This window comes from Oncorhynchus gorbuscha, linkage group LG03 (assembly GCF_021184085.1).
Source record: "Oncorhynchus gorbuscha isolate QuinsamMale2020 ecotype Even-year linkage group LG03, OgorEven_v1.0, whole genome shotgun sequence".
In the NCBI taxonomy this organism is placed as follows: Eukaryota; Metazoa; Chordata; class Actinopteri; order Salmoniformes; family Salmonidae; genus Oncorhynchus; species Oncorhynchus gorbuscha.
This window is the reverse complement of record NC_060175.1, coordinates 60027522-60154905: the sequence shown is the minus strand read 5'-3', so window position 1 is coordinate 60154905 and position 127384 is coordinate 60027522. Positions and strand designations below refer to the sequence as shown.

At 44.0% G+C, this 127384-nt stretch overlaps 2 protein-coding genes and 1 long non-coding RNA gene across 11 annotated transcripts in view; 1 reads left to right on the top strand and 2 right to left on the bottom strand.

Annotated features, from left to right (window-relative positions):
• Positions 1-15070: 15070 nt before the first annotated feature.
• Positions 15071-30355, bottom strand: LOC124021188. Of its 5 annotated transcripts, none has more exons than XR_006836220.1 (5): positions 30071-30355; positions 19412-19531; positions 17861-19187; positions 17415-17627; positions 15071-16914 (listed from the first exon to the last, which is right to left on the bottom strand). It is a non-coding gene; the product is annotated as an uncharacterized LOC124021188 (long non-coding RNA). The 5 variants fall into 5 exon arrangements; XR_006836218.1 differs by having other exon boundaries at positions 17415-17927; positions 18485-19187; XR_006836215.1 differs by having other exon boundaries at positions 17415-19014; positions 19113-19187.
• Positions 30356-30510: 155 nt separating this feature from the next.
• On the top strand, positions 30511-97089 carry LOC124031645 (rho GTPase-activating protein 15-like). 5 transcript variants are annotated; one of them, XM_046343140.1, is made up of 24 exons: positions 30512-30836; positions 46149-46260; positions 48711-49130; positions 51099-51300; positions 51465-51689; positions 54403-54566; positions 70175-70234; positions 70455-70577; positions 70759-70848; positions 81176-81235; positions 82486-82620; positions 83679-83780; positions 84043-84104; positions 84211-84298; positions 84642-84737; positions 85247-85345; positions 85453-85570; positions 85721-85840; positions 88372-88470; positions 89534-89611; positions 89748-89801; positions 90534-90665; positions 90838-90943; positions 96095-97089. In XM_046343140.1, the coding sequence occupies exons 3-24, from the start codon at positions 48837-48839 to the stop codon at positions 96285-96287; spliced, it is 2700 nt and encodes an 899-aa protein (XP_046199096.1). In that variant the 5' UTR covers positions 30512-30836; positions 46149-46260; positions 48711-48836; the 3' UTR covers positions 96288-97089. The 5 variants fall into 5 exon arrangements, with proteins under 5 accessions (XP_046199099.1, XP_046199096.1, XP_046199095.1 ...); XM_046343139.1 differs by lacking the exon at positions 46149-46260; XM_046343142.1 differs by lacking the exon at positions 46149-46260 and having other exon boundaries at positions 30513-30836; positions 51099-51285.
• Positions 97090-105485: 8396 nt separating this feature from the next.
• LOC124031644 (zinc finger E-box-binding homeobox 1-like) overlaps positions 105486-127384 on the bottom strand; it is a 50737-nt gene continuing 28838 nt past the window's right edge. The window contains exons 2-9 of the mRNA XM_046343138.1: positions 117126-117455; positions 114021-114254; positions 109845-110059; positions 109494-109602; positions 107882-109236; positions 107419-107655; positions 106932-107115; positions 105486-106669 (exon numbers count right to left, since the gene is read on the bottom strand). Coding sequence (XP_046199094.1) covers positions 105948-106669; positions 106932-107115; positions 107419-107655; positions 107882-109236; positions 109494-109602; positions 109845-110059; positions 114021-114254; positions 117126-117455 — 3386 coding nt within the window. The 3' untranslated portion in view covers positions 105486-105947. The remainder of the gene's footprint in view (positions 106670-106931; positions 107116-107418; positions 107656-107881; positions 109237-109493; positions 109603-109844; positions 110060-114020; positions 114255-117125; positions 117456-127384) is intronic.

Here is a 127384-nt window from a genome sequence, read left to right as displayed (position 1 = left end):
GTTGTGAAATCTCCAAGTCCAAAATGTTTCATTTCTGCTTTTAACATTTTAGCTGCCTGTGTGAGGTTGATACTATTAGAGGAAGATCGATCACTGGAAGGGTCCAGTACCAAGTTAAAATCCCCTGCCATTATTATCTCTGATGATGGGCACGTTAACTTCAAACTAGATGTCTTGGTAAAATGTAGGATCATCATAGTTAGGCCCATACACATTCACAATGGTAATGGGCTCAGTGTTAATGAAATCTTGAATGATCACAAACCTTCTCCCTTTGAATTTAATCTGAGATTGTATCTGAAAGGGGCAATGGTTATTAATGAGTTTGGCCACCCCTCTTGCCCTAGATGTCATGTTTTGTCTTATATTGTCTTGTCATTATGCTTTCCCTTCTGTTCGTTTCCCCCTGCTGGTCTTATTAGGTTCGTTCCCTTTTTCTATCCCCCTCCCTCTCTCTCCTCTCTCTATCGTTCCGTTCCTGCTCCCAGCTGTTCCTCATTCTCCTACTCACTCATTTAATCTTTTCACACCTGTTCCCTATCTTGTCCTCTGATTAGAGTCCCTATTTCTCCCCTTGTTTGCCGTTTCTGTCCTGTCGGATCCTTGTTTGATGTTCGCTGTGCTGTGTCATTGTCTCGCCCTGTTGTGTCTTGTCACCTTCAGATGCTGCGTGCGAGCAGGTGCCTTAGTCTGCTACGGTCGGTGCCTTCCCGAGGCAACCTACAGTTAATGGTCGAGTCTCCAGTCTGTCCTCGTCACTACGAGTGGAATTAAGTTTTTTATATTTTGTTTTCTGCTCTGATTGTCCAGGAGTATTGCCTATATCCTTTACTGGAATAAAGACTCTGTTTTCGCCAAGTCGCTTTTGGGTCCTCATTCACCTGCATAACAGAAGGATCCGACCAAGAATGGACCCAGCGACTATGGATTCTCACTACTCTACTCTCGAGTTCCAGGGAGCGATGCTCGGCAGACACGAGCAGGAATTGTCTGCTGCTCGGCATGCCGTTGAGACCCTGGCCGCTCAGGTCTCCGACCTCTCAGGACAGTATCAGAGTCTTCGTCTCGTGCCACCAGCTACTTCCGGGTCTTCCGAGTCTCCGGAACCTAGGGTTAATAACCCACCATGTTATTCTGGGCAGCCCACTGAGTGCCGCTCCTTTCTCACCCAGTGTGATATAGTGTTCTCTCTCCAACCCAACACATACTCAAGAGAGAGCTCGGATTGCCTACGTCATATCACTCCTTACTGGTCGGGCTCGGCAGTGGGGCACAGCTATCTGGGAGGCAAGCGCTGAGTGTACTAACGATTATCTGAACTTTAAAGAGGAGATGATAAGGGTTTTTGATCGTTCTGTTTTTGGGAAAGAAGCTTCCTGGTCCCTGTCTTCCCTATGTCAAGGTAATCGATCCATAACGGATTACTCTATAGAATTTCGCACTCTTGCCGCCTCCAGTAACTGGAACGAGCAGGCGTTGCTCGCTCGTTTTCTGGAGGGACTCCACGCTAAGGTTAAGGATGAGATTCTCTCTCGGGAGGTTCCATCCAGCGTGGATTCTCTGATTGAACTCGCTATTTGCATTGAACGACGGGTAGATCTTCATCACCGAGCTCATAGAAGAGAGCTCGCGTTAACTGTGTCCCCCCTCTCTCCGACACTACCATCTTTCCCCACTGACTCAGGTGTTGAGCCCATGCAGCTGGGGGGTATTCGCATTTCGACTAAGGAGAGGGAACGGAGAATCACCAACCGCCTCTGTCTCTATTGCGGTTACGCTGGTCATTTTGTCATTTCATGTCCAGTTAAAGGCCAGAGCTCATCAGTAAGCGGAGGGCGACTGATAAGCGCTACTAGACGGTCCTCTCCGTCAAGTACCTGTACTACCTTACCGGTCCATCTACGCTGGACCGGATCGGCAGCTTCCTGCAGTGCATTAATAGACTCTGGGGCTGAGGGCTGTTTTATGGACGAAGCCTGGGCTCGGGAACATGACATTCCTCTCAGACAGTTAGGGGAGCCCACGGTCATGTTCGCCTTGGATGGTAGTCCTCTCCCCAGTATATTATATGAAACACTACCTTTAACCCTCACTGTATCTGGTAACCATAGTGAGACCATTTCTTTTTTTATTTTTTGTTCACCTTTTACACCTGTTGTTTTGGGTCATCCCTGGCTAGTGTGTCATAATCCTTCTTTTGATTGGTCTAGTAATTCTATCCTTTCCTGGACCGTTTCTTGTCATGTGAAGTGTTTAATGTCTGCTATTCCTCCTGTTTCCTCTGCTCACTCTTCACAGGAGGAACCTGGTGATTTGACAGGAGTGCCGGAGGAATATCATGGTCTGCGCACGGTCTTCAGTCGGTCCAGAACCAACTCCCTTCCTCCTCACCGGTCGTATGATTGTTGTTCTGATCTCCTCAAGAAGCGTTTTGCATCCGCTCCTATCCTTGTTGCACCTGACGTCACTAAACAGTTTATTGTCGAGGTTGACGCGTCGGGGGTGGGCGTGGGAGCCATTCTGTCCCAGCGCTCCGATACTGACGATGGGGTCCACCCTTGCGCGTATTTTTCTCATCGCCTGTCACCGTCGGAACGTAACTATGATGTGGCTAACCGCGAACTGCTCGCCATCCGTTTAGCCCTAGGCAAATGGCGACAGTGGTTGGAGGGGGCGACCGTTCCTTTTGTCGTTTGGACTGACCAAAGGAACCTTGAGTACATCCGTTCTGCCAAACGACTGAATGCGCGTCATGCTCGTTGGGCGTTGTTTTTCGCTCGTTTCGAGTTCGTTATTTCTTATTGCCCGGGAACTAAGAACACCAAGCCTCATGCTTTATCCCGTCTCTTTAGTTCTTCTGTGGCTTCTACCGATCCCGAGGGGGATCCTTCCTGTTGGGCGTGTTGTCGGGTTGACTGTCTGGGGAATTGAGAGACAGGTTAAGCAAGCACTCACTCACACTCCGTCACCGCGCGCTTGTCCTAGTAACCTTCTTTTCGTTCCTGTCTCTACTCGTCTGGCTGTTCTTCAGTGGGCGCACTCTGCCAAGTTAGCTGGCCACCCCGGCGTTCGGGGTACGCTTGCTTCTATTCGCCAGCGGTTTTGGTGGCCTACTCAGGAGCGTGACACGCGCCGTTTCGTGGCTGCTTGTTCGGACTGCGCGCAGAATAAGTCTGGTAATTTTTTTTTCTGCTTCTGCTCCTGGTCTTGCTGGGTCTCAGTCTGTTCCCTGCCACCGCATCTCTCCTGGTCTTGTTCCTGCCCTTGCTGTGTCTCAGTCTGTCCCTAGTTGTTACTCTCCTGGCCTGTTTGGTCCTGTTTGCTCTAAAGCTTTCAGTTCTCTACCCGTGTCTCATTTTTTTTTTTTAGAGTAGTACCCTAGTTTCCATTTTTATCGTTTTCCGTTACGGTCCTGAGGAGAGGAGTTGGGTTCTTTCTCGGGACGTGCTGGACCGTTTGTGATCTATGATTTCCTCCGTTGCCGCCAGTGTTCCTCCTCGAGTGCGCCAGGAGGCGCTCGGTGAGTGGGGGGGTACTGTCATGTTTTGTCTTATATTGTCTTGTCATTATGCTTTCCCTTCTGTTCGTTTCCCCCTGCTGGTCTTATTAGGTTCGTTCCCTTTTTCTATCCCTCTCTCTCCCCCTCCCTCTCCTCTCTCTATCGTTCCGTTCCTGCTCCCAGCTGTTCCTCATTCTCCTACTCACTCATTTAGTCTTTTCACACCTGTTCCCTATCTTGTCCTCTGATTAGAGTCCCTATTTCTCCCCTTGTTTGCCGTTTCTGTCCTGTCGGATCCTTGTTTGATGTTCGCTGTGCTGTGTCATTGTCTCGCCCTGTTGTGTCTTGTCACCTTCAGATGCTGCGTGCGAGCAGGTGCCTTAGTCTGCTACGGTCGGTGCCTTCCCGAGGCAACCTACAGTTAATGGTCAAGTCTCCAGTCTGTCCTCGTCACTACGAGTGGAATTAAGTTTTTTATATTTTGTTTTCTGCTCTGATTGTCCAGGAGTATTGCCTATATCCTTTACTGGAATAAAGACTCTGTTTTCGCCAAGTCGCTTTTGGGTCCTCATTCACCTGCATAACACTAGAGTTGAAAGATGAAAAGTACACTTGACCCACCCACTCTCTCTTCAGTTTATCATGCTCAGAGTCAGTTAGGTGTGTCTCCTGAAGAAGAGCTATATCAACCTTATGCTGCTTTAGATCATTCAGAATGCGTTTGCGCTTGACTGGGCATTTAGTACCTTAATGTTAAGTGTCATAAATGTATAATTATTAGGTGCCGACATCTTTGAAGAAAATAATAGATAGGGAAAAAGAAAGAAACAAAATTGCAATGAGTGTATACAACTTCTACAAAATGAAATTATTAAAGGATAAAGTAGTTAGCTAATACCCTGACCCTACCACAAACCCACCCAACCCCCTTCCCAACTGAGGGAGTTAAAGAACCCATACCATTTGACGCTAGTCTTTAAGCTAAATGTACCTGCTATGCATAGCATCGCTCGAATTTGATTAATTCTAAAATATAAGTACATGGAATTAGAAGTACATGTATCAGAAATTGTGTAATATAAATATTGTCACCCCAACATTGTCATATAATTATAAAAACACAGTTTATACAGGTTTTATATCCAATTTTTGGTATAAATAGCCTCAAATATACAGTGCATTTGGAAAGTATTCAGACCCCTTGACCTTTTCCACCTTTTGTTACATTACAGCCTTATTCTAAAATGGATTAAATCTTTTTTTTCTTTATCAATCTACACACAATACCCCATAAAGTTTTTTTTTTTAAATTTTGCAAATTTTTTAAACATAAAAAATGGAAATATCACATTTACAGTACATAAGTATTCAGACCCTTTACTTTGTCAGCGATTATAGCCTTGAGTCTGCTTGGGTATGACGCTACAAGCTTGGCACACCTGTATTTGAGAAGTTTCTCCCATTCTTCTCTGCAGATCCTCTCAAGCTTTGTCAGGTTGGACGGATAGCGTCGCTGCACAGTTATTTTCAGGTCTCTCCAGAAATGTTTGATCGGGCTCTGGCTGGGCCACGCAAGGACATTCAGAGACTTGTCCCGAAGCCACTCCTGCGTTGTCTTGGCTGTGTGCTAAGGGTCGTTGTCCTTTTGGAAGGTGAACCTTCACCCCAGTCTGAGGTCCTGAGTGCTCTGGAGCAGGTTTTCATCCAGGATCTCTATGTAATTTGATCCGTTCATCTTTCTCTCAATCCTGAATAGTCTCCCAGTCCCTGCCACTGAAAAACATCCCCACAGCCCGATGCTGCCACCACCATGCTTCACTGTGGGGATTGTGCCAGGTTTTCTCCAGACGTGACGCTTGGCATTCAGGCCAAAAAGTTCAACTTTGTTTCATCAAACCAGATCCTTTTGTTACTCATGGTCTACTAGTCCTTTAGGTGCGTTTTGGCAAACTCCAAGCAGGCTGTCATGTGCCTTTTACTGAGGAGTGGCTGGTATCTGGCCAACAACGTTTTTGCTGGCCCACCATGGTTCCTGATGTCTCTGCATTCGTTGCCGGCTGTACTGTGTGTGCGCAGAACAAGACTCCGCGGCAAGCTCCGGCTGGCCTCCTTCAACCACTTCCTGCCCTTCATATGGTACCATATATCCTTGGACTTCGACACGGGCCTCCCGCCGACTGATCTCAACACCACCATCTCTACTGTTGTGGACCGGTTCTCTAAAGCTGCCCATTTTATTCCCCTTCCTAAGTTGCCCTCAGACGACCCAGCACATCTCCCGGATCCATGGACTGCCAGTCGACATGTTCACCGGTCGTGGTCACCAGTTCTCGTCCCGGCGTTCTGCACCCTTATTGGGTCGTCAGGCCAGCCTGTCCTCTGGTTTTCATCCCCAGTCCAACAGCCAGTCGGAGTGAGCTAATCAGGACCTGGAGACGACTCTTCGCTGCCTCATCTCCACCAATCCCACCACTTGGAGCCAGCAACTCGTGTGGGTGGAATATGCTCACAACACCCTTCCCTGTTCTGCTTTACGGGCCTCTTGCCTTTTGAGTGTTCCCTAGATTATCAGCCCCCACTCCTCCTGGAGCAAGACACAGAGGTCAGCACACCTTCTGCCCAGATGTTCGTCAGTCGTGGTCACCGTACTTGGAAGAGAGCCTGGGCCACTCTTCTCAAGACCACCTCTAGGTACCGAAGACAGATGGATCACCACTGGACCCCTGCTCCCGTCAGAGGGTATGGCTGTCCACCTGGGATCTGACCCTCCTGGTGGAGCCCTGCAAACATTCCCTCCGTTTTGACGGTCCTTTCCCCATCTCTAAAGTCCCTAGCCCCTCTGCTGTGCGTCTTCTGTTTCCCAGTACCGTCTGTATACATCCCAGTTTTCATGTGTCGAGAATTAAACCCGTCTAACAGCCCTTTATCTCCTGGACCTAACCCTCATTGCTGAGTTCCACCGCCGGCACCCCAGTCAACCAGGTCTTTGTGCTTGTCTCCACCCCCCTCCTTGTGTCGTCCATCTTCCCCGGGGCATTTATACCTGTGTTCTTTGTTTGTCTGTTGCCAGGTCTTTTCAGTTCTTACCAGCGTGCTTTCCCGTCTTCCTTTTTCTGAAGTTCGGTTTCCTAGTTTTCCCGTTTCTGACTATTCTGCCTGCCTTGACTATTCTGCCTGATTCTGACCTAATTACAAACCTCTGCCTGCCCTGATTCCGAGCCTGCCTGCAGTCCTGTACCTGCCTGACTCTGACCTGATCCCGAATCCCTGCCTGCTCAACCTTCCCTTTGCCTGCCTTGTGTTTACAATAAATCATCAGAGAACTGTACTATACGCCTCCTTTGTCTGCATCTAGGTCATATCCTGAGTTGTGATAATGAGGTTATTTTACCCATTGGTCAAAAGATGCATTTTTGATTGGACACACTACAAAATGCTACTCATATTACAGAGAAAGTGGTACAGCTTCATACACATGAAACATTATGGAGGTTTAAAGGTCCAAAATGTTCCAACATCAATTAATTATTTCTCAATTAGGCTTTAAGATACAAATGACAAATATATTGTATGTCATCAACCCTTCCTCCAAAGGAGGATACAATTTCTAGCAAATCATGTTTTTTCTTTTGAATGTTGTGTGAGGAATTATCCCTGTAGCCTATCGGCATTAGGCCTATGGGCATATCCAAGTGCTGCTCGAGGAGTGGAGCAGATCTGATGGGTAGATAACACAACTCTCTCTCTATATATATATCTATATATATATAACACAACTCTGAAAATGGTCTTCTATCATACATTTACAGTTTCTATTGCTGCCATGGCGCCTAGTGGCAGCCTAGGCCCGAGAGCTCATGTAAACTGTATTTTTCAATAGCTAAATATGGGTACAGATAAAATCATAATATCATGAATTGGATTCCTTGATGAAAACGTATGAAAATCAATGGTCAACAAGCTAGCTAGTGCTAGCTAGCCAGTGTCTGTTTTCATTTGAATTACATTACTACGGACTTTGGGATGTTTTTCACAAACAGTGACCAAAGAGGAGGCTATTATTTTTAAATTACTTACTGTTGTTTATTTTACTTAACAAGCGCTTGGAGATTATGTCTGTAATGAAAATGCTATAAAAGTTGTATATACAGCTGAAGTCGGACGTTTACATACAACTCAGTTTTTCACAATTCCTGACATTTAATCCGAGCAAAAATTCCCTGTCTTCGGTCAGTTAGGATCAACACTTTATTTTAAGAACGTGAAATGTCAGAATAATAGTAGAGAGAATGATTTATTTCAGCTTTTATTTCTTTCATCACATTCCCAGTGGGTCAGAAGTTTACATACACTCAATTAGTATTTGTTACGACTTCTAGGAGTAGTGGGTGCGGAGTCAGGCGCAGAGAGCAGAGGGTCAAGGACAACCATATTTATTCCAGTCACAGAAAGGTCACGCCAAAACACCAGGCGCATACAATGACCGGCCCAAAAACAGGACACAAACAGTCCGGAGAAAATACAAAAATAACACATCCACAAAACGAACAGAGATACAAGCCTGCACAAAAGCAGGCGTGCATAACTGGCTTAAATAGCCCTAACCAAACCCCAAACAAGAAACAGGTGTAACCAATAAGACAAAACCAACAGAAAAGGAAAAGGGGATCGGTGGCAGCTAGTAGACCGGTGAAGACGACCTCTGAGCACCGCACAAACAGGAAGAGGAGCCACCTTCGGTGGAAGTCGTGACAGTATTTGATAGCATTGCCTTTAAATTGTTTAACTTGGGTCAAACATTCCAGATGGCCTTCCACAAGCTTCCCACAAAAAGTTGGGTGAATTTTGGCTCATTCCTCTTGACAGAGCTAGTGTAACTGAGTCAGGTTTGTAGGCCTCCTTGCTCACATACACTTTTCCAGTTCTGCCCACATATTTTCTATGAGATCGAGGTCAGGGCTTTGTGATGGCCACTCCAATATCTTGACTTTGTTGTCCTTAAGACATTTTACTACAATTTGGAAGTATGCTTGGGGCCATTGTCCATTTGGAAGACCCATTTGCGACCAAGCTTTAACTTCCTGACTGTCTTGAGATGTTGCTTCAATAAAAAAAAGGGCAATCTTTGTCCTCATGTGCAGTTGCAAACCGTAGTCTGGCTTTTTTATGGAGGTTTTGGAGCAGTGGCTTCTTCCTTGCTGAGCGGCCTTTCAGGTTATGTCGATATAGGACTCGTTTTACTGTGGATATCGATACATTTGTACCTGTTTCCTCCAGAATCTCCACAAGGTCCTTTGCTGTGGTTCTGGGATTGATTTGCACTTTTTGCACCAAAGTACGTTCATCTCTAGGAGACAGAACGCATCGGTATGATGGAGGCATGGTTCCATCGTGTTTATACTTGCGTACTATTGTTTGTACAGGTGAACGTGGTACCTTCAGGCGTTTGGAAATTGCTCACAAGGATGGACCAAACTTGTGGAGGTCTACAATTGTTTTCTGATGTCTTGGTTGATTTCTTTTGATTTTCCCATGATGGCACTGAGGTTGAAGGTAGGCCTTGAAATACATCCAACTGACTCAAATGATGTCATTTACATTTACATTTAACATTTAAGTCATTTAGCAGACGCTCTTATCCAGAGCGACTTACAAATTGGTGGATTCACCTTATGACATCCAGTGGAACAGTCACTTTACAATAGTGCATCTAAATCTTAAAGGGGGGTGAGAGGGATTACTTATCCTATCCTAGGTATTCCTTAAAGAGGTGGGGTTTCAGGTGTCTCCGGAAGGTGGTGATTGACTCCGTTGTCCTGGCGTCGTGAGGGAGTTTGTTCCACCATTGGGGGGCCAGAGCAGCGAACAGTTTTGACTGGGCTGAGCGGGAGCTGTACTTCCTCAGTGGTAGGGAGGCGAGCAGGCCAGAGGTGGATGAACGCAGTGCCCTTGTTTGGGTGTAGGGCCTGATCAGAGCCTGGAGGTACTGAGGTGCCGTTCCCCTCACAGCTCCGTAGGCAAGCACCATGGTCTTGTAGCGGATGCGAGCTTCAACTGGAAGCCAGTGGAGAGAGCGGAGGAGCGGGGTGACGTGAGAGAACTTGGGAAGGTTGAACACCAGACGGGTTGCGGCGTTCTGGATGAGTTGTAGGGGTTTAATGGCACAGGCAGGGAGCCCAGCCAACAGCGAGTTGCAGTAATCCAGACGGGAGATGACAAGTGCCTGGATTAGGACCTGCGCCGCTTCCTGTGTGAGGCAGGGTCGTACTCTGCGGATGTTGTAGAGCATGAACCTACAGGAACGGGCCACCGCCTTGATGTTAGTTGAGAACGACAGGGTGTTGTCCAGGATCACGCCAAGGTTCTTAGCGCTCTGGGAGGAGGACACAATGGAGTTGTCAACCGTGATGGCGAGATCATGGAACGGGCAGTCCTTCCCCGGGAGGAAGAGCAGCTCCGTCTTGCCGAGGTTCAGCTTGAGGTGGTGATCCGTCATCCACACTGATATGTCTGCCAGACATGCAGAGATGCGATTCGCCACCTGGTCATCAGAAGGGGGAAAGGAGAAGATTAATTGTGTGTCGTCTGCATAGCAATGATAGGAGAGACCATGTGAGGTTATGACAGAGCCAAGTGACTTGGTGTATAGCGAGAATAGGAGAGGGCCTAGAACAGAGCCCTGGGGGACACCAGTGGTGAGAGCGCGTGGTGAGGAGACAGATTCTCGCCACGCCACCTGGTAGGAGCGACCTGTCAGGTAGGACGCAATCCAAGCGTGGGCCGCGCCGGAGATGCCCAACTCGGAGAGGGTGGAGAGGAGGATCTGATGGTTCACAGTATCGAAGGCAGCCAATAGATCTAGAAGGATGAGAGCAGAGGAGAGAGAGTTAGCTTTAGCAGTGCGGAGCGCCTCCGTGATACAGAGGAGAGCAGTCTCAGTTGAATGACTAGTCTTGAAGCCTGACTGATTTGGATCAAGAAGGTCATTCAGAGAGAGATAGCGGGAGAGCTGGCCAAGGACGGCACGTTCAAGAGTTTTGGAGAGAAAAGAAAGAAGGGATACTGGTCTGTAGTTGTTGACATCGGAGGGATCGAGTGTAGGTTTTTTCAGAAGGGGTGCAACTCTCGCTCTCTTGAAGACGGAAGGGACGTAGCCAGTGGTCAGGGATGAGTTGATGAGCGAGGTGAGGTAAGGGAGAAGGTCTCCGGAAATGGTCTGGAGAAGAGAGGAGGGGATAGGGTCAAGCGGGCAGGTTGTTGGGCGGCCGGCCGTCACAAGACGCGAGATTTCATCTGGAGAGAGAGGGAGAAAGAGGTCAGAGCACAGGGTAGGGCAGTGTGAGCAGAACCAGCGGTGTCGTTTGACTTAGCAAACGAGGATCGGATGTCGTCGACCTTCTTTTCAAAATGGTTGACGAAGTCATCTGCAGAGAGGGAGGAGGGGGGGGGGATTCAGGAGGGAGGAGAAGGTGGCAAAGAGCTTCCTAGTGTTAGAGGCAGATGCTTGGAATTTAGAGTGGTAGAAAGTGGCTTTAGCAGCAGAGACAGAGGAGGAAAATGTAGAGAGGAGGGAGTGAAAGGATGTCAGGTCCGCAGGGAGGCGAGTTTTCCTCCATTTCCGCTCGGCTGCCCGGAGCCCTGTTCTGTGAGCTCGCAATGAGTCATCGAGCCACGGAGCGGGAGGGGAGGACCGAGCCGGCCTGGAGGATAGGGGATATAGACAGTCAAAGGATGCAGAGAGGGAGGAGAGGAGGGTTGAGGAGGCAGAATCAGGAGATAGGTTGGAGAAGGTTTGAGCAGAGGGAAGAGATGATAGGATGGAAGAGGAGAGAGTAGCGGGGGAGAGAGAGCGAAGGTTGGGACGGCGCGATACCATCCGAGTAGGGGCAGTGTGGGAGGTGTTGGATGAGAGTGAGAGGGAAAAGGATACAAGGTAGTGGTCAGAGACTTGGAGGGGAGTTGCAATGAGGTTAGTGGAAGAACAGCATCTAGTAAAGATGAGGTCGAGCGTATTGCCTGCCTTGTGAGTAGGGGGGGAAGATGAGAGGGTGAGGTCAAAAGAGGAGAGGAGTGGAAAGAAGGAGGCAGAGAGGAATGAGTCAAAGGTAGACGTGGGGAGGTTAAAGTCGCCCAGAACTGTGAGAGGTGAGCCGTCCTCAGGAAAGGAGCTTATCAAGGCATCAAGCTCATTGATGAACTCTCCGAGGGAACCTGGAAGGCGATAAATGATAAGGATGTTAAGCTTGAAAGGGCTGGTAACTGTGACAGCATGGAATTCAAAGGAGGCGATAGACAGATGGGTAAGGGGAGAAAGAGAGAATGACCACTTGGGAGAGATGAGGATCCCGGTGCCACCACCCCGCTGACCAGAGGCTCTCGGGGTGTGCGAGAACACGTGGGCGGACGAAGAGAGAGCAGTAGGAGTAGCAGTGTTGTCTGTGGTGATCCATGTTTCCGTCAGTGCCAAGAAGTCGAGGGACTGGAGGGAGGCATAGGCTGAGATGAACTCTGCCTTGTTGGCCGCAGATCGGCAGTTTGAGACCTGGAACTCCACGTGGGTCGTGCGCGCTGGGACCACCAGATTAGGGTGGCCGCGGCCACGCGGTGTGGAGCGTTTGTATGATCTGTGCAGAGAGGAGAGAACAGGGATAGACAGACACATAGTTGACAGGCTACAGATGAGGCTACGCTAATGCAAAGGAGATTGGAATGACAAGTGGACTACACGTCTCGAATGTTCAGAAAGTTAAGCTTACGTAGCAAGAATCTTATTGACTAAAATGATTAAAATGATACAGTACTGCTGAAGTAGGCTAGCTGGAGGTGGGTGCGTTGTTGACACTACACTAATCAAGTCGTTCCTTTGAGTGTAATAGTTTCTGCAGTGCTGCTATTCGGGGGCTAGCTGGCTAGCTAGCAGTGTTGTTTACGTTATGTCAATTAGCCTATCATAAGCTTCTAAAGCAGTCCTATAATTTTCTGGAATTTCCCAAGCTGTTTAAAGGTACAGTCAACTTCTGACCCACTGGAATTGTGATACACTGAATTATAAGTGAAATAATCTGTCTGTAAACAGTTGTTGGAAAAATTACTTGTGTCATGCACAAAGTAGATGTCCTAACCGACTTGCCAAAACTATAGTTTGAAAAAACAAGAAATTTGTGGAGTGCTTGAAAAACGAGTTTTAATGACTCCAACCTTGTATGTAAAACTTCCGACTTCAACTGTATATATAGTTTTTCACATTTCCATTTCCATTGCAAGAGTAGGGGACAGACAAGCACAATCCACTGAGAAACCTTTGACGGGACAAAATGTCTGTTTCTTTGTCTCAGGGCCCTGTCATTTCCGCCACACCAGAACTAATCCATACAAAAGAAACATAATATTTCTACCAAACATAGTGTCAATAAAGTTCTGTAAAGCACATTAGCTTGTCTTGGTAAATAGATCATCTGTCTGTGTTCAACACAGTTCTGAAGGTTATTTAGCTCTGTGAGCTTTGACAAGCAGCCTCGGTCTTAAGAAACACAGCGTGCCAGTGACCAGTACTCGATAAAGACGCTCTGCAGCACAAAAGACAATTCACTTTAATCCCTTCAGCATGCACCTGTATGGGTGCATACACCTGCGAGAAAAACGACATGCCAGGGACCAGTGTGCGAAACCCAATTCCCTTGAATCACCTCAGTGTGCACCTGCGTGAGAAACTGCAAGAAAGGTATGTTAGCTTGTTTGTTTGATGAACGATAACTAGCCAACTAGTTAACAACATAAGCTAGCTAAATCTAAAAACTCTAACATTTTGATCTATAATATTGCTGCCACAATTGTAACAGCAATTAGCTATCCAATATTCACAAGTAAGTTGATGATAGAAACATGGTTGAATAACATTACTAGTCTAGCAAGTTAGCTAGCTAGTTCATTTTGAACTGTATCAAGTGCAAGCAAGATTTTTATCAGATGAGTTTATTGAAATATTTCCAGCCACAGTAGCAAAAGGGAAAGGACGCAGGGACAAGAGGGGAGCAGGGACAAGAGGAGAGCAGGGACAAGAGGAGAGCAGGGACAAGAGGAGAACAGGGACAAGAGTGTCAGGTAATGTTAACTTGGCTAGCTAACGTCAAATCAGCCTGAATTAAATGAAACTTTCTTTAGTTAGCTAACTCTTTAAAAGCTTCAGTTTTTATAACAAGTGTATGGCTTACTTTACCAGACAGAGAAGAGACAGAATCCCAGGAGTGAGGTAGTGATGCATGAGGGATAGAATGGAGGAGAGAGCCAGGAAGGGAGATGGAATGAGAAAAGGAGAGAGGGGAGCAGAGAGAATGATAAAAAAGGAGAGGATAGGAGGGAGTAAGGTCATGTGCGCACCACCGGCAATCCGGATGGGACCTAAAGTGGCTTAAAATTCAACTGAAGCCGTGGCTATATAATACGCCACATGGTTAGTGAAATTTACTTTAAATAGGCTAAGGGCAAAAAAAAATGATGCATCTGTACTAGTCGACAGCATTGTGTTTATTTCTGAGCCAACTCCATCAGGACCTCGATGACCCAATGGGTCTGGTTGCCCAGGGCGGCAGGGTAGCCTAGTGGTTAGATCCCTGCCTACAGGCAGAAATTAAAACAAGAGGCTCCCACGCTGAGGTCTGTCCAACGCTGGTCAGACCAAGCTGACTCTACACTCCAAGACTGCTTCCATCACGTGGACTGGGACATGTTTCGTATTGCGTCAGATGGGAATATTGACGAATACGCTGATTCGGTGTGTGAGTTCATTAGAACGTGCGTCGAAGATGTCGTTCCCATAGCAACGATAAAAACATTCCCTAACCAGAAACCGTGGATTGATGGCAGCATTCGCGTGAAACTGAAAGCGCGAACCACTGCTTTTAATCAGGGCAAGGTGTCTGGCAACATGACTGAATACAAACAGTGCAGCTATTCCCTCCGTAAGGCTATCAAACAAGCTAAGCGTCAGTACAGAGACAAAGTGGAATCTCAATTCAATGGCTCAGACACAAGAGGCATGTGGCAGGGTCTACAGTCAATCACGGACTACAAGATGAAATCCAGCCCAGTCACGGACCAGGATGTCTTGCTCCCAGGCAGACTAAATAACTTTTTGCCCGCTTTGAGGACAATACAGTGCCACTGACACGGCCTGCAACGGAAACATGCAGTCTCTCCTTCACTGCAGCCGAGGTGATTAAGACATTTAAACGTGTTAACCCTCGCAAGGCTGCAGGCCCAGACGGCATCCCCAGCCGCGCCCTCCGAGCATGCGCAGACCAGCTGGCCGGTGTGTTTACGGACATATTCAATCAATCCCTATACCAGTCTGCTGTTCCCACATGCTTCAAGAGGGCCACCATTGTTCCTGTTCCCAAGAAAGCTAAGGTAACTGAGCTAAACGACTACCGCCCCGTAGCACTCACTTCCGTCATCATGAAGTGCTTTGAGAGACTAGTCAAGGACCATATCACCTCCACCCTACCTGACACCCTAGACCCACTCCAATTTGCTTACCGCCCAAATAGGTCCACAGACGATGCAATCTCAACCACACTGCACACTGCCCTAACCCACCTGGACAAGAGGAATACCTATGTGAGAATGCTGTTCATCGACTACAGCTCGGCATTCAACACCATAGTACCCTGGACTAGTTGGAAGTTGGAACTGGAAGGTTGATAGTTCAAATCCCCGAGCTGACAAGGTACAAATCTGTTGTTCTGCCCCTGAACAGGCAGTTAACCCACTGTTCCTAGGCTATCATTGAAAATAAGAATTTGTTCTTCACTGAATTGCCTAGTTAAATTTTTAAAAATCAACATCAAGGAGGAGAGAGAGAAGACAGGGAGCAGTTCAGAGAGGAGGTAAAAACATTTGTCTTCAAATGCTGTGATGAAACCAATGTTACATCGGGTGTGTTGGATAAACTAAAACAAACAGCTATTAATCACTTATTTTCTGCTTTGTGCTGTCATTAGGTCATAGATCCATATTATGTTGGACTGGAGGTTCCAACACCTGGAGATTCTCGGGGGCCTTCAGTGTGTTGGGACATCAGTCTGCGTTCTGTAGTGAGAGGATAAGCACCTCTAACCTGACCCTCCTCTCCAGGCAGTTATTGCAAGTGCTAGAGGCTGCTGTGCTGTAAGAGTGGCCCTGGATCATTCAAGGTATGGCATGAGTGTGACAATTTTTTGAAGAGGACATTTTAGGCCAGTGTTGCCCAACCCTTTTTCCTGTTGAACTACCACTCTGTTGGCTCTTCTTTAATGTTGTACACCTTTTTGTTTTTCATGTATTTCTGGGGTTGGACCAGTGGGCGACAATGACAATGCTGACCTCGCAGTTTGACGAGTGGGGGCAGTCTACCCCTGCCTTAGCCAGCTGGCAGCAATTGCACTGACTTTACCTGTGTCTTACGTTAATTGTGAGAGGGACTTCTCTGCAATGAAACGAGTAAGAACATTTCAATGTGAAAGTAGATCCTCTTTGTTCCTCTCCAATCTCTTATTATTCTTTCTTTTATTGTAGGTCAAACAGACATGAGGAACAGACTGCATGGAGAGCATCTAGCCGCCTGCATGCAGCTCTCCATTAACGGCTCACCCATCAAGGAGCTCAATTACAGGAGGGTGTTGGAAATCTTTTTACAGAAGCCCAGAAGAAAAAAGTTCTCTGACAAAAGCTGTAATGTCAAAACAAGGTTTTTGGCAGAACCTGGAAAGAGATTTCCAACACCCTACTTTTGTGATTAACATTGATTAGTGGGCTCTAATTCATGTTCAGTCAAATGTTCCTGTTTATTTTGTCAAGATAAACTTTTTTATTTCAGAACGAAGGTCTCTGTTATGTTTCTTTAGATAGCTGCAGCACTCAAGTTTTTTTCCTTTTAAAAAGTTACAAGAATCAATATTTTCAGTACTTATAAATACTTTGTTATGGGGGTGAGGACCCCGGAACCCCCCAAAAAAGATGGGACCAACCCTTAAACCCCCACTAACTTTTCCCCCACAGCTAACACATTTTCCAGAGGAAACACTGGTGTGTACTAAATAGTTTTTCTTCCAGAAAAGAAAAGAGATGGGATAGCATCACCCATTTAACAGTCTATATGGATCAGTAATGCTATCATCTCAACTTTTAAGGAGAAATACTACTTAGCTTATAAATGCATAACAACACGTTGATAGTCTGTTGGTGTGTAACTTGGTTGTGTGTAGCCTGTTTACAGTGTGTTTGTGTATGTGTGTGTGTGTGTAGCCTGTTCTTTACTTGACTTTGTCCATGAGGTTGATGTATTGCTTCAGCTCCCATCCCACCTGGGACAACAGTCTCCTGCTGAAGCCCTATAGCAGGGACACAGTTCTCAAAGAACTTACTGACAAACACCAGCTCTGAGAGAGGGACAAGGGAGGGGAGTGAGAGAGAGAGAGAAAGAAAGAAGGCGAATAAGAGTTCATCACCTCCTTACCATTCCCAATGTGTTGACTTCAGCACTTAGATGGGGCTAAATGATTTATTCCAATACTTATAATTTATTAATGACTTAATATAAATTAATCAGCTACTAGCCAGCTACTTAAACTACTTGAATAATAGATTAGTAATTTCCAGGTTTAGATACTCAGTTCTTGGTACTCTGCTTTCTCCTGACCTGGAAAAACATCTGACCCTTCAGTATCTGAGTTCTAGCTTTCTCCCTACCTGTTGATGAAGTTGCCCAGCTTGTTGAGCAGTTCAGAGTTGTTCTGGGTGGCCATGTCTGAGCCCTAGTATAGTATAGCACTCTCCCTACCTGTTATTAAAGTCTTGTCGAAGCCTTTAACGCTCTCCCTAGCCCTAGCTCTAACGCTCTCCCTACCTATGCGTTATATGAAGGTCTGGTTCTACTAACCTGTTGATGATGTTGCCCGGGTTATTGAGCAGTTCAGAATTTATCTTCATGGCCATGTCGGCCCAGGAGAAGGCAGAGTCCTGTCCCTCGGGGCGGAGGAAGAGCAGGTAGAAACACCACATGTCAGATGGGATGCCTGTTTCCTTGGCCATGTCACCAAACCCACCACTTAATCTTAGAGAACTTGTGTCCTCGTAGTTCAGGTACTCTGAGCTAAATTCATATAGATTGATTTAAATTAAACTCCTTGAGCAGCTGTTTATACGCTCTTATCTAGAGCATTTAACAATTCAAGTGCATTCAACTAAAGGAGGTGTAAGAACCACATGAATAGCGTTGCAAGTCTTCTAAAATAGAGAATTTAGCAACAATCACATAGCTAGAATAATAAAATAAGTATTGTGCTTCATAAATGTACTGGACTGTCTGGTGTATGTGTGTGTTACCTGTAGGTACCAGGTGGTTGACCAGAGCAGGGGGACACAACACCGTGTAACGGTTATACAGCTCTACCTGGCCGTCAAATACAGGAATGATATGTTTTAATACAATTCCATCTAGCGGCAGACAGAGGAATGACATGTTATAATACAATTCCATCTGGCGGCAGACAGAGTCTGGACCAAAGCAGATAAGTTGAGCGGTTGTAAATCCCGCTCATCGCTCATGGATGCGCACCACTTCATGTGATTTCCTACCACTCCACTAAAAATGCTCTGCGCTCACAGGACAAAAAGCTGCTGCTCCAAATTCACTCCATTCATTAAAATCACAATTGAACCAACACCCATCTATTGTTGTGACTACCTGGACCTACCAATAATTTTTTAAGTATTGAAACCAAAACATATGGATTTGAGTGAAAAGTATTTGAAAGCATTCAAAGCATAGGAAAAATATAAAAATATATAAAAATATATACAGAAAGCATTCCAAGACAGAAATGAGGCATGCAAGACAAGAAAATAAATCCCTCCTTGCCGTTGTGAACGATATGACCAAACGCCTAATCCTACTAATTTAACTATCATAAAAGCATAATAACAAATTATGAAGAGTATTTTCCAAACCATCAGAATCAGTCCTACTTGTCCGAAGAGTAGCGCTAGGGGTGGATTTGGAGTTTGGCAACTCTCTCACCTCCTCTCCCCCTTTTCTCTGTATAGCCAACCAAAGAGGACCACAATGGGAAAAAGGCTTTGTGTTGTCCTCAATTATTTTAAATGTAGTGTGAATTGTGTTTCTAAAGGGTCAAATAAATAAAATAAAATCAGGCCTATATTAAGCATCTGAATACTGATCTAGGATCAGTTAATTGCCTTTGAGAGAATAATGAATATGATTATGGACAGGGGTACCTGATTCTTGATCAGCACTCATACTCTGAGACACTTTATGAATACAGGCCCAGATGTCTTCTCCTACCTCAGGGCCAATGCATGGCTCTGTGCCTCTACCCTGACACTGGCCGTGGTGAGTAGCTGGCTGTCTCTGCATGTACGTCTTCAAAGCATCAGTCCCTTCCCCGTCTGGGCTGCTGACTCACAGGCTGCCTGCACGCCCACATGCTCAAACCAGTGCTGCACCTTCGTTTGCTCACCTACCATATATGAAGTGTTATAACATAACTCTTCATTTATTACACTTAAACTAAACTACTGTAGATCCATTGTTCACTTTAAAACACTTAAAACTCACCTGACACCAGACTGCTGTCCGAGAGGATTGGGTAGAGGGCCGCCCAGAGAACAACGTCTGCCACTGAAACTATCTCTTACATAAAAACACAGAAATTGAACTTACACCGTCTCAAAATGTAGGGCCAGTTTCCCAGTTTAGCCCAGTCCTGGATTAAAAAGCTATTTCAATGGAGATTCTCCATTAAGCATGCTTTTTAGTCTAATACTAGGCTTAAACTCTGTCTGGAAAACGAGCCCTTAGAGAATTATACATATATTTTTCACAAAGATGTGAAGGTGTGTGTTGAGTATACATACAGCAGTGAGAAATGGTGTGGACCTCTTGCTCTGGTCCAGGTAGCTGAGAGGTCCCTGTAGAGGAGCTTTGGTTCCTTTCCCCTGCAGCACCACCATGTGGAGGGCTTGCACCGGTGCAGGCTGGAGAGACAATAATAATAATAAATACATTTTTAACCATATAATTGTATTTAATTCAAATAAAATACAGAACCAGTGATAGACACAGATGTTGCTATTTTGCAACATGATACATTTGTGATTTATGTATATGTTCAATACACATGTTTAAACTGACATCAGACATCCAATATACAGTTTATTTATGGGTGGTCAAAGCTTAAATAAGCAAAGAGAAACGAGAGTCTATCATTACTTCAAGACATGAAGGTCAGTTAATGCGGAAAATATCAAGAACGTTCAAAGTTTCTTGATGAAACTGGCTCTCATGAGGACCGCCACAGGAAAGGAAGACCAAGAGTTACCTCTGCTGCAGAGGATAAATTCATTTTAGTTAAAGAAAATGCAGCCCAAATAGATGCTCACAGAGTTCAAGTAACAGACACATCTCAGCATCAACTGTTCAGAGGAGACTGTATCAATCAGGTCTTCATGGTCGAATTGCTGCAAAGCACCACTACTAAAAGACACCAATAAGAAGAGACTTGCTTGGGCCAAGAAACACGAGCAATGTACATTAGACCGGTGAAAATCTGTCCTTTGGTCTGATGAGCCCAAATCTTTGTGAGATGCAGAGTAGGTGAACGGAAGATCTCTGCATGTGTGGTTCCCACCGTGAAGCATGGAGGAGGTGTGATGGTGTGGGGGTGTTTTTCTGTTGACACTGTCAGTGATTTATTTAGAATTCAAGGCACTTAACCAGCAAGGCTACCACAGCATTCTGCAGCAATACGCCATACCATCTGGTTTGCGCTTAGTGGGACTATCACTTGTTTTTCAACAGGACAATGACCCAAAACACACCTCCAGGCTGTGTAAGGGCTATTTGACCAATAAGGAAAGTGATGGAGTGCTGCATCAGATGACCTTGCCTCCAATCACCCGTCCTCCAATCACCCAACCTCAATTGAGGTTGGGTGAGAGAGTTTGGGATGAGTTGGACCACAGAGTAAAGTAAAAGCAGCCAACAAGTGCTCTGCATATGTGGGAACTCATGTGTTGGAAAAGCATTCCAGGTGAAGCTGGTTGGGAGAATGCCAAGAGTATGCAAAGCTGTCATCAAGGAAAAGAGTGGCGACATTGAATAATCTCAAATATAAAAATATATTTTTATTTGTTTAACACTTTTTTCGTTAATACATGATTCCATGTGTTATTTCACAGTTTTGATGTCTTCACTATTCTTCTACAATGTTGAAAATAGTAAAAATAAAGAAAAACACTGCAATGAGGAGGAGTGTCCAACTTTTGACTGGTACTGTAATAATAGATTAATTTAAAAAATATACACTGCCGTTCAAACGTTTGGGGTCACTTAGAAATGTTCTTGTTTTTGAAATAAAAGCAAATTTTTTATCCATTAAAATAACATCAAATTGATCAGAAATACAGTGTAGACATTGTTAATGTTGTAAATGACTATTGTAGCTGGAAACGGCTGATTTTTAATGGAACATCTACATAGGCGTACAGAGGCCCAATATCAGCAACCATCCCTCCTGTGTTCCAATGGTACTTTGGGTTGAGAAACAGACACCTCACAAGTCCTCAACTGGCAGCTTCATTAAATAGTACCGCAAAACACCAGTCTCAACGTCAACAGTGAAAAGGCAACTCCGGGATGCTTGCCTTCTAGGCAGAGTTGTAAGACATATCTCAGACTGGCCAATAAAAATAAAAGATTAAGATGGGCAAAAGAACACCGACACTGGACAGAGGAACCCTAGAAGGCCAGCATCCCGGAGTCGCCTCTTCACTGTTGACGTTGAGACTGGTGTTTTGCGGGTACTATTTAATGAAGCTGCCAGTTGAGAACTTGTGAGGTGTCTGTTTCTCAAACTAGACACTCTAATGTACTTGCCCTCTTGCTCAGTTGTGCACCAAGGCCTCCCACTCCTCTTTCTATTCTGATTTGAGCCAGTTTGCTCTGTTCTGTGAAGGGTGTAGTACGCAGCGTTGTATGAGATCTTCAGTTTCTTGGCAATTTCTCACATGGAACAGCCTTCATTTCTCAGAACTGTGCTGTCTGTTTTGCTAAATATAAGGAATTTGAAAGGATTTCTACTTTTACTTATGATACTTCAGTATATTTAAAACCAAATACTTTTAATCATGTAGTATTTTACTGGCTGACTCACTTTTACTCAAGTCATTTTCTATTAAAGTATGACAAATGGGTACTTTTTTTTCCACCACTGCCTAAAGTATTTGCCAAATAACCCCCCAAAATTGAAGTTCAGAGTTGTTCTGGGTGGCCATGTCTGAGCCATAGTAGAGTATAGCACTCTCCCTTCTTTTTCAAAGAATAACCGCTCTTCCATGCTCTCCACACGTAGCAGCATATAGCCATCTAAGCAAAGAGTAGTAACATAATAAAACTTCAGTGTTTCCCCTATATGCATTTAGCAGTGGTGCACCACCGCTGCTAAATCGTGGCAGCCACTAAAATCGCGGCCCACACTGCAAAAATAATATTACATTTATTTTCGTAAACTTTGTCGACTACAATAAGATAATGTATGGAAGAAAAAAAAGATAATGGAGCAATATGTTTTTTACAATATCTTTGAGAACTAACAATCACCAAAATAAAAACTAGACAGTCAGGGAGAATCTAAAATTTCCCAAATGTCATAGGGCCCCCCACCAAATGATTTTATTATGTTTGAGTCACTCAGATGGCTTATGCCTTATGCCTTGTTCTTATGCTATCGCAAAATGTGTATAATAGAAGGTATTTGTCTTTAAAACTGAAACATTTCTCTCTGCCCCATGGCAAAATGTGTAGAAATGCAGGAAATTAGCTTTAAAACAGCAAAATTGTCTCTGCGGCCAAGAAGAGGGCATCTAAAACTTTGCCATTGTCCACGCCCACAACCACACACCTCTGGTTAGCATTTAAGAGGCCAGCAAACATGTTCCTCGCACGCTAAAACCGTATTTCCTCCAACATTATAATGAAAAGGTGCCTCTTGGTCCCAAAACACACGTTTTCTGGAGACTTGTAGGAAGAATGCTACAACTCGCGCTTTCGGGTAGCCTAATTGCTTCCAGACTGAGGAGAAATCAGCACACAATGCCAGATCTGAACACAATCAGCCCACAAAGTGACCTTTGTGCACCTAGACCCGTCTTTTCAATGCGCTCTTCATATTCTGATAGCAGAAGTCACATGTAAGTGTCAAGTGTAGACACAGCCTAAGACACATGACGACTAACGATAATACACACATGCCAATTTAATTCCTCCCATTTATGCAAAATAACCTTATAGCCAGATAAGTATGATGGTCAAATGCATTTACATCGACTGGTATTTCCATGAATGAACTAAAAGCATTATTTTGACGTTCCAAACATATTGCTCATTGTGCCTTGAGAAATGATTCACACCCCTTGACTTTTCCAAATATTGTTTTATTACAGCCTGAATTTAAAATGGATTACATTGAGATTCTGTGCCACTGACCTACCACAATACCCCACAATGTCAAAGTGGAATTTTGTTTTCAGAAAGTTTTACAAATTAATAAAAAATGTAAAGCTGAAATGTCTTGAGTCAGTAAGTAGTCAACCTCTTTGTTATGGCAAGCCTAAATACGTTCACGAGTGAACATTTGCTTAACAAGTCACATAATAAGTTGCATGGAATCACTGTCTGTAAAAATAGTAGTTAAGATGATTCTTTTAATGATTACCCCATCTCTGTACTCCACATATACACTGAGTGTACATAAGGTTAATGGACACCTGCTCTTTCTTTGACATAGACTGCCCAGGTGAAAACTATGATCCCTTATTGATGTCACTTGTTAAATATGATTCAATCAGTGTTGATGAAGACAGCTTAAAGAAGGATTTTTAAGGCTAGGGACAAATGAGACATGGATTGTGTATGTGTGCCATTCAGAGCGTGAATTTTTTATTCAGTAGTACTCCTGAAAATGTCATGTTGATAGGACATTCCTGTCTTGAGAGAATTTAGTTTGTTTGTTAATCTGTGTGTCATTCTGGTGCCAGTTTTGGAAAAGGCTTTGCCATTGATCTGGGCCCGGTTTCCCAAAAGCATCTTAAATCTATGTTCATCGTTAGAACCTTCGTAGGAGCATCATTAAATCTCTGTGCTCTTTCCCAAAACCATTGTTACTGACGTTGCACTTAGACCACTAGAACAGCTATGTGGGTCATGTAATGCATTTTTTCCCCCCTGGGTAATTTTATACACAGGAAGATCTCCGCTAAACATATAATCACATGGTTTATCCATCTCTCTGTTTCTGGTGATTTCAGACTTCAGAACAAAGATGCCAATGTCTTTGAAATTGATAAAAACTAGTGACGTATAAACATATGATTCAAATGGCAGAGATGACTGCATAAAAATATAAACAGAAGGCTACAGGCCTATTTCAAGACATTTTATGTTCAGTCAATTGAGTTCTATTTTTCTACTTGTAAGGCTACAGTCTGTAATTTCTCTCAATATATTTAATGATGTGTAGGCTAATGATGCACTATCAGTGATTTTGTGACTTATTATTGGGTAAACGGAATAAGCCCCCTCAATATTTGCAGCCGTAGTTGGTAATATCTCTTTAGGAACTGATCCATCATCAGTATTGTGAAATAATTCTAATGTTATGGTAAGATTTTACTGGATGAAGCTGGTCCGAGAGCAGGACTCCTTTTCTTTTGAAAGAGATGTGTGATCTTGTGTGCTAGCTCTGCAGTTGTGTAAAGTACTTAAGTAAAAACACTTTAAAGTACTACTTAAAAGTAGTTTTTGGGTTATCTGTACTTTACTATTTACATTTGACAACTTTTACTACACTACATAACTAAATAAAATAATGTACTTTTTACTCCATACTGTCACCCCCTGACCTTAGAGATCCTGTTTATGTCTCCATTTTGGGTTTGGTCAGGGTGTGATTTGGGGTGGGTATTCTATGTTCTATTATTTGTATTTCTATGTTTTGGCAGGGTAGGGGTCTCAATCAGGGACAGCTGTCTATTGTTGTCTATGAGAACCATACTTAGGTAGCCCTTTTTCTCACCTGTCTTTGTGGGAAGTTGACTTTGTTTATGGCACATAGCCTTTAGCGTCACGGTTTGTTTTGTTTGCAGTCTTTTCTAATAAAAAGAATATGTACGCACACCGTGCTGCACCTTGGTCCTCTTCATTCAAAGGCTGTGACACATACATTGCTCCTGAAACCCAAAAGTACTCATTACATTTTGAATGCTTAGCAGGACCGGACAATGTTCAAATTCACGCATATATCAAGAGAACACATATAAAAATACCACTGATTTGAGAATCCCTACTGCCTCTGATCTGGCGGACTCACTAAACACAAATGCTTTGTTTGTAAATGATGTCTGAGTGTTGGCGTGTGCCCCTGGCTATCTGTCAAATAACAAAAACAAGAACTGTGCCGTCTGGTTTGCTTTAATATAAGCAATTTGAAATTATTTATACTTTTACTTTTGATACTTTTACTCAAGTAGTATTTTACTGAGTGACTAGCTTTTACTGATTTTATATGAAAGTATTTTTACTTTTACTCAAGTATGACAATTGGGTACTTTGTCCACCACTGCCTTAAGTATATTGGCAAAATAACATGTTGTTTTTAAGCTGAGCTCGATTTAAAAATATAACTTTTTCCAAGAATAACCGCTATTCCATGCTCTCCACACATGAACATGCAACAGCATATAGCCTCTCTTTACTTTTACTCAATGAATATTGGGTATGTTTTCCACCACTGCAGCTCTGTGACTGATTGATAATATTTGTGTCAATTTGTCATGACATGCCCTTCAATCTGAATATGGATCTCATCTGATATCGAAACAATCTTGATATTCCACACTCATGAACTAGGGCCTTACATTGTTGATCTAGTTAGCTAGCTAACATCTGTCAGATCTGACAGGCAGGCTGCAGAAATGAATGAATGGCTCTTTGCAACTGTACCGGTAAGCCTACGTAGGTGGTTTGAAATCATAATCAAATCTGATTGCTGGCCATGCGACTTGTGTCTGAATGGTCAAATCTGATTTACTTTAATGGGCTGCCCAAATTGATCAAGTTCTCCATTATAAGTACTTGGGTATTTGGATTGACGATAAGCTCTCTTTTAACACAAACATTGAAAAATGGACAAAGAAAAAAAACATGGAGAATTAAGAATGGTTTCTTTTATAGAAATAAATCCTGCCTCACTTTGGAATGTAGAAAGAAGATCGTTCTTCCAGTACTTGATTATGATATAACCTATAAATGCGACGTAATGTGTTGGTCCCATGTTTCATGAGGTGATAAAAGACCCCAGATATTTTCCATAAGCACAAAATGCTGATTTCTTCTCAAATTTTGTGCACAAATTTGTTTACATCTCTGTTAGTGATCATTTCTCCTTTTAATCCATCCACCTGACATGTGTGGCATATCAAGAAGCTGATAAAACAGCATGGTCGTTACATAGGTGCACCGTGTGCAGTAGACAATAAAAGGCCACTCTAAAACATGCCATAATGCCACAGATGTCTCAAGTTTTGGGGAGTGTGATATTGCCGATTGCAGAAATGTCCACCAGAGCTGTTACCAGAAAATTGAATGTTAATTTGTGACCGACTGCCTTGATTCGGTATTATGTAGCAACATTTGAAATAGTGTTTTTTACATTGGATAAAAGCAAAGACGCAGAGTAGCAAAATGGTATATTATACACTGCATCTGAGGAACAATGAGAAAGTCATTCTGCTTTGAAAGTTGATAAATGTGTAAACTCACTTTTGAGAAAATGGCCTTTGAATGTTTTGGTACCTACTTGAGCGCTCTTCTTTGTCTACACCCATTCAGCATCGTTCACACCCTCTTAAGCTTTAGCCCCATCATCTCTTTAAGGGTTGATCTGAGCGTTCTGTCAAGCACCCAAGTCAAGCACCCAAGCTAACTGGCTAATGTTGGCTAGCTTGCTACTCGTGCTAGTGTAACAGTATAACTTTAGTCCGTCCCCTCGCCCATACCCGGGCTCGAATCAGGGACCCTCTGCACACATCAACAACAGTCACCCACGAAACATAGTTACCCATCGCTCCACAAAAGCCACGGCCCTTGCAGAGCAAGGGGAACCACTACTTCAAGGTCTCAAAGTGAGTGACGTCACCGATTGAAATGCTATTAGCGTGCACCACTGCTAACTAGTTAGCCTGTTCACATCGGTTACACTAGCAGAACTAGTTAGGCTGTTTTGATGTTATCCAGAGCGTTGGTGACTGCAACTGTGCTGCTGGCAACCATTTACGTTTTTTTGCCAACATTTACTGACATCGGCCATATTCAACGAGTGTTGTGCGTTCGTAAATTCGTCAGTTATTCTGCGCTCTGGCACACTCTGACGAGAGTTCTCTGAAATCAGAGTAGATAGGCAGAGTGAATTTACCAGCTACGTCGCATTCTACGTCGGCATTCTATTGAAATGGTTACTTGCATAGTGGAGTCTTTTGTTAAGACATGTAGCTAGGTAAACGATGAACCATAATCCCAACTCATGACGTTACTACCCTGCATTAATCTGTAGCTAGCTAACCAACCGAGTTCGATGTTAGCTTGCCAACATTACTAGCAAAGTAAATGGTTGAGATACAAAAAATAAGATCATACACGTAACGTTAGCTAGCTAACAGTACACTAACTTGAAATGAAAACAAATTTGTCAAAATTAGAAACATGTAATATCCAAAAAATGTAGCTAGCTAGACTATTTTACACGTATAAATCCTGGATGGACGATTCTCCCTGTCATGGATGCCATGGTTTCCCTTAGTTTGAAGACGTAATCCGGAGACAGGTGTTTTATCCATCTCCTTAGCTATCATACTCTAATTCCACTGATTTCAATACTCGGTCCTCCAGAAAGTGGAGAGCAGCACTTATTCAGTTCTACTACGCAATATATATATATATTTAAAGCAGCGTTAGACAGGATTACCTACACTGACCAGCTCAAATAGACATAAGTGTGCTATATGGCAGACCAATCCAAACTCATCTCTCGCCTGTCCAGCCCACTCATTATATCAGCCAATCATGGCTAGCAGGAAGGTTGCTCACTTTTTCTGTGGCTAAACCAACTAGGCTCGTGATGTCTCTGGTCACTACTTCACAGGAGAGCCATTTAAAAGTTTTAAAAAATTGAATCAAAATGCGTTTTTTGGCAGAAATGCCTTTATGGAACATGTGAACTTTCATGTGCCATGATATCTGAAACCAGTCACATTTCTCTACCATACGCTGCCTCCAAATTCATTTTAGAGAATGTGTCAGTACGTCCAATTGGCCTCACAACCACAGTCCACATATATCCACGCCAGCTCAGGACCTCCACAATCAGTTTCTTCACCTGAAGGATCATCTTGAGACAACTAACCGATCGCTGCCGCTGTACATAGTCTATCGGTAAATAGCCCACCCATTTTTACCTACCTCATCCCCATACTGTTTTTATTTATTTACTTTTTTACATTTACATTTAAGTCATTTAGCAGACGCTCTTATCCAGAGCGACTTACAAATTGGTGCATTCACCTTATGACATCCAGTGGAACAGTCACTTTACAATAGTGCATCTAAATCTTAAAGGGGGGGGTGAGAGGGATTACTTATCCTATCCTAGGTATTCCTTAAAGAGGTGGGGTTTCAGGTGTCTCCGGAAGGTGGTGATTGACTCCGCTGTCCTGGCGTCGTGAGGGAGTTTGTTCCACCATTTCTGCTCTTTTGCACACCAATATCTCTACCTGTACATGACCATCTGATCATGTATCACTCCAGTGTTAATCTGCAAAATTGTAATTATTCGCCTACCTCCTCATGCCTTTTGCACACAATGTATATAGACTCTCCTTTTCTCTACTGTATTATTGACTTGTTAATTGTTTACTCCATGTGTAACTCTGTGTTGTCTGTTCACACTGCTATGCTTTATCTTGGCCAGGTCGCAGTTGCAAATGAGAACTTGTTCTCAACTAGCCTACCTGGTTAAATAAAGGTGAAATAAAAAATATAAAAAATAAAAGACCAGCCACCCAGACAGCTGATGAAACTGAGGAGTATTTCTGTCAGTAATTAAGTCCTTTTGTAGGGAAAAACTAATTATGATTGGCTGTGCCTTGCTCCCCAATGGGTGGGCCAGTCTCCCAAGAGGGTGGGCCTATGCCCTCCAAGACCCACCCATGGCTGTGCCCATGTCCAGTCCTGTGAAATCCATTGATTAGGGCCTAATGAATTTATTTCAATTGACTGATTTCCTTATATGAACTGTAGCTCAGTAAATCATTGAAATGTTGCATTTATATTTTTGTTCAGTATAGGACATATAACATTAACTCAATTCATCTGACTAGTAATAACTCAATACCATTTGTTGGTAAGCAAACAAGGCTAACTGATGAATAACATAGCTAGCTAGCAGCCTCTGTTTTAAACCTTTAAACACAGTCTATGACTCAGCACTGAGTTTTAGAACTGGGGACAATTTTCGTACACATCAATGCATTTTGTATAGTTCTGTTAGCTGGTAGTCTCTGACTACCAGAAGGGCTCAGTATTGGCTACGTTTTGTATATAAAGCGGTTCTTCAGAAACTCCCCCACTACTTCAGCTCACATATTAATTGGAGATCCAGCTATTTTCAGACCCGCTCTCTGGACTGGCTAGTTCTGGAGGTCCCGTGGGTCTCCACTGAGCTGGGGAAAATGTGTTTAGTTTTTATGCCACTATCTCATGGAATAGCCTTTCAGGCCATCTTGAATATGGTCTCGCTGGTCCCCATAATTGTGTGTTCATGTTCACAGGGCACCCTTGAGTATAACCCGTGGGTCTCCACTGAGCTGGGAAAATGTGTTTAGTTTTTATGCCACTATCTCATGGAATAGCCTTTCAGGCCATCTTGAATATGGTCTCGCTGGTCCCCATAATTGTGTGTTCATGTTCACAGGGCACCCTTGAGTATAAGACCCCGGTCTCAATGGTGAGTCCCCCCCCCCCCCCAATATAGTCTGAGCAATAGGGAGCACAAGCACCACCACCACCAATCAGCCTACACCACTGTGCAAACACCCATCGTTACTATGGCAACTAGTGTAGCCATGTCAGCAAATGACTGTGAGATTTGGTCACGTGCTGTTTGGGCAGTCAGTTCCAAAACGGATTTGAAAAATACCACAGATTTGAGCATTAAGGCCTGCTGTATGAACAGTTAGAGCTAGAGCTGGTGCCCTTACTTATTATCAATCTTGAATTATTTGAATCAACTGGGGGGGGGGGCAGTTTTGGGAAAACCTGATTTACAGTATCAAGCAAAGACATAACGTATAACGTTAGCTCGAGCCATCAATCAATTCGTCTGACTAGTGATAACTAAATGTAGCATGTGTTGGTAAGGAAACGTAGCTAGCTGGCTAACACCCCCAACTAGTTTATTACCATACCTTAGTGGTTGACATGTTGAACGTCACCGTTCACACCTTCACACAGTGCGGATTCGTCACTCACTCACAGTTCCATTTGACCGCCTGTATTCAAATGCGTTTGTGTTGAAATACGTAGCTATATTCGACTCGTTAAAGGACTGAAAAATCAAGAAGAAAAAAAAAGATAAGACAGCATGAAACTGCCAGTGACTTCATGCAACCACTGTTTAATTTCCCATTTGCAAATGGCGCATATTGTAGTATTCTAAAGCATACCACAACCATAAAAGCGATGCAATCAGACTCTACATAAAACTACAAATTCTATCAGTATGAAAATAAATTTAGCGACAACAAACTGACACGCCAACTTCCCCAAATTCTGATTGGTTAATGAGAAATCACATGGGACTTTTCAGCCAATCGATGGCCAACTACGTTGATGTACTGTACCTAGACATATTGTTTTATCTGAACGAGAATTAATATGATAACCAACAGGTTTAATTACAGGTATTAATATTACAAATCTATAACAGTGTGCACATTTTATACACATTGAAACAAACCCTCACCAATTTGTGAAGCTATAATGGATTTCAGTTTTTTAAACTGCATCACATGATAGAGGATAACTTGATCAGGGCACAAATAGCACACATCACTGGAGGCTGCGAGTGCGATGATTTCTGGACGTTGTTCGCTCGCTACTGAATGTTCCGGATCAGTTTTTTTTTAAATTGCAATAATAATTGATGACACTCGCTGCACCGACCTCCTAAAGGTGAGAAACGGTTTTCTTGTAAACGTTCTAGTATTTGGAGACGCATATATGACAAGTAAAAAAAAGAAAATAAATGTATAAAGTAATTTAGAAAATAATACTTTTAAATTATGTCAATTATCTACGTTTTTCTAAGTAATGTTGATGTACTTTATTCTTACTTTACAGGCATATGTTATTGTAGTGTTATAAATAGATCTAAACAATCATATTAATAAACTTCTTGGTTGCTTGCATGCACTTAAATGCAGTGACAATGAAGAGGCTTACATTAGCAAATAAACCGGGGTTATGCATACTTAATGTGAAATCAGGTGAAGTATAGCCAATTATGTGCATTATGTATGATGGTGCAATATGTATGATCTCAAGCTGACCGGGTGTCTGGAGCCAGTGTAGGCTTGTGGGTGAAATCTCATCTTTTGCCCTTACATAGAGGCTCAACTCAAAGTTGCTCTGTTGTTGACATGTTTACGCGTATACAGCAGAAGTTGTTAGTGCTGTCAAATTTGAGTGTTCATAATCCCCCCGCCTCCGAAACATATTACCACACTAGAATGTTAAATGTTTCACCAAGTTCTCTTCAAATTTTTCATATCCTGTAGCGTATGGTTTGCTTAGTCTTAGTCTCTAACAAAAGTCCCTTTTAAAACAGGATATCAAGCATAGCTTCATTGTGGTGTCCTTTGAGGTTGGGAGTGTGAGCTCAGCTTTGTGGCTTTAGATGCACTGAGATGATCATCAATCTTCAGTTGTACTCTTCTATATTTCACCACGGCAGTAGAATAGCATATTGTATTATTCTTCAAATCGTCTCCTCAGTTTTTCTTAGCTCAAATGGCAATAAATAATTACGCAAATAATCTATAAAGGCTTTGAAGCAGTCTGAGAAGTGAGAAGCCTCTTTGTCTGTAGCCTAGTCTATTGCACATTTGCATGTTTCACTTACACTACTTTGACTAAGGTACAGCCAACAAAAAAAGCATGTACAGGATCAAATTGAATGGGAACAGTTAGGCGCATTGTGTTTTCATTTAGTTTGGTAATCTGTCTCAGTAGACCTAGGATTTACTTTCTCCCTAGATATTTTGTAGCCTGCTCATAGCTAACTGTTACTGCACAGTTTCAGACACACACACACACACACACACACACACACACACACACACACACACACACACACACACACACACACACACACACACACACACACACACACACACACACACACACACACACACACACACACACACACACACACACACACACACACACACACACACAGCCTTGAACGATTATACTCCACCAAGTAGGGTTGCAACTTCTGCTGATTAAAAGCTGCTTGCCTTGCCCTGTGTATTAAGTGAGTGACTTCTTGGTTGCTAGTGAGAGTGAGAGTTCATGGCTTTGATTGCATGATCTCCCCTCTCTGTTGGTAGTCTCTCTCGTGACAGCCTTAACATTTTTTTGTAACCTTTATTTAACCAGATAGGCCAGTTGAGAACAAGTTCCCATTTACAACTGCGACCTGGCCAAGATAAAGCAAAGCAGTCCAACAAAAACAACGTAGAGTTACACATGGGATAAACAAACATACAGTCAATAACACAATAGAACAATCTTTATACAGTGTGTGCAAATGAAGTAAGGAGGTAAGGTAATAAATAGGCCAGAAGTGGCAAAGTAATTACAATTTAGCAATTTACACTGGACTGATATATGTGCAGATGAGGATGTGCAAGTAGAAATACTGGTGTGCAAAAGAGCAGAAAAACAAATATGGGGATGAGGTAGGTAGTTGGTTGGATGGGCTATTTACAGATGGGCTGTGTACAGCTGCAGCGATCGGTAAGCTGCTCTGACAGGTGACGCTTGAAGTTAGTGAACTTCAGTGATTATGTCACGTTCTGACCATAGTTCTGTTATTTTATTCTTTGTTTTAGTATGGTCAGGGTGTGAGTTGGAGTTGGCAGTCTATGTTTGTTTATCTATGTTAGTTTTTGTGTTCGGCCTAGTATGGTTCTCAATCAGAGGCAGGTGTCGTTAGTTGTCTCTGATTGAGAATCGTACTTAGGTAGCCTGGGTTTCACTTTTAGTTGGTGGGTGTTTGTTTCCGTGTGAGTGTTCTGGCCACATGGTACTGTTTCGGTTTTGAAAATTCACGTTGTTATTTTCTGTTTAGTGTTCTGAGTTTGAATTAAAAATCATCATGAACACTTACCACGCTGAGCTTTGGTCCGATCCTTACTCCTCCTCAGACGAAGAGGACGATATCCGTGACAGATTATTGCAATTCGCTCCAGTCACTGGCCGCAGAGAACTGGAAGGAGAGGCGGTCAAAGGAAGAGTTGGCTTTGGGGATGACCAGTGAAATATACCTGCTGGAATGTGTGCTACTGGTGGGTGTTGCTATGGTGACCAGTGAGATGAGATAAGGCCATACAAACGCTCCACACCGCGTGGCCGCTGCCACCCTAATCTGGTGGTCCCAGCGCGCACGACCCACATGGAGTTCCAGGTCTCCGGTAGCCTCTGGAACTGCCGATCTGCGGCCAACAAGGCAGAGTTCATCTCAGCCTATGCCTCCCTCCAGTCCCTCGACTTCTTGGCACTGACAGAAACATGGATCACCACAGATAACACTGCTACTCCTACTGCTCTCTCTTCGTCCGCCCACGTGTTCTCGCACACCCGAGAGCTTCTGGTCAGCGGGGTGGTGGCATCGGGATCCTTATCTCTCCCAAGTGGTCATTCTCTCTTTCTCCCTTACCCATCTGTCTATCGCCTCCTTTGAATTTCATGCTGTCACAGTTACCAGCCCTTTCAAGCTTAACATCCTTATCATTTATCGCCCTCCAGGTCCCCTCGGAGAGTTCATCAATGAGCTTGATGCATTGATAAGCTCCTTTCCTGAGGACGGCTCACCTCTCACAGTTCTGGGCGACTTTAACCTCCCCCGTCTACCTTTGACTCATTCCTCTCTGCCTCCTTCTTTCCACTCCTCTCCTCTTTTGACCTCACCCTCTCACCTTCCCCCCTACTCACAAGGCAGGCAATACGCTCGACCTCATCTTTACTAGATGCTGTTCTTCCACTAACCTCATTGCAACTCCCCTCCAAGTCTCCGACCACTACCTTGTATCCTTTTCCCTCTCGCTCTCATCCAACACTTCCCACACTGCCCCTACTCGGATGGTATCGCGCCGTCCCAACCTTCGCTCTCTCTCCCCCCGCTACTCTCTCCTCTTCCATCCTATCATCTCTTCCCTCTGCTCAAACCTTCTCCAACCTATCTCCTGATTCTGCCTCCTCAACCCTCCTCTCCTCCCTTTCTGCATCCTTTGACTCTCTATGTCCCCTATCTTCCAGGCCGGCTCGGTCCTCCCCTCCCGCTCCGTGGCTTGATGACTCATTGCGAGCTCACAGAACAGGGCTCCGGGCAGCCGAGCGGAAATGGAGGAAAACTCGCCTCCCTGCGGACCTGGCATCCTTTCGCTCCCTCCTCTCTACATTTTCCTCCTCTGTCTCTGCTGCTAAAACCACTTTCTACCACTCTAAATTCAAGCATCTGCCTCTAACCCTAGGAAGCTCTTTGCCACCTTCTCCTCCCTCCTGAATCCTCCTCCCCCTCCCCCCTCCTCCCTCTCTGCAGATGACTTCGTCAACCATTTTGAAAAGAAGGTCGACGACATCCGATCCTCGTTTGCTAAGTCAAACGACACCGCTGGTTCTGCTCACACTGCCCTACCCTGTGCTCTGACCTCTTTCTCCCCTCTCTCTCCAGATGAAATCTCGCGTCTTGTGACGGCCGGCCGCCCAACAACCTGCCCGCTCGACCCTATCCCCTCCTCTCTTCTCCAGACCATTTCCGGAGACCTTCTCCCTTACCTCACCTCGCTCATCAACTTATCCCTGACCGCTGGCTACGTCCCTTCCGTCTTCAAGAGAGCGAGAGTTGCACCCCTTCTGAAAAAACCTACACTCGATCCCTCCGATGTCAACAACTACAGACCAGTATCCCTTCTTTCTTTTCTCTCCAAAACTCTTGAACATGCCGTCCTTGGTCAGCTCTCCCGCTATCTCTCTCAGAATGACCTTCTTGATCCAAATCAGTCAGGTTTCAAGACTAGTCATTCAACTGAGACTGCTCTTCTCTGTATCACGGAGCGCTCCGCACCGCTAAAGCTAACTCTCTCTCCTCTGCTCTCATCCTTCTAGACCTATCGGCTGCCTTCGATACTGTGAACCATCAGATCCTCCTCTCCACCCTCTCCGAGTTGGGCATCTCCGGCGCGGCCCACGCTTGGATTGCGTCCTACCTGACAGGTCGCTCCTACCAGGTGGCGTGGCGAGAATCTGTCTCCTCACCACGCGCTCTCACCACTGGTGTCCCCCAGGGCTCTGTTCTAGGCCCTCTCCTATTCTCGCTATACACCAAGTCACTTGGCTCTGTCATAACCTCACATGGTCTCTCCTATCATTGCTATGCAGACGACACACAATTAATCTTCTCCTTTCCCCCTTCTGATGACCAGGTGGCGAATCGCATCTCTGCATGTCTGGCAGACATATCAGTGTGGATGACGGATCACCACCTCAAGCTGAACCGGCAAGACGGAGCTGCTCTTCCTCCCGGGGAAGGACTGCCCGTTCCATGATCTCGCCATCACGGTTGACAACTCCATTGTGTCCTCCTCCCAGAGCGCTAAGAACCTTGGCGTGATCCTGGACAACTCCCTGTCGTTCTCAACTAACATCAAGACGGTGGCCCGTTCCTGTAGGTTCATGCTCTACAACATCCGCAGAGTACGACCCTGCCTCACACAGGAAGCGGCGCAGGTCCTAATCCAGGCACTTGTCATCTCCCGTCTGGATTACTGCAACTCGCTGTTGGCTGGGCTCCCTGCCTGTGCCATTAAACCCCTACAACTCATCCAGAATGCCGCAGCCCGTCTAGTGTTCAACCTTCCCAAGTTCTCTCTCACGTCACCCCGCTCCTCCGCTCTCTCCACTGGCTTCCAGTTGAAGCTCGCATCCGCTACAAGACCATGGTGCTTGCCTACGGAGCTGTGAGGGGAACGGCACCTCAGTACCTCCAGGCTCTGATCAGGCCCTACACCCAAATAAGGGCACTGCGTTCATCCACCTCTGGCCTGCTCGTCTCCCTACCACTGAGGAAGTACAGTTCCCGCTCAGCCCAGTCAAAACTGTTCGCTGCTCTGGCTCCCCAATGGTGGAACAAACTCCCTCACGACGCCAGGACAGCGGAGTCAATCACCACCTTCCGGAGACACCTGAAACCCCACCTCTTTAAGGAATACTTAGGATAGGATAAAGTAATCCTTCTCACCCCCCCCCCCCCTTAAAATATTTAGATGCACTATTGTAAAGTGGCTGTTCCACTGGATGTCATAAGGTGAATGCACCAATTTGTAAGTCGCTCTGGATAAGAGCGTCTGCTAAATGACTTAAATGTAAATGTAAATAAGGCAGAGCTTTACCTAGCAAACACTTATATAGATGACCTGGAGCAAGTGGGTTTGGCAACGAATATGTAGCGAGGACCAGCCAACGAGAGCAGTGGTGGGTAGTATATGGGGCTTTGGTGACAAAACGGATGGCACTGTGATAGACTGCATCCAGTTTGCTGAGTAAAGTGTTGGAGGCTATTTTGTAAATGACATCGCTGAAGTCAAGGATCGGTAGGATAGTCAGTTTTACGAGGGTGTGTTTGGCAGCATGAGTGAAGGAGGCTTTGTTGCGGAATAGGAAGCCGATTCTAGATTTAACTTTGGATTGGAGAGTTCACTGTCTAGCCAGACACCTAGATATTTATAGTTGTCCACATATTCTAAGTCAGAACCGTCCAGAGTAGTGATGTTAGTTGGGCGGGCGGGCGTGGGCAGAGATCGATTGAAGAGTATGCATTTCATTTTATTTAAGAGCAGTTGGAGGCCACGGAAGGAGTGTTGTATGGCGTTGAAGCTCGTTTAGAGGTTTGTTAACACAGTGTCCAAAGAAGGGCCAGAAGTATACAGAATTGTGTCGTCTGCATAGAGGTGGATCAAAGAATCACCCACAGCAAGAGTGACATCATTGATATATACAGAGAAAAGAGTCAGCCCGAGAATTGAACCCTGTGGCACCCCCATAGAGACTGTCAGAGGTCCGGACAACAGGTCCTCCGATTTGACACACTGAACTCTATCAGAGAAGTAGTTGGTGAACCAGGCGAGGCAGTCATTAGAGAAACCAAGGCTGTTGAGTCTGGCGATTAGAATACGGTGATTGACAGAGTCGAAAGCATTGGCCAGGTCGATGGGACTTCAGGAAACAGCAGAGGGAACACCCCCCTATCCACATCGATGGAACAGTAGTGGAGAGGGTAGCTAGTTTTAAGTTCCTCGGCATACACATCACAGACAAACTGAATTGGTCCACTCACACTGACAGCGTCGTGAAGAAGGCGCAGCAGCGCCTATTCAACCTCAGGAGGCTGAAGAAATTTGGCTTGTCACCAAAAGAACTCACAAACTTCTACAGATGCACAATCGAGAGCATCCTGGCGGGCTGTATCACCGCCTGGTACGGCAACTGCTCCGCCCTCAACCGTAAGGCTCTCCAGAGGGTAGTGAGGACTGCACAACGCATCACCGGGGGCAAACTACCTGCCCTCCAGGACACCTACACCACCCGTTGTTACAGGAAGGCCATAAAGATCATCAAGGACATCAACCACCCGAACCACTGCCTGTTCACCCCGCTATCATCCAGAAGGCGAGGTCAGTACAGGTGCATCAAAGCTGGGACCGAGAGACTGAAAAACAGCTTCTATCTCAAGGCCATCAGACTGTTAAACAGCCACCACTAACACTGAGTGGCTGCTGCCAACACACTGTCATTGACACTGACCCAACTCCAGCCATTTTAATAATGGGAATTGATGGGAAATGATGTAAATATATCACTAGCCACTTTAAACAATGCTACCTTATATAATGTTACTTACCCTACATTATTCATCTCATATGCATATGTATATACTGTACTCTACATCATCGACTGCATCCTTATGTAACACATGTATCACTAGCCACTTTAACTATGCCACTTTGTTTACTTTGTCTACACACTCATCTCATATGTATATACTGTACTCGATACCATCTACTGTATGCTGCTCTGTACCATCACTCATTCATATATCCTTATGTACATGTTCCTTATCCCCTTACACTGTGTATAAGACAGTAGTTTTGGAATTGTTAGTTAGATTACTTGTTGGTTATCACTGCATTGTCGGAACTAGAAGCACAAGCATTTCGCTACACTCGCATTAACATCTGCTAACCATGTGTATGTGACAAATAAAATTTGATTTGATTTGATTTGATTTGAAGACGGCTGCACAGTACTGTCTTTTATCGATGGCAGTTATGATATCGTTTAGGACCTTGAGCGTGCGTGGCTGAGGTGCACCCGTGACCATTTCGGAAACCAGATTGCATAGCGGAGAAGGTACGGTAGGATTCAAAATGGTCGGTGATCTGCTTGTTCACTTGGCTTTCGAAGACTTTAGAAAGGCAGGGAATGATGGATATAGGTCTGTAATAGTTTGCGTCTAGAGTGTCTCCCCCTTTGAAGAGGGGGATGACCGCGGCTGCTTTTCAATCTTTAGGAATCTCAGACGATACGAAAGAGAGGTTGAACAGACTAGTAATAGGGGTTGCAACAATGGCGGCGGATAATTTTAGAAAGAGAAGGTCCAGATTGTCTAGCCCAGCTGATTTGTAGGGATCCAGCTCTTTCAGTACATCAGATGTCTGTATTTGGGTGAAGGAGAAGCGAGGGGGGGGGGGGGTGGCTTGGGCCAGTTGCTGCGGGGTGTGCAGAGCTGTTGGCCGGGGTTGGGTTAGCCAGGTGGAAAGCATGGCCAGCCGTAAAGAAATGCTTATTGAAATTCTCGATTATCGTGGATTTGTCAGTGGTGCCTGTTTCCTACTCTCAGTGCAGTGGGCAGCTGGGAGGAGGTACTCTTATTTCCATGGACTTTACAGTGTCCCAAAACAGTGTGCCTCCCTGCCATCCCTGGTGGATCAATGGTCTCTTTGCTTTTCACATTAACATCAAGTAGGGGATGTGATTCTGGGTGTCGAGATTACTCTGTTGAAAACATGCTGTTTTGGGTTCATTGGTGAATCTCAGTCTTTAGCCTATTGAGAAGAGATTGTGCTGGATTGAAGTAGTGTCCTATGGAGATAATTTTTGTGTGGCAGCCAGTGGTTTCCAGATTGTAATGAGTACAGGATTATTGTTTTGGGATTGGGATATTTGGGTAATCTGGAGAATTACTATGGTCACTGTCAGTGTGCGTGTGTGTGCGCGTGCGTGTGTGTGTGTGTGTGTGCGTGCGTGTGCGTATGTCTGAATGCATATGTCTGCATGCATAGGTGTGTGCGTGTGTTTTTAAGCTCAGTGCTATCTATCAGTGTGATTGTCTGCAGCAGTGACCTTCTCTGGGGAGAGAGAGGGAAGTAACACAGGCCACAACAGGACAGGCCACAGAAATCCCCGAAATGCCACTCCACTGATCTTCTTTTAAAGCTCACAGCCAAAACACAATTTCTTAGTGTAGTTGTATGTTGTTCATCCCTCACATGCTGTCCAAATCCCTCACACGGACTCTTTCATCTGACAGAAGGTTAGACCCTTTTACTGGTCTTACTGCAGTCCTACAAACAGACAGACAGTGAGCGGGATGGGGAGAGAGGTAGAGGTAGAGTGAGATAATGTCATACAGACATCATGTTTGAACTGTTTATACCATATACACTTTTCTAGGAACCTGTACTAAACACTATAAATGATTGTGCTTATCTGTGTAGCCACTGTGTTTGAATCTGCATTACCCAGAGAGGTTTAATGCACTGCAATGGTCCCTGGCGGTATCACACACTCTGTGAGTGATTCACTCTCTGTGATGTTACTATTGCAGAAAGTGGGTCTTTGACTTTGCTGATAGCTTGTGACAGCTCTGTGCCTCACTCCCATCCCTGGTGGATCAATGGTCTCTGTACTTTTCGTCAGAAACATCAATGAATGAGCTGCAGGCTTCTGAGAGGGGCAGGGAGGCCTGTGGGAGTCAGACTGAGGCTCAGCCAATGATGTGTGTATCTATGGGCTCAGCCTCTCTAGTCTTCACCCAGGTTGCTGGAGTCATAGGAAGATTATATGTCTATGGTTGGAGTGCTGTTTGAGTTCAGAACCTTCTGGAAATGAAAGGTTGGTTCTAATTCTTCCCATTTCTTGAAAACTGCTATGTTTCTTTCACCCCTGATGATTTGAAAAGTTAGATTTAAACAAAGAAATCCATTTGAAATGCAGGAAATAACAGTATGAGTTGCAGCCGAACTGGATTTGTGCTGAGAGTTGTTCTATTGTTGCATTGAAAGATACAGATCTAATTACTAGTTTCATTTATTTTTAGAAAATATCTATTTTTAAATGCTGTCCCACCTTTTGATATCACAACCAAACATACACATTAAAAGACTGTAGAATGAATGTTCCTTAAAGACATACTCCAGAACTTTGGCAACTCCTGCTTTGGGCTGGATGTGTCAATGTGTAGATCATTGTTGCATAATTAGTGTCTTACCTTAATTAGCCATGAAATCCCTGGTTTGAAAGCAACTGTTTTTCTGGAGGCTGTGCTGATCCATTTTCCCCCACGTGGGCCTGCCGCCTAGCAATTCCCGTTCAACTAATGAGCTTTAGCCCCTCGCCATATGAATGATGGCTAGCAAAGTACATATCATGCACCCACAGCAGAGCGAGAGAGAGCAATGACGTGGTGAGATGTACATCTGTCCAAATGAAAGATAGCAAGCCATATATTAGCTATGGGGATTCTTTAATAATGTAACAGCACGGGCAACGCCATTGAGGCTATCTCCATTTTTAAGTTGCTTGCACTATGCTCTACCAATTGAGCTACAGAGACCCACAAAAAGTGTAGAGTATTAAGATGCATAGCCAGCAGGGTGGCTCCAACCCTCCAAGATCCCAAACATTGACATTTATTTGACCAAAACATAGATGTTGTCACGCCCTGGTCGAAGTAATGTATGTTTGTCTTCATTTATTTGGTCAGGCCAGGGTGTGACATGGGTTATTGTGGTGCGTTTTTGTCATGGGGTTTTTGTGGGGTGTCTAGCATAGTCTATGGCTGCCTGTGGCGGTTCTCAATCAGAGTCAGGTGACTATCGTTGTCTCTGATTGGGAACCATATTTAGGCAGCCATATTCTTTGAGTGTTTCGTGGGTGATTGTTCCTGTCTCTGTGTTTGTAGTCACCAGATAGGCTGTATAGGTTTTCACATTCCGTTTGTTGTTTTTGTATTGTTCGTGTTTTTTCTCTTTATTAAAGATGTATCGAACTAACCACGCTGCATTTTGGTCCGACTCTCCTTCGACGGAAGAAAACCGTAACAGATGTCTTTAATGTGCTACACTGTACTGCACTATACTGCAATGTACTGTACTCTACTTACTGAGCGTACTGTGCTGTACTCTACTGTGATCTAGTCTACTGTATTGTACCGTACTCAAGTTTACTCTATGAGTTTCTTACAATTGAAGAAAGGGCCAATGGACTCTTGATCTAGTGGCCTTGGTCTGGATACCACTCATTATCACATACAGTTGAAGTCGGAAGTTTACATACACTTAGGTTGGAGTCAAATCCACAAATTTCTTGTTAACAAACTACAGTTTTAGCAAGTCGGTTAGGGCATCTACTTTGTGCATTGTCACGCCTTGGTCTTAGTATTTTGTGTTTTCTTTATATATTTGGTCAGGCCAGGGTGTGACGGGTTATTGTGGTGTGTTTTTTGTCTTGGGGTTTTGTGGGGCGTCGACGTAGTCTATGGCTGCCTGAGGCGGTTCTCAATCAGAGTCAGGTGATTTTCGTTGTCTCTGATTGGGAACCATATTTAGGCAGCCATATTCTGTGAGTGTTTTCGTGGGTGATTGTTCCTGTCTCTGTGTTAGTTATTCACCAGATAGGCTGTAATAGGTTTCGCGTTTCGTTTGTTGTTTTTGTTATTAAGTTATTAACATGAGTAAGGCCTACCTACCTTCCAGGCCTTACCTTCAAACTCAGTGCCTCTTTGCTTGACATCATGGGGAAATCAAAAGAAATCAGGCCAGAACTCAGAAAAAAATGTAGACCTCCACAAGTCTGGTTCGTCCTTAGGAGCAATTTCCAAAAACAAAACAATAGTACGGAAGGACCACGCAGCCGTCATACCGCTCAGGAAGGAGACGCGTTCTGTCTCCTGGAGATGAACATACTTTGGTGTGAAAAGTGCAAATCCATCCCAGAACAACAGCAAAGGACCTTGTGAAGATGCTGGAGGAAACAGGTATAAAAGTATCTATATCCACAGTAAAACAAGTTCTATATTGACATAACCTGAAAGGCCGCTCAGCAAGGAAGAAGCCACTGTTCCAAATCCGCCATAAAAAAGCCAGACTACGGTTTGCAACTGCACATGGGGACAAAGATCTTACTTTTTGGAGAAATGTCCTCTGGTCTGATGAAACAAAAATAGAACTGTTTGGCCTTCATGACCATCGTTATGTTTGGAGGAAAAAGGGGGAGGCGTGCAAGCCGAAGAACACCAACCCAACCGTGAAGCACTGGGCTGGCAGCATCATGATGTGGTGTTGCTTTGCTGCAGGAGGGACTGGTGCACTTCACAAAATAGATGGCTTCACGAGGAAGGAAAATGATGTGGATATATTGAAGCAACATCTCAAGACATCAGTCAGGAAGTTAAAGCTTGATTGCAAAATGGATCTTTCAACTAACTTGACCCGAGACAGGGAATTCTTACTCGTATTAAGTGTCTGGAATTGTGAAAAACTGAGTTTAAATGTATTGGGCTAAGGTGTACGTAAACTTCCGACTACAACTGTACATTTGGTATTTCAACTGTCTGGGTCTGGATCTTGGGACCAACGTCCTGGCAAAAAGTTTGGTCTTGGCTCCTCGATATTACTGGAGGCTTTGGTTTACTAACCATAGGCAACCCAATTGAAAGAAGATAATGCTTTTTGATAATTTGCTGATCACTCCCAGCCCATAGGAATAACCACCCAGCGGACTAATTTTAAATGGTGGAAGCTCTCAATTGCAATGTCTATACTAAAATGAGTTACCTCGATCTAGAGATCTCCATTTAATCTCTATGATGGACACTTGATGCAGATAACCCTGTTATTTTTCCAAAATAATTATTTAGAGGCATAAGTAATTCAGTCAATCCAACAGGTTTCAGATTCATACAATCCACATTGAGTATTTTACAGAGAACAATACAGAGTATATCTATCTAAATTTTATTTATTTTTATTTATTTATTTCACCTTTATTTAACCTTTATTTAACCAGGTAGGCAAGTTGAGAACAAGTTCTCATTTACAATTGCGACCTGGCAAAATGCAATGTAAAGGTTTAAAAAAAATATGGTTAAAAATCATGTCTTTACTATTTTATTAATTTGGTATGCAAGTACAATTTCTAAAATGATTATGTTATAGAAGGTTAATCAAAATGATCACTACTGTGCCTGGTTCTCCCTTTACTGCAACTTTTACACTATGTTTTAGTAGTGACAAATTTAGTGGGGTTGTAAGGAATTCAGGTAAATATTTTTAATATGCAGTAAAACAAAGTGTGTGAGTAGTATATATGTCTACCTAACATACTGTATGCTGGAAGACATGTCTGCTGAAAGTTTGGTAAAAATAGGATACAAATGTGATTTTTTTACCCAATCCCTAGTTTGTAACTCTTATACAGAATGCCCCATATAGGGGATAGGATGCCATTTGGAACAAAACCTTACTATAATGCTAAGCTGCATGTCCCTAATGATCCTAAAAAGAGAAGCCTGAACCTGATATGGCCTTCGCCCTGCTGGCAAATTTTAGTAAGCATTAGTTAGGATTTTAAATTATATCACATTGCATAAACCAACGTAAGAATGCAGTATTGGCTTAGTAATAATATGAATCTGTTTTAAACAAGTTTCACTATGAATTCCAATATACATACTGTACATGCAATTTTAAACTCAATCAAGCTATTTCTGAATAGCTTGGTGAGGTTTTGGATAATATTGCCTGAAAGTTACATGCTATAATACTCGCAAAGGCATTTAGTAAATCAGACAGGTCATTTAGTCCTTATTGAGTAACAGCCACAGGTTGTGAATGGTTGCTACATAGATTTGCCATAATGCTGAGTGCTACTTGTTAACGCATGCACGCACACACAAAATGTATTAAGTAGATCACCCTCTCTCTCTCTCTCTCTCTCTCTCTCTCTCTCTCTCTCTCTCTCTCTCTCTCTCTCTCTCTCTGAATTGTATTATTTCTGAGCATCCAGCAGGCTTTTTTTCTGCCCTCCTTCGTTTCATAAACAAAACAATAACAAATGTGCTGGGGCGAACAGTGGCGCTGTTTCCCTAATGCGGATTCCAGCTTTAACCAAGCTGCAAGCCAAGGTTAAATCTAGGCTTGGTTTTCTGTATCGTAATCACGCCTCCTTCACCCCATCTGCCAAACGAACCTTGATTCAGATGACCATCCTACCCAACACTTTTATTCCCCGCCCCCTGCCCCACAGGATGCTTTTTGCCACTTGACAGGCATTATTGTAAATAAGTTCTTATCTTAATTGCCTGGTAAAGTAAATGAAATTACAATAATCATGCTCCTCTTCCAGCACCTCAATCTTTCTCTAATCCTGACAGGCTAGTCTCCGACAGGGACCCATATTGACCCTAAATGGAATCCTATGCCCTGGTCAAAAATAGTACACTATTTAGGGGTTAAAGTGACATTTTGGACGCATCACCTCCAGAGAGTGTTTCAGTGATTCAGTGTCTCTCTCTCTGGTCTGCTCATCAATGATTCACACAGCAGTGAGAGCTGAGAGGATGAGAAGCTGTTTTGGCCCGGGATGTAACAGCCCCATGCAGGGATGTACCAGCTCAGTCAGTTAGGACAATCTTCACAGCTTATCTTCAAATAGTAGTCAGTGTCATTGCAGGGTGGAATGGCAGGGAGGGACAACTTTTGGTCCTTTGACAATTATCAACTTAATATTTGTGTTTAAATTTAGTGTGGATTAACAAAAACAAGGACAATTTAATCTAGGCTAATCCATGATAACTGGCACATCAACAGCAGCTAGAGAGACAGACTAGCAATTAGGACTATACCCCGTAGTTTGTGGAAAGTGTGACATTTCCAACTTTCTCCATTCCGCTTCTTCCTGACTCCCCTGAAAGGCTAGAAAATAAAAATAGAGTAAGAGAATGCATTGTGTCTCTGTGGGTCTATGGGTCAGGCATGATACCCAAGGACATATAACTCATACCCATAGAAACAGAATTCCATATCTCAGACCCAATGACTCTAATGGGGTTTCCCTTTCTATTTCTATGCTCATAGTACAACCAGCACGTCACGCAAATCTAATGTGATTTCCAAGTAGTGGCAGTGACAAATTACACTTCTTTCCCAAGTGTTCATTGTTGCGTGGTCTTTGTTCTAGTTGGAGTTGGAGTTAGACTTGAGCAGTTTTAAGGCCTAGCTCTGTTGATTTGGCAGTTGGCTCTGTTGACCATTCAGACAGCTCTGAGCTATAAGCACGGAACAATAATCAATGGCTGGATGATCAGTGAGGCGAATGGCCTAGGCTGTTTGCGACACGTGACAGGGGCCAAACACACACGAACACACACACACGCAGGAAGGCATGCACGGAGGCAGAGGCCCACACACATATACTCTTCTGGCAAATTGGTCCTGAATGGGAGGGTAGCATTAGTTACTAGGGTTCACTGAGCTCATCCAAGATCCGTCAACTGGGATTAGGAGTGTGTGTGTGTGTGTGTGTGTGTGTGTGTGTGTGTGTGTGTGTGTGTGTGTGTGTGTGTGTGTGTGTGTGTGTGTGTGTGTGTGTGTGTGTGTGTGTGTGTGTGTGTGTGTGTGTGTGTGTGTGTGTGTGTGTGTGTGTGTGTGTGTGTGTGTGTGTGTGTGTGTGTGCGCGTGTGAGTGCGTTTGTGTGGCGCATTTGTGTGTGCCTTAGTGTGTGTGTCAGTTGGCTGTGCCACTAGCCTCGTTAACTCTCTATTGGGTAGTCCCCTAATCCTCCCTAAAGCAGAGCAGATGATAAGACTCGCTGCTGGGCTAACGTATGACTGACTAGTCCAATGTGTCTTCATTGTTTTGAAAGGTTGACTGTTGACTGGCCAGCTGGGATGTTAGTACTGTGGCAGATTGCATCATAACCCCCCCACCGTTACTGCTGACCAGCTAACCTCAAGACTGACCACCGCACAGACATGGTGATTAGATCTACGTCTCTCTCATATACATTAATTTGTGCAGGCATGCATTCACAATATAATACACGCACAAGAGTGCATGCAGTCTACAGTGTAACTGGATGTTGATGTCTGTCTGAGCTGGACTGTTATTTCTCTCTCTATCTTTATCTGTTTCTCTATTTTTCTCATTCTCTCTCTCTCCCTCTCTCGCTCGCGTTCCCTCTCTCTCTCCTTTTCTCTGAACACCCCACCTCTCTCTCTCTCTCTCTCTCTCTCTCTCTCTCTCTCTCTCTCTCTCTCTCTCTCTCTCTCTCTCTCTCTCTCTCTCTCTCCACTGTTGTTGTTGTTGCCAGGCCTGAGTCATGTGGGGCCCTCTCTAACTGGCACAGCCTGGCATGGGGGTTAGCTAACTGTCAGCTTCACCCACCCCAGTTCTGAGGGTCCGTCTGCCAGCATATGTGTCTCTCTCACTGTCTGTCTGTTTGGGTGTGGGGCTTTAGTCTCAGTTCTCAGAACCCAGAACCAAATCTCTTGTGGGTTGGCCAACTATATTTATATAAATAGTATGTCACAAGATAGCAGTCTCAACCTGGCTTTCTCTCTCCATGCTCGTATTATTGGCCAACCTGTTGGCCAACATGGTCATAACAGGGTTAGCAATCTCATTTGTTTCCTAATTTGACTCATTCTGGTATTGAGTGGAACAGACATAGCGATGGCCACCAGTGTCGAAAGCTGCAGAGGAAAAAGAAAAAGATGAGAAATATGACCCCGCCATAAACTCTGGATGTTGATGCTCTGAAAGTGGTTTCCTGTTTTTGTGCTTGCCCTGCTTCTGGTCTGCTTTATATCTCACACGTATGTATGTATGTATGTATGTATGTATGTATGTATGTATGTATGTATGTATGTATGTATGTATGTATGTATGTATGTATGTATGTATGTATGTATGTATGTATGTATGTATGTATGTATGCATGTATGCATGTATGCATGTATGCATGTATGCATGTATGCATGCATGTGTATGCATGTATGCATGTATGCATGTATGCATGTATGCATGTGTTTCCAATATGGGGGATTGGAAATGATGCAGACAAATACATTGATGGAAGTGACAATCTATCCGCAATATTAAATCTGATCCACCCCCCCAAAAAATAAGAAAAGATTTAAGCAAATATAAATAGACTTGTTGTTTCAAAATCTCCTGCTAGAGCTTCTGATAGAAGTCTAGACATAGTCAATGGATGGATGGATGGATGGATAGACGGAGAGATAGAATGCTAGGATCCAGTCTCGGAACACATATGTGAGGGAATTGGGAATCCCATCAGCTTTGATGCTTTACCTGCTGTGTTTACTCTTGTCAGCTGGCGCACACTAAAACAGTATACACACACACACACACACACACACACACACACACACACACACACACACACACACACACACACACACACACACACACACACACACACACACACACACACACACACACACACACACACACACACACACACACACACACACACACACACACACACACACACACACACACACACACACACACACACACACACACACAGGCCTCACATAGTGCTTTTTTAAACTAAAGTGCTGCTGTGCTGTGGATTATGAGAGATAGAGATCTTTTTGAAACCTTTTTGAGTGCAATATTTACTGTGCGAGAGGGAGAGAGAAGATAGAGAGAGGAGGGAGAGAGGGAGGGTGAGAGAGAGAAAAGGCCTCAGCCTCTCTGCCGGTCTGGAACTACTGCTGTGGGCTGCTCTCAGGATCTCAGTCTCAAATGGGTGTTCTGTTATGTAAGTGGGTCTGGTAAGGGCAGAGTTGTAAATGTGTGTGTATGTGTTGTTATGGTTGGTCGGTGGACAGTTTTAGTTGTCTGATGATGCCATGGATAAAAAGGATTTAGATACTGGTTGGTTGATCAGCACACTTTTTTCTCTCTCTCTAATTGCATGAGCTCCGTTAAACAAATGAAGGATTGCAAATCAATTGCAATGCCCTCTTTTTAGAATACAATTGCTTTGTAACATAATTACTACTTGCTGTTTATATTATGCGATGAAATGGTGTGGATCCGTAACGTTTGTTTGCCGGTTAGTACACAGCTTTGTTGTGTATTAAGGCCTTGTATAGGGGTGGCAGGTATCCTAGCGGTTAAAAGCATTGGGCCAATAACCGAACGATCGCTGGTTTGAATCCCAGAACAGACTAGGTGAAAAATCTGTCGATATGCCTTTGAACAACACACTTAACCCTAATTACTCATGTAATTGGAGAAGAGCGTCTGCTAAATGACTAACATGTAAATGTATAGAGATCTAAGTTTAATATTGGGGTCTGAGATGATGATATTAAATGGTGTGGATATGTGATGCTTGCCATATTTTGTCCATATTTACATTTAACCCAGTTCTGTTCTGTTTGTGTTTCAGAGCATGGCGCTGGCCTGGCAACAGTCATCGCCGTTACCCCGTGCCAGTGTCACCTGTGACCCCACCCTCGCCACCCTTCCCCTTGTCCCCAACACCCCCCACTGAGCCCCAGTTCATCCATCCACCATGCTGTCAGGCAGCTGGCGCCGCTCCCCAATAGCCTCACCCGCCAAGCCCTCAGCCACCACCAGAGGGAGTATTACCAGTGTGAGCAGCGTATCCAGCAGGGGGAGCCGTGCCAGTGTAAGCAGCAGTGTTAGCAGTGTGAGTGTGCCTACTGTGTGTGGCGTCCCCAGTGGCACGGTGGTGTTGGAGGCTCAGTATGACTACCAGTACCGCGGGGCAGATGGACGACAGGTCTGCATCCGAGAAGGGGAGCGGTTTATTCTGCTCAGGAAGACTAACACTGACTGGTGGCAGGTAAGGACATCCTGTGTGGCTCGTTTGGTACGAGCGTGGTGCTAGGAATCCAGCTGGGATTGCATATTATAAAATGTATTTGGAAAATCCTTACTTCCACTTAAGTCAAATTTAAACTTAGTCATGTATGGATGTCAATGGAAGCTACGTGAAAATTTGACTGAAATGAACGTTAGGATTTGCCCCTAAATCGTTCTAGATAAGAGCATCTGCTTAATGGCATATATACTGAACAAAAATATAAACACAACATGTAAAGTGTTGGTCCCATGTTTCATGAGCTGCAATAAAAGATCCCAGAAATGTTGCATACGCCCAAGAAGCTTGTGCACAAATTTGTTTGCATCTCTATCAGTGAGCATTTCTCCTTTGCCAAGATAACCCATACACCTGACAGGTGTGGCATATCAAGAAGCAGATTAAACAGCATGATCTTTACACAGGTGCACCTTTTGCTGCGAACAATAGTTTTGTCACACAACAAAATACCACAGATGCCTCTAGTTTTGAATGTGCTTGCAATTGCTGACTGAAGGAATGTCCACCAGAGCTGTTGCCAGAGAATATATGTTAATTTCTCTACCATAAGCCGCCTCCAATGTAATTTTATAGAATTTGTTAATACACCACCTGGCCTCACAACTGCAGACCATGTATAACCACGCCAGCCCAGGACCTCCACATCCGGCTTCTTCACCTGTGGGATCGTCTGAGACCAGCCAGATAGCTGATGAAACTGTGGGTTTGCACAACCAAAGAATTTCTGCACAAACTGTCAGAAACCATCTCAGGGAAGCTCATCTGCAAGCTCGTTGTCCTCACCGGGTTCTTGACCTGACTGCAGTTCGACGTCGTAACCAACTTCAATGGACTAAAGCTCACCTTCGATGGCCACTGGCATGCTGGAGAAGTGTGCTCTTCATGGATGAATCCCGGTTTCAACTGAACCGGGCAGATGGCGTCATATGGGCAAGCGGTTTGCTAATGTCAACGTTGTGAACAGAGTGCCCCATGGTGGCGGTGGGGTTATGGTATGGGCAGGCATAAATCAAATCAAATCAAATTTTATTTGTCACGTGCGCCGAATACAACATGTGTAGTAGACCTTAAAGTGAAATGCTTACTTACAGGCTCTAACCAATAATGCAAAAAAGGCATTGGGTGAACAATAGGTAAGTAAAGAAATCAAACAACAGTGAAAAGAGGCTATATACAGTAGCTAGGCCACAAAAGTAGTGAGGCTACATACAGACACCGGTTAGTTAGGCTGATTGAGGTAGTATGTGCATGTAGATATGGTTAAAGTGACTATGCATATATAATGAACAGAGTAGCAGTAGAGGGGTTGGGGGGATTACGGACAACGAACACAATTGCATTTTATCGATGGCAATTTGAATGCACAGAGATATCGTGACGAGATCCTGAGGCCCATTGTTGTGCCATTCATCTGCCGCCATCACCTCATATTTCAGCATGATAATGCATGGACCCATGTCACAAGGATCTGTACACAATTTTACGAAGCTGAAAATGTCTCAGTTCTTCCATGGCCTGCATACACACCAAACATGTCACCCATTGAGCATGTTTGGGATGCTCTGGATCTATGTGTACGACAGCGTGTTCCAGTTCCCGCCAATATCCAGTAACTTCACACAGTCATTGAAAAGAAGTGGGATATCACTCCACAGGCCACAATCAACAGCCTGATCAACACTATGCGAAGGAGATGTGTCACACTGCTTGAGGAAAATGGCGGTCACACCAGATACTGACTGGTTTTCACTACTATTTTAAAGGTGTCTGTGACTAATAGATGCATATCTGTAAAATCCATTTATTAGGGCATTATTTATTTATTTCAATTGACTGATTTCCTTATATGAACTGTAACTCAGTAAAATCTTTGAAATTGTTGCGTTTTGCGTTTATATCTTTGTTCAGTGTATATATTTTTATTACCAGGTTCGGAGGATTGGTGCAGCCAGTAAAGCCAAACCCCTGTATGTCCCGGCTACGTATGTGGTGGAGGTGCCCATCACTCCTCTGTCGTCAGTACGACAACATGTCAACAACAATATGTCAAACCACGGCAACATGAGACTCCTGACCCGGTCATCTCTCTCTCCCTGCTCTAACTACCAGTACTCAGGTACGGGGGTGTGGGGTGAGTACGGGGAGGGGGTGGAATGGGGTGGGGTTGTGTGTGTGTTTTCTGTGTCATACGGTCAATTAATCTCCATGGTCCCTTAGCTAATACAAACATGTAATAAACACACACATCGATCTTATTTCGTTCACTCTTCTCCCTCTCCTCTCCTTCCACAACAGTGGCCAAAACCTTCTGTCGTTCCATGGAGGACATCAACTCTCACAGTGCCTTCAGAGGAGTCAACTGTCACAGCCCTACACCAGGTCTGGGAGGAGGAGGGGGCCACTTCCCAACCATGCCCCTCGCTGCGCTCCTCTCCAACACTGCTACCTATTCCACCGGACAACTGATGGTCCCTGGGGGCCCCCAGACCCCCATGGGCCACTCGGCCCCCATCCCCCGAAGTAAGATTTTTCTTGATAATTAAAGTACATACAGTACAAGGCTGGCTTTGACTTCATGGTCTTAATGCTTCAATTGTTGTGGCCATTTATGGGTGGTGCTATCGACTTTTCGTTTTTGGACTACATAGAAGGCTGCTCCAGCCGGAGACAACAACACATACATTGCATTCGGAAAGTATTCATACCCCTTGACTTTTTCCACATTTTGTTATGTTACAGCTTTATTCTAAAATGGTTCAATTGCTTTCCCCTCATCAATCTATACACAATAACCCATAATGACAAAGCAAAAACAGATTTTTCAGATTTCCACAATGTGATATGTCACGAGAATCGGATGGGAGCACAGGAATTCCTTCAGGTGCCTCAATGCCGCTTCAGCCTCATCCGGACATTTCACTGTTTTTGGGAGGAGGGCCCTGGTCAGATCGGTAAGGGGGGAAGCTATAGCCGCAAAGTTGGGGATTAAAACTAGTACCTGTAGATCTTGGCTTGGGCACGCTGGGCCTTCTCCATATGTTCCCTTAGCACTGGCCATATGCCTGTCATCCGCTCCTTCATCCTTTTTACGTGTTACACTATGCTGCGTAAGGGGGTCGGTTGGGCTTTCCACACCTCCTTGGTGAGATCCAGTAGGTCGCGTGGTATCCTCCTGTAGAGGAGTTCAAAAGGGGAAACCCCAGTAGAGGCTTGGGGCACTTCTCGGATCGAGAACATTAGGTGGGGTAGTACCTGGTCCCAGTTCTTCCCATCCCACTCAATGACCTTCCGCAGAATTTGTTTGAGCGTCTTTTTGAACCGTTCGACGAGCCCATCAGTCTACAGGTGAAAGACAGAAGTCTGGATCTGCTTTATCTGTAGGAGAGCACACAACGCTTTCATTAGTCGGGACATGAACTTGGTACCTTGGTCGGTCAGGATCTCGTTCGGGATGCGCACCTGGCTGAAGAGGTGGAACAGCTCCCAGGCGATTCCCTTGGAGATTGCCGCCGATAGGGGAATGGCCTCGGGATATCGGGTGGCATAATCACTATTACCAGGATGTACCGGTGTACTCGGGACATTTTTACCAGGGGCCCACTATGTCCACGGCGATGTGTTCAAACGGCACTCCGACGATTGGTAGGGGTACCAGCGGGTTCTGGAAGTGTGCTTTTTCCCTGATCCACTGCTATCACTTGAGCTGCTGTGGCTTTCAAGTTCAGATCCTCCCACTGGGTGGTCCCGAACTGTCCCCTCAGGGGGATCAGGGCAGGTGTCTCAGTGTTTCCCTCAAACTCGAGGAGGGGGAGCATGGGCTCCTCATCAGGTTATTCACCAGGTAAGGTTGGTTCCGGCGCCCCGTTGGACCCCAACTCCGGGTCGGTAGGCAAACACTTACTTCAGGGCTGCGCAGACGCCGGTCCGTCCCCACTCTCGTCCGTCTGGCAGCTTCTTTGTGGTGTTACGATGGTGGCCTACCCGGTCGAATACCGCTTGTTGTCATCGACTCCTCTTGACCTGGGCAATTCCATGCGAGGTGAATCCCACGATGGTTTGGTTGTCCTCCTGTCCCCTCCGACGGGTCTCCCCCTGGTGGCTTGTCCACGGTACACCACAATAAGTATTCAGACCCTTTACTCGTACTTTGTTGAAGCACCTTTGGCAGCGATTACAGCCTTGAGTCTTCTTGGGTATGCAAGCTTGGCATACCTATATTTGGGACATTTCTCCTATTCTTCTCTGCAGATCCTCTAACGCTCTGTCAGGTTGGATGGGGAGTGTCACTGCACAGCTATTTTCAGGTCTCTCTAGAGATCGGGTTCAAGTCCGGGCTCTGGCTGGGCTACTCAAGGAAATTCAGAGACTTCTCCCGAAGCCAACCCTGCGTTGTCTTGGCTTTGTGATTAGTCTCGCTGTCCTGTTGGAAGGTGTATCTTTGATCTCTACTTTGCTCCGTTCATCTTCCCTTGATCCTGACTAAACACCCAGTCACTGCCGCTAACAAACATCCCCACAGCATGATGCTTGGCATTCAGGCCAAAAAGTCTTAATTTCATCAGACTAGAGAAATGTGTTTCTCATGGTCTGAGAGTCTTTAGGTGCATTTTGGCAAACTCCAAGTGGGCTGTCTTGTGTCTTTTACTGAGGAGTGGCTTTCATTTGGTCACTCTACCATAAAGGCCTGATTACTGGAGTGCTGCAGAGATGGTTGTCCTTCTGGAATCTGTGCCTCGAAAGCAATCCTGTCTTGGAGCTCTACGGACAATTCCTTCGACCTCATGGCTTAGTTTTTGCTCTGACATGCTCTGTCAACGGTGAGACAGGTGTGTGCCTTTCCAATCCCGTCCAATAAATAGAATTTACCACAGATGGACTCCAATCAAGTTTTTGAAACATCTCAAGGATGATCAATGGAAACAGGATCCACCTGAGCTAAATTTCGAGTCTCATAGAAAAGCATCTTAAAACCTATGTAAATAAGGTATTTCTGTTTTTTATTTTTAATACATTTTCAAAAATGTCTAAAAACCTGTTTTTGCTTTCATTATGGGGTATTGTATGTAGATTGATAAAGAAATAAATTAATTAAATACATTTTAGAATACTGTAACGTAACAACATGATAGAGTCAAGGGGTTTGAATTATTTCCGAATGCACCGAGCATGACATTAAAATGATTAAGGATAATACATAGAGCCTGATTACCTTTTTCCCACTTTGGTCCTTTAGGTAAGAGCTCCAGCAACCTGCCGAACCCTTATGAGGAGATCGAGGTGAGGGAAATGGGGCTCGAGATGGGGCTCAGTGGATGGAGCACGCCCATCGGTGGTGCTGCCAAGTCCCTCAGCCAGTGGGAAATGGCAGAGGCCACCCGCAGACACAGCCATCTGCAGGTAAGACTGGGCCAAGATACAGACACACACAGACAGGACACACCCAGACACACACAGATAGAGGAAACATGCAGACAAGAGGCATAGGTTTGAGCTATGCTACTTCATATAGCCTTGGCCAACACACCACGACACACAGACAGGTACTGTATGCTACTCCAGAAAGACACACGGACAGAGAGACTAGAGCTATGCTACTTCAGATTCATATGTACATCATTTGGGAAGTGAAGTTATAACTAGTCTCATACCATACACCTATGTGCTGTTGCCAACTCTTCTATCGTTGTCATTCCATGTATGGCTTAATGATGAGGCTATATAATAACAGTGATAGACTAATTATACCATTGCATCGAGTAGCTGGCTATCGCACACGTGAGATTAGGTTCTGGGTGCCGACCGAGGTAATCCTTCAACAGGTACTGATGATGGTTGTGGTAAAACAAACATGTTGATTTGTGATAACAAATAAACCATTTAGCTTTTTGTTAGAGCCAACATCCATTCATATTAAAACAACTGCCAAGTTAGAGTCCAGGCAGGATGGTTTTTGGATGGCGTTCAAAAAGCCACTCCGTGAGTGAACATGAATGTCGTAATTTTATGAGAGTTGACATCTAGCCCTGTATTTTTCTTGTCTCTGGATGGGCCATCTCTCTTTCTTTCCTCTCTTACTTATTATCCCTCGATCCATCTCTGCGCCTCCTTCCTCCCTCCCCCCCCTCTCTCTCCCAAGGGCTCTTCTTCTCTCTCTCTCTCTCTCTCTCTCTCTCTCTCTCTCTCTCTCTCTCTCTCTCTCTCTCTCTCTCGTCTCTAAGCTCAGTAAGCAGGATTAGAGCAACATCCATGTCACATGCTCCTATTTTCCCTCAAAACACACGCACAAACACACATGGGAATGTTAATGTTGTCTTAATATAAGCCACAATAAAAGTCCTGCCATCTCCCAGAATGGCACAGAAGAGGCTGAAAGCTTTTTTGCAATAGCTGTCTACTAGCTCTGTGGCTCCACAATAATGTAAATCTGCCATGGTTCAAATGAGCCCTCCTGCCCCTAAGTGAACACCTGCTACTGGCCATGCATGCCATACTTTACATGCACCACTTGCACGAACACACACACACACACACACCCTTACAGAGGTACAAATGTACAAATGACCTTGACTAACCTGTACATTGACTCGGTACCGGTAGCCCCTGTATATACAGTTGAAGTTGGAAGTTTACATACACTTAGGTTGGAGTCATCAAAACTAGTTTTTCAACAACTCCACAAATTTCTTGTTAACAAACTATAGTTTTGACAAGTCGGTGAGGACATCTACTTTGTGCATGACACAAGTAATTTTTCCAGACAATTGTTTCCAGACAGATTATTTCACTTATAATTCAGTGTATCACAATGCCAGTGGGTCAGAAGTTTGCATACAATAAGTTGACTGTGCCTTTAAACAGCTTGGAAAATTCCAGAAAATGATGTCATGGCTTTGGAAGCTTCTGATAATTTGAGTCATTTGGAGGTGCACCTGTGGATGTATTTAAAGGCCTACCTTCAAACTCAGTGCCTATTTGCTTGACATCATGGGAAAATCAAAAGAAATCAGCCAAGACCTCAGAAAAAAAAATGTAGACCTCAACAAGTCTGGTCCATCCTTGGGAGCAATTTCCAAACACCTGAACGTACCACATCCATCTATACAAACCATAGCACACAAGTATAAACACCATCAGACCACTCAGCCATCATACTACTCAAGTAGGAGACATGTTCTGTCTCCTAGAGATGAACATACTTTGGTGCGAAAAGTGTAAATCAATCCCAGAACAACAGCAAAGGACCTTGTGAAGATGCTGGAGGAAACGGATAAGTATCTATATCCACAGTAAAACAAGTCCTATATCGACATAACCTGAAAGGCCGCTCAGCAAGGAAGAAGCCACCTCTCCAAACCCACCATAGAAAGCCAGACTATGGTTTGCAACTGCACATGGGCATGAAGATCATACTTTTTGGAGAAATGTCCTCCGGTCTGATGAAACATAAATAGAACAGTTTGGCCATAATGACCATCGTTATGTTTGGAGGAAAAAGGGTAGAGGCTTGCAAGCCGAAGAATCCCATCCCAACCGTGAAGCACTGGGGTGGTAGCATCATGTTGTAGGGGAGCTTTGCTGCAGGAGGGACTGGTGCACTTCACAAAATAGATGGCATCATGAGGTAGGAAAATTATGTGGATATATTGAAGCAACATCTCAAGACATCAGTCAGGAAGTTAAAGCTTGGGTGCAAATGGGTCTTCCAAATGGCCCCAATGACCCCATGCATACTTCCAAAGTTGTGGCAAAATGGCTTAAGGACAACAAAGTCAAGGTATTGGAGTGGCCATCACAAAGCCCTGACCTCAATCCCATAGAAAATGTGTGTGCAGAACTGAAAAATTGTGTGCGGGCAAGGAGGCCTACAAACCTGACTCAGTTACACCAGCTCTGTCAGGAGGAATGGGCCAAAATTCACCCAATTTATTGTGGGAAGCTTGTGGAAGGCTACCCAAAACATTTGACCCAAGTTAAACAATTTAAAGGCAATGCTACCACATACTAATTGAGTGTATGTAAACGTTTGACCCACTGGAAATGTGATGAAAGAAATAAAAGCTGAAATAAATAATTCTCTCTACTATTATTCTGACATTTCACAGTCTTAAAATAAAGTGGTGCTCCTAACTGACCTAAGACACGAAATGTATACTCAGATTAAATGTCAGGAATTGTGAAAAACTGAGTTTAAATGTATTTGGCTAAGGTGTATGTAAACTTCCGACTTCAACTCTAGCCTCGTTATTGTTATTTTATTGTTTTACTTATTTGTTTTTACTTTAGTTTATTTTGTAAATATTTTCTTAACTCTTTCTTGAACTATATTGTTTGTTAAGCAATTCACGGCAAGGTCTACACCTGTTGTATTCAGCTCATGTGGCAAATAATGTTTGATTTGATAAACAGGTCAGGCCTATAGTGAGGGATTAAGTCGGAGTATGGTTGCACTACCATTAATTTACCAAAGTTACCTATAGTAATTTGTGGCATTCTATGGTAACTTTGGTAATTTATACTTGAATAATAATAAAAAAAGTTGTTTTATTTTTTATATCTGTGTCCATTTTTTCCATGGGTTTCTAGTGGATAGATCATTTGGTTAAAGAAAAAATATTCCTATTATCAGGTTTGAAGGTAAGACCCAGATGCAGACTGTGTCAGAGTAACAATGTTTATTGCCACCAGGGCAGGCAAACGACAGGTCACGGCAGGCAAGGTTCGATAACCAGAGTAGTGGGGGCCAGGACAGCAAGGCTCATGCTCAGGCAGAGGGTCAAAACCTGCAGACGGGCTCAGAGACAGGACAGGCAAGGGTCAAAACCTGGAGAGTGAGAAAAAGAGAGACTGGAGAAAAGCAGGAGCTGAGACAAAACTCGTTGGTTGACTTGACCAATAAGACTAGCTGGCAACAGGGAATAATGGGGAAGATGGATGACACCTTGGGGGGGGGTGGAGAATATCACAAAGACAGTTGAAACAGATCAGGGGCGCCCAAAGGGCGATCTGCTTGTCATCGATGCCTGGAGGTGGTCTTGAGGAGTCAGAGTCAGAGTCAGAGTCCATGGTGTGCCTCCAAAGCGTTGTCGGGTGGCAGGCCAGTCTGGAAAAGTGGGCCCACTCCAGGACCGTGGAGTGGACCGCGTCAGGCACAAACATCCGGTTCTCTGGACCCCCCGGGGTGCAGCTGGGAACGCTGTGCCTCCCAGACCGGTTTCCCTATACCCCATCTGAGTGCCATCGCCAGGCATGAGGTGGGAAGGATGGTCTCGGGCTCCGAGGTAATAGCTGTGGGGCTATAACGGCGAGACAGTGCATCCGGCTTAACATTCTTGAAACCCGGCCGATATGAGAGGAAGAAGTTGAACCGTGTGAAAAGCAGGGCCCAACTTGCTTGCCTGGAGTTGAGGCATTTGGCGGTGCGGGGATACTCCAGATTTTTGTGGTCGGACCATACAATGAGTCCTCAATGTAGGTGTCAATAGCCTTGGTCTCCAGTCCCGATAGCGAGTACAGTTGTCCCCGGGACGGACTGGTGCTAGGGAGAAGGTCAATCCCGCAGTCATATGGTCAGTGCGACGGAAGCGAAGTGGCCCGGGCCTTGTTGAACACATGGCGGAGAGGTCCGGGGCACCTTCCGAACCCCAGGAAGATGTCCTGGGGCAGGTTGCACTGACTTTAGACACTGGGCATGGCAGAACAGACACCAGCCCATGATGGCACCGTAGACCGGTTGATGAGGGGATTGTGTCACTGGAGCCAGGAGAATCCCAATACCATGGGAATCTGAGGAGACTTGATGAGCAGGAATTGAATAATCTCGCTGTGATTCCCTGATACCCATAGATTGGGAGTGGTAATGTGAATGAACCGGCATATAGAGCGCCTGTCCAGCGCTCTAACATCCATAGGAGTGGACAGAGGCTGAATGAGGATGTTCAGCTTGGAAGCCAGGGTAGCGTCCAAAAAGCTCTTATCTGCCCCAGAGTCAATGAGGACCCGGAGAGATTGAGACTGGATTCCCCCACAGCAGAATTGCATGAAAAGGGGTGTGAGCAAGGGAAGCAGGAAAGTTCTCCCTATGGCCCACCAGAGTACTCGCTTCTACCAGTGAGCCTGACCTTTTTTAAAGGACAAGAGGACACAAAATGACCAAGAGTCCCGCAATACAGACAACTCTTCGTGTTGATCCTGTATTGCCATGCTGCTGGCAATAGCCCAGCTTTACCTAGTTGCAGAGGCTCGGGAAGCGGTGACTCAGCCGTCTTCGCGACTCTCGGGAAAGGCCGGGAAGCCTCGGCTTCTCTCGGCAACGGAATTGTCGGGGACTTCCGGGATAACTCTGAGGCAAGGTGGGATCCCTGGACATGTGAGGAAGTCGAATTTCCTCTCCCTCCGTCGTTCCTGTAGTTTCCCGTCGATTCGGATGGTCAAAGCAATGAGGGAATCGAGATCCATAGGTAACTCCCAAGCAGAAATCTCGTCCTTGACCTCCTCTGAGACGCCGTGCAGGAACATATCGAACAGTGCTTCCTTGTTCCAAGCACTCTCAACTGCCAATGTACGGAAATCCACTGCATCGTTGGCCACACTGCAGGAGTCCTGCCAAAGCTGGGTTGGCTTCCGGGCAGCTTCTCTCCCAAAGAACGGGGCGTAAAAACCTTCTTCACCTCTCCCACGAACACCTCCAGACGAACACCTGTTCCCATACAGCAGTAGCCCAGGCGAGAGCCCTCCCGTATATCAGTGTCATGAGAGCTATTTTGGAGCTCGAAAAAGAGGGCACACTGAGCTAGAACTGCCCGACAGGTGCTAAACTCTCCATTGAAGCGTTCCGGGTTGGGTAAACGGGGCTCCCGAGAAGGTGGAGTGGGCGATGAGACGGAGCTGCTATCAGCTGGGTTACTGAGGGGCTGTGGGGTTAGCACCGTAGTAGATTGCCTCACAGACAACCCACGGAACTGCTCCAGCAAACTGCCCAATGCCCGGTCATGTCATTCAGCCAACGTTTGGTCCCACTCCATAATGCCACGAAGCAGTTCCTTGTGCCTCCTGATGGTGGCTCCTTGGGAGGATATGGCATCGCGCAGCTGGCCCGGGTCTGCTGGGTCAGTCATGGCCAGTTCGTACTTTCAGGTTTGAGTTTGAAGGTAAGACCTAGATGCAGACTGTGTCGGAGTAACAATGTTCATTACAGCAACAGGGGATGCAAACGACAGGTCAAGGCAGGCAGGGGTCGATAACCAGAGTAGTGGGGGAAAGGTACAGGATGGCAGGCAGGCTCAGGGTCGGTTCAGGCAGAGGTCGGTAATCCAGAGTTGTAACAAAGGTACAGGATGGCAGGCAGGCTCAGGGTCGGTTCAGGCAGAGGTCGATAATCCAGAGGTGGGGCAAAGGTACAGGAGGGCAGGCTCAGGGTCAGGGGCAGGCATCAAAACATTTACAACAAAGACATATTGACATAGTAAAATAAATAAAAGTGTGTATAGGATATTTCATGCTAAAACCCATCATTGTATTCAAGTTGATGGTTTATATTTAGGAAAATGTTTTATAGCTTTGTAATTTCTTTTCTCAATTTAAAAAAAATCTTATTTTATCTTATCTTATCTTATTTGATTATTTTAAATATTTTACATGTGATAAGGCCACACAGAGTTCCAGAGATAAGGTACCTGTGATAATCTGAAGCACGTCATTTCCTTTACCCCCACTGCACGACAGATTAAGAAACAGGAATCACACGCACACACAAAAAAGGATTGTTGCGCAAACATGCATTTAAACATGCACAGTTCAGTGTGGCTACTCCTGGCTAACGTCTCTGCCCCAAAGCAAGCACCAGTTAGCCTTGAGCTAGCCTCGAGCTAAGCCCATCTCCCGACTAGCCCGAAGAGGTCCAACATTACCTCTTTTGCCAACTGGCCTGGACCCTTTACTGCCGACACGGAGCTCCGCCGATCCATCACGACTGGTCCGCCGACATAATCGTCCGAGGTGGTTTCAACAGGCTTTTCCGTTGCGACATCGCCAAAGATCCATCTGCTGGCCAAGGCCTGCGAGCTTTCTGAAACGCTGTGTCTCCAGCTCACCTAGCGTACTAGAGCACCTGTAGCATACTCCTGGGCTACAATTACCCGGACCTACGACCGGTCTGTCGATGTCACCGCATGAAGAGGAATAAACAGACTCACCCCATCGCGACGTCCCCCAAAGGTTAACTCTCTAGCCCTCGCTATCTCCCTGCTTGCTAATTCGGCCTGCTAACGGCTAGCTTGTCTAGCCCGGGCCTACGAACTGTTAGCTTGATAGCACAGTACTGCTAACCGTCTGAATCACCGCGTCCCAAACACTCTCTGAACCCATTTACTTTCTATCTCTTTTTGATTTTGATTTTGTTTATACCTTCCGGAAATCTGCCTCACCCACTGTGATACGGAATCGCTATTACTTTTAATTTTAATTTTATTTTTATGACTCACTCAAGAACCTCCAGACGCTAACCAGCTAACTAGCTACAAGCTATATAGTCATTGTTAGTTTCTTTTTAAACCTGGATAACACTCGCCAGTCCAGCTTCCCTGCCCATCCACCGCTTCCCCCTGGACACTGATCTCTTGGCTACATAGCTGACACACACTGGACTGTCCATTAATCACGGTACTCCATTCTGCTTGTTTGTTTTATCTGTCGGCCCAGTTGCCTAGTCAACGCCATTTTACCTGCTTTTTGTTGTGCTAGCTGATTAGCCTCGCCTACTGTTTTTAGCTAGCTTTCCCAATTCAACACCTGTGATTACTGTATGCCTCGCTGTATGTCTCTCTCAAATGTCAATATGCCTTGTATACTGTTGTTCAGGTTAGTTATCATTGTTTTAGTTCACAGTGGAGCCCCTAGATCCACTCTGCATACCCCTGTTACCTCCTTTGTCCCACCTCCCACACATGCGGTGACCTCACCCATTACAACCAGCATGTCCAGAGATACAACCTCTCTCATCATCACCCAGTGCCTGGGCTTACCTCCGCTGTACCCGCACCCCACCATACCCCTGTCTGCGCATTATGCCCTGAATATATTCCACCATGCCCAGAAACCTGCTCCTCTTATCCTCTGCCCCCAACGCTCTAGGCGACCAGTTTTGATAGCCTTTAGCCGCACCCTCATACTACTCCTTCTCTGTTCCGCGGGTGATGTGGAGGTAAACCCAGGCCCTGCATGTCCCCAGGTACCCTCATTTGTTGACTTATGTGATTGAAAAAGCCTTGTTTTCATGCATGTCAACATCAGAAGCCTCCTCCCTAAGTTTGTTTTACTCACTGCTTTAGCACACTCTGCTAACCCTGATGTCCTTGCCGTGTCTGAATCCTGGCTCAGGAAGGCCACCAAAAATTCAGAGATTTCCATACCCAACTATAACATCTTCCGTCAAGATAGAACTGCCAAAGGGGGCGGAGTCGCAGTCTACTGCAGAGATAGCCTGCAAAGTAATGTCATACTTTCCAGGTCCATACCCAAACAGTTTGAACTAATAATTTTGAAAATTACTCTCTCCAGAAATAAGTCTCTCACTGTTGCCGCCTGCTACCGACCACCCTCAGCTCCCAGCTGTGCCCTGGACACCATTTGTGAATTGATCGCCCCCCCATCTAGCTTCAGAGTTTGTTCTGTTAGGTGACCTAAACTGGGATATGCTTAACAACCCGGCAGTCCTACAATCTAAGCTCAGTTGGTAGAGCATGGCGCTTGTAACGCCAGTGTAGTGGGTTCAATTCCCGGGACCACCCATACGTAGAATGTATGCACACATGACTGTAAGTCGCTTTGGATAAAAGCGTCTGCTAAATGGCATATATTATTATTATTATTATTATTATAAGCTAGATGCCCTCAATCTCACTCAAATCATCAAGGAACCCACCAGGTACAACCCTAACTCTGTAAACAAGGGCACCCTCATAGACGTCATCCTGACCAACTGGCCCTCCAAATACACCTCCGCTGTCTTCAACCAGGATCTCAGCGACCACTGCCTCATTGCCTGTATCCGCCACGGAGCCGCAGTCAAACGACCACCCCCTCATCACTGTCAAACGCTCCCTAAAACACTTCTGTGAGCAGGCCTTTCTAATCGACCTGGCCCGGGTATCCTGGAAGGACATTGACCTCATCCCGTCAGTTGAGGATGCCTGGTCATTCTTTAAAAGTAACTTCCTCACCATTTTAGATAAGCATGCTCCGTTCAAAAACTGCAGAACCAAGAACAGATACAGCCCTTGGTTCACTCCAGACCTGACTGCCCTCGACCAGCACAAAAACATCCTGTGGCGGACTGCAATAGCATCGAATAGCCCCCGTGATATGCAACTGTTCAGGGAAGTCAGGAACCAATACACGCAGTCAGTCAGGAAAGCTAAGGCCAGCTTCTTCAGGCAGAAGTTTGCATCCTGTAGCTCCAACTCCAAAAAGTTATGGGACACTGTGAAGTCCATGGAGAACAAGAGCACCTCCTCCCAGCTTCCCACTGCACTGAGGCTAGGTAACACGGTCTCCACCGATAAATCCATGATTATCGAAAACTTCAATAAGCACTTCTCAACGGCTGGCCATGCCTTCCGCCTGGCTACTCCAACCTCGGCCAACAGCTCTGCCCCCCCCCCGCAGCTCCTCGCCCAAGCCTCTCCAGGTTCTCCTTTACCCAAATCCAGATAGCAGATGTTCTGAAAGAGCTGCAAAACCTGGACCCGTACAAATCAGCTGGGCTTGACAATCTGGACCCTCTATTTCTGAAACTATCTGCCGCCATTGTCGCAACCCCTATTGCCAGCCTGTTCAACCTCTCTTTCATATCGTCTGAGATCCCCAAGGATTGGAAAGCTGCCGCAGTCATCCCCCTCTTCAAAGGGGGAGACACCCTGGACCCAAACTGTTATAGACCTATATCCATCCTGCCCTGACTATCTAAGGTCTTCGAAAGCCAAGTCAACAAACAGGTCACTGACCATCTCGAATCCCACCGTACCTTCTCCGCTGTGCAATCTGGTTTCCGAGCCGGTCACGGGTGCACCTCAGCTACACTCAAGGTAGTAAACGATATCATAACCGCCATCGATAAAAGACAGTACTGTGCAGCCGTCTTCATTGAACTCGCCAAGGCTTTCGACTCTGTCAATCACCATATTCTTATCGGCAGACTCAATAGCCTCGGTTTTTTGGATGACTGCCTTGCCTGGTTCACCAATTACTTTGCAGACAGAGTTCAGTGTGTCAAATCGGAGGGCATGCTGTCCGGTCCTCTGGCAGTCTCTATGGGGGTGCCACAGGGTTCAATTCTCGGGCCGACTCTTTTCTCTGTATATATCAATGATGTTGCTCTTGCTGCGGGCGATTCCCTGATCCACCTCTACGCAGACGACACCATTCTATATACTTTTGGCCCGTCATTGGACACTGTGCTATCTAACCTCCAAACGAGCTTCAATGCCATACAGCACTCCTTCCGTGGCCTCCAACTGCTCTTAAACGCGAGTAAAACCAAATGCATGCTTTTCAACCGATCGCTGCCTGCACCCGCATGCCCGACTAGCATCACCACCCTGGATGGTTCCGACCTTGAATATGTGGACATCTATAAGTACCTAGGTGTCTGGCTAGACTGCAAACTCTCCTTCCAGACTCACATCAAACATCTCCAATCGAAAATCAAATCAAGAGTCGGCTTTCTATTCCGCAACAAAGCCTCCTTCACTCACGCCGCCAAGCTTACCCTAGTAAAACTGACTATCGTACCGATCCTCGACTTCGGCGATGTCATCTACAAAATGGCTTCCAACACTCTCCTCAGCAAACTGGATGCAGTCTATCACAGTGCCATCCGTTTTGTCACTAAAGCACCTTATACCACCCATCACTGCGACTTGTATGCTCTAGTCGGCTGGCCCTCACTACATATTCGTCGCCAGACCTACTGGCTCCAGGTCATCTACAAGTCCATGCTAGGTAAAGCTCCGCCTTATCTCAGTTCACTGGTCACGATGGCAACACCCATCCGTAGCACGCGCTCCAGCAGGTGTATCTCACTGATCATCCCTAAAGCCAACACCTCATTTGGCCGCCTTTCGTTCCAGTACTCTGCTGCCTGTGACTGGAACGAACTGCAAAAATCGCTGAAGTTGGAGACTTTTATCTCCCTCACCAACTTCAAACATCAGCTATCCGAGCAGCTAACCGATCGCTGCAGCTGTACATAGTCTATTGGTAAATAGCCCACCCATTTTCACCTACCTCATTCCCATACTGTTTTTATACTGTTTTTTATTTATTTACTTTTCTGCTCTTTTGCACACCAATATCTCTACCTGTACATGACCATCTTATCATTTATCACTCCAGTGTTAATCTGCAAAATTGTATTATTCGCCTACCTCCTCATGCCTTTTGCACACATTGTATATAGACTGTGCATTTTTTTCTACTGTATTATTGACTTGTTAATTGTTTACTCCATGTGTAACTCTGTGTTGTCTGTTCACACTGCTATGCTTTATTTTGGCCAGGTCGCAGTTGCAAATGAGAACTTGTTCTCAACTAGCCTACCTGGTTAAATAAAGGTGAAATAAAATAAAATAAAATAAAAGTGAACAATGACATTGTTTTGTACTTGAAAAAAATCAGGTTGCTGCTCATTTTGTACAAGCTGGACATCCTATTAGCTCTCTGAGATACATTGGAATAGAAATGGTCAATCTGTCATGCAGGGGAGGTGACATTGAGAGGAAACTTCTTCGAATGGGAATCTTTCTGGATCCACAGGCTCAACACAATGTCTCTTCTTGGCCTTAATGAGGAGTTTGACTTTAAACCGTTTTTATAGTTTCAATATGTAAAAAAAAGTGTTTATCCTAATTGATGCATGATCATATATTTTTATATGTATAATGTTTACATTGTGAAACTATGTTATAAATTAAAATATGTTATCTCCTGTTTCAGGAAGTGATGTCACTGAGTACTGCCCCTATATATAGGACCTTTCACCCCCACCTGGGATATGGATGCCTGATGACGATCTAAGGGTCGAAACGTTCTTAATAAATATCACCTGGGAGCATGAGCAGCAGTGTGCAATGTTTTCCTTTCTGTTTTCCAATGTTTTGTAATTGAACATGAATCCAGCCTCTCTCTTGATATTTTTAGTATTTATAGAGATGCAGTATTACGTGCTATTACAAAACTAGTTTATTTATTAAAAACGAGTTTCTCCTCAGTGCTCAGAATGTTAGACCTCAGTGCATTCCCCTGGAGTACACTGACACAGCAGTCTTATGTGTCCGTGTGTGTGTGTGTGTGTGTCCGTGCACGTGCGTGTCTTATACAGTATAATCCAGGAGTTTCCTAAATGTTTTGGCCCATGACCCTGTTTTGATATTTTAAAATATTGTGTACCCACCATGTAAAAAACAAGTGATGTAATCAATGACCAATGTTTATTTTTTAATTGGGTTGTCACGACTTCCGCGGAAGTCGGTCCCCCTCCTTGTTCGGGCGGCGTTCTGCGGTTGACGTCACCGGCTTTCTAGCCACCGCCGATCCACTTTCATTTTCCATTTGTTCTGTCTTTGTCTTACACACCTGGCTTCACTCACCCAATTACTTTTTATTATTTAACCCTCTGTTCCCCATGTTGTGTTTGTGAGTGATTGTTTATTGTACATCGGTCCGCTTTTGTATTTTTTGAAATTTTGAGTAAAGTACGTTGTTTACTTATATCTGCTGTCCTGCGCCTGACTCTCTACACCAGCTTACACACAGGACCTTTACAGAATCCCTCACCATAAATGGAGTCAGCAGGAGCAGACGCCCACCCTGTGAACATGGTCGCGGGCGCGATGTCTGGGCACCACCATGGATCGCGTGCTGCAAACGATGGATCGTTGGGAGAGAGGAGGAGGTCGCCCAGCGCCTACATCAGCCCCACTACAGCAGGCCCCACTGTCCACCCCTTCTTCACCCGGTCCCAGCGGGATTCGGTTCGCGCTCCCGAGGAAGTATGATGGGACGGGTGCCGTATGCCAGGGGTTCCTAATCCAGCTGGAGCTCTACCTGGCGACCGTCCACCCATCTCCTTCTGGACGTGAGAGCGTGTCCGCCCTCGTCTCCTGCCTCTCAGGCAAAGCCCTGCAGTGGGCCAACGCCTTATGGAGTGAAGGAGACGTGGCGTTGGACCGTTACGCAGGTGAATGTCTGTTCCACTTGAGGCAGGGGACAGGGAGCGCGCAGGATTTCGCATTGGACTTCCGGACCCTGGCCGCCAGCGCGGAATGGAACGACGGGGCCTTGATCGATCACTATCGGTGCAGTCTGCGCGAGGACGTCCGTCGGGAGTTGGCCTGTCGAGACACCATCCTCAGGTTGGACCAGCTGGTGGACCTGTCTATCCTGCTGGACAACCTGCTAGCTACACCCGGATGTCCGGAACGGGGCCCATGGAGCTGGGAGGTGCTGCGCTTAGGGCGACCGGAGGAGGGGTCATTCCCTGCACCATCTGTGGCCGCAGAGGGTACACCGCTGGTCGGTGCTGGGGAGGTTCCTCAGGGAGTCGAGGCAGCAGGCAGGGCACTATCATGTCACCCCAGGTGAATCAGCACCAGGCTCACCCAGAGCCCCCTGTTGCCTACATGTTTGTGTTTATCAAATTTCCGGAGTTTTCCCCGCATTCCCAGCATAAGGCGCTCGTAGATTCAGGCGCAGCTGGGAATTTTATTTACCGTTCATTTACACATAGTTTAGGGATTCCCCTTGTTCCTGTGGATATGCCCTTCCCTGTGCACCCCCTAGATAGTCGACCATTCGGGTCAGGGCTGATTAGGGAGGCCACGGCTCCACTAAGCATGGTTACGCAGGAGGGTCACAAGGAGAGAATCAGTCTCTTCCTTATTGATTCTCCTGCGTTTCCTGTGGTGCTGGGCCTACCCTGGTTGGCCTGTCATGATCCCACTATTTCGTGGCAACAGAGGGTTCTCAAGTGGTGGTCACGAGAGTGCTCAGGGAGGTGTGTAGGGGTTTGGCGGAAAGTCCAGACCAGGCCTCCACCGTGCGCATCCCCTCAGAATATGCCGATTTATCTCTCTCGCCTTCTGTAAGAAGAAGGCGACTCAATTACCACCCCATCGGTGGGGGTATTGTGCTTTAAATCTCCTGGTAGACGCAGCACTTCCAAGGAGGAGACGGCGGCTATGGAAACATATGTCTCCGAATCCCTTGGGCAGGGATACATTCAGCCCTCCACTTCACCTGCCTCCTCTAGTTTTTTTTGTGAAGAAGAAGGATGGAGGTCTGCGCCCGTGTATTGACTATAGAGGTATCAATCAGATCATTGTGAGGTAATGCTACCCGCTGCCTCATAGCCAGTACAATCGAGTCAATGCACGAGGCGCGCTTCTTCGCAAAATTGGATCTCAGGAGCGCTTACAACCTGGTGCGTATCTGGGAGGGGGACGAGTGGAAGACGGCATTTAGTACCACCTCAGGGCACTATGAGTACCTCATCATGCCGTACGGGTTGATAAATGCTCCATCAGTCTTCCAGGCATTTGACGAGATTTTCCGGGACCTGCACGGGCAGAGTGTAGTGGTGTATATCGACGACATTCCGATATATTCCGCTACACGCGCATGTGTCCTTGGTGCGCAGGGTGCTTGGTAGACTGTTGGAACATGACCTGTACTTCAAGGCTGAGAAATGTCTGTTCTTCCAACAGTCCATCTCATACCTTGGGTATTGTATTTCCACGTCAGGGGTGGAGATGAAGAGTGACCGCATTTCAGCCGTGCGTAATTGGCCGACTCCTACCACGGTAAAGGAAGTGCAGCAGTTTCTAGGGTTTGCCAACTACTACTGGAGGTTTATCCGGGGTTTTGGTCAGGAGGCAGCTCCCATTACTTCACTGCTGAAGGGGGGGCCGGTGCGGTTGCAGTGGTCGGCTGAGGCGGACTGAGCTTTTGGTCACCTGAAGGCTCTGTTTACCTCGGCTCCCGTGCTGGCTCATCCGGATTCGATAGCTTTATTAACTCAATGATATATATATTATTTACATTGTTTCCAAACTGACATGTGACATGAAGTAGTGCCAAAATAACATGCAAAACAGAAAAGCCCCCCTAAAAAAATGTGACAAGCATTCCCACCTAAAAAATGTGGGGCTCAAAACATGAATGACGGGTAGCCACTGGTGCCTGGTCTTGTCCATTCTGTTCTAATGAGTCCTGTACGACTTGTGGGCATTGTAGAGGGAAACAGACAGATAATGCACTTGTTCCTGAGAGTCTTATCTTTAAGTGGTGTGGTCATAATATTTTGTAGCTTAAATGGTTTAAAGGATAGAGCCACATCTGTAGGAAGAAAACTGAAACTGCTCTGTTTATTACGAATGCGTCTAGAGGCTTCTGTCATAACCCCATTTTCAAATCCCCCTAGTTTAGGAAACACTGGTGTAATCTATAGGTTGCAAATGACACTCAGCCATCATTAGTAGAAAGACTACAGTTATGTTACACGGGGGGGGGGGTAAAGCTGCATTGTATTTTTATTTTATTTTACCATGCAAGGCAGTTAAGAACAAATTCTTATTTTCAATGATGGCCTAGGAACAGTGGGTTAACCATCTTGTTCAGGGGTTGAACAACATATTTTTTACCTTTACCGGCTCGGGGAATCGATCTTGCAACCTTTCGGCGCTCTGCCACCCCAGGTAGCCTAGCCTCATCATCACTATAGCTGCTTCATCACTATAGCATCATCACTATAGCTTTCATGGAAAGATGATTTTCCATATGATGTTCTTTACTTTTAAATCTATTTCAGTGCAATATATGGCTTCCTATATCCTACATTACATTATGTACCCATTCACTAGAGTTAGTAGACATTGGTGACCTTAAGGTTTTCTATAAGCCACGTTTTCATGTTGATGTGGACGGGTTCTCCTCTCTACTCTGCCCTACATCAGGTAAAGAGGAGGAGCCAAGCAGAACCCCCCAGTCCTGCCCCCGGTCAGCGACCACTACAGGTGAATTTTCTTTGTTTATTTCACCATTTGATTCTGATGGAGGCAAAAAACGTAATGTTTTTTTAACCTAAAATAGGCTTACAAATATGTTTTTAGGTTTGAGTGAGAGTTCCTTTCAAACCATTTTTTTTAAATCACATAGCCAAAACAACGTGCATACATGATATCATAGAGGATGACACAAAAAAGTAATACACTTATTTCCATTGTGGCTCTGCAGGTGCTGGACCTATGGGAGCAGTACTCGGACCCCACCACAGGGCGATGTTTCTATGCAAACACCGTTACCAAGGAGAGGTCTTGGAAACCCCCCCGCAGAGCCCGCGAACGGACTCCCAGCTGGGTAACAGAAATAATACTAAGTAGGGTCTTATGTTAATTAGAACAGCCCACTTATTGTTAAACAGTACTATTTTTGGACAATAGAGTCTATCAACACTGATGTTAGTATTGCTAGCAATTAAAAATGGTGGGACATGTGATATACATTGAAACTAACACCTATACTCTCTTCCCTGCTCTAGGCTAGTCCGATGCAGCCACAGACATTTCCACAGGACACCAACAACCTGTCATTACCCATCCCAGGCACAGGAAATGGCAACATGCACAGGGTAGGCCCACCTACAGGCTCTGTTTCCTGTCACACCGTATTTGTCCTAATGTCTATACAAATGGTGGCAATTTCAACCGCATGTATGGCATGCACAGAGTAATGATCTTCATTTGATTTCTTATGGCCTGTAGCAGTATGCCTGAAGACACCGAGAGGCTTCAGAGGAGAAGTGGTGTACTGTATCCCTGAGGGTGTGTTATCTTGTCACATAGCTATGTTATCATCACAGAATCAGAGCATCACAGTATCAATACACAGAGATGTACTTTTGACTGGCTTCACAGCACACTACCCTATTTCCTGCTAGAGTATTCTAGCTACACACACAAGATTTCGTTATCACAGAATCATTAAACAGATAAGTATCTCCATATACAGATGTACAGCTGGCGAAGTTAGTCACTCAACCCTACTACAGTATCATTACCTAGACATACACTGAGCATGCAGGACATTAAGAGTGTCATGCAGGTGAATGAGGACCCAAAAGCGACTTGGCGAAAACAGAGTCTTTAATCCAGTAAAGTAAATCTACAATCTTAAGACATAATTCCACTCGTAATGACGAGAACAGACTGGAGACTCGATCAAGAACTGCAGGTTGCCTCGGGAAGGCACTTGAACGTAGCAGACTCAGACACCTGCTCACCACGCAGCATCTGAGGGAAACACGACACGACAGGGCGATACACAGACACAGCACGGTGAACAATAGACAAGGATCCGACAGGGCAGAAACGGAAAACAAGGGGAGAAATAGGGACTCTAATCAGGGAAAAAGATAGGGAGCAGGTGTGGGAAGACTAAATGATTGATTAGGGGAATAGGAACAGCTGGGAGCAGGAACGGAACGATAGAGAGAAGAGAGAGAGGAAGAGAGAGAGAAAAAGGGGAACGAACCTAAAAAGACCAGCAGGGGGAAAACGAACAGAGGGAAAAGCAAAATGACAAGACAATCTAAGAAAAAACATGACAGTACCCCCCCACTCACCGAGCGCCTCCTGGCGCACTCGAGGAGGAATCCTGGCGGCAACGGAGGAAATCATCAATAAGTGAACGGTCCAGCACGTCCCGAGACGGAACCCAACTCCTCTCCTCAGGACCGTAACCCTCCCAATCCACTAAGTATTGGTGACCCCGTCCCCGAGAACGCATGTCCATGATCCTACGTACCTTGTAAATAGGTGCGCTCTCGACAAGGACGGGGGGAAGACGAACGGGGGTGCGAAGAAAGGGCTTGACACAGGAGACATGGAAGACAGGATGGACGCGACGAAGATGTCGCGGAAGAAGCAGTCGCACAGCGACAGGATTGACGACCTGGGAGACACGGAACGGACCAATGAACCGCGGAGTCAACTTACGAGAAGCTGTCGTAAGAGGAAGGTTGCGAGTGGAAAGCCACACTCTCTGGCCGCAACAATACCTTGGACTCTTAATCCTACGTTTATTGGCGGCTCTCACAGTCTGTGCCCTGTAACGGCAAAGTGCAGACCTCACCCTCCTCCAGGTGCGCTCACAACGTTGGACAAACGCTTGAGCGGAGGGAACGCTGGACTCGGCAAGCTGGGATGAGAACAGAGGAGGCTGGTAACCCAGACTACTCTGAAACGGAGATAACCCGGTAGCAGACGAAGGAAGCGAGTTGTGAGCCGTATTCTGCCCAGGGGAGCTGTTCTGCCCAAGACGCAGGGTTTCTGAAAGAAAGGCTGCGTAGTATGCGACCAATCGTCTGATTGGCCCTCTCTGCTTGACCGTTAGACTGGGGATGAAACCCGGAAGAGAGACTGACGGACGCACCAATCAAACGACAGAACTCCCTCCAAAACTGTGACGTGAATTGCGGGCCTCTGTCTGAAACGGCGTCTAACGGGAGGCCATGAATTCTGAACACATTCTCGATGATGATTTGTGCCGTCTCCTTAGCGGAAGGAAGTTTAGCGAGGGGAATGAAATGTGCCGCCTTAGAGAACCTATCGACAACCGTAAGAATCACAGTCTTCCCCGCAGACAAAGGCAGACCGGTAATGAAGTCTAGGGCGATGTGAGACCATGGTCGAGAAGGAATGGGGAGCGGTCTGAGACGACCGGCAGGAGGAGAGTTACCCGACTTAACCCCCCCGATTGACTTGATTTAGTTGTACATTTAAAAAGAAATGGGCAGTCCCAGATAGGTGCAGTGAAATGTGTTGTTTTACAGGTCAGCCATCATAGTACGGCAGCCCTGGAGCAAATTAGGTTTAAGTGTCTTGCTCAAGGGCACATAGACAGATTGTTCACCTTGTCGGCTTGGGTATTCAAACCAGAGACCTTTCGGTTACTGGCGCCAACTCTCTAACCGCAAGGCTTCCTGGCGACTTTCATCCCGATCTAGATAAAAAATTACCATTACAGACATTTTTATTTTAAAGACAGTTGTATTTAATGGATAACATAAATAGCAAAAAAATAAAATAAATTGTAACAGTATGCCACACCAACAATAGTTTCCATTCATACAAAGTGTCGGATAAATTGCCACAGTGGATTTGCTGTGGTAAATGAGGAATGCTTATCAAATAGATAAATTGCTCTTAGTTTGTTCAAAAAGGACTAAGTTGTTTCTGATGATAATACCAACTAGAGGGTGAACATACACTGTATATACAAAAGTATGTGGACACCCCTTCAAATGAGTGGATTCTGCTATTTCAGCCACACACCTTTCCTGTTTAGCATGACAATGCCCTCGTGCACAAAGCAAGGTCCATACAGAAATGTTTGTCAGGATCGATTTGGAAGAACTTGACTGGCCTGCACAGAGCCCTGCCCTCAACTCCATCAAACACCTTTGGGCTGAATTGGAACGCCGTCTGGGAGCCAGGCACATAATGAAAGGTGTGAAAAACAATAATAGGCGATTGTTTGTGTTACCTGGCTATTGTTGCTTTCTAGGTCTGTGCATGTTCTTTTAATCAATTTAGCCTACCTTGTATTACTTATAATCATATGTTATGTTGGACGTGTGCTAACAATCTAATTGTTATTTGTCCAATGATTTATTATTTCTTTTAAGTATTTTGTAAAGATTTAGGGCAGTCCTTTCGTAATTGTTTTGCTTTTATTGAAGAGATAGAAAAGTGTTGGAAAAATAGGCAAAGATAGGGAAGGGCTAGTCAAAGGGCAGTGGGCCGGATTCAAACCTTTGCCTACTCCACTAGCTGTAACCGCTGGAACACACAGGCACTGAGGCCACCAATAATTCATTCTGCCTATTGTTTGCATTGAATACATAATAAAACAACTGCTACATTTTTTTTCAAAGATTTGAATATCCAAACAAATATTTAGAATCACCTTACTTTATGTAAGGGCGCATTGGCCATCTAGCAATTCAGGCAAATGCCAAATGGGCTGGACCATTTTATAGTTGGGTGGGCTGATCGAAATTGACACACACAATGAATATATATATATATATATTTAAAGAAATATGAAAAAGTTGACATGGCCATGTTATTCTAATCTATAATGAGCCATTGGCTGATCCGTGCAGAAAACCCTTCTAGGTCAGTGGGCAAAGGACTGCACGGTTTTCTGATAGGATGAGCTGAGGTCACGCAAACTTGCATTCAAAGTCAAACGGGACATCAGCAAAGAGACCTGCTCCGACTGTCATCTCTTAGACAGCCATGAACATGGATTGTAAAAAATTAAAAGGACGCCTATAAAACATAGAATTAGCACATTCTACATTGTCACCTTACTCAAAATGTTATATTTCTGAGGCTGCTAAAACCATGATTTGGTCAACAGTAAAGTTCATTATCCTTATGATTCCTGTAATGAAAGGTTCTGCCCCTTTGCCTCTTCCGCTGTGATGAGCAAGCCACTCTCCTCTACCCCCAAGCACTCGAGAAAAATGCATTCTGAGCGCGTAACATTTCAAAATGTAATTTTGGGAAAAACACAGAATTGGAAGCTTCGTCCCCTTCGCACTGTCAAAAAGAGGAGGGTCTCAGCTTTCTGTAGGTACAATTTTTATTTCTCATCTCTCAATATTCAGCTTAATACCAACTATTTTACAACCAAGATATGATATGGCTTTGAGATATGGAAATGCACACCAGCCATTGCAAGGGCATAGGCCTGTAGGTCTCATCGGTAGTAGCCTACGACTGCAATTTCTTTAGGACATTGCATTTAATGTTGGATGAAAAGAAACAAACAAAAATATAATTCTGGAGTCCTATTTGAACTGTAAAATATAGCAACAATAGTCAATAATTGTCAATCCAAAATTCATGACAATCACTGGATTAGGTTGCACATCAAAATATCTTGAGTGATGGATTCCTGCTTGGACGTGTTAGATGAAACCAGGTATTTCTTGAAGACCTCGGTAGCCTATTTATTACATTTCTTAATAAAGCATCATGAATGACTAATAAAATTATTACTCATGGGTTGATGCCACCAACTGTAAAAGTTAATGGCACCAGTGAAAAATGTTTAGTCTGGACTCTGGAGCCCTGTAGTAAATAACAATTCCGATAGGTGTTGATTCAGAGGAACATATGACAGACACTAATTTGCGATATTGCCTAAGTTGTTAGTTTGTCTTTTATAACGTATAAGGCTTAAGCAGACAGGCAGGCAGGCTGGCAGGCAGACACAGACAGACAGACAGACAGACAGACAGACAGACAGACAGACAGACAGACAGACAGACAGACAGACAGACAGACAGACAGACAGACAGACAGACAGACAGACAGACAGACAGACAGACAGACAGACAGACAGACAGACAGACAGACAGACAGACAGACAGACAGACAGACAGACAGAACAAGAAGAAGCACAGAGTGACAGCAGAGAAGATGCTGAGATAGATAGACAGCACAACAGGGACGAGCAGAGGCACAGTTATAGTGGTGAGTTGTATCTTCAGTGGGGTTTTTACATATCCTATTTGTTTTAAACATGAGCTGGTTAAAAAAGAGGAGAACCACCATGTCTCACCAGTCATTGGTACAGAAATGGTTTAGAAAAGCTTTACTCTATTGTCAATGTTGTGTATCAGCACTACTACCTGTGTCTAAGTTGGGTGTGTGTGTATAGCTGGTTGCCTGCCAGGGGGGTGCGAGTTGGCGGTGTGCAAAGTGACATGGGCTGGTGTGGATAAATTTCCAGGGCAGAATTCTTGTGCCAGTCCGCGCCTACGGCTACGTGCAGGCTACAGCGTCTTGTGTGAATTCTTATGTGAATTATAATACATTGACGTATTTGTAGGGGGGTAGATGTATTTTTCGTTTGGAAAAATCAGGTCAATTGTTTTATTGTATGTTGAAGGAGAACCAATAGGTAGAATAAACTATAGGTTTCCTCAGTGCTTGTGTGTCCAGCGGTTACAGCCACTGACTCCGGCACACATATGCCAGCGTCGGCATGGGTTCAAGTCCTGCCATTTGACTCATGGATGATCTTCTTCTTTTTGACGCATTAATGCTGCATGCTTAAAGGGTCAAAACAGAAACAACTCAAAAATGAACAGTTTACCCATTCATTCAGAGTAGTTAAGGTTAGGGCTATGGTTTGGCCAAGGCTTAAAGTTCAAATAAAAAATGGCATGCTTATGTACCATCAGTATTCATAGTATTCTTTAGTGCTTGCTAGAGCATTGTGAGCTGCCGCAGGGCAGTGGTCTACGCAGCGCACCTCGGAGTTCTCGCCCAGTACTGGGCGATATGACCAGCCTGGGTCTACATTAGGCCCACAAGTTACTTTAATTTCTATTTCAATGTTTTCAAGAAGTAAAATGAATAGTTATAACGACACAGGGCGAGACCCAGATGCAGACACCGGAGGCAGATGGTTAGAGTCTTTGGTATTTATTGAAAAACAAAGGGGCTGGCAAGAGGCAGGTCAAGGACAGGCAGAAGTTCAAAAACCAGGTCAGGGTCCAGAAGGTACAGGGCGGCAGGCAGGCTCGAGGTCGGGGCAGGCTGAATGGTCAGACAGGCGGGTACAGTGTCAGGGCAGGCAAAGGGTCAGAACCGGAAGGACTAGAAAATACAGAGACTAGGAGCATGGAAAAACACTCTGGTTGACTTGACATGACAAGACTGGCTAGTAACAGACAGACAGACAGATGATACTGGTATAAATACACAGGGAATAACGGGAACAAATGGGAGACACCTGGTGGGGTGTGTGGACAAGCACAAGACAGGTGAAACAGATCAGGTTGTAACAATAGTCTTGTAAATTTGACATCAAAGATAAGTGTCTCAGCCCAACGAAATCGTCTTTGGATAGGCTCAAATGCATAAACATCCTGTCAGCTTTATGAAATGAAATATGAAAGCCGCACAATACAGGCTTTCAATCCATACCAAAGACCAAAACTATATTGACAAATTATACATAGCTATAAAACGTGGACGAGCATCCACACTGGTAGAAAAATGTATCGTTCTACAGTAGGCCTACATCTGTCAATCAACTGATGGCAAAAAACCAGCTCATCAACTCAGCCAGGGAAACACAAACAGTAGGCTATTATCGGTTTTCACACCTTTCATTATGTGACAATGGATCAATCAATAAAATGTATTTATAAAGTCCTTTTTACATCAGCCGATGTCACAAAGTGCTATACAGAAAACCAGCCTAAAACCCCAAACAGCAAGCAATGCTCATGTAGAAGCATGGTGGCTAGGAAAAACTCCATAGATACAGTAGGATAGGCTAACTGGTAGCCTACAGAATGTATTGTAATATAATACAATAACGAGGGGCCTATTGCAACCATCGATGGCACTAGATTATCGCAATACACGCAAAATGTACCTGCACAGCTAATCTTAATAACAACCATTATTGGTCACCTCTCACCGGAACAACTTAGTCCTTTTTGAACAGACTAAGGGTGATTTATCTATTTGACAAGCATTCCATAGCCTAATATAGAAATAAAGTACCTAATCGTTTACCACGGCAATATACTGTGCCAATTTACCCAACAATTTGTATGAATGGAAAGTGATGTTGGTGTAGCCTATTTTTTATTATTTTACATTATCCAAAAGTGTCTGGTATGGTCATTTCTCATCAAAATATACCTGAACTGTCCATGTTTGAAATGTGTAAATATATCTTGTCAATCAGGGGCATTTAGATACTTGTACCAGAAAGGCGTGGCCCGGAATCAAACTTATGCCAACAAGGTAGGTCTTTATGTGCGCTGAAGGCAGCAGCCCGAACTGTTAACCACCCCAGGCCACCATTGAACTCAATTTTGACCTAAGCATACACTTGACATTGTCGGAGCCCTAGTGGAGACCAATATCTATCTATCTTATGTTATTAAGCTACAGTTGAAGTCAGAGGTTTACATTCACTTGGGTTGGAGTCATTAAAACTCATTTTTCAACCACTCCACAAATGTCTTGTTAACAAACTATAGTTTTGGCAAATCGGTTAGGACATCTACTTTGTGCACGACACAAGTCATTTTACAAACAATTGTTTACAGACAGATTATTTAACTTATAATTCACGGTATCACAATTCCAGTGGGTCAGAAGTTTACATACACTAAGTTGACTGTGCCTTTAAACAGCTTGGATAATTCCAGACAATTATGTAATGGCTTTAGAAGCTTCTGATAGGCTAATTGACATAATTTCAGTCAGGTGTACTTGTGGATGTAAACTCAGTGCCTCTGTGCTTGACATCACGGGAAAGGAAAAGAAACCAGCCAAGACCTCAGAAAAAAAAACTGGTAGACTTCCACAAGTCTGGTTCATCCTTGGGAGCAATTTCCAAACACCTGAAGGTACCACGTTCATCTGTAAATCAACAGTACGTGGGACCATGCAGCCATCAAACTGCTCAGGAAAGAGATGCGTTCTGTCTCCTAGAGATGAATGTACTTTGGTGCAAAAAGTGCAAATCAATCCCAGAACAACAGCAAAGGACCTTGTGAAGATGTTGGAGGAAACAGATACAAAAGTATCTATATCCACAGTAAAACGAGTCCTATATCAACATAACCTGAAAGGCTGCTCAGCAAGGAAGAAGCCACTGCTCCAAAACCGCCATAAAAAAGCCAGACTACGGTTTGCAACTGTACATTGGGACAAAGATCGTACTTTTTGGAGAAATGTCCTCTGGTCTGATGAAACAAAAATATAACTATTTGGCCATGATGACCATCGTTATGTTTGGAGTAAAACGGGGGAGGCTTGCAAGCCGAAGAACACCATCCCAACCATGAAGCATGGGGTTGGCAGCATCATGCTGTGGGGGTTCTTTGCTGCAGGAGGGACTGGTACACTTCACAACATTGATGGCATCATGAGGTAGGAAAATTATGTGGATATATTGAAGCAACATCTTCAGACATCTGTCAGGATGTTAACGCTTTGTTGCAAATGGGTCTTCCAAATGGGCATTGACTCCAACCATACTTCCAAAGTTGTGACAAAATGGCTTAAGGACAATAAAGTCAAGGTATTGTAGTGGCGATCACAAAGCCCTGACCTCAAATGTGTCGGCAGAACTGAAAAAGCATGTGCGCACAAGGAGGCCTACAAACCTGACTCAGTTACACCAGCCCTGTCAGGAGGAATGGGCCAAAATTCACCCAATTTATTGTGGGAAGCTTGTGGAAGGCTACCCGAAATGTTTGACCCAAGTCAAACAATTTAAAGGCAATGCTTCCAAATACTAATTGAGTGTATGTAAGCTTCTGACCTACTGGGAATGTGATGAAAGAAATAAAAGCTGAAATAAATAATTCTCTCTGCTATTATTCTGACATTTCAGTCTTAAAATAAAGTGGTGCTCCTAACTGACCTAAAACAGGGAATTTTTACTCTGATTAAATGTCAGGAATTGTGAAAAACTGAGTTTAAATGTATTTGCCTAAGGTGAATGTAAACTTTCAACTTCAACTGTATATAAAACAACGGTTGTTGATTATTTTGATATCGTGCCTTGATGCCAGTGACTCGATTCCTCCCGAATGGAGAGAAAGATTGATAACTGATATTTTTCAGGGACTCATGAGGCTCATTTGAATTTCCTGATGCAGCAGGAAGATTCTCTGCGACAAAAGAGTGATCAGTTTAAGATCACACTTTTGTAGGGGTTGTACAGTGTAACAATCTGTAGGGGTTGTACAGTGTAACAATGAGCAATTAAAATAGTTGTTCCACTGTACTTACAGGAATAACCACAGAGTATTGTGTCTGGGCCTCATTTAACTTCAACCCCAACGGACCTATATTGCTAGTGTCACCATGGTAACTAGAAAGATAAGAGCATTTAAGCAACTCAATTCCAGGAGCTAAAATAACTCTCTGTGCTGTTGTAACTGTTAGTGTTATATTTTTGATATGATAATGTCTCTCTCTTAGTCTTAGTTCCTGGTTGTGCAGAGTGAGAGTGATTGTAGATGCTGATAGTGTTAGCTTCCTTATAGAAAGGGGAAGTTTGGTGAGCGAGAGAAGGACATATGGGCAGAAGTGGTTTGGGGTTGCATTTACTTTGTTCGAGATAAAAAAGAAAGTGTGTATCAGAAAGCTACTACAACCAACTGACAGTGGGGGGGACTAACTCTCAAATGGATTAACAAGGGAACACTTCATATCAGTTTTGTTTTCATCTGGACTTTCATCTGATTGAGGTCTACAAGCTGAATAACAGTGTCTGTAAGTTAAGAGTCGTATACTCCCCCTACATTTGTGTGTGAGATTGGAAAGACAGCACTACTGTTATGTGTCATCAGTTAGCATATAGGCTCATGTTAGTGCTGTCATCTTCGCAGTTGGTAGATAACTGACCATTATGACTATACCTGCATGTGTGTGTGTGTGTGTGTGTATGTCCCAGTTTTATGACAGCATGCATATCAGCAGATCGTTAGGTTTAAACGGTGACCATGCTATCTGTGCTTTCACTATTACTGAACTGTGGTGAGGTACGGAGAGCACTCATGCCATTTCATTAGAAAAGTTTCAACTGTCAGTCGTTGGCGTGAGTTGTGTGTGTATGCTTGCAAGCTCTGCTTACTGTTCAATCTGCATCCTGTTTTTCATAATCAGGATGAGTGGTGAAATATGATGTGCTGGCAAGTCAACTGACATGTTTGGAAAGAAAAGTGTGTATTCATGCATTTAAGTGTTGCTTAATGTGTTGGCAATTATAGGCCAGTGTTGGTTTTAATATGCCTGTGTAGTGAAAGCAAATGATACATGGACTATAAGGAAATAGTTCAATAAAGTATTTTTCTTCTTCTTCTTCTTCTTCTTCTACTTCTTCTTCTTATCATCCAGCTATCTCCAGACTTCCTCTTCACTGGCCAGAAGCCTGACAGTGGCTGGGAGCTGGAACAGGTGAGATTTGAATGAAATGTAGTGTATAGATGATTACAGGGGAAATAACTTCCTGACATCAAACAAGGAACTCAAAGTACAGTTGATGTGTAAAACAACATTACCTACAGTAAACAAACTAATTCCCCTATTGGGGCTATCTGAAGCAAGCAGTCTTACTTAGTTATCCTCTTCGTACCTTCTGGCACATAAGGCAGTGAGTGACAAGACCTCTCCAATTCTAATGATCAGATGTTCAGGAATTGAAGCTAAGATGGAGCCATGGTGCCAAACAGGCGTTAGAATGTCTGAGGCATTCTTATGTGTTCAGATACTCTTTATAACACCAATCAAGAATCCAGTTACACAATGTCATCTTGTGATGTCAGGTGGTATGTTGCACTCCAGTGTTACTGCAACATGTTGCCTCACAGTGAGAATAGAGGCAGGTGCCTTGTTTGCCTGAACCCTTATCTAGCAGATCTGGCTCCAAAACAAATCCTCAACCACTCATCATGGAAAGGTGGCACACATCAAGATGGGTATTTATTTTTAATCTCTATGGCTCAATCCGGTTGTTCTGGTCAAAAGTTTTGCACTATTTACAAAATAGTGAGCCATTTGGGACAGACACTGCTTATGTCGTAAGGATGTGATTTGTGTGTCATAGGCAGTGGCAGCATTCTCCTGTCTCTCAGCCCATGTGAAGTGGAGTGAAACAAAGTGTGTGTGTGTGTGTGTGTGTGTGTGTGTGTGTGTGTGTGTGTGTGTGTGTGTGTGTGTGTGTGTGTGTGTGTGTGTGTGTGTGTGTGTGTGTGTGTGTGTGTGTGTGTGTGTGTGTGTGTGTGTGTGTGTGTGTGTGTGTGTGTGAGACTCTGCCAAACATTTGACATTTTAGCCATTTAGCAGACGCTTTTCTCCAGACCGACATACAGGAGCAATTAGGGTTAAGTGCCTTGCTCAAGGGCACATGGGCAGATTTTTAGCCTAGTTGGTACACTCTTAACCGCTAAACTACCTGCTGCCAAACTCACTATGAGAAGGGTCCATATCCAATGGCTTTAAGCAGGTTCTGGATAGCAAAAGATTGTCTGTACATCAAATACAACGCATATACACACAGTACACTTGGGAGTGTATCACAGTTTTGGGAGTCTTCTTTTCTTGCTGATGCTGTGCCTAACCCAGTACTGTAGGTCTCCATTTTTTTTGTCTGATACGCACACCCAGAGTGAATAACTTGTCTTCCCCTCTATGTTGGTGTCCTGTAGAGTATGCAGCGAGCAGTATCCTCAGACACCATCAGTACAACAGACTTCAGTACAGGAGACAAGGAGGCCCTACTGCATCATGAGACAGAGCAGCTCAGCCACTCACGGTCTATGATACTGCCTGAAAACGGCAAGGTACTGTACAGGCAGGCAAACACACGCACACGCGCGCACACACACACACACACACACACACACACACACACACACACACACACACACACACACACACACACACACACACACACACACACACACACACACACACACACACACACACACACACACACACACACACACACACACACACACACACACAGCTGCAGTACACACACCACACACGTACAGGCGCACAGAGGGGAATCATGCACCTCAAAAATCTGAGGGGCCACTAAGTATGTGTGGATGGTTTTGGGTTGGCCCAGAGGGGGGTTATGCCCCTGGTCCATAAGGAGGAGAATTTTGCACTTCAAACCTGAAACTGCTTTTTTCCTGGAATCTAGACCCTTTATCATTATGCTTAATTCTATGTAATAAAATAAAAATGTGGGTATGGAAAATATTGAAAGTAATGTGAGTCTTATTCAGTACATTTAGTTATTGCTTGGTTTTTTAAAGTCTACCGACCTTGCCAGCAGACATGCAAGTTATGATAGTTAGACAAGCTAGCTACTTTAACTTGATTGATTGCCATATCTTATTGGTAGCTAGTTATGAGGTTGGGAGATAAGGAACCTATCTGGGCTAGCTAAAGCCAACTTCATAAAATTGCTCGGTGGCTAGTAGTATAACAGAGAAACAACAATAACACATTTAAATTACATTTATTTATTTATTTATTTATTTATTACAGGACAAACCTGAGGGGGCATGTGCCCCTGTGCCCCCTATGGGCATGTTGCCTCTGGGTGCACACCAGTGGAGGCTGCTGAGGGGAGGAGGCCTCATAATAATGGCTGGAACAGAGTAAATGGAATGGCATCAAACATATGGAAATCATGTGTTTGATGTATTTGATACCCTTCCACGTATTCCACTCCATTACCACGAGCCCGTCCTTCCCAATTAAGGTGCCACCAACCTCCTGTGGTGCACACATACTCAAACTAATATACACAAGCAAGCAGAAACACGCATACACACATATACACTATATCTGTCTAGATGTAACAGTCTGTATGTGTTGTTCCTAGCTGGGTCAGCAGTGCAGAGACTGCTCCTATCCTGTGACCAGTGTGGTGGTGGAGCCTCCCTCTCCAGCCAGCTCTCCAGACAGCAACGAAGGCTCCACACCAGTGAGAATCACACCTTCTACCTTCCTCCTCCATGTCTCTTCTCCACTGTCCCTGTTGTCCCCTGTCTCCAAACGCCACCTGCCTCACCAACTGCTACTGCCCCCACTATCTCATGCCCCACTCTACCCTCCTCCCCCACCCAATGTTACCATGTCTCCACTGACCCTAATGTTCTCCACTGACCCTAATATGTGCACCACAAGAGCTATCACTCTAATGTCTCTATAACACCATCAACTCTCGCCATCTCGCCCATCCACAGGAGCTGGAGAAGGCAGGTCTGCTGAATAAGACCAAGATAGCAGAGGGAGGCAGGAAGCTGAGGTAAGACAGGCTCATCTTGGAGGGATTGATGTTAATACTACCTATAAGATGTTTATCCTCAATCCCAGGAGTCTTTCCTGACATTGTGACTTGGTGTATGTTTTAGGAAAAACTGGAATCCATCCTGGGTGGTTCTGGTTGGGAATAGTCTGGTTTTCTTCAAGGATCCCAAATCTCAGACCCCCTCCAGCTGGGTAAGACAGTGTTATCCACATTGAAATACATAAACCCACAAATGTTTTATAACATGATAACTACAGTTAACTACAGTTATCATATATTAGTCTCTCATGATATACCGTCACTGTCTTATGAAAAACCTTGTAACAACATGTTGGCCCAACATTGAAAGCAGTAACTCCCCGCAATGTGTATTTAATAACTCTAGTACCAAGAAAATGTATTCAAAATAGCTTCTGGAGTTTCATAATCATCCAACAGAGACAAAAAAATGAGTAGCTGGCCAGTTGTGATTCTGGGTTCCCAGATTAAAAGTATATCACTCATAATAATGATTGCGTGTGTGTTTCTCTCCAGAAACCAGGGAACAGTTGTCCAGAGAGCAGTGTAGACCTAAGAGGAGCTCAGCTACAGTGGGCCAACAATCTGTCAAGCAAGAAGAATGTCTTCAAGGTCAGATACACACCAGGAGGGAGGGATGGTGGGGAGTAGGAAGGGAGGGAGTCACTTTCCTAGCGTATCCCTATTCCCCTACCTTTCACAATGTCCCTCAAACCACCATTTTCATGTTTGGATATCATTTAATTTCATTTTTTAAGACACTTTATTTCAGCCTGTATTTTGGGGAAGTCAAATGTGGAGATTTTAGTCCTATGGAATTTTTCTGTGAGAAAACATTATTTCCTCCTCTTGAGAGGAAGTTGTGTATGTGTTGTAGCTGTGTGCGCCAGAGTTAGAGCCATTTCAATTTCAACTCAGTCAATTCAATATGCCTTAAATGCAACTTTAAGAATTGAAAATCACCATTCGTTCTCACTGCAATTTAAATTCATTTCCCGAATTGACTGAATGGAAATACAATTTTTGGGAGCCGTAGCACACACTACAAGAAGTACTACACTGCCTAGGAAGTAGTGTTTGATTTGGGACTAACCCATGGTATTTGTCTGTCTGTGTGGTAGCTGAGGACGGTGACAGGGAATGAGTTCCTACTGCAGTCAGAGACAGATTCACTGATTAGAGAGTGGTTCAACACCATCCAGAGTGTAATCGACAGGCTGGTGAGTCTCACTTTGTGTGTGTGTTTGTGTGTGTCGGGGGGTCCTTTTTTACGATCAAAAACCAAAGACATCTGGCACCAGTTGAAATTCTCTTCTCTGCTGTGTAGAACCGTGAGAATCCTCTGGAGAATGTCCTAATGTACTCTCTGAGGAAGGCGGGCAGTGTGGAGATGTTGGACCAGAGTGGAGACGAGGAGGACAGTCGAGGGGGATGTAAAGCATCACGTGAGTCTCTCCTCCATCCACTGCTCCAAGGGTGCTGTTCTTGTGCTATGGCTCGCCATGTGCTTCCTCTGGTGATGCACTCCCTCCCTCTCTTTCTCTTGTTCTCCCTCTCTCCCCTTTCTCTCATTCTTTCCCTCCCTCCTGCTGCAGTCCCTCGCTCTGCATCCAACCTGGAAAACACAGAGAGGAAGCGCGTTCGGAGCAGACTGAAGAAACTCATCCTGAAGAGACCTCCACTACAGATCCTGCAGGAGAAAGGACTCATCAAGGGTAAGATCACTGACTCTCTCTCTCTCTCTCTCTCTCTCTCTCTCTCTCTCTCTCTCTCTCTCTCTCTCTCTCTCTCTCTCTCTCTCTCTCTCTCTCTCTCTCTGTCTCTCTGTCTCTCTGTCTCTCTCTCTCTCTGTCTCTCTCTCTCTCTCTCTCTGTCTCTCTGTCTCTCTGTCTCTCTGTCTCTCTGTCTCTCTCTCTCTCTGTCTCTCACTCTCCTTATCTCTCTCTCTCTCTGACTGAGATCACTTAGAGAATGAGATCACTTAGGGGTAAATCCTAAACGACCACACATCGCACCGAATGCGAATGTTGAATCTGCCGTTCATTCAGCATGCTTGGTTTGCAAATTACAGCCAGCACTCTGTTCAGAGGTGCTAAGTCCGCTCGGCTGGCAAATGGTATGGTGTCCGAGCCTAAAATGCCCAGTGCAGTCAAAAATGTGATTTCCTGTGTTTTATATGGTGTTTAACCACTCTCTAATCAGTGAATCTGTCTCTGGCTGCAGTTGGAACTCATTCCCTGTCACCGTCCTCAGCTACCACACAGACAGACAAATACCATGGGTTAGTCCCAAATCAAACACTACTTCCTAGGCAGTGTATATAGTGCCAGTCAAAAGTTTAGACACCTACTCATTCAAGGGTTTTTCTTTATTTTTACTATTTTCTACATTGTAGAATAATAGTGAAGACATCAAAACTATGAAATAACACATATGGAATCATGTAGTAGCCAAAAAAGTGTCAAACAAATCAATATATTTTATGTTTGAGATTCTTCAAAGTAGCCACCCTTTGCCTTGATGACATCTTTGCACACTCTTGACATTCTCTCAACCAGCTTCATGAGGTAGTCACCTGGAATGTATTTCAATTAACAGGTGTGCCTTAACTTAATTTGTGGAATTTCTTAATACATTTGAGCCAATCAGTTGTGTTGTGACAAGGTTGGGTTGGTATACAGAAGATAGCATTATTTGGTAAAAGACCAAGTCCATATTATGGCATGAACAGCTCAAAAAAGCAAAAAGAAATGACAGTCCATCATTACTTCAAGACATAAAGGTCAGTCAATATGGAACATTTCAAGAACTTTGAAAGTTTCTTCAAGTGCAATCGCAAAAACCATCAAACTGGCTCTCATGAGGACCACCACAGGAAAGGAAGACCCAGAGTTACCTCTGCTGCAAAGGATAAATTCATTAGAGTTAACTGCACCTCAGATTGTAGCCCAAAGAATTGCTTCACAGAGTTCAAGTAACAGACACATCACAACATCAATTGTTCAGAGGACACTGCGTGAATCAGGAATTCCGGAATGTTGGTGTTGATATGAGCCATGACCAGCCTTTCAAAGCACTTCATGGCTACCGGCGGTAATCATTTAGGCAGGTTACCTTCGCTTTCTTAGGCACAGGACTATGGGGGTCTGTTTGAAACATGTAGGTATGACAGACTCGGTCAGGGAGAGGTTGAAAATGTAAATGAAGACACTTGCCAGTTGGTGCACGGATGCTTTGAGTACATGTCCTGGTAATCCATCTGGCCTCGCGGCTTTGTGAATGTTGACCTGTTTTAAGGTCTTTCTCACATCAGCTACGGAGAGTGTGATCACACAGATGTCCGGAACAGCTGGTGCTCTCATGCGAAGCGAGCATAAAAGGCATTTAGCTCGTCTGGTAGGCTCGCGTCACTCGGCAGCTCGCGGCTAAGTTTCCCTTTGTAGTCCGTAATACTTTTCAAGCTCTGCCACATCCGACGAGCGTCAGAGCCGGGGTAGTAGGATATATATATATATATATATTTCCACACTATGAGGTTTTTATAATACTGTAAATTTGTGATAATTATGATAATACCCTGTTAGTGTAAGAACTGTTTGAAAAGACTGCCTGAAATTTCAGCCTGTTTTGTTACGATGGAATTTTGGCCTGACTGGTTAGATCACCTGGTGGTAAATTTGCTAATAGACCAATAAGAAAGAGAGTTCCAAACCTCTCTGCTAATAACAACTTGTTTTCAGTTTTTCAGTCCCAACTCTTGACTGCTCCCAGACAGTCTTAGCAAAATTCTTGCTTCAGAAAATACTCTTTGCTAAAAGCAATTTTTGGTTATTTTTTACAATTTTAATTGAACACAATCACCGCAAGGTACTTAATTGTTAGCCAGGAATGATTTGATATTGAGATAAAAAAACATCTGCATTGGCACTGTAATAACCACTTAAGTTGAATTTCAACTTCGTCTCCCACATATGACTAAGTGAAAATTTGACTTAAGTGGGAGTTATGATTTATCCCAGAGTGATCTCACTCTAAATGCTAAATCCCCTGGAGAGTAGTGGCCTTTCAATTCCATGGAACTGGAGATCTTTCCAAATACAAAAAAAATTCAGTGTGGTTTGAGGAAGTGATATGATGTGGGTTCCTCTGTGTATCTCATGACCTCTAATTTTTGTATTGACTTTAAAGTCACTGTAGAGAAGATGATCTTCCGTGTTCTAAATGTCCGTGTTGTTGTTATTTACAGACCAGGTGTTTGGCTGTTGTCTGGAGATGCTGTGTGAGAGAGAGAAGAACACGGTGCCTCGCTTCGTCAGGCTCTGCACTGAGGCCGTGGAGAGGAGAGGTATAGCACGGAGGAAGGAGGGGTGGAGGTCGAGGGAGGAGGGAGGGAAATGGTGTGTGAGAGAGAGAACAACACGGTGCCTCGCTTCGTCAGGCTCTGCACTGAGGCCGTGGAGAGGTGAGGTATAGCACGGAGGAAGGAGGGGTGGAGGTCGAGGGAGGAGGGAGGGAAATGGTGTGTGAGAGAGAGAACAACACGGTGCCTCGCTTCGTCAGGCTCTGCACTGAGGCCGTGGAGAGGTGAGGTATAGCACGGAGGAAGGAGGGGTGGAGGTCAAGAAAGGAGGGAGGGAAATGGTGTGTGAGAGAGAGAACAACACGGTGCCTCGCTTCGTCAGGCTCTGCACTGAGGCCATGGAGAGGAGAGGTATAGCACGGAGGAAGGAGGGGTGGAGGTCGAGGGAGGAGGGAGGGAAATGGTGTGTGAGAGAGAGAACAACACGGTGCCTCGCTTCGTCAGGCTCTGCACTGAGGCCGTGGAGAGGAGAGGTATAGCACGGAGGAAGGAGGGGTGGAGGTCAAGGGAGGAGGGAGGGAAATGGTGTGTGAGAGAGAGAACAACACGGTGCCTCGCTTCGTCAGGCTCTGCACTGAGGCCGTGGAGAGGAGAGGTATAGCACAGCCCTGTAGGATTTGATAGGTTTATGTACGTCAATGGATGATTCCAGGGTAATCTAGAGGTTAGAGCATTGGGCCAGTAAAATGGTTGCTAGTTCAAGTTACCAAGCCGACAAGGTGAAAAATCTGTTGATATGCCCTTGAGCAAGCAAGGCACTTAACCCTAATATCTTATTGGTCGCCATTGATAATGTCAGACCCTGGCTGTGACCCCACTCTCCGAAGGTGTCTAAGGGGAAGTTGAAATATGCAAAAAAAAACATTTCAGATTGAAATATGAACCACCTAATTATTATTATTGTTATCATTATTCTAATTTGATGCCAGTGTAAAATGTAGTACCCGGGTGTTGTTGCCAGGGTTAAATGTAGTATGAGTGTTGTTGCCAGGGTTAAATGTAGTATGGGTGTTGTTGCCAGTATTACATGTTCTGTTGTGTGTTTCAGGTCTGGAGACGGACGGTATATACCGAGTGAGTGGTAACCTGGCTGTAATACAGAAACTACGCTTCCTAGTTAACCATGGTGAGAGAAATGGGCAGCATGAGGGAGGGAGGGAAATGGGCTGGGATCATAGCAACTTACTCTAGGTTGCTTAAATAACTGTTGATTTTGCTAGGTTGCTTAAATAACTGATATTTTAAATAACTGTTGATTACAGAGCGAGCAGTGACCACTGATGGACGTTATATGTTCCCTGCAGAGTTGGTACAAGGTAGAACTCAGACGAACTGGCAGCACATAGCTTTGAGCCAAATCTATGCATATGTGTGCAATGTCTGCATTTATGTAAAAACACATGTTTCTCTGCCTCTAAGCTTTCCAGCTGCTGGAAGTTTGTATATTGTGTTGTCTTTGCACAGACATGCTGAGTAAAATATCAGTGAAAGGTGCATCAGTTACCGTGTTCTTTACACAGTGCACTGGTGCCGTCAAGTGGCTAAAATAGACTACTGCAGCTTGCATTTTTCTCCAGCTAGCCTTTATTGCACTGCCTTGAATCCTGACCAATGTTTCACAATTACTCCTCTAGAGTCTAGACAGTAGTTTACAGTATTAGGTTCTAAACATCAATTTCACGTTGGAAACTATTGTAGTTGCACAAGATATTGGGTTTATAAATGTAACTGAGGATGGCTTGAGAAACGTTGTTCAGGATTGGATGGTTGCTTGTATTGGGGTAGCGTTCCCACAAGCTCTGTCTCTCTGCATTCTCACTATTGCCTTGTTTCACAGACAATATATCTCTGCTACAGCAACAAGCCTGCCAGCCGCGCTGTCGACCAAAAGCAGAGTTTTAACAGTGAAATTCATGCATTATCTCTGGTTCCCTCCCATCCCACGCTACATTCCACTCCTTCCTCTCTCCAATCCCCTCCAATGCTCTCTTTCACCTCCCCCCTCCTCCCTTCATTGTTCCTCTATTATTCTTTCCCCCCACTAATAGAGAAGCTGAACCTGGACCAGAGTGAATGGGAGGATATCCATGTCATAACAGGTGCTCTAAAGCTTTTCTTCAGGGAGCTTCCTGAACCCCTGGTCCCATATGGCTTCTTCACAGACATCGTAGAAACCATCAGTGAGTAGCTCCTGAATTCATGAATAAATCCTTCTTCACAGACATAGTCGAATGGATTGATGGATTGTTTGATGACTAAAGAATGAATGAACAAACCAACAAATGAATGTGTCAAATGAGACAGTAAGCCATCCAGAGTCTAATGTATTTGTCCGGATGTCTGTGTGTCCAGAGATGTCAGACTACTTGGACAAAGTGGACCGTCTGAAGTGGCTGGTTCTGAGCATGCCTCCTCCCAACCACGACACCATGAGGTTCATGTTCAGCCATCTCAAACGGTATGAGACCTCTCCTCAATCTAGCCAAGTCCCTAATCTGCTAAACTGCAGTATAGAAGACTGACAACTAGATGGCGCAGTGTCCTCAGCATTGTTCTCAGCGGTTGCCTTTCAATATGTGTTCTGTGAATGAACAGTGTGGACTCAAGAGTGCTGTGGGTCACATACTTTTTTTGTCATGGAGTGAGAGGTTGAAACTCTGATGGATCAAGGATTCAGTCACACAAGTAAATAGATGCTCTTCTGTTACATTATGGTACTTCCACAGAACTTGAGAGTGACTGTTCATGTTGTGTTAGTGAGTCTGATGTTTGTGCCAACTTGTAGCTCCCATGGATCTGTATGTCAGTCACCATGTCTCTGTCTCACTGTCATTCCTGTCTCTCTGTTGCTCTCCCTCTCTCTCTCTGGATCTCATTTTCTCATCTCCTCCTCCCCCATCCTCTCGTCTCCTATCCCCCCCCTCCCTCTCGTCACCTCTCCTCCCCCTCTCATCCCTCCCCGCCTCCTCTGGGATCTCTGTGGCTCGTCTGCTGGAAGGAACAGCAACACCACTGCCGCCACCACTGGAACCTCTCTCCTCCATTCTCCCTTTATTTTCTCTTCCCTCGTTCCGTCTCTTTTTTTCCTATCCTTTTTTAATGTGGAAGTTTTGAGCAATTGCTGGCTGCCTCTGTGGCTTGGTGGGAATGGCATTTTTAGAAGAATGCCTCATGCGGTGGCTTTAACCCATTCCTGAGTCAGTGTCCCCTCCACACACACACACACACACACACACACACACACACACACACACACACACACACACACACACACACACACACACACACACACACACACACACACACACACACACACACACACACACACACACACACACACACACTAACCCCAAAACCTAACCTTAAGCCTAAAGGTAACCTAACTCCTAACCAACCCTAAACCTAACCTTTAACCCCTTACACTAATTCTAACCCTAATCCCCATAGAAATAGCCTTCATCCTTGTTGGGACTGCGGACTGGCAAAATGTCCCTAGTTGGTCAAGTTTTTGTTTGTTTACTATTCTTGTGGGGACTTCTGGTATGGTTTAACATGTCTGCACACACACACACACACACACTTGTGTGTTAAAGTAGTCAAAAGTTAAGTATTTGGTCCCATATTCATAGCACACAATGACTACATCAATCGTGTGACTCAAAGCATTTGTTGGATACATTTCCTCTTTGTTTTGGTTGTGTTTCAGATACATTTTTGCCCAATAGAAATTAATGGTAAAAAATGTATTGTGTCATTCTGGAGTCACTTTTATTTTAAATAAGAATAGAACATGTGTCTTAACACTTCGACATTAATGTAGATGATCATGGATAATCCTGAATGAATTGTGAAAAATTATGAGTGAGAAAGTTACACAATTCCAATAACAGGGGAGGTTACCATTTTTGGTTGGGTATGATATTTGAGTCTGTCCCTGCCGTACCATCAATTATTCTTTTATCATTTAAAAAAAAAACTCATTTTGCTGTTTGCTTGGGTAATTAGAGATCATGGCTCTGTATAAAACTTTGTATTGCCGTGAAGTCATTTTGGACTTGGACTGTGAAGAGACCCCTGGTGGCATGTCTTGTGGGGTATGTATGGGTGTGTGAGCTGCATGTTATTTGATTATTCAGACAATTGGAATTTTTGGCACAGTAATATTTCTCATAAAAACTAGAAGAGAAACAGTTAAGCCCATCAACCCTCAACCAGCAAAGACGTGCATGCATGTTGTTGATGTTAGTTCTGCATGTGCAGTTAAGGGCAAGGCGTGTTGCTTTCTTTTTAGCCAGCTGCAACTTTCCTAGGTCTTTCTTTCTTGCATATAACTGGACAGAAATCAAGATGGGACAGGACCACAACAAGACCTACTAGTGGGGTTGATTTTTGTGTCAAAAACCCATATACAGTGCATTCGGAAAGTATTCAGACCCCTTGACTTTTTCCACATTTTGTTATGTTATTCTAAACTGGCTTTAAAAAATCCCTCATCCATCTACACACGATACCCCATAATGACAAAGTGAAAACGTGTTTTTAGAACATTTTTGCGAATCTGACAGAGTGTCACGACTTCTGCCGGAGTCGTTGCCTCTCCTTGTTCGGGCGGTGCACGGCGTTCGACGTCACCGGTCTTCTAGCCATCATGGATCCATTTTTCATTTTCCATTGGTTTTGTCTTGTCTTCCCACACACCTGTTTTCAATCCCATTCATTACCTGTTGTGTATTTAACCCTCTGTTTCTCCTCATGTCTTTGTCAGAGATTGTTTATTTTTAGTGTAGAGTTGTTTGTTGTATAGGTGCGCGACGGGTCTTCGTACCCATATTTTTGTTTATGTTCTTTTCCTGTTTAGTGTTATGGAGCATGTTACTAGGACATTATTAAAAGACTCCATTTTACACTCCGTTTGACTCTCCTGCGCCTGACTTCCCTGCCACCTATACACATATGCCTGACACAGAGCTTGAGATCTGCAGAGAAGAATGGGAGAAACTCCACAAATACAGGTGTGCCAAGCTTGTAGCGTCATACCCAAGTACCAGTCAAAAGATTAGACACACCTACTCATTCAACGATTTTTCTTTATTTTTACTATGTTCTACATTGTAGAATAGTTTGGAATAAGTTGGACTATATACAGTACCAGTCAAAAGATTGGAGGCACCTACTCATTCAAGTTTTTTTAAATTTATTTTTTATTATTATTTTCTACATTGTAGAGGTTGGGTGATTGTGGAGGCCAGGTCATCTGATGGAGCATTCCATCACTCTCCTTCTTGGTCAAATAGCCCTTACACAGCCTGGAGGTGTGTTTTGGGTCATTGCTCTGTTGAAAAACAAATTATAGTCCCACTTAAGCCCAATAAATCATCCGTTCACCTACTCTGCATCTCACAAAGACACAACGGTTGAAGCCAAAAATATCAAATTTGGACTCATCAGACCAAAGGACAAATTTCTACCGGTCTAGTGTCCATTGATCGTGTTTCTTTGTTTCTTGGCCCAAGCAAGTCTCTTGTTATTAATGGTGTCCTTTAGTAGTTGTTTCTTTGCAGCAATTCGACCATGAATGCCTGATTCACACAATCTCCTCTGAACAGTTGATGTTGAGATGTGTCTGTTACTTGAACCCTGTGAAGCATTTATTTGGGCTGCAATCTGAGGTGCAGTTAACTCTCATGAACTTTTCCTGTAGTGGTCCTCATGAGAGCCAGTTACATCATAGAGCTTGATGGTTTTTGCGATTGCACTTGAAGAAACTTTCAAGTGGACTGTCGTTTCTCTTTGCTTATTTGAGCTGTTCTTTCCATAATATGGATTTGGTCTTCAATTAAGAAGGAAAGAAATTCCACAAATGAAGTTTTAACAAGGCACACCTGTTAATTGAAAAGCATTCCAGGTGACTAACTCTTGAAGCTGGTTGAGAGAATGCCAAGAGTATGCAAAGCTTTCATCAATGCAAAGGGTGGCTACTTTGAAGAATCTCCAATGTAAACTATATTTTGATTTGTTTAACACTTTCTTGGTTACTACATGATTCTATATGTGTAGAAAATATGTAGAAAATAGTAAAAATAAAGAAAAAACCTCTAGGCGTGTCCACACTTAGGGCGTGTCCAAACTTTTGACTGGTACTGTATATAGTGGAGGTTTGGGTGCTGACATGTAAAGTGTGAAATCATATGTATACATAGTAATTCTATCTTCGTATAAGACCAGTGGCAAATAATTTGTAAAAATAGAGAACAGTAACCACCCAAAGCAACTGCCCCGAGGGACACAGCACTGTATATATCCGATGTTAGAGAAGCTTCCATTGAAGAACACTCTTGGATAAATAACTCCAACCATGAGATGGCAGCTGATTTTTTTAAATTAACAATTTATGATCATTAACATCTAAGGCTGCACTAAAATCTGAAAATACAGCTTCAACTATAATCGTATTATTCATGTCTTTAAACCAATCATCAGTCATCTGAGTCAGTGCAGTAGGACAAGTTGAGTGCCCTTCCCTATATGCATTTTGAAATGCATTTTGATGCATGCTGAAAGTCAGTAGTTATCTTGATCTCTGAGAAATAGCATTGTGTTTGGTCAAACAAATTGGGGTCTTTGTGTGTCTGTGGACATCATGTACTTATTTGTGCCTTTGTATGTGTGTGTGTGTTTGTGTGCAGGCATGAATGTGTGTGTGTGTAACGGATGTGAAACGGCTAGCTTAGTTAGCGGTGCGCGCTAAATAGTGTTTCAATCGGTGACATCACTTGCTCTGAGACCTTGAAGTAGTAGTTCCCCGTGCTCTGCAAGGGCCGCGGCTTTTGTAGAGCGATGGGTAACGATGCTTCGTGGGTGACTGTTGTTGATGTGTGCAGAGGGTCCCTGGTTCGCGCCCGGGTATGGGCGAGTGGACTGTCTAAAGTTATACTGTTACATGTGCACCTACAAAATGTGAGGGGGCATAAAGTACATTAGTATCCTGGTCAAGGACTGTCTTTACCCTTAACCAGGATAAGCTTAGATATTCTGAAAAATTGAAAAATTCTTTACATAGAATTATACATAATAATTATGGCTCTCGATTGCATGAAAAAATCTGTTTGAAAAATGCAAATATTTCCTACTTAAGGACGGGGACATATCCCCTTTCCGGACCACCCCCCCAGCCATCGACACATGCAGATGCACAAATAAATACATGGTGTCCACAGACACACAAAGACACCCACACTGTACTGCCCACATGCCTGCACACAGACATTGTCCACACACACACTGTCCACACACAACCATGCCCAGTGAATCAGATGGCTGATGTTCTGAAAGATCTGCAAAAGGAGTTCTTCAGTCTGTAATAAAGCCCTGGCCAGGCTCCACATTGGGTGGGTCTATGCCCTCCCAGGCCCACCCATGGCTGCACACCTGCCCAGTCATGTGAAATCCATAGATTAGGGCCGAATTTATTTATTTAAATTGACTGATTTACTTATATGAACTGCAAAATCTTTGAAATTGTTGCATTTGCATTTTATATTTTTCTGTATATAAATGTCTTGCTCTCTCGCCCCCACCCTCTCTCTCTCTCTCTCTCTTCCTCCCCCAGAGTGATGGAGCACGCTAAATCCAACCGGATGTCGACCCAGAACATCGGCATAGTGTTTGGTCCCACCCTGATGCGTCCGGAGCGGGACAACGCTAACATGGCCATCAACATGGTGTATCAGAACCAGGCCGTGGAGCTCATACTCAATGAGTTCGAACGCATCTTCGAACCCAACAACTCAACATCCCTCTGACACCCAGCCAGCCCAGAACACCGAATCCACCCAGCCCCAAGGACCCATTCAAGAGCTAAACCAGTCTCCTAGCCCATCCAGCCCCCATCCCAACCAGTCTGAGCCCCGGGCCCAACCAGCCCTAAGTCCAACCAGTCTGAACCCAACTCAGTGACCTGAACCATCTTGGGACCCAACCCTTATGGTACCCTGTAACACCTTGCATTGAACCCACCCAAACTCAGCCTGAACCAAACACCAAGACCAAAACCAATAAAACCAACAGAACCAGTACACTGTGAAACTGCACCAGCATCTCCTCATGATGTCTCCTTAGCCCCTGTAGTAGCAACACCAGCCTAATTCACCTCACCCCACGGCAAGGAGAAAAGCATGGGTAGAGATGGGAACAGGAGGAAAAGCCAGTATGGATGATATGTCTCCACAGCTCCTTTAGTAGTGTAGTAGGAGCACCAGCTGACTCTTTCAAACACAAGCAACAGCAGCAAGACTGTTGACTCTATGTGCCACCATCTATAAACGGTCTACAACAAAGTTAATGCAAAGTTTTCAAATTCTATCCTTGTTTGTACTAGACTTGTGTCGAACTTCTGTCGTGGCTGGAAAATGCATCCAGACTTCAAACTTCAAAGGACTTTGGTTTTGTTATAATGCCAAAGCAATAGAACTGAAATACTTACGTTATGTACTTACCTTTACTGAATAGTCTGTGTAGACCTTTGAATCCCCCTGGTGTTATATATATACTATTTGATTTGTATGTTTCAATTTTCATTAAAACATACTGATTTATTTTGTGAAAGTTTGTACATAAGTGTAATATTCTGCCATCAACTTTCACTTTGGAATGTCCCTACCAGATGAACCGGAGGTAAAGCAAGAACTGTTGCTGTTAAAACTGTTAGAACTGTTAAAGCAAGAACTATTGCTGCTAAAACTGTTAGAACTGTTAAAGTAAGAACTGTTGTGAAGTAGACAGTTAAACAACATATAATAATAATAATAATAATAATATATGCCATTTAGCAGACGCTTTTATCCAAAGCGACTTACAGTCATAAAACATAGCTTTATTGTAGTAGTTCCTTCAATAAAGAATGTGGAGTAAATGACTTGAGTGCTATGTGATACTTCTTCAGCTTATTAATCAGTCAGTAATGGTTTTGGGTTGTCTGTTGTCGAACACCCGGCCTGCTTTCAAACACTATTTGAAATAATTTAAAATACTTTATCTGTGCTTGATTGAGATTTCCTGGTTTAATGGACCAATAGAATAGTTCAAAAAGAGAGAACCCTGCCCACCTGGAACTCCAGGCAGGCTAATGCAAATGCTAAAGCATATAAAATGATTTAAAATAGTATTTGAACTGACCTAGGTCTGTTGAGGAGCAATGGGTTGTGTCAGCATGAGAGATACAGGAAGTGTGGAGGTATGTAACACCTCTGTAGAGACATCTAGGGAAAACATCTCCTCTGTGATTGGTGGAAACACTGTTTTTAATAAATAGAACAAAAGAGGAATTAGAAATGCATATGTTTTTAAAAAATGTGGACTTTCCGCAAACAAACTCCCTCTGCAGGTTTGATACTTTTATATTGACTGGTTTGGCAGGAGAAGACAGAAACGAACAAGAAGGAAAAGAAGAAAAGTAGAAGAAAATAGATTTGGATGTTTTATATGTTATATTTATTCATTTGTATTATTATTGCAAGTCTCATGGGAGAGAGAGAGGGGGGAAGGGGGAAATAGTTTTGTCACATCAGAGAAGATTTGACTCAAGTAGGGTCGTTATAACTTTTGAAAATGGGAAGAAAACCCCCCATTCCGTTTCAGTGCTGATTCTATTTTATGGATAGTACATCTGAAGATGTAGATGCTATCTACAGACAGTAACATTTCAACTACTTACTAACCTCAACCCTAGCCCTTAACTCTTATTCTAACCCTAAACTTAACCCTAACCCTTATTCTAAACCTAACCCTAACCTAACCCTAACCACCCTTAACCCTAACCTAACCCTTACCTAGAGTATTGACTTGCCTGCCTCTAATATCTGGCTTCTACACTCCACCCAAAGTTAGTGTTGTATAATATTTACTTATATTTTTTAAACCTATTTCTAGAAGTTTGTGTTTTATTCCTAAAATGAGAGTTCATATATTATACAGTGAACTCCAACAGTAATGGTGCAGTGACCCGTTTTTTTTATATCTAAGTACTACAGAACTTTGGAACTGATAGAATAACTATGAGGTTTTTTATTGAACCTTTATTTAACCAGGCAAGTCAGTTAAGAACAAATTTTTATTTTCAATGACAGCCTAGGAACAGTGGGTTAACTGCCTGTTCAGGGGCAGAAGGACAGATTTGTACTTTGTCAGCCCGGGTGTTTGAACTTGCAACCTTCCGGTTACTAGTCCAACGCTCTAACCACCAGGCTACCCTGCTGCCCCTGGTTAAAGTGCAGACTGTCGGCTTTAATTTTAGGGTACCCATATCGGGTGAACTGTTTTGAAATTACAGCACTTTTTGTACATAGTCCTACCATTGTAGGGGACCAATAGTATTGGGACAAATACACTTATGTGTATTAAAGTAGACAAAAGTTTAGTATTTGGTCCCATTTTTTATTAACTTTTTTATTTCACCTTTATTTAATATTTAACCAGGTAGGCCAGTTGAGAGCAAGTTTTCATTTACAACTGCGACCTGGACAAGATAAAGCAAAGCAGTGCGACAAAAACAACAACAAAAAGTTACACATGGGATAAGCACACGTACAGTCAATAATACAATAGAAAAATCTGTACACAGTGTGTGCAAATGAAGTAAGGAGGTAAGGCAATAAATAGGCCAATAGTGGCAAAGTAATTACAATTTAGCAATTTACACTGGACTGATATATGTGCAGATGAGGATGTGCAAGTAGAAATACTGGTGTGCAAAAGAGCAGAAGAACAAAAACAAATATGGGGATGAGGTGGGTAATTGGTTGGATGGGCTATTTACAGATGAGCTGTGTATCTCTGCAGCGATCGGTAAGCTGCTCTGACAGCTGATGCTTAAAGTTAGTGAGGGAGATATAAGTCTCCAACTTCAGTGATTTTTGCAATTCGTTCCAGTCATTGCCAGTAGAGAACTGGAAGGAAAGGCGACCAAAGTAGGTGTTGGCTTTGGGGATGACCAGTGAAATATACCTGCTGGAGCGCATAGGTGTTGCTGTGGTGACCAGTAATATTCCTAGCATGCAATGATTACATAAACCTTGTGACTCTACAAACTCTTTGGATGTTGTTCGTTTTGCCCAAAATGGTAAATAACGCATTGTGTCATGTTGGAGTAACTTTTATTGTAAATAAGAATAGAATATGTTTCCAAACACTTCTACATTAATGTGGATGCTACAATGATTACAGATAATGCTGACTTAATCATGAATAATGATGAGTGAGAACGTTACAGACTCACAAATATTATATCCTCAAGACATGCTAACATCTCACCATTACAATAACAAAGAGGTTTGCGTTTTGAAGGGGGGCGTATGATATTTGTGCATCTGTAACTTTCTTACTCATCATTGTGTGCCCCTTTCCCACAGGGAAGTGTATGAAATACTGCGCCGTAATGCAGAATTGAAGTCGTGTGGCCTTATAACTTGAAGGGATGAATCTTGAAGATGCAAGCCAAATTAGATGACAAGCCAAATCTGTGCATAATGACAGTCGGGCCAAATTTTAGGCCAAATTCTTTGTGCTATACAATGTTTAAATTTCAGGCCGGACTTTTTTCAGTTAAAAAAATAATAATAAATTGATGACGAAGCTATCTGTGAGTTAAAACAGTTACTGAGCACTGTCTTGTCTGCATTGCACAGCCATAGCCACATGTTTCCGGGTAAAACATCTCCACCAGCTCTGAATCATCATGTAAATTCTGTACATTTAGTCCCATTGAGCAGAGAATTGAGGTGGTGAGGTTACCATATACCGTGAGGTATTTTACCAAAACCCCATAGGTCTACTGTGAACATTTTGATTGGTTTATCCCTGAAGCTGATAATGTGTGGTCCTATCCAGTGATGCAGTTTGTGAAATAATTAATCAAAAGGGTTAAGCAAAATGTACATTTTTATTACAAATATATCCACAGGTTAAAAAACAATACTAAATGTAATTCAATACAAAAGGCATAGCTGAGTTGATGAAAAAAAATACAGCCTGATAAAAGTATTTTTGTGCAGATATAAATATAATAGAATTAACAACAGCTGGTGGCATGAGGCAGTTGTCGGCTTGCAGTTCAATACTACAAACTTTGATCATCTTGAAGTTGGTTGACTGGATATATGACTACACTCTCTGTTACTAAATATAGACAAGCCCATGATGGGCTTTCAATTCATAGTGATAGAGTAAGTGTCAGGCATATTCAATTTGTACAACACAAATTCAGAACTATTGAACTCAAATTCACTTTCTGAATACAAATTCAAAATGATTGAATTAAAATCTAATTTCTTTTGGCACTAGTATGGCTCCACACAGGTACCCTGGCAGACATGACTGACTTGACACAGTCCAGGAAGAGCTGTGACACCAGTGGTGTCAGTTCAGCTAAACCTAGGATATGGCAAAGTATGATTTTTTTTTAGGAGGTTGAAGCTCATTTATTACATTTCTACACAATTGAAAATCTCTAAAATGCTATTTGGAGAACAGCAAAAAAAAAAAAAAAGGCTGCAATGGCAACCACTACTCAACCTCATCATGAATTTAAACATGTACTAGTGGAACGACGAATACAGTGAACATGAAATAGAGGCACAATCAATACACAATATCAAGTCACTGCAAGGCCGAATTAAAATGCCAACATCAAACGTGAAAGTAACCTGTGCATAAAACAGCTGACCGCAAATGCAAACTATGCCAGATAAATCCGACCCTGCATTGAAAGAAAAGGCATAGTCGACATCAAAGGACCTACTTAGGCCTACAATCGACACCGACGCAGGAAGACAAACAACACTTGACCAAAGAATGACGAAAATAACGAAACACAAAAAGGAAAATCTACAAATGCATAACACTAGAGAGCTAGCTGATGTTAGCCACCTAGCTAAAATTCATAACATATCATTTGTTTGCAAATTCGTGACATATTTTGTACGTTTTGCAAATTTGTAACATATAATACGAATTATAATTACTAAAATATCATACGAAATGGGTGGTGGACATCCACAAATGAATACGTACCATACAAAACACAGTGGTGTAAAGTACATAAGTAAAAAATACTTTAAAGTACTACTTAAGTCGTTTTTTGGGTTATCTGCACTTTATTTTACTATTTATATTTTTGCCAACTTTTACTTTTCCTTCACGACATTCCTAAAGAAAATAATGTACTTATTACTCCGTACATTTACCCAGACAGGAAAATGGTCCAATTCACACACTTATCAAGATAACATCCATTGCCATCCCTACTGCCTCTGATCTGGTGGACTAACTAAACACAAGTGCTTCATTTGTAAATTATGTCTGAGTGTTGGTGTGCCCCTGGCTATCCGTCAATAAAAATGTCTAAAATAATTGTGCCTTATGGTTTGCTTAATATAAGGAATTTGAAATGGTTTATACTTTACTTTTACTCTTGACTCTTAAGTACATTTGAGCAATTCCATTTACTTTCGATACTTAAATATATTTAAAACCAAAAACTTTTAGACTTGATTTACTCAAGAGGTATTTTACTGGGTGACTTTCACTTCTACTTTAGTAATTTTTTATTAATCAGGTATCTTTACCGTCCTACCGTTTCTAAAGAGCTGCGTGCCAGTTTTGATTTTCAATAATGTATTGTAGGCTACCTAACGGTGCCCAAAAATGTCCAACTGCCCACCAACTGGAGATGGAAACCCACACACTGTTGAAAAAAAGGAATAAATCAAAAACTGAGGCTTGAATGCAAAATAAAGATATTTATTAAAACATCATGGTGCCCAAAAAACTGCCCACAAACGAAATAATTATATAGCTGGCTCTAGACAGAAGGCTGTCCATTCAGCACCAAAGCCATGGAGCTCCACTATGCCTTTCTAGTACAGAAAGGCATAGTGGTACTCCATGGCTTGGTGCTGAGTTGCCAAGAAGCTAAATGTAGAAGAAGTTAAAAAGTTGCTAATTAGGTAAAATGCTAAAAATGTCCGTGATGAGATTCAAACTAGCAACCTTTTAGTTACTAGACGTTCACGTTATCTGTGATGAGATTCAGACTCTCAACGACCCCCCCCCATCCACCCTCCTTTTGATTTTGCCTAAGGTAACCATCTGTCTTATGTAAGGTCTGTATATATGAAGCCACCCTTGTGGAACGGCGCATAGGACTACCATGACAGTGGCATTGTTTCGTGCGCTCATTGTGCTGCATTCAGAGATGTTCCTCGAGTGTGCGCCTAGCTCATTGTCGCACTTGCATTTTTCGCCAGGGAAGGCAAACATTCTGCGAATATTGAAGCGTTGTATCAACGAACAAAGCGGCTCCGAGAATATTGAAACGTTTTGTATCGACCAGGTGGCTCCGATAATATTGATTGCAACCACGGAGGTGGTTGGTGGCACCTTACTTGGGGAGGATGAGCTCGTGGTACGGCTGGAGCGGGCCAGCTTGTCTATCTGCTATTAGTTGCACTATATGGGTGATTATTATACATTTATACTCTTATACTATTATACTTTATTATACTAAAAAAAACAACCCTTCATTCATACTATAGCTAAATAACTTAGCAATATTTAATTACATTTTGCAATCAAGATTGATCTGTAAGAGTATCTCCTTTTAATGAGGAAAACTGATCGAGTGAGAGGTGGAAATGTATTATAGCTATCACAGCCTATATTTTAATAGCAATAAAATAGATTTTGGTTTCGAATGGTCACCAAAAATGAGGGATCCCTCACCTCCCAATTCCCAATTAAATGAGCACATGGCTATCAGATTACAACAAGGTATACGAGGCCGAGTTCAAATGCCGACATCAATTTCAAAGCAATCGGATGCACTAACTGGCAAAGCAGACTGGCACTGTCTCTGGTCTCTGCTATGCATTTTAATTGGGATTTTAATTATTTTAGTACATTTGTTCAGCCTACTTTAAATGTTTGGTCTTGAGCAAAGGTATGACGGCCATGGGTGACACACTGGTCTGGACAGGATTCCGTTGTACATGCAATATTTGCTCAGAAATTGAGTGGACGCATTAATTGGTACTCTCAAATGTTCAATTATTTTTCCTGGGGAGTTGAGACCTCTCATTGTTTGGATTTGAAATTCCAACAGTTGTAATTGAAGGGGGGGCTGTGCTCAGGGGGCTGTGTGTGGCTGTGCATGTGGGTGTTTGAGTGAGAAAGACACGGAGGAGAGCCAACCAGTATAAGCACAGCCCCCTTAATTATCGACGCATCGTGCTGACAACATCAAAACAGCCTTTCCAGACTCTGAAGTCAGGAAGACTTCACATTAGATGTTAGCAGGACTACCACACAGGTACAGTAGTCAAGTATGTACTGAAGACACTGGCTTGGTCACATCTCAGCTCTCTGTAACTCAATCTTATCGACTGTAGCAGAGAAGTCACAGATGACTCACAGTGGCTGAATACTGTGTATCCGAGGCGGTTTTCACATGGACTACACCACAGTCAGATTGAGGAAGTATGAAGATGATAAATGTTATAGAATCTGTTCTGAGACCTTGGCCTCTGTTGCTGTGGACACACCCATAGAAATAGAGACCGAAAGAATGGGAATGTCCAGTTCTAGTAATTCTATTTTTATGTTTACACCAGAACTGCTTTCATTGTGGTGGCATAAACAGTTGCCTGCCTCCAACCAAATTAATTAGAATTGTGAGTCATTTATTCCAAGCCATTTGAAGTGAAAAATCTCAATTTTCGTTTTGTAATTCTAATTGACCGCCCAGTGCAGTCAAAAACATGATTTCCCTGTGTTTTATATATATTTCCTCAGTATGAGGTTGGAATAATACTGTGAAATTGTGAAAATTATAATGCCCTTTTAGTGTAAGAGCTGTTTGAAAAGATCGGCTGAAATTTCAGTCTGTTTTGGTGGGAAGGAGTTTTGGCCTGCCTGGTGACATAACCATGCAGTAAATTAGTTAATAGACCAATAAGACAAAAGAGTTCCAAACCTTTTTGCTCGTAACAGCTAGTTTTCACTTTTCCCCTCCGCACTCTGAGACAGTCCTAGCAAAATTCTTGCTTGATAAATTGCTCTTTGCTAAGAATATATTTTTGTTTATTTTCAACCATTTAAATTGAAAACAATGTACTTAATTGTTACCCAGAAATTATTTGATGTTGCAATAAAAACGGTTGCATTGGACCTTTAAGAATTATCTTGGTCCTGTGCAGTTATTAACCAAACAAATAAACGTGTGAACATGAAACTATTTTCAATTTCAACTTATTTGAGAAGAAATAGTGAATCGTGCAAGGGTGCTAATATATTCGAGGGCAACTGTAGTAGAACCTACACTGTGGTACAAGCATAATACTGCACTTATATTTCATAGAGCGAGACAATGTATTTGCGTTTTTCTAATAGAGGTAAAGCAACTCCACATGTCTGCTAAGAGATATGGAACATTTTGTGAGGCAGTACAAGTTTAATTTATTTGCTCCTTCTTCAAAGAAAACAAAATAATTGAATTTTGACTCTCGTTTTTCTGTTGTGTGTAGAAATAGGGTAAGGTATGGAGAAATCGATTTACTTTACCAGGCTTAGGGTGGCTACCCAGCATTCAACTTCCTAATGGCTCAGTGTAAAATTCAGTGAGCGTTTGTAGTGACCGGCTTCCCTGTTGATCTTTTAGACAGTGTATTAGCCATTCATTAGTCACCATGGAAACCCAATGGTAAATCTGTGTTTGTATGGAGATACAGTATATTAGTGCCAATATAACTAATTTACAAAATTTGGCACTAATCTATCTGCATACTAATGCCCATAATTAATGCACAGCTGACCACAGTCACAATGGACATATCCTAAACCAATTTGTAGCTTTGGCAAAACATAATACATCTTTAATCCTTTATTCTAATTTGAATAATAGTTATTATTTATTGCTTATTCATTTTAAAGCACAGAGGTCAATTGTTTGATACAGTAGAGACCTCTTGGTCTTTGGAGAATATGATGTCAAATCTGATATAAAAGCCTTCAAAAGTGAATACTTGTAATGCCAAATAAAAAATACTGTATTATACTGATAAGGCATCTGGAAACACATTGAACAACACTGCTTGCTACAGAACAACATGAACAACATCTCCTTGCAGTGCATACTCCTTTACCTTTACCTTAAACCAGTCTTAAGTGGTCAACTGGTAGCTGTGATGATAGGTATGTAGTGGTCAACATTGAGCATGCTAACATACCGACCAGCGTGAATATCATACCCATGGCTCTTACTATGCACTTTGTGTTATGCTGTCAGTTCATGTGGTTCTTATTTTGGTTGTGTTCATATGGCTTTGCATTGGAAGTCACTTACTGTACCTGTACAGTATAAGTTTTGCTATATTTTGAACAGTGCATTTTTAAAATATATTTTCACACAGCTCTTAATCCTTATTTGTACATGTTTTGATGCATTGTTTTGGCACACTTGTCCACTGTTGTGACACTGGAGCTTCCGGGCTCAGCTCGTATGTGTCTGTGTTCTGGTCTCCATTTCGTTCCAATGTGTCTTTGTCCCAGTGATGGTTGGTATCTAGTCCGTGAGTCCCTAGACCAGCACTCTCTCTCTCTTGATTGTATCTGTCGACCTGCTCTTTGTCTCTCTCCCTCTGTTCTCTCTCTCTGTCCCTCCCCACAGGGGACCCCTGTACCAGACTGGGGCTCGGCCCCAATCCCTCACCAGACCTTGACCCTGACAAACTACATGCCTCCTTCATACCTCCGCCTTCAGTCTCTTCTGTCTCGTGCTCCTCTTCTTCCTCCTCTTCATCTACTCTCCCTTCTATCCCCCCATCTAGACTGGAGTCACTAAGAAATGTTGGGGTGTCCTCCATGGAAAGGGGGGTGTCCACGGCCATGTGGCCCACATCGATGGGCCCTCCTGGGGTTAGAGGAAGCTCCTCATCCCCCTCCTGGTCCTGGTGCAGGCTGCAGTAGGCATACCGATGGTTCATGTGTTGGGAGTAGGAGCCTGAGTGGGAGAAGCGCTTGCCACACTTGTCACACTGGTAGGGCTTCTCTCCAGAGTGCAGGCGGCTGTGTTCAATTAGATGGTGCTTGTGCTTGAAGGCCTTCTTGCAGATCTTGCACTCGTGAGGACGCTTACCTGTGGGAATAGGACAAAACAGAGGCAGATGTGTAACTGTGGCAATTTCTTGATCTAGTACATTTGGTTTTTGTTTTGTTGCAATTGTTAAAGATCCTTTATGTGTATGCAGTTCAGTTCCTTGTTCTGGTTTGGATCATATCTGCCTGATCATGGAACACTCTGCTCACTTTAGCAACGCAACAGAAGCATGATCTATCAATATCAATCACATGCTTCAAAATACATTGAGTAAGATAGTTACAGTAGACTCTGTATTTACCTGTGTGTTCGTACTTGTGTCGGAGCAGAGAGCTGCTCTTCTGGAAGGTTTTGTCACAGATGTCACAAGCGTACAGGCCTTCGTCTGTCTTCTGTAGTCTCTTTCTCCCTGGTCCCCCTTCGCCCTCTCCTCCCTCCTGTATCAGAGAGAGGTAGTCCAGACCCCCGCGGCCAATCACCTCACCCTGCAGGACACACACAGACTTACAGACGGAGAGGTCTCTACCCAACGGGCAAATGTTTGGTAAACCTTTGGCACATGACATCTTGATGATGTTCTTTTCTAGTTGTATACTTGTTCTGACTGAGAAGACATCAACCAACTGGTCTCTATTAACTAGGTCAAGCCTTGTTTTTCATGACAAGATCCATGTAAAATCCATTGTTTGGAATATCTACACTTGGAGGTGACATGAAATACAGTTACACTGTTGGAAGTGACATGTAAAGTATTTGTCAGCCCATCTAAGAAAAAACATCAATTTTACCATTAATGCTCGTCTCTCCTGGTGGATCCTCTTCAGCACAGCGTCTGTTTCTGACTCCATCATGTAGGTCATGGGTGAGAGGAATCCCTGGTTGCTAACTGGACGGCTGAGGGGCAGGGAGGGAACCCCATCATGCTCTGAGCCAGCTAGCCCAGCAGGCATCATAGGGTTAAACAGAGGGTAGGCACTGTAGATGGAACCCCCGTCAATATGAGCACCGCTGTAGACTGCATGATGCTGGTGGGATTAGAGTAGATTACTGTAGATTGTAGTTTAAGGAGGCAATTCTTACCAGTGCTCACACATTAAATACATAAACTGCATAGAAACACAGCACGAAACAAACAACAGTCCATAGTCAGACATCAACAGTACCCCCTCTTCCTGCCCCACATCTGCACACACACATGGTTTACTTTATTAGGATCCCCATTAGCTATTGCACATGTAGCAGCTACTCTACCTGGTGAGGAGGTGGACTGAGATTGATACTCAGCCTCCGGTGGTGCTGGTTCTCTGCCTGGTCTCTCTGGGTCTTCTGTCTCTTCTCTTCCCAGTGAGGGTGTCCATTATAGGGCTTGCTGTCCTCTATGGCTTTCCCCTCCTGGGGCTTGGGGAGGGAGAGATCCAGGGGTTGGTCATTCTCAGAGCTATATGACCGATGGGTCCTTCCCTGGGGGGCGGCTCGGCTTGCAGGAGTGTTGAGGATGGCAGAGGATAGGTCCAGGCAGAGGTGCGAGCCGAACCCTGAAGAGGGGACCCGTCTTCGCCCCAATGGGGGAGGGGATGACATGTCTGTAGCAGGGCTGGTTGGTGCTGGGTGGCCAGGGCTGACCTCACTCCTGCCACTCTCCTGGCTGGACCATTGGGACCTCATGGCAAGTGAGTCTGGGCTGGGCGGGAAGGGCGAGTGCATGCCAACCAGCAGCTGCTGAGGGACAGAGTTCCAGCTGGGTCTCTGGAGAGGAGACTTGTCTTTCGGGAAACCGTTGGTCATCGCTGGGGGTTTGTGGTTATCAGGTGATGGTGGTGGGTGGAGAGGGGGTCTGGTGGAGAAGTAGAGGGGGGAGAGGTGTTTTTTACTGCGAGGATCCTCAGACACCTCCATGGCCTCTCGGTAAATCTTACAGAGGTAGCGCTCGTGCTGGAGTAAGATCGAGGGGCTGGGAAAGAGCTGGGAGCACCAACGACATGTTACCCCTCCAATTACCCCCTGGCCATCACCCGAGCTGGCACGGTCGCATTTTAGTTTCAACAGAGCCTCCGGTGATGCCTTCCCATCTCTCCCGCCATTGTGAACCCCCAGTCTTCCTTCCTCCCTGGCTGAGCCAGACCCTCCCTCCTCCTTGTGCAGCATCGCCTGCAGCATCTGCTCAAACTTTTCCCCGGTGCCGGCATGGAGGTACGGCAGCAGGGTGGACTCCTTGAACACACTGGCCCGGAGAAAGCGTTCCGGCGTGGGGTCCCACCGCCGGCCCAACTCCCAGCCTAGCTCCTGGCCCCGGAGGAGACGCGTACCATGGTCTCTAGGGAGATATAGGTTCCTCACTAACCCCATTGGAGGACGTTCCTCCTGGGTGTGGGGAAGGTAGGGAGAGCCCATCCTACTGCTGTTCCTTCCACTACCTGCAGAGGGCGACGCAAGTGAGGAGTAGTAGGCCCCATGGTGGCCATGTCCGTTGTTATAGCTCCCCTCTCCTCCTCCTCCGCTGCCTCCTCCTCCTCCGGTCAGGCACTTCTTACTGCTGAGATGTGAGCTGTAGGAGCCAGAGTGAGAGAAACGCTTCTTGCAATTGGAGCACTCGTACGGTTTCTCACCTAAAGGAAGCAGCGCAGACAGGGAATATCAATCCAAGATACTACAGTTCAGAAAACATTTAATTGTAAAGAAAAACTGATTTGACTTCATAGAGGAGATCATGCTCTTCTGCTCTTGATTCTACCCTCTTAACCACCTATCCTTAATAATAAACCTGTTGTACATAAGGCACTACCTATATAAGATTCTACTGAACCTACCTTATCTGACACGACGTAAAGTTGACGGGATTGATTTGGATTGTCCATTTCCTTACCACTGTGGATGCGGAGGTGCTCCTTGAGATGGTGTTTGTACTTGAAGGCTTTCCCACACTGAAGACACTTGAACTTCCTGCTCTCTATGCCATGGTCGGACCCAGGGTGCTGTACCAATCACACACAGACATAACCATACATACAGTCAAATCAGTAGGCCTGCCTACAAGAGATTAAGAATTCACATGAGATCGGCATTGCATGTCAAACTAAATGAACTAACACAACACTCTTTTCGGAGTCATTTTCGGAGCTGGTTCATATCCAGCTCAAAATACCATTAAAAAGAGTGCCACCTTGTAGTAGATGGACTCCAAAATAATTATTTTATATTTCTTCCAGTGTCTCACCTTATCCTCTACCTGACTGTGCAGTGCCATGTGTTGTTCCATCTGTGCCCTATAGCGGGGAGTGTACCCACAGACCGGGCACACCATGTGCCCCCCGTCCCGCTCATGGCAGAACTTGATGTGCTCGCGTAGAGACATACCGAGGTGGTAGGTGCGCTTGCAGAAAGGACATGCCTGAAGGTTCCTAATAGCATCCGGACTCAGAGGGATGCCATCTAGGGTGCACACGCACCAGAGAGAGAGAGGGTGAACTAAACCTTCAGGAAGATACAATGTCCAGTCCTCAAACTATATCTACATACAGTTCAACTCCGAAGTTTACATACACTTATGTTGGAGACATTAAAACTTGTTTTTCAACAACTCCGCAAATGTCTCGTTAACAAACTATAGTTTTGGAAAGTCGGTTAGGACATCTACTTTGTGCATGACAGAAATAACTGTTCCAACAATTGTTTACAGACAGATTATTTCACTTATAATTCACTGTATCACAATTACAGTGGGTCAGAAGTTTACATACACTAAATTAACTGTGCCTTTAAACAGCTTGCTTTATTTATTTTAGTATTTTTGTATTTCACCTTTATTTAACCAGGTACAATTGCGACCTGGCCAGGATAAAGCAAAGCAGTTCGACACATACAACGAGAAGCTTCTGATAGGCTAATTGACATACTTTGAGTCAATTGGAGGTGTACCTGTGGATGTATTTCAAGGCCTACCGTCAAACTCAGTGCCTCTTTGCTTGACATCATGGGGAAATCAAAAGAAATCAGCCAAGACTGACCTCCACAAGTCTGGTTCATTCTTAGGAGCAATTTACAAATGCCTGAAGGTACCACGTTCATCTGTACAAACAATAGTATGCAAGTATAAATACCATGGAACCATGCAGCTGTCATACCGCTCAGAAAGGAGACGCGTTCTGTCTCCTAGAGATGAACGTACTTTGAAGAAAAAAGTGCAAATCAATCCCAGAACAAAAGCAAAGGACCTTGTGAAGATGCTGGAGGAAACAGGTACAAACCTATCTATATCCACAGTACAACGAGTCCTATATTGACATAACCTGAAAGGCTGCTCAGCAAGGAAGAAGCCACTGCTCCAAAACTGCCATAAAGAAGGCAGACTACAGTTTTCAACTGCACATGGGGACAAAGATCGTACTTTTTGGAAAAATGCACTCTGGTCTGATGAAACAAAAATGGAACTGTTTGGCCATAATGACCATCGTTATGTTTGGAGGAAAAAGGGGGAGGCTTGCAAGCCGAAGAACACCAACCCAACCGTGAAGCATAGGGGTGGCAGCATCATGTTGTGGGGGTGCTTTGCTGCAGGAGGGACTGGTGTGCTTCACAAAATAGATGGCATCATGAGGTAGGAAAATGATGTAGATATATTGAAGCAACATCTCAAGACATCAGTCAGGAAGTTAAGAACCAGCCCAGTCACGGACCTGGATGTCTTACCCCCAGGCAGACTAAATAAATACAGTACCACTGACACGGCCTGCAACGAAAACATGCGGCCTCTCCTTCACTGCAGCCGAGGTGAGTAAACATTTAAACGTGTTAACCCTCGCAAGGCTGCAGGCCCAGACGGCATCCCCACCCGCGTCCTCAGAGCATGCGCAGACCAGCTGGCCGGTGTGTTTACGGACATATTCAATCAATCCCTATACCAGTCTGCTGTTCCCACATGCTTCAAGAGGGCCACCATTGTTCCTGTTCCCAAGAAAGCTAAGGTAACTGAGCTAAACGACTACCGCCCCGTAGCACTCACTTCCGTCATCATGAAGTGCTTTGAGAGACTAGTCAAGGACCATATCACCTCCACCCTACCTGACACCCTAGACCCACTCCAATTTGCTTACCGCCCAAATAGGTCCACAGACGATGCAATCTCAACCACACTGCACACTGCCCTAACCCATCTGGACAAGAGGAATACCTATGTGAGAATGCTGTTCATCGACTACAGCTCGGCATTTAACACCATAGTACCCTCCAAGCTCGTCATCAAGCTTGAGACCCTGGTTCTCGACCCCGCCCTGTGCAACTGGGTACTGGACTTCCTAACGGGCCGCCCCCAGGTGGTGAGGTTAGGCAACAACAACTCCACCCCGCTGATCCTCAACACTGGGGCCCCACAAGGGTGCGTTCTGAGCCCTCTCCTGTACTCCCTGTTCACCCACGACTGCATGGTCATGCACGCCTCCAACTCAATCATCAAGTTTGCGGACGACACAACAGTGGTAGGCTTGATTACCAACAACGACAAGATGGCCTACAGGGAGGAGGTGAGGGCCCTCGGAGTGTGGTGTCAGGAAAATAACCTCACACTCAACGTCAACAAAACTAAGGAGATGATTGTGGACTTCAGGAAACAGCAGAGGGAACACCCCCCTATCCACATCGATGGAACAGTAGTGGAGAGGGTAGTAAGTTTTAAGTTCCTCGGCATACACATCACAGACCAACTGAATTGGTCCACTCACACAGACAGCATCGTGAAGAAGGCGCAGCAGCGCCTCTTCAACCTCAGGAGGCTGAAGAAATTCGGCTTGTCACCAAAAGCACTCACAAACTTCTACAGATACACAATCGAGAGCATCCTGGCGGGCTGTATCACCGCCTGGTACGGCAACTGCTCCGCCCACAACCGTATGGCTCTCCAGAGGGTAGTGAGGTCTGCACAATGCATCACCGGGGGCAAACTACCTGCCCTCCAGGACACCTACACCACCCGATGTTACAGGAAGGCCATAAAGATCATCAAGGACAACAACCACCCGAGCCACTGCCTGTTCACCCCGCTATCATCCAGAAGGTGAGGTGCATCAAAGGTGCATCAAAGCTGGGACCGAGACTGAAAAACAGCTTCTATCTCAAGGCCATCAGACTGTTATTAAACAGCAACCACTAACATTGAGTAGCCGCTGCCAACACACTGACTCAACTCCAGCCACTTTAATAATGGGAACTGATGGGAAATGATGTAAAATATATCACTAGCCACTTTAAACAATGCTACCTAATATAATGTTTACATATCCTACATTATTCATCTCATATGTATATGTATATACTGTACTCTATATCATCTACTGCATCCTTATGTAATACATGTATCACTAGCCACTTTAACTATGCCACTTTGTTTACATACTCATCTCATATGTATATACTGTACTCGATACCATCTACTGTATCTTGCCTATGCTGCTCTGTACCATCACTCATTCATATATCTTTATGTACATATTCTTTATCCCCTTACACTGTGTATAAGACAGTAGTTTTGGAATTGTTAGATAGATTACTTGTTGGTTATTACTGCATTGTCGGAACTAGAAGCACAAACATTTCACTACACTCGCATTAACATCTGCTAACCATGTGTATGTGACAAATAAAATTTGATTTGATTTGAAGAAGGTCAGGAAGGTCTTCCAAATGGGTCTTCCAAATGGACAATGACCCTAAGCATACTTCCAAAGTTGTTGCAAAATGGCTTAAGGACAACAAAGTCAAGGTATTGGAATGGCCATCACAAACCTCAATCCCATAGAAATTGTGTGGGCAGAACTGAAAAAGTTGGTGCGAGCAAGGAGGCCTACAAACCAACTTATTGTGGGAAGCTTGTGGAAGGCTACGCGAAATGTTTGACCCAAGTTAAACAATTTAAAGGCAATGCTACCAAATACTAATTGAGTAGTATGTAAACTTCTGACTCACTGGGAAGGTGATGAAAGAACTAAAAGCTGTAAAAGCTGAAATAAATCATTCTCTCTACTATTATTCTGACATTTCACATTCTTAAAATAAAGTGGTGATCCTAACTGACCTAAGACAGGGGATTTTTACTGGGATTAAATGTCAGGAATTGTGAATAACTGAGTTGAAATGTATTTGGCTAAGGTGTATGTAAACTTCTGACTTCAACTGCACGTATATCTATAGGCCTCTAAAGATAGGCTTCACATTTTCCCCCTGCCATTTTGAAAAAAAGTAGCTCTATGAATCTTGTTGCAAGCCTTAATAGAGATTACGAGAAATGTGTTTGTGTGAAAGCAGACAGTCGTCTACCTGGAAAACTAGCCTTATTAGCAAGCAGTAGATAGAGACATGCAGTGTGTTTGCGTCAAAGCAGGCAGAGAGTAGCCTACAGTACCTTGTCCCTCAGGTGAGCGCTGCGTCCCAGGAGACCAGATGGGAAGGGGGTCATCGTGAAGGTTCAGGCTGCCAGGGTGATACATGGCTGGGGCTGTAGCGCTGCCGTTAGGGGGCTGATGGTGCTGGTGGTAGTGGTGGGAGGCAGGGTGGTGGGAGGATGCCTTTCTCAGCTGCACCAGAAAGTCATAGTGAGCCATGTCCTCCAGGGCCTGACTGTCTGACCTGTGACCTGCTGGGAAAAAGAGGGATAGGGGATAAAAACGTGTGCTGTGCCTAAAGACACCCAACAAACCATAGGCTCTCATGCCCTATTGATTAAATATGATGTAATGATATGACATGAACAGAGACTGTGAGCAAATCCCAAATTACAGTATTTTATGTGTAGTGAATTGAATTAATAGTCAACTGGTTTGGTTCCATTTTGTAAACAAAATAGAACAGATAGAGAGGGCACATTCACAATGACACTATTTTCTATGAAGGGCACTACTCTGGTCGAATGTATTGCACTAATTTTATGAACAACTATGAAAGAGAGAAGTTGTCTGCTCTGGGCATCTGCAGGAATAGCCAAAAAGCTTTTGTCATTGACCTTGAGTGCTGTAACAGGCAGCGAAACCCACAGACGTAATGTCATGTGAAGAGAAGACGAGAGACGAGAGGGCGCTTTGCTTTCTATCACAATCAGAGTGCTCTGCTCTGCACTGAGTTGCCTGCCTGTGACAGACTTTGAGGAAGTTTTTTCAAATGTTTGCAGATGTTGGCATATTTTGATCTGTTCTTCATGTGGCGAGGGAAGAGCCTGTGTGGTTGAGTGTTGTAAAAATTGGGCTTTGCATTCATCAGGCACAGCCAAATCACATGAGGTGAGAGACGAAAAGAAAGGAAGAGAGAGAGAGATAGTATGTGTGTGTGTGTGTGTGTGTGTGTGTGTGTGTGTGTGTGTGTGTGTGTGTGTGTGTGTGTGTGTGTGTGTGTGTGTGTGTGTGTGTGTGTGTGTGTGTGTGTGTGTGTGTGTGTGTGTGTGTGTGTGTGTGTGTGTGTGTGTGTGTGTGTGTGTGTGTGTGTGTGAGAGAGAGAGAGAGAGAGAGAGAGAGAGAGAGAGAGAGAGAGAGAGAGAGAGAGAGAGAGAGAGAGAGGAGGGAGAGAAGAGAGGGGGGGAGAAGGAGAGGGGAGAGAGAGAGAGAGAGAGAGAGAGAGAGAGAGAGAGAGAGAGAGAGAGAGAGAGAGAGAGAGAGAGAGAGAGAGAGAGAGAGAGAGAGAGAGAGGAAAGGGAGCAACAAGTGATTGTTAGGAGGCGGGCTGTGTGAGCCTCTGATCTCCTATCTAAATAAAAGGGAAGTGTGTGTGTCTCTGAGCAAAATGAAAGGGAAAGCCTCTCAGATTCTGTTCTGTTCTGATTTCGGTACGGTAACATCACCTCTTTGGTGCATGGAAATATTGCGACATTGTGGTGGGATGACTCTTTTGTCATGCTGCAGCATATTTAAAGACTATGCTTGTATCTTAAATGGCACTTAATACCTTATATATACTGAACAACTATCTAAAAACAACATGCAGCACTTTCAATGATTTTACTCAGTTACAGTTCTTATAAGGGGATCAGTCAATTGAAATAAATGTATTAGGCCTTAATCTATGGATTTCATATGACTGGGAATACAGATGTGCATCTGTTGGTCACATATGCCTTAAAAAAAGGTAGGGGAGTGGTTCAGAAAACCAGTCGGTTTCTGGTGTGACCACCATTTTCCTCATGCAGCGTGACTCATCTCCTTTGATCAGCCTGGAATATTCTTCAATGGCTGTGTGAAGTTGCTGGATATTGGCTGGAATTGGAACACATGTAAATCCAGAGCATCCCAAACATGCTCAATGGGTGACATGTCTGGTGTGTATGCAGGCCATGGAAGAACTGGGACATTTTCAGCTTCCAGGAATTGTGTACAGATCCTTGTGACATGGGGCCATGTATTATCATGCTGAAACGTGAGGTGATGGCGGAAGATGAATGGCACGACAATGGGCCTCAGGATCTTGTCACTGTACCACTGTGCATTAAAATTGCAATCAATAAAAATGCAATTGTGTTTGTTCTCCATAGCTTATGCCTGCCCATACTAGAACCCCACCACCACCATGGGGCATCTGTTCACCATGTTGACATTAAGCAAACTGCTAGCCCACACAACGCCAAAAACGTGGTCTGCGGTAGTGAGGCCAGTTGAACATACTGCCAAATTCTCTAAAATGACGTTGGAGGTGGCTTATGGTAGAGAAATGAACATTAAATTCTCTGGCAACAGCTCTGGTGGACATTCCTGCAGTCAGCATGCTAATTGCATAAACTTGAGACATTTGTGGCATTGTGTTGTGTGACAAAACTGCACATTTTAGAGTGGCCTTTTATTGCACAAGGGGTATCTTTGTAATTATCATGCTGTTGAATAAGCTTTTTGATATGCCACACCTGTCAGATGGATGGTTTATCTTGGCAAAGGATATCTTGGCACTAACAGGGATGTAAACACATTTGTGCAAAACAGTTTTGAGAAATAAGCTTTTTGTGCACATGGGACATTTCTGGGATCTTTCAATTCAGCTCAAGGAACACTTTACATGTTGCGTTTATATTTTTCTTCAGTATAGTACACTACTTTTGACCAAAGCTCTATGGTAGTAGTGCACTATAGGGTGCCATTTGGGATATTTGGGACAAACAAATCTTGGTTAACCCAGAACTAAAGTCTTGCATAATTGGTCAGATGCTCAATTAAGTTCTGGATCATATGTGTTAAGAGAAGGCATAGAACGAGTTTCGGAACCGGAATGAAAAGCTCCACCCTTTTTCTTTCTAGTTGCAGGTAAGTCTATAGGCCAAATGTCCCCTCCCCTTCCAAAATTCGAAAGATACAAAATCCTGCGAAATCGTGATTTGTCCAAAGCACCGGAAACTAATACTGCTCGTTATCTCACGCATCCCGTTGTATCATGACAGATCTATGGTACCATCCTTGTTTAAGTAGTCTGTCCATAAGAGAATAGGGACAAACCAAGACTGAAGAAGAAAAAGTGTGACCTTTGTTGATAAGCTTACTATAGGTATTGAGTGATCCCTGCTCCCTCTCTCCATCCTTGTCCTCCATGGTTAGCCCACTCCCAGGGCTCTCCTCCTCCTCGGTCCCCTCTGCCCAGTGGCCCCCTCTGGGGCTGGGGCTGAGGCTTAGGTTGTGGGGCCGAGTTGAGAGGCCCCTAGGGCTGGGGCTGCCTGCTGGCTCAGTCCCCTCCCCGTCACCCTCTCCCTCGCTGGGGGTCAGACTGGTCTTGTCCAGGCTGTCCTGATAGTCCTGGACCTCTAGGCTCCACAAACCCACCTTATCATCATCCTTCCCCTCCGAGCCTAGTGAACTGGCCTGCTCAATGTCCACTGTCGAGAGTGTGTGTGTGAGAGAGAGAGAGAGAGAGAGAGAGAGAGAGAGAGAGAGAGAGAGAGAGAGAGAGAGAGAGAGAGAGAGAGAGAGAGAGAGAGAGAGAGAGAGAGAGAGAGAGAGAGAGAGAGAGAGAGAGAGAGAGAGAGAGGAGGGTGGAAAGGAGGTATATAAATTACATATTAGGTCATTTTATTTCACTCTCGTTAGAATCTAAATTAATTAAGAGTCTACTTAAATAAAGTACAAAAATATTACATTATAAAATAAACCTTACATTTAAAACCTTGCAACCATGTAATTCCCCTCAATTCCCCTCAATTATTAGTTCAAGTGGTGGCTATTTTCACAGGGTTAATAGAACTCTTCTGTTATTTTTTACATTGCGTTGCTGACATATCTAACACAGTGAGAGAACATTTTAAAAGGCAAAATGCACCGACATAACTGGAAAGTGTATAAAACAGCAGAGTACAACACATCAAAGTGTGAGAGTGCTATTGTATCCAGGGCCACTTTTTCCCACCGCGGAGACAATGAATGATTATCAAACACACGAACACACACATGCAAGTACACACAAACACAAATGCAAGTAGACACACACACATCTGAGAGGGACCATATAAGCCACTTTTTTCCCATCATGAAGACAATTCATGTGGATCACAAACACATGCAGGGGATTTCAACTGTAGACTCTTATTTCCCAAACTCTTCTGAGGTCTCTCTCTTTCTATCTCTTTCCCCTCACTCTGATTAGCAATATCCAATCCTTACTACATAGAACCATGCATTCACTTTGATGGGTTAATGTAGAACTTTACTTTTTAACAGGGCAGCTCTTTGAGGCACAGGGTTGGCACATGAAAATAAGTGTTTATGTTTCTCTATGAAAAACGGTGTAAGTCACTTCAAACAAAGCCAAACAAAAACACAACAGTTCATAAACTATAAAATTCAGCTCTGCAACGTTCACTGGGTATGGCGAGGGATATTTCCACATTCTGAAATGGCATTTATGTATCAGTTGTATCATTAGAATGTGATACAAAACAAGGCAACTCGTGCTTTAGGACCATGCGGACACCTCCTAGCTGTCGGGTAGGCTGTTTGGAGTGTTTATCCGGCTGGATATAAAAAAATATATAATAATATTTAACTATGTCCCCCTCACTTCTAAAAGCAAATTTACGTCCCTGTTAAAATTAGAACTCGCACATACGGTTTTGTAGAGCATGTATGAGTACAGACATTGAACGAAAGTATTGCGTCTGAATTATGAATTGTAGCTCAGTTGGTAGAGGGTGGTGCTTGTAATGCCAGGGTACTGAGTGCAATTCCTGGGTCCACCCATATTTAAAATATATGCAGGCATGACTTTCAGATGATTTAGATAAAAGTGTCTGCTAAATGGCATTGATATATAAAGTGGGAAACATTTTCAGCTTCGCTCTGACCGCATTGGCAATATCTAATCATTACCACATAGAACCATACATTCACTTTGATGTGTCTAGCACTGCACAGAACCATTCACTTTGATGGGTTTACATACAGTACATCATTGCATATCACCAAAGACGAAGCTCTGATGTGTGTGACTTTGACAATATTTTCCACTAGATACAGTATGTGCTGAAATGGCACTGATAGGAGCAGTGTTGGCAAAGTAAAAATGTCATCCTGCAGTTTGTTTCCTCGTGTATTGATTGTTTAAAACTCCTACTGTTCATGTGACATCAAATGAAGGCAAACACACAAGCTACATATTTTCCGTTAAATAAACACAAAAATACAACCTAAACACAGACGTCGATACCTTAACAAATGAGAACTCGGAGAGGGTACAGTACAGCATGTGTACACACTTTGAATGAGATGTTTTTATTATGTATTTACTGTTATGAAGTCATGGAATTAATCACTGGCCTGTATTCAGTTCATAGGGCATGTGAATTACTTGCAGCTTTGCTACGAGTACATCGTATATTGGCTATTTATGAAGCCGTTTTACATTTACATCTCCAAGGAATGACTCTAGGTATGACTGGATTTCTATTCTCTTCTCATTTAAAAAAATTAATAATGGAAATGACCCCCTAGGTTTTTGTCTTACGTTATGTGATTGTGTTCACACACGGTGAGTAAGCAGATTGAGTTCATGTTTGGGGAACCCACTGCCATTTTAGAAGAAAAAAATATATATTGGTAAAATGAGTAATCAAGATGGAACACACTTGTATCATTCTCACTGACTGCATATACAGAAGAGCTGAGGTGAGTAAATTCAGACGTGACCTTTATAGTTATGACTGTGATGCTTTGACTGTCGTGGAGAGGTGGGCCGGTGGGCTCGAGGGGCAGCCCAGAAATGCAGCTATTTCATTTCCAGCATCCTCAGTTTCGCTCTGCTCTCTCACAGTAAATGCATGCTCCGGCTGACTTGCAGGGAGCGTGGTTCACAACACTAAATTCACTAGTCATCAACTCCGTATTAAACAAGATTACTCTTCACTGCCGTACCAGATATTAGAAGCACAGAGGGAGCTATTTTTCTGCTCTGCTATGAGCTGAGAGTGAGATAACTCCTATAAAGACTTTGAAGAGGCAAAATGAGGATGTACTGGGCCGAGTTGTTAGGCATCTCCTCTGTCTGTCTAATCACTGAAGTTGGTGTCAGCACAGTGATGTAGATATTAATCTGGTGAGTGTTCTTGCTCTCAGACAGTCCTCCAAACAGTCCCCTGAGGACTCACTGATCGACAGCCTCAACCATGTGATGCAGCAGAGTAGCGCGATTAAAGGTTACAATCCCATCCCACGAAACATGCAAAATGACAGTTGTCCTGTGTTCTCACTTGTGTTCTACTCTCCAATTCATCTCCTCTCCTTCTCTCTTTTTCTCCTTCTCTCCTGTCTCTTCCTTCCTAGCCCCTGCACTGTTCAGCCTCTCTTGGATTTATTGGTTCTTACCCAATATAAAAGAGTTTGTGAAGAATGCACTTGCTATCCAAATAAATAAATCAAGTGTGCAGGTAATGAAAGCAATCCCCAGGCCAGGTTGTGTGATGCTGCTTTAATGACAGCACATGCCGTACAGTGTCAATCACTGTTAAAGGAGAGAAAAATGTAATCCAATTTGGGAGGTAATGTGGACCAGACCAAAGTTCTCTCTCTCACTGGTAGGTTGGGACTGACTGTATGTCTGAGCCCAAATGGCACCCTATTCCCTACATAGTGCACTACGTTTGGCCAGAGCCTTATGGGCCCTGGTCAAAAGTAGTGCGCTTATATAGCGAGTTGGGTGTGATTTGGGGTGTACTATATGTCTTACAGAGAAATCCCAGCAGGAATTAGAGTTTCGTCTCAACTACATGCTGCAACACGGGCCATATAGTTGTACCTCTCTATCTCCCGTAATTTCAGGAAATAGATTGGATCACAATTTCATCCCATGTAAAAGGAATGTAAATGTAGTGTCTCTGTCTTTCCACAGTTCAGCTAGATCTCAGTGAAGGGAGATACAGTAGGAGCGACCAAGCCTAACTCTGGAGCCATCTACTATGCTGAAGCAAGATATTATACCATGTGGTGTGGAAACAAAGTTGACGTTAAATTTGACTATAAAATAGATTAAAATCATTTGTATTTTGAAAAGAGTTTAAATATAAAAATATAAAGCAATTCTGCAGCCTACTCCATTCTCTGTCAGTCAGTCATTACAAAGCTATATAAATGCAATATTAGCAAAACTCTTGATAAGTCAATTATCCCATTAATCATTCATATTGGTAAAAGTCCTCATTAAATTGGTACCTTTCATAAATTAGATAAAGGCCCCTGAAATTATTTTATAATAATACACTTGCTCAGAGAAAGAGATTTCGTTTAAGAAGTCATTTTTTTACAAATCTAAAAAAGATAGGGCTAACAATGATTACTCCAGCACCCTACCCTTGCGAGGATAATGACAACAATACTTTCCTAAAATGTTTTATGAGATTGGAGAACAAAATAGCCCAATAACATCAAATATGCACCACCATATTTTACCATAATTGATGAAAAATATATATATGTATATATTTGACCATATTTGGTGGTAAAATACGGTGGTGGATCTTCGATGTTATGGGGCTAGTTTGCTTCCACTGTCGTGGGGCCCTTTTCGAGGTCAACGGCATCATGAACTATACCAAGATGGCCGCAAGTGGATCTTCCAGCAAGACAATAACTACAAGCACTAATCAACATCCACAAAGAAATAGTTAATTGACCACAAAATCAACGTTTTGCAAGGGCGATCTCAAGTCTCCGGAAATGAACCCTATTGAAAACCTGTGGTTTGAATTGAAAAGGGCTGTCCATAAGTGCAGATGAAGGATATAAAGGATCTGGAAAAATTCTGTATGAAGGAATGGTTTACGATCCCTTCCCAATGTGTTCTGCAATCTCAATAAAACATTTATAAAAAAGGCTAGTGTCATTATCCTCGCAAGGGGAGGATGCTAGAGTACTGAAAACAGGGGTGCCAATCATTTTGTCCACAACATTTTTGAGGTTTTTTTTTATAACTTGTTCAAACAAATCTCTTTCTCTGAGCAATTGTATTTGTACAAAATAATATAATTTCCCAAAATGTTTTACAGTCTTTTTTGCTCATCTATATCAAGGGTGGCAATTGTGTGAATTTCTCAAAATACTTTTAGTTCCCTAAAATGGGGCACTATGTACAAAAAGTGATGTAATTTGCAAGTGCCACCCGATATCAATGAAAATGAAAGCTGGAAGTCTGCACTTTAACCTCATAGTCATTATTGTATCATTTAAAATCCTAAATTCTGGAGTACAGAGCCAAAACACCGGCACGTGCCACTGTCCAATTACTTTAGGAACTCGCTGTATATATTTCAAACTCTATTATTAAAATGACATTCTAAAAGTGAAATTGGTTCACTCAAACATTTTGATTTTTATTATAAACCTAAATTATACTCCAACAATATTTTTGAGGTTCGGAGATTTGCACAGACTTGATGACTTTCAAGGAAATAAAATACCAATCTACGAAAAGGAGAAGAAACCATGTGGGCCCCATATGACAGTAAATTAATTCATCACTACAGCTAAAAAGATCAATGAAAAAAATAGGGAATTATGCATATTTCAAATGATGGAGGGGAAATGGAGTCACTCACTATTATTGATCTTGAGGAATCTGACATGCAACGCAATGATAAAACAACAAGGAAATGCTAATCAAATGGCTACCCGGACACACCCCCTCTTTTACGCTGCTACTACTCTCTGTTCATTATCTATGCATAGTCACTTTACCTCTACCTACATGTACATATTACCTCAATTACCTCGACTAACCTGTGCTCCCTGCACATTGACTCTGACATTGACATGGTCTCGGTACCCCCTGTATATAAAACCTCGCTACTGCTCTTTAATGATTTGTTATTAGTTTTTTTGTTTTTTTTTACTTCACACTTGTTTTTCTTAAAACTGCATGGTTGGTTAAGGGCTTGTAAGTAAGCATTTCACTGACAGGTATTCGGTACACCTGTTGTATTCGGCGCATGTGAGAAATACAATTTGATTTGATTTGAAGGCAACAGTAAACATGCCGTACCCCACAAATTCTGCAGCGCCCCCCCTTGGGTCAATTGAGATTTGCATGTGACTACCACATTTTTGTTTAATACTATAGATCCCGCCTTGGGCCATTCAGTGTAATTTTGGAAAGGCCGATTCTCTATGGCTAAACGCATCATTCACCCAATTATCGCCCTAATCAGGCCAGTGGTGTCTGAGATATCACGTGTGACTAACGTCCTAACGGAGAGAGACAGATCCACCGTCACCTCCCCGATTTCCTTGTGGGGGACAGTTAAATTAGTCAAATGGCTAAGTATTTTTAACCGTATTTCAGATTAATTAAAGGGGCGATACTGAAGGGGTGATACTAAAGGGGTGAACGATTTGGATAAAATGTCAAATGTACACTTTTCAAAATATCTGAATGCCTTTACTTAGCAACAATCAGACATGGCAAAGATGCCATTGGGGCAGCCGTAAACAAGCGCTTTCACACGGCCAACTGTTGTTCAACATAACGTCCAGAAAATCAGTATGTTTCTCAACTCTCTGAAGAAATAGAAATGAAATTCGCAATTTTACAGCCGTGTTACCACATGAAGGTATAGGAGAGGAGGCCACATGGACAGGAATGGCAGCAGCATTTCTCAAGACACAGAGGAAATTGTAATGGTGGGGCGAGCAAAACACACGCTTGTGCAGTATAGAACTAAAACTCATAAAAGCTATCTACATTAATGTACTTTTCTTGTGCAAGTTCAATTAAAAAAAACATCTTATTGATACAGGGAACGTATTGGAAGAAATGCGCGAGTTACTTTAAAATATATATATAATGTTTTGAAAAACAAACAAACTCCCTAATATACAAGATACCATTTCTCTCACAATAACCAAAATGTGAAACGCTATGTTTACACATATTTAGACAGAGACACACATGCAGGAGCAAGCAGGAAATAGTTACAGTAGCCTACCTATGATGACTGTAGCACAGGCAGAAGATCCATACTGTATTAATCTTGAAGTTCCACAATGATGATGATGATGATGAAGAGGATTTATTTAGGACATTTTAGAGATCAACTAGCCCAAAACACTAACGCAACGCAATGTCTGAATTATAGCAAATACCAAAGCAGCTATTTGACATTCTTGCAATGAGTCAGAGGCACCACATCTAAGAACAAACACCTCCCACTCCAACGCTTCTATCAACACTGTCAGTCTGTCAGGGAGGCAGGCAGGCAGGTCCATCGCTCTCTCTGCCCTCGTTTGGCCTGGTCTGATAGCAGCAAGGCTGCTCTCTCTCTGAGAGAGCAAGGCCACATTGCAGAGAGGGAACCAGGACATTATAGCAAAGCATTCAGTATATCAAAGATGCCTATTTGCCTTTAAATTATAAACTGGTAATAGATTAGACATCAACTACGGTACTGGCCACACATATTCAACTAATATGCAGAACAACCATTCGTATTGTTCAATTGATTGGTGGTAGAATAAATCCTTTATAATTACTCTGCATCAAACTCATGTCGCTAAAGCTTTTACAACAGCCTTATATTTAGCTGCAGCTTTATAACATTCTTCCTGTAGAGTAAAGGGTAGAACAAGTGTCTGTCTATTAATGGTCAGATAATTAACCTACAGGTTATTTAACAGGGCAGATACTGTACTGTAAGTGTGTACATTTTAGGCCCACTACAGTAAGTGTGTATATTTTAGGCACACTACCGTCAGACTTGCAGAGACACTTGCCCTGATGTACTGTGCAGTAGGCCACACTGTTGTATTGCTGCAGAAGAGTGAACGTTCATGCTATAAAACTGTGCTACTGGGATGGACTCCCTGGAGGCGAAAGAAAGGCAACACCTGTTCGGGCCTGGTGCTGGCATGCAGAGAAGAACGATTGAAAAAAAAAAGATGAGAAGAGCTGCACACTCTGGGAGCTCAGATGCAATCATTTTATAAGCATTGTTTCAACAGCTAAGAACTTTGCTCCCTTCGGTCTCAGTGTAGAGATCCACGTGAAGCCAGACGTGTGATTAATGTCTTTATTGCTATCCATTGTAAATCATGTTTGCAGGCCTATGTAGCCAAATTGTATTTATGATCTAATGTTATCCATTCATGCTTTTTTTTTTACATGTTCTATTTATATCACTAAATCAACCACTGAAATCAAGCCACAGCCAGCCATGATTACATACACCTGTGTGTCCTTTCAAACTACATAATGTTTCGAACACTATATGTTTGTCATTATACCCTGATGAAGACGGCTTGTCTGTCGAAACACTGGTTCTAAAAATCTGTGCTCCTAGAGTGCGCGGGTCTCCTTTTCTTTTTCTGCTGGGAGGGCCAACATGGGTCATATCAGTTTCATGTATGATGGGGTGGAGAGCATAAGTTACCATTAGTAATACGTGGGTGTTGATCAGTAAATGTCTTTGTGGAGTGTGTGGCTTCTCTCTGCAACTGCGTAGGCGTGAATGTGTTTGTGGAAGAAAGAGATAATGAGATAGAGAGACAGAGAGAGATATATATACAGTGGGGCAAAAAAGTATTTAGTCAGCCACCAATTGTGCAAGTTCTCCCACTTAAAAAGATGAGAGAGGCCTGCAATTTTCATCATAGGTACACTTCAACTATGACAGACAATATTAGAAAAAAAATCCAGAAAATCGCATTGTAGGATTTTTCATGAATTTATTTTCAAATTATGGTGGAAAGTAAGTATTTGGTCAATAACAAAAGTTTATCTCAATACTTTGTTATATACCCTTTGTTGGCAATGACATGGGTCAAACATTTTCTGTAAGTCTTCACAAGGTTTTCACACACTGTTGCTGGTATTTTGGCCCATTCCTACATGCAGATCTCCTCTAGAGCAGTGATGTGTTGGGGCTGTTGCTGGGCAACACAGACTTTCAACTCCCTCCAAAGATTTTCTATGGGGTTGAGATCTGGAGACTGGCTAGGCCACTCCAGGACCTTGAAATGCTTCTTACGAAGCCACTCCTTCGTTGCCCGGGAGGTGTGTTTGGGATCATTGTCATGCTGAAAGACCCAGCCACGTTTCATCTTCAATGCTCTTGCTGATGGAAGGAGGTTTTCACTCAAAATCTCACAATACATGGCCCCATTCATTCTTTCCTTTACACGGATCAGTCGTCCTGGTCCCTTTGCAGAAAAACAGCCCCAAAGCATGGTGTGTCCACCCCCATGCTTCACAGTAGGTATGGTGTTCTTTGCATTCTTTGTCCTCCAAACACGACGAGTTGAGTTTTTACCAAAAAGTTATATTTTGGTTTCAGCTGACCATATGACATTCACTCAATCTTCCTCTGGATCATCCAGATGCTCTCGAGCAAACTTCAGATGGGCCTGGACATGTACTGGCTTAAGCATGGGGACACGTCTGGCACTGCAGGATTTGAGTCCCTGGCGGCGTAGTTTGTTACTGATGGTAGGCTTTGTTACTTTGGTCCCAGCTCTCTACAGGTCATTCACTAGGTCCCCCCGTGTGGTTCTGGGATTTTTGCTCACCGTTCTTGTGATAATTTTGAACCCACGGGGTGAGATCTTGCGTGGAGCCCCAGATCGAGGGAGATTATCAGTGGTCTTGTATGTCTTCCATTTCCTAATAATTGCTCCCACAGTTGATTTCTTCAAGCCAAGCTGCTTACCTTTCCTATTGCAGATTCAGTCTTTGACAGCTCTTGGGTCTTGGCCATAGTGGAGTTTGGAGTGTGATAATTTGCAAATCATTTCATTAAAAATCCTACAATGTGATTTTCTGGATTTGTTTTCTTCTCATTTTGTCTGTCATAGTTGAAGTGTTCCTATGATGAAAATGACAGGCCTCTCTCATCTTTTTAAGTGGGAGAACTTGCACAATTGGTGGCTGACTAAATACTTTTTTGCTCCACTGTATATAGAGAGAGAGACACAGAGACACAGAGAGAGAGAGAGAGAGAGAGAGAGAGAGAGAGAGAGAGAGAGAGAGAGAGAGAGAGAGAGAGAGAGAGAGAGAGAGAGAGAGAGAACAAGAGATAGTGTGTCACGCTGCTGGATATTGAAACGAAAGAAGATAGCAGGGGAAATTCCCTGAGCTCTCTCAAGTCAGCTAGAGACCAGACCCACTGCATCAAAAGACACTGTGCAGCATCACAGATCAGTCGCTCCTTCTCTCTTTTGATGTCCTCAAAAAAGCATGATGTAATAATTAAAAAGACATCACCCTATCAAGTAATCCACACACAGATTGCTGTGTCAGAGATGAAGAGATGAACATAGAAAGAGAGAAAACTAG

Coding starts and splice junctions, on each gene's coding strand:
- LOC124031645 (XM_046343139.1), top strand. CDS start 48,837: ATGCTGTCAGGCAGCTGGCGCCGCTCCCCAATAGCCTCACCCGCCAAG. Junction 84,738..85,246: donor GCAAGAAGAATGTCTTCAAG/GTCAGATACACA, acceptor TCTGTGTGGTAG/CTGAGGACGGTGACAGGGAA. Junction 89,802..90,533: donor CCCTGCAGAGTTGGTACAAG/GTAGAACTCAGA, acceptor CCCCACTAATAG/AGAAGCTGAACCTGGACCAG.